Source organism: Ovis canadensis, chromosome 3, assembly GCF_042477335.2.
Source record: "Ovis canadensis isolate MfBH-ARS-UI-01 breed Bighorn chromosome 3, ARS-UI_OviCan_v2, whole genome shotgun sequence".
Taxonomy (NCBI): Eukaryota; Metazoa; Chordata; class Mammalia; order Artiodactyla; family Bovidae; genus Ovis; species Ovis canadensis.
The window spans coordinates 28,893,641-29,037,819 of NC_091247.1; the positions used below are offsets into that span (position 1 = coordinate 28,893,641).

Genomic DNA, 144,179 nt, shown 5'->3' on the forward strand with positions numbered 1-144,179 from the left:
GAGTTGTCATGAGGATTAAATGAGGTAATATATGTAAAGTGTCCGTTTCCTATATTAGAACGTAGGAAGCACTCAATAAATGTTAAATATGATTGTTATCATCTCAGAATTATTCTGAGAATTAACCAAGAGTGCATATCTAAAATGATTAAAATTGCATATAAAACATGCTATGCTGCTTGCATATATAAAACCTGTCAAATCCCTACTAACTTAAAAAATGTTTTTGATACTGAATCACTACCTCCCTTTCTCTATTCCTCCTTGATTTTCCCACAGCTTTTCCTAAATGCAGTTCACATAAACACTGCTTCCATTTTCTCACTTCCAATTCACGTCTCAGCACAACGCATTCTGGTGTAGACCCTCTCAGCCACTAAAACCCATGGCAACTGCTTTGTTAAGGGTGCCAAGACTTATTTAACACATCCCATGTCAGCATCTCAGTCTCTACGCTGCTTGACTTAACTTCAACTTTTGACACTGATATGTGTTGCCCGGTTTGTGAAGTCCCACTCTCCTGGTGAGTTTCATGTCATTACAATCTACTACTTCTCCTCCCATCCTCCATAGAGCAACCTACTTTACCCAACTATTGCTTTATCTATTCTTTAAATGTCACTCTTCTCTCAGGCTCTGTTCTCGTCACTCTCTATCTCACCTATCTTGTGGCTTCCACCTCTATTGACGTGCTGATGGCTTCTCATTTATATTTTCAGCCTGGGTTTCTTATTTGGGATCCTCACCAACATATATACTTGCCTGTAGGCATCTCAAACACAACACATTTGAAACTGAATATATCATCTTACCCATCCTTGAATCTAAATCTCTTCACCATGTGCATTCCCTATTTTATCGATAGGAAACAGTTTTCTCCACATACCCAAACCAGAACCCGAGGAGTCAGTAGGGCCTCTTCCCTCTTTATTTCTGAGCCCTGTCAATCACAAAAACAAGTCTAGTCTACTTTCTAAATATCTCCATTACTTTTTTCCTCCAGTTCTCTACTGCCACTGATCTGGACATGTCTCTCCTATATCACTGCAAGAGCCATCCTGCACCCCATCTATAGCCATACAATTCAATGTGTATGGCTGAATATTTCAACATCTTTCACTTCTTGGAGTCCTTGAAGATACCACTCTCTGCCTGGAATGCTTTCCTCCCATCAGTTTGTCAAACAAACTTAAAATCCTTTCTGTAGCTATCTGTGATGTCCCCAACAAATTTAGTAGCTGCTTTTAATGCTACTTCTGTGCTTTGGACATATATCTGGTTGTACTGTAATCATCTGTTTGTCCATCCATTTTTCATTACTCTGAGCATTTTAAGGGCAGAGGTTCTGCCTTTTCACTTTGTCAGCTCATTGCCAGGCACACCAAAACGTCTCCACTTGGATATCCCACAAATATCTCAGACATGACTTTTTTGACAGTATGAAATTTGTTGAATATACTTCTTTTTGCCTTCTGTACTTTAAGTGTGAGTATCTTCATCGTCTTTGGTGGCAAATATTTAATCCTATGTCTTAAGTGATGGAGATTCACAGACTGGTTCTCATTGGTCATTCACAACCTGTTCCCTTCTCAAGCGGCAGTTTCCTGTAAGGTGTAATACAGACTTTTTTTCTTTAAACTCCAATGAAGTTTCCATTGCTTCACAGAAAGATCATCATTTGAATTAAAGCACAGTGTTAATAGGAATGCTTCCTGGATGCACAGTTGAATTTGACCAGGGCAACGGTATTTCAAGAGTGTAGCTTCCTTTTTATCTGGCTTGCATTTAAAAAGATCAAGAAAGATAATTTCTTTTGCAGAATCATTTGCAAAAGTTATGTTTGTGTACAAACATACACACACTTCATTCACAAACCTCAAAACAATTAATGAATAAAAAAGGAAAAATAATTCACATTGTCTTAGAGGAATTGATGGTTTTTAGCAATTTCTACTATCTGTTTGGTCAGAGTTAGAAAATGTTCTTCCTTTGTGTCATGTGAAATTCCTTCTAGTTCCACACTTTATGAAATGTTGTTCTACTCTGAGCAAAAGAACAGAGCCTACTTTTATTTTTTTTATGATTCAGTAATGAGATATAATTTTCACTCCAGTAAAATTCTTTGGGGTTTAGAAAAATGAAGTAGTTTAGAATTGGAAATATAAACGCTCTGGTACATGGACCACTGGTTCACTTCTTCAGCAAAAGAACCTATCAATTCACACCAATGAAACATAAAGCTATGAAGGGAAGAATATATTTCTCATTTCTCAGCTATCTGAAAAATGTCACTGGGCCAACTTTAATCATCTTTCCCATTACCATCTAAATGTATATTTGAAATGCAGCATCATAAACTAAATGGATATTTTTAAATTGTCATGTTAGATTTTCACTGGTCATAAAGCTGCTTGATATTATTTTTCTATTATTTTAGCAGCCAACTAGAACTTATTTTATACAACTCTCCAAAATCAACATTATATAACTAAAGTAACATGGAATAGTTAATTTTTTCCATTTTTTCATTATTCTATCAGTAATGACTCAGTCATGATAGAGATAGTTATTGATTTAGAACGCTGGAAAGAATGAATAGAGGACAGCAACATTTTTATAGCCCAAATTTTTCTCTTGTTATCAGATCCCTGCTTTTAAAAGTGAATGAATTAATTTTGCTGACATTAATTATTTGTAAGAAACTTAATACTTAAATAATTAGGTATTATCATACAAAGAGAAAGAAACAATCCCAATTTAGGCATGGGATTAACCTTCTTGGAGCTCAGGAAAACTACAAGCTGTGAAATTAGGCCATAGTTAATCTTCTGATAAAAACACCTTGATTTAGATTATACAATTGTGTAAAAGTTATTTAGTCATTTAGAGGACATCAGGTAAACTTTTTTCTCAGCTACTCAGCAATAAAGAAAAGAATGTCTCTTCCGGGACAAAAGATAAATATCCTAGTTTCAAAGGATACGTTTTTAGATTTTCCTAGATTCAGATTTTTAAAAATCAGACTACAAATACACAATGTGATCAGATAACAGTTAGCCAAATGGGACTCTGAGTTGCAATAAGCCAATTCAGTAAGAAACATCATGGCCTAGCTGGATACAGTAGAGTCAACATAGCCTGCTCTCTCAGTATTTTTAATAGCAGCAATTGGAGGAACAGAATCCACTGTGGGGAAATCTACACTCTTCACACTGATGACAGAAACTGGGGGACTGCTGTATTGCATAACAAATGGACTATCTTCTATTTACTTGTTTTTGAACATGCTGTTACAGTAGGATCAGCAACCAATGCTTACACAAATAGTACAGGGAGGGATGAGTAACGTATGACACTGCGTTTTGAGGAAATCAGCCCTTAGATTCGGTCAAAGCGCTTCTAGCTAGTCTTCCACAGGGTACACATTCCCACTGAGGCAGTAATACCCTGGCCACTAGAATCTGTTAACTGACCACTTACTAAGTAGATGCTGGGGCAGTAAATCATACGGACACCATCTTCTGTTACTCAAAAGATTTTTGTCTCCATTTTACCCAGGGTTACAAAACTACTCTTCTTACTATGAGAACACATAAAGATTATATGTGAGAAAACTGATTGTTCTTAAACATTTGGGGGCCAAAGAACCCTGCTCTTTGATGATCTGATCCTAGCTAGTATCCTCTTACTATAAATGGCTACAAATGGCCAGCAAGTTTTGCACAGAACTTCAAGAGGTTATGAAGTCCCTGGAACCCATCCAGACCCCAACAATGCCTAAGCTGCTTACTGTGACAACTAGAGGATCAGGTTCAGACTTAATTTTTCCCTGTATCTTTAGACTTCCTCATGCAGTGACTAGCCTGGAGCAGGATTTCAGATTTACTGGCAATAAATAATTTACCAGGGGTTGGAGTTGGCACTCTCAGCCACAGGGAGTCCCAGAGCACCAGGAGGAAGGCTCTGAGAATCTTAGTGCACCAGTGCCTGCATCTCCAGAGGTCGAGTGCTCCCCACTGCAGCCTGTTGTCTGTGCATTCAGGACAGAGGGTTTCAGGAGAACTGGGAAGCCTGGGCAGTGCTGGGTGAGTGCTGGCTGTCAGGGACACCCACATGCTGGCACCAGAAACCCCAGCCTGAGCACATTGGGCAAGTTATGAGTGAGGTCACTGCTGTCAGGATGACTGTGGTTTTTGGTGCTTTGGCCCATGATATTAGATGCTAGAATAACACCATCCTTCAATAAATGGTACAGTTAAGTGCTCTTGTGTCATCAAGAAATCCTGGTTTGAGCCAATGAATGTGCTGAGTCACGGGTCCAGAAATGATGGTCTTGACAGGGAAAATGTACGCTATAGGAAGAATGCAGAGAAAGGCTTCAGATGGAGTCCATGAAGCCTTAGAATCAGGTTTTCCTCTGGGTGTTGCCGTGTGTGTGTGTGTGTGTGTGTGTGTGTGTGTGAAAGAGAGAGAGACGGAGACAGGGGGCAGAGAAGGAAGTTCCAAAGCTGAGACTCAATCCATGCGCTTCCAGGGATGTTTTGAGGCTCACCTTCCTAAAGTACATGTGACCTGTGACATCACTTTAACTTCTGAGCCAAAGCCTTTGGCGCTGACCCAAAGACCCACTGTACCTGGACAGCACCTCAATACTGGAGCCACACTGAGTTGTGTAGGACAGTCATGTGCTGATACAGTGCCTCAGTGCAGAGATCAGGTTTCCGTGAGAACACCCCACTGGCAAAGGTTCCTCTCAAGTGCAGTAGCTCAAGAATACAAATGTAAATCTCAGATGACATGTTGTTCTGCTGCCTGTCTCTTGCCCTCTCCTGGCCTGTAGTTACTGTGCATGGTGATTGGCCAGGGTTAGGGCTGAGAGAAGATGATGCAAGGGAGGGAAATCCGGGCTATGCTTGCTGAGAACTGGTAGCTGGGGTCAGCCAGCCAGGCAGGAGCTTGTGGGCACAGAGGACTGGCAAGATGTCAACCCCATTTACACGGTGCTGCCCCTAGGATTTGCTCTCGGTGGACTTATTAGAAATATTCCTGGATATCTCAGTTCCCCTCCGCTTCAGTGCCATTCTGTTAACTGAACTGTAATGATTACCTGGTGTGACATTTAAATATTCCTAATATTCTCTATTATTTTTGGTCATTCTACTTTCCTGGTTACATCCTTGGGAGCGAGATGTCTGTAGGCAACACCTCACGGAACTGAGCAGGTGTAGAAATCAAGAAATACTGGCTTGAGTGAGTTAAGAATCTAACTATTGAATTATTAAAGAAGAGACCAGGCTTAGTCCAGATAATTTTATAAATATTCAAGTAGAGAGGGCATGCAATCTCTATCAGCATTTTTCAAACTTCTTGAAAGTGACTTATAGTTACTTTACCATTCCAACAGAGTACACACACACACACACGAGATAAAAGTTACCTGAAACAAAACTTACTCTTATCCTTACTACGTGTGATACACTGATGTTTTAAATTCTGTTTCATCAAAAAAAAAAAAAAAAGAAGGAAAGAGCTGGTCACCACCCATTAAATTGATTTCCTGATCTACCAATGGGTGGCAATTTGTTTGCAAAATACTTCATTGGACTACATTAAACCTGGCAAAGAATCCTATTCTGCTTTGCCCTCTTCTCTAAAAACCATTAAAATATTTCCTATTCATACATAATTTACATAAGCTAAGCTTTACAACATTTCTTAACTAGGTTTCACATCCAGGAAGTAGTGGAATTTAGAGCCACAGCCAATCTTAAGTTTCCAAATCAAAGGCTAAGTGAAGTAAGTGAAGTTGCTCAGTCGTGTTCGACTCTTTGCGACCCCATGGACTGTAGCCTACCAGGCTCCTCTGTCCATGGGATTTTCCAGGCAATTGTACTGGAGTGGATTGCCATTTCCTTCTCCAGTGGATATTGCCGACCCTGGGATTGAACCCATATCTCCCGCATTGTAGACCGACGCTTTACCATCTGAGCCGCTACTTCCACTTTATCATGCTGCATTCATGATCTGATTAGTGTCAGTCTAGCCTCCAAAACTTGGTTGTAAGTGCCTAAAAGACCATGAATACTCCTAACACCATGCTGGGTGCCCCAGGAGTGCTGTGCTCAATGGTAAACAGAAAGGTATTATAAGGTTGGTCAAAAGCCATGTTCTGGTTTTGATATTGTATTTTGGGCATTTTTGTGCCAAAGCTTTTTATAATGCTTTAGAGTCAAACCTCCTAAAAGGAATGATTATGTTTCATAGATTATATCATATTTGTGATACCCTATGTGTCAATGTTTCCCAAGCTTGTAGGACCTTTTGAGTGCACAGATAGGAGGTCATGAGAAAGGGACACTGGTTCCTATCTGTACTTGAGCTTTCCCCAGAACTCAAAGAGAAAGTTCCAGAAAGGCCAATAAAAGGACCAGACAGGAAAGTCTTTATTTCTGCTAGTTTTCCCAAATGGCTTTCCTCAGGCTGTAATTTGCAGACCTGGCAGACTCTGAACCCATGATCAATGGTAAACTATCAAGGATAAGCCCCCATTTCAGTTCCTTTGGGGCTCTCCAACTAAAATGCAAAGTCCTTAGGGAAACACATGCATACATCTGTCCTAAGGTATACCCACATATGTAAGAACTTGTAAAGACTGAATAGGCACTAAATACGCACCTGTTGATTGAGAGCACGGATGTGAAAAATCAAAGTGTGAATATATGCTATACATATGTGGATATTCAGCATTTTTGTATGTCTTCATACAGGCCCGTTTTCCTCAATGTTCTAGGAGCAGGAAGTGTGACAATACCAGTCCTGGGGGTACTTGGAAAGGAAAGGATTGGGGAAAGAATAGCTGAATGGAGAAAAGTGAAGGGAGGAATGGGAAAAAAAGAATGAGAGGAAAATGTGGCTGAAATTGCAGGAAGAAGGCCCAGCAACACTGAGTGCTGATCACATCTTTGTTAGTTCTAAAATCATCTTTATCTTATTTGTTACTCTGTATACTTTGTTGGACTCAAAGTACACATTTCATATGGTGGAAAGTTTCCCTGTTTACTTACTCTTCCTGACCCAGCTTTAAAGGCTATTTGACCATCTCAATATGTTTCCTGTAGCTGATATACCTGTGAGCTGAGGCAAGGAGTGGGAGGAAGCAGACTAAGATGGCGTCCTCCATCTAGTTCATGTGAAAGAAACCTATCCTAATATTACATCAAATGGAACCCTCTCAGTAGGAGAAAAATAGGTGATGTTGCAAGGACAAGACTCACCTTTCAACCTCATGACTGATAAGGTTTGGAGGAAAGAATGACATTCTGTTCAAAAGTCAGGTCAAAAGCTTATCCACACACTGATTTCTCAACCCAGGATCTGTGATACCAAATAAAACAAAGGCCTTGGTCCCAAATGAAGTCGTTAGCAAATATCTCTTTGCTCTGCTGGGAGTTCTGTTCTCTAACAACATCTTTCTGAATTATCACTTTGTATTGAGGCAGCAGTTTTAATCTTTCAAATGAAGTATACAACCTCAGAAGAGGCCAGTGGTTCCGAGGGCAGAAGGGAAGGCTGGTTCTACCCTTGTGCTGGGAGAAACATTAAGATCGAGAGCGCAGCTATGGGAGTCAGACAGCCTGGATCTGAAATTGGTTCCACCACCGGCTATGTAAGTGACACAACTTTTCTATGCCTCCTATGTGAAAGTGAATGAAATGGTTCATACGAATGATACAGGTGATGCATTTGTTTAAAACAGTGCCTGAATACAGCAGGCATTCATTAAATCCTGGATATGAATAGGATATAAAAAATAAATATTATTTGCTAAATTTGTGGTTTATTTTGGTAGGCTTTTTCCCTGCATTTTTATAAGGACCAGTGGTTTTAAGAATCTTGGAATAATAGATCTGAAAGGAATGTTTATTTTACAGAGATGTAAAAGGCCCAGAGCATTGAGCTCTTCAAGGTCACACAGATACCTAGTGGTACACTCAGGACTAGAAACCAGATTGATGACTTCAGACCATTCTCCACTGGACACTTTTCTCCTGGGGGAGGATGTCCAGGACCAAGAAAGTTCCATCAGAGCAATGACAACAACCAGAACTGCCATACCTCCTCCAGGGGCTCCCTTGTCACCCCAATGATAATCTTAAGCTGGTTTGTTCATTTGTTCATTCATTCACTCACTTACCCATTCCCTCACTCACCCACTCACCCATCACTGAGTTAGGCTATCAATGTAAGGTACAGAAAAGTAAAAGGCAGTCTTTGTCTTTAAAGGACTTTGGCTGAAATTGGAGCAACAAAATAGGCAGAAATAAAATAATACAATAATACAAACACTTAACAATATGGAAAGTATTAGAAAGGTTAGTCATCTTTTGCTATACAACCAATCAGAAGTTTGGTAAAAGAACTTATGATAAGGTCAGTACATTTATAAAATGACTAGGATAAATGAAACTAAGCAGGTCTACTATGAGCTGGGCTGTGGTTACTGTTTAATGTAGCTGTAGGTGTAGGTGCGGGAGGTGTCAAGTTTCTGCAGTGCCTTTCTGTTCATCTCCCCTGCTGCCCAGGGATGATTCCCTAAGTCTTTCTTAGACAGAATCTACATTTTAAACCACAGCCCACTGTTGTATCACAGCCCTGTTTGTGTGGTGGTGAGGTGTCTGGGAGGGAAAGCATTCTATACTTTTATAGTTGAATCTCAGTGTTTGAGTGTGCTTTGGTCCCTGGTAGGTGACCTTCACAAGAGTCTCTAGGACCCCTTCTCTGTTAGGCAGGACCGGAAACACATTGAGGCCTGGAGGCAGGGGAGAGCACTTCTCCCACGTGGACAAAGACTCAGGTAGAATCTCTCCCCTGAAGGGCAGGACTTCATTATGGAAATCACTCTGGATTTATTTCAAATTAGGAAAACTTTTCCACCACCTGTCAGAGCCACGAGGTGATCTTTCTTGGTTCTTCACTGTGAGAACCTGGTGGGTTTCCTAGAAGTCAAGTCCATGAAAGTGTGAGTGATCCCCTAAGATCAGAGATTCCAGGAGTCTCTCACTCTCTTACTAATGCACTCAGCTCCTGCAATTTGTCAGAATTACCACAAAAGTGTGGCTATCAGTGTCTGGCTCCAGTGATTCCCATTGCAGGGAACTGGACCTCAGTGACCTTTCCATCCATTCAGATTTTGAGGTGGTCGCTTGCCCTGCTACCTAAGCTTCATGAGGCCAAGGAAAGTCCCTGATTTTCAGTGGTCTTTTTTTTTTTTTTCACTTTTTTGGGGGATAAGATTGTGGTTTTTACATGCAGGGCTGAAGCTTAAAGCTCCAGCTTCATTTTTTACATTTGGATCTGCAGTTATACCAGCACCATTTGTTGCAAAGACTTCTCTCCCCACTGAATGTTTTGGCATCCTCATCAAAAATCATTTGACCACAAATATGGGAGTTTATTTCTGGACTTTCAATTCTATTCTCAAATGATCCATATGTCTACTTTTATGCCAGTATGACACTGTCTTGATGACAGTAGCTTTGTAGTAAATTTTGAAATTGGGAAGCATGAGTCTCTCAAATCCATTATTTTTTCCCAAGATTGTTTTGGTTATTCTAGTTCCCTTGCATTTCCTATGAATTTTAGAATTAGCTTGTCATCTTGTGCAAAGAAGCCAGCTGGAATTTTGAAATAAATTGCACTGAATCTTTAGATCAGTTTGGAAAGTTATCTGAAAAATATTAAGTCTTCCAATTCTTAGATGTGGGATGTCTTTCCATTTATGTAGGCCTTTTTTCTTTCAATGATATTTTAAAATTTTAGGTGTACAAGTACTACACTTTTGTTATATTTATTTCTGAATGTTTTATTCTTTTAATGCTACTACAATTGGAATAGTTTTTTCTAAGTTTCATTTATGGATTGTTCACTGCTAGGATACTAACATAAAGTAATTGATTTTTGTATGTTGACTTCATATTCTGAAAACTTCCTGATTTTGTTTACTAGTTCTTATGATTGTGGAGTGTTTCTTTTAGGATGATCAGTTATAACTTCTCTACAATTCAGTGAAATTGGGATTAAAAATGCCCATAAAACTTATCAACTAGAACCATAAAATTTGTTAATTAGAACCATTCTTTAGTCATGTGTGCACAAGAATAAAAATAACAGTAAGCAGTAATACTGTTCTCATCTTTGGCTGGAGATTTACTGTCCAGGTGTTGTTGTGAAAGTATGTTAAAAAAGTGTCAAAGACACTTATAAAAAAAATTGAGACAACCTATCATGTTATAACAGTCTAAGTTGGCATGGAAGCCTTAGCGAGTCCTTGCAGACAGGGAAACATAGGGGTTAAAGAGCTGGAGGTCTCTCTAGTGTTGAAAGTGAAGTGAAGTATGGTGTGAGTGAAGCCATAAGAGAAGTAGAAGGATAAGACGTTGAGACTCATAATGGGATAGTGCACTTCAGAGTTTCAGATGTGATGCGTTCCAGGTGATGACAAGATTCTAGGTGTGATTTGGCTAAAGCAGAGTGGATGTGAAAGACCCTGGAATCATGAAAGTCTGGGTTTATTTTCTGGATGGCTCATCTATTAACACAAGACCTTGATATCACCAGAATGATGATAGGAACTGGGGTAGAAAGAAAGATTCAGGTCCCTATATTTGCCAGTTAATGAGAGGGGATATCCTAGGAAGTTGGTAGATGACAGTAATAAAGTGAGGTAGAGGTTGGTAAACCTGAATGACCTAACCTCATGGGATCAAAATCACAGTGGCTCCTTCTGAGATGGTTCTTAAGGTGGGGAAGCATCCTGAGAGAATCTTTGGGGGTGAACCAGAGAGTTAGCCCATCTCTGCGTTCGAAAACTCAGCCTGGTTGTTCTGATTTAACCATCAGGAGGTGTTATTGTCCACTGTTTTTCTCTTCCCAGTGAGAATTGCTGTTTTAGGCATGACTACAGAAATCCAGGGAGAATTCCGGAGGGGCATATGGCTCTGTCCTATTCATACTCTTGTGCTTGCTACTGACAACTACATACAGACTTGAATTTAGATTTCTGACAGACCTTCCCACGGAAAAACACATATATTTTTTCATAATTACATTTAATTTGATATGAAATACTATAAATACATGGATTCATTTTAATAACAGGTGCTATTTACAGTGAAATGAACAGATTTTAAATGCACAGTTTGGTGACCTTTGACGAATGCCTAAGTTCTCACCGATATCAGGCTACAGAATACTTACTCTAGAAAGTTCCCTGATGACCCTTCCCATTCAATTCCTGCCCTCCTTGAGGCAACCACAAGGCTGAGTTTTGTTATTTTAGGGCTTCATTTTAATGGAAACATAGTTGGTACTCTTTTGTGTCTGGCTTCTTTTGCTCCACATAATGAAGCTTAAAGTTAGAACCTGGGTATTAAAACAAGTCATTCTAATAGAAAATTCTCATTATTACCAAGGTGACTGAATTCAGATCAAAAGAAGGCAGATATGTAAAAGAACTGTGGTGTGTTTCCCTGCTCCTGGATAGAATTTGCCGAGAAAGCCTAAGACACTTTAATTACACATTGCAGAAATTATCCTGCGGCCAAAGTCCACTTGGCTTTGTGTCCCCAACACCACCCCCTTCCTGAATTCAACTTCTGTTGATGGACTCTCAGGTTGTTTCATATATCTGCTGTTGTGAATACACTACTAAGAATATGGGGGTACAGATATTTCTTTGTTATCCTCTCTTCATTTTCTTTGGATATATACTCAGAAGTAGGATTGCTAGATTATATGGTAATTCTATTTTTAATTTTTTAAAATTTTATTTTATTATTATTTTACTTTACAATATTGTATTGGTTTTGCCATACATCAACATGAATCCACCATGGGTGTACATGTGTTCCCAATCCTGAACCCCCCTCCCATCTCCCTCCCCATACCATCCCTCTGGGTCATCCCAGTACACCAACCTCAAGCATCCTGTATCCTGCATCAAACCCAGACTGGTGATTCATTTCTTATATTATATTATACATGTTTCAATGCCATTCTCCCAAATCATCCCACCCTCTCCCTCTCCCACAGAGTCCAAACGATTTTTCTATACATCTGTGTCTCTTTTGCTGTCTTGCATACAAGGTTATCGTTACCATCTTTCTAAATTCCATACATATGCGTTAGTATACTGTATTAGTGTTTTTCTTTATGGCTTACTTCACTTTGTATAATTGGCTCCAGTTTAATCCACCTCATTAGAACTGATTCACATGTATTCTTTTTAATAGCTGAGTAATACTCCATTGTGTATATGTACCACAGCTTTCTTATCCATTCATCTGCTGAGAGACATCTAGGTTGCTTCCATGTCCTGGCTATTACAAACAGTGCTGTGATAAACACTGGGGTACACGTGTCTCTTTCAATTCTGGTGTGTATGTCCAGCAGTGGGATTGCTGGGTCATAAGGCAGTTTTATTTCCAGTTTCTTAAGGAATCTCCAGACTGTTCTCCATAGTGGCTGTACTAGTTTGTATTCCCACCAACAGTGTAAGAGGGTTTCCTTTTCTCCACACCCTCTCCAGCATTTATTGCTTGTAGACTTTTGGATCACAGCCATTCTAATTGGCGTGAAATGGTACTTCATTGTGGTTTTGATTTGCATTTCTCTGATAATGAGTGATGTTGAGCATCTTTTCATGTGTTTGTTAGCCATCCGTATGTCTTCTTTGGAGAAATGTCTATTTAGTTCTTTGGCCCAATTTTTGATTGGGTTGTTTATTTTTCTGGAATTGAGCTGCAGGAGTTGCTTGTATATTTTTGAGCTTAGTTGTTTGTCAGTTGCTTCATTTGCTATTATTTTCTCCCATTCCGAAGGCTGTCTTTTCACTTTGCTTATAGTTTCCTTTGTTGTGCAGAAGCTTTTAATTTTAATTTGGTCCCATTTGTTGATTCTTGGTTTTATTTCCAGTATTCTGGGAGGTGGGTCATAGAGGATCCTGCTGTGATTTATGTCGGAGAGTGTTTTGCCTAAGTTCTCCTCTAGGAGTTTTATAGTTTCTGGTCTTATGTTTAGATCTTTAATCCATTTTGAGTTTATTTTTGTGTATGGTGTTAGAAAGTGATCTAGTTTCATTCTTTTACAAGTGGTTGACCAGTTTTCTCAGCACCACTTGTTAAAGAGATTGTCTTTAATCCATTGTATCTTCTTGCCTCCTTTGTCAAAGATAAGGTGTCCATATGTGTGTGGATTTATCTCTGGGCTTTCTATTTTGTTCCATTGATCTATATTTCTGTCTTTGTGCCAGTACCATATTGTCTTGATGACTGTGGTTTTGTAGTAGAGCCTGAAGTCAGGCAGGTTGATTCCTCCAGTGCCATTCTTCTTTCTCAAGATTGCTTTGGCTATTCGAGGTTTTTTTTTGTATTTCCATACAAATTGTGAAATTATTTGTTCTAGCTCTGTGAAAAATACCATTGGTAGCTTGGTAGGGATTGCATTGAATCTATAGATTGCTTTGGGTAGTATACTCATTTTTACTATATTGATTCTTCCAATCCATGAACATGGTATATTTCTCCATCTATTAGTGTCCTCTTGATTTCTTTCACCAGTGTTTTATATTTTCTGTATATAGGTCTTTAGTTTCTTTAGGTAGATATATTCCTAAGTATTTTATTCTTTTCATTGCAATGGTGAATGGAATAGTTTCCTTAATTTCTTTTTCTATTTTCTCATTATTAGTGTATAGGAATGCAAGGGATTTCTGTGTGTTGATTTTATGTCCTGCAAATTTGCTATATTCATTGATTGGCTCTAGTAATTTTCTGGTGGAGTCTTTAGGGTTTTCTATGTAGAGGATCATGTCATCTGCAAACAGTGAGAGTTTTACTTCTTCTTTTCCAATTTGGATTCCTTTTCTTTCTTTTCCTGCTCTGACTGCTGTGGCCAAAACTTCCAGAACTATGTTGAATAGTAGTGGTGAAAGTGGACACCCTTGTCTTGTTCCTGACTTTAGGGGAAATGCTTTCAATTTTTCACCATTGAGGATAATGTTTGTGGTGGGTTTGTCACATGTAGCTATTATTATGTTGAGGTACGTTCCTTCTATTCCTGCTTTCTAGAGAGTTTTTATCATAAATGGATGTTGAATTTTGTCAAAGGCTTTCTCTGCATCTATTGAGATAATCATATGGCTTTTTTTTTCAATTTGTTAATGTGGTGTATTACATTGATTGATTTGAGGATATTGAAGAATCCTTGCATCCCTGGGATAAAGCCCACTTGGTCATGGTGTATGATCTTTTTAATGTGTTGTTGGATTCTGATTGCTAGAATTTTGTTATGGATTTTTGCATCTATGTTCATCAGTGATATTGGCCTGTACTTTCCTTTTTTTGTGGCATCTTTGTCAGGTTTTGGTATTAGGGTGATGGTGGCCTCATAGAATGAGTTTGGAAGTTTACCTTCCTCTGCAATTTTCTTGAAGAGTAGGATAGGTGTTAGCTCTTCTCTAAATTTTTGGTAGAATTCAGCTGTGAAGCCATCTGGACTTGGGCTTTTGTTTGCTGGAAGATTTCTGATTACAGTTTCAATTTCCGTGCTTGTGATGGGTCTGTTAAGTTTTTCTATTTCTTCCTGGTTCAGTTTTGGAAAGTTGTACTTTTCTAAGAATTTGTTCATTTCTTCCACATTGTCCATTTTATTGGCATACAACTGCTGATAGTAGTCTCTTAGGATCCTTTGTATTTCTGTGTTGTCTGTTGTGATCTCTCCATTTTCATTTCTAATTTTATTTAATTTTTGAAGAACCTCCATACTGTTTTCCATAGTGTCAACTCAATTTACATTCCTATCAAAAGTGCACAAGGATTTCTATTTTTCCACATCCTCATCAACCTTAACTCTTGTCTTTATGAGGACAGCCATTCTAACAAGTGTGAGATGATTTATTGTGGTTCTGATTTTCATTTCACTGATGATGACAGATGTTGAGCACCTTTTCATATATCTGTTGGCTCCCTGTATAACTTCTTTGAAGAAATGTCTATTCAGTTCCTCTGTCCCATTTTTAATCCAGCTTGTCTGTTTTTGCTTTTGAGTTGTATGAGTTCTTTATATATTTTAGATATTAACCCTTTATCAGATATATGATTAACAAATATTTCCTCCCATTTCATATGTTGCCTTTTCATTTCATGGATTGTTTCCTTTGCTGTGCCAAAGCTTTTCAGTAGTCCCACTTTTTAAGTTTTGCTTTTGTTGCCTTATTGCTTGATATTTTCACTCTTCTGGATAAATGTGCTTTGCTGACAAGTGAGAGAAAAGTTCAGCAATCTGATTACAGACTGTTGGAAGTGTGTGCATGCATGCAACAGAGAGAAAGTCACAAAACCAGTGGGCAACATTTCTCTGATAGCACATGCTCCTCCAAGATGGCCAGAAAACACTATTGTCTAGTATATCAAGCATTGTTTAGTTAAAATCTTTTAACTGAAAACATCAGTTCAGTTGCTCAGTCTTGTCTGACTCTGCGACCCCATGGACTGCAGCACTCCAGGTTTCCCTGTCCATCACCAACACTCGGAGCTTACTCAAACTCATGTCCATTGAGTTGGTGATGCCATACAACCATCTCATCTTCTGTCATCCCGTTCTCCTCCTGCCTTCACTCTTTTCCAGCATCAGGGTCTTTTTCAGTGAGTCAGTTCTTCACATCAGGTGGCCAAAGTATTGGAGCTTCAGCTTCAGCGTCAGTCCCTCCAATGAATATTCATGGCTGATTTACTGTAGGATGGACTGGTTTGATTGCCCTGCTTATCTCTCAAGGGTCTTCTCCAACACCACAGTTCAAAAGCATCAGATCTTCAGCGCTCAACTTTCTTTATAGTCCAACTCTCACATGCATACAGGACCACAGGATAAACCATAGCTTTGACTATATGGACCTTTGTTGGTAATGTTTCTGCTTTTTAATATGCTGCCTAAGTTTGTCATAGCTTTTCTTCCAAAGATCAAGAATCTTTTAATTTCATAGCTGCAGTCACCACCTGCAGTGATTTTGGAGCCTAAGAAAATAAACTCTGTCACTGTTTCCATTGTTTCCCCATCTATTGGCCATGAAATGATGGGACTGGATGCCATGATCTTAGTTTTTTGAAAGTTGAGTTTTAATCCATATTTTCCACTCTCCTCTTTCACTTTCATCAAGAGGCTCTTTAGTTCCTCTTCATACCATAATGGTGAAGTCATCTGTGTATCTGAGGTTACTGATATTTCTCCCAGCAATCTTGAGTCCAGCTTGTGCTTCATCCAGCCTGGCATTTTGCATGATGTACTCTGCATATAGGTTAAATAAGCAAGGTGACAATATACAGTCTTGACATACTCCTTTCCCAATTTTGAACCAGTCTGTTGTTTCATGTCCAGTTCAAACTGTTGCTTCTTGACCTGCATGCAGGTTTCTTGGGAGGCAGGTGAGGTGGTCTGGTATTCCCATGTCATAAAGAATTTCCCACAGTTTGTTTTGATCAACACAGTTTAAGGCTTTAGTGTAGTCAATGAAACAGATGTTTTTCTGGAATTCTCTTGCTTTTTCTATGATCCAACAGATGTTTGCAATTTGATCTCTGGTTTCTCTGCCTTTTCTATATCCAGCTTGAACATCTGGAAGTTCTCAGTTCATGTACTGTTGAAGCCTAGCTTGGAGAATTTTGAACATTACTTTGCTAGTGTATGAGATGAGCACAACTGTGTGGTAGTTTGAGCATTCTTTGGCATCACCTGTCTTTGTGATTGGAATGAAAACTGACCTTTTCCAGTCCTATGGTCATGGCTGAGTTTTCCAAATTTATTGGCACATTGAGTGCAGCACTTTCACAGCATCATCTTTTAGGATTTGAAATAGCTCAACTAGAATTCCATCATCTCCACTAGCTTTGTTCATAGTGATACTTTCTAAGGCCCACTTGTCTTTGCACTCCAGGATATATGGCTCTAGGTGAGTGATCATACCATTGTGGTCATCTGGGTCATTAAGATATTTTTTGGATAGTTCTTCTATGTATTCTTGCCACATCTTCTTAATATCTTCTGCTTCTGTGAGGTCCATACAGTTTCTGTCCTTTATTATGCCCATCTTTGCATGAAATATTCCCTTGGTATCTCTAATTTTCTTGATGAGATCTCTAGTCTTTCCCATTCTATTGTTTTCCTCTATTTCTTTGCACTGATCACTGAGGAAGGCTTTCTTATCTCTCCTTGCTATTCTTTGGAACTCTGCATTCAGATAGATATATCTTTCCTTTTCTCCTCTGGCTTTCCCTTCCCTTCTTTTCTCAGCTATTTGTAAGTCCTCCTCAGACAACCATTTTGCCTTTTTGCATTCCTTCTTCTTGGGGATGGTTTTGATCACTGCCTCCTGGACAATGTTATGAACTTCTGTCCATAGTTCTTCAGGCATTCTGTCTATCATATATAATCCCTTGAATCTATTTGTCACTTCTACTGTAAGTGAAGAGGAACTAAAAAGCCCCTTGATGAAAGTGAAAGAGGAGAGTGAAAAAGCTGGCTTAAAGCTCAACATTCAGAAAACTAAGATCATGGCATCTGGTCCCATCACTTCATGGCAAATAGATGGGGAAACAGTAGAAACAGTGTCAGACTTTATTTTTTTGGGCTCCAAAATCACTGCAGATGATGATTTCAGCCATTAAATTAAAAGATGCTTACTCCTCAGAAGGAAAGTTATGACCAACCTAGATAGCATATTAAAAAGCAGAGACATTACTTTGCCAACAACAGTCCATCTAGTCAAGGCTATGGTTTTTCTAGTGGTCATGTATGGATGTGAGAGTTGGACTGTGAAGAAAGCTGAGCGCTGAAGAATTGATGCTTTTGAACTGTGGTATTGGAGAAGACTCTTGAGAGTCCCTTGGATTGCAAGGAGATCCAACCAGTCCATCCTAAAGGAGATCAGTCCTGGATGTTCATTGGAAGGACTGATGCTAAAGCTGAAACTCCAATACTTTGGCCACTTCATGCAAAGAGTTGACTCACTGGAAAAGACCCTGATGCTGGGAGGGGTTGGGGACAGGAGGAGAAGGGGACAACAGAAGATGAGATGGCTGGATGGCATTACTGACTCGATGGACATGAGTTTGAGTAAACTCTGGGAGTTGGTGATAGACAAGGAGGCCTGGTGTGCTGTGATTCATGGGGTCGCAAAGAGTCAGACATGACTGAGAGACTGAACTGAACTAAACTGTATAATCAAGGGATTTGATTTAGGTCATACCTGAATGGTCTATTCCCTGGTTGCTCAGATGGTAAAGCATCTGCCTCCAATGCTGGAGACCCAGGGTCAATCCCTGGGTCAGGAAGATCCCCTGGAGAAGGAAATGACAACCCACTCCAGTACTCTTGCCTGGAAAATCCCATGGAGGGAAGAGCCTGGTAGGCTGCAGTCCATGCGGTTGCAAGAGTCGGATATGACTGAGTGACTTCATACTTTCTTTCACACACTTTCTGAATGGTATAGTGCTTTTCCCTACTCTCTTCAATTTAAGTCTGAATTTTTGCAATAAGGAATTCATGATCTAAGCCACAGTGAGCTCCTGGTCTTGCTTTTGCTGACTGTATAGAGCTTCTCCATCTTCAGCTTAAAAAAATATATCCCACCCATCAGAACAAGAGCCAGGTTTCCCCACAGCCAGTCCCTTCCATCAGGAAGCTTCCACAAGCTTCTTATCCTTATCCATCAAAGGGTAGACAGAATGAAAACCACAATTTATAAAACAGATAAACAACAAAGACTACTGCATAGCACAGTGAACTATATTCAAGGATAATGCAAAAATCTATAATAGAAAAGAATCTGAAAAAGAATATATATATCTCACTTTACTGTATACATGAAACTAATATAACACAGTACTGTAAATCAACAAAAAAGAAATTGGAGGGACTCTTGGGACCTAATTTCTTTGAACATAAAGTTAACAGGTTAATTAAATACTGGATGATTTCTGATATCCCACCCAAGCCAAACGTTTCAAGACTTTTACACTCAGTTCAGTTCAGTCACTCAGTCATGTCTGACTCTTTGCAACCCCATGCACTGCAGCACACCAGTGAGGTCCACAGCACACCAGGCCTCCCTGTCCATCACCAGCTCCTGAAGTTTACCCAAACTCATGTCCACTGAGTTGGTGATGCCATGCAACCATCTCATGCTCTGTCATCCCCTTCTCCTCCTGCCTTCAATCTTTCCCAGCATCAGGGTCTTTTCAAATGAGTCAGCTTTTCACATCAGATGGCCAAAGTATTGGAGTTTCAGCTTCAACAGACTCTTACACTATTTGGTTTTAAATTATCTTCTAAGCCTCATCTTCTCTAACTCAATATAAACTTAATTTTTTCATATATTCATATATTTTTACCATTAGAAATACATTTTTATTATATCACTTCATAAAAAGTAAAATTCAATACTTAAGAGTTCAGGAGCAATGAAACATTTTTCTTCTTTTCAAATGAATTTATTAATTCAGTTTATGTTCCATAAATTGTCACTGATCTGGTAATTTGCTGAAAACATTTATATACAAATATTCCACTAAAATAAATAGTCTGTACACACTAAGAAATTTATTCAGCCATATATGTAATCTTAGAATAAAATACTCTGAATACATACAAATGAGTAAGACATGCGAGTATAATAAAAAGCATTTCTACTGGAGGAGTTTGATGATATATGTCTCTAGAGATTTAAAATTGCATTAGAATCACCTTATCTCCATTTGCTTTTATTTCAAAGATCTTTCATATAGCACACTACACTTATGATGGGAGTTTATCACTTAATTTAACTTTTTTACAATCTTAATTACTTCATTTTTTCTTTTTTGTAACCATTTGAAATATTGCAATAAAGTCAGTTATTGCCAGACTGTATGAAAATTATATCAAATTCTAAACTCTCCTAGCCCCATATGAATGGTGTTACCCTAGATAGCTGTTTCTCTATAGCTATTCTTTTTAACACCAACATTTTTATTCATTTTGTCATTTTAAAGAAAAATTTTCCATAATCAGAGCATCCTCAGAGAATAATGAACAGAGCTCAGTATTTTTTTTATGATTGAAGATTATCCTTAACCTTTTTCTTTTATTTCAGAATCATTTATTAAGCATACATTGAACAAATTGCTAGAGAAGCTACTACACTAAATCCGTGTAGGGCCTAAGTACAAGGAGATATGCTCCGGGCATATTTGGGGCAGCAGGACACAAGTGATTGCTGGCCTGGAGATGGAAAAGGTTAAAAATGTATCATAACTGGTGTGTCTTCATATTTTTTCATTTTTGTTCCACACATACCCTTCAAACTAACACTAAATCTCCCATGTATACCTCTTTTTATCCATTACCAGATGTTCACCCTCTTTTAATCCTCAAATACAAATCCACAAGATAGATGGGTAAATGGTATCCTTCCCATCTGGTGGGTGAAAAAGAAATGCAGGCCCTAAGGCTAAGCACTTGCCTGGATCCTGCAATATGTAGCTGGTTGGAGTGAGGATACATTTGTCTTCCAACTCATAGCCTGACTCCTTGGTTTCTCTGATTATTTTGCCTAATCTTTGTACAAAATAGGAGAAGAATTAGTAGTTGTGAATAGGAATGGAAATATGGTAAAAAGGAATACATCTATAATGAAACTCGTCAGCTTCCTTCAAAAAATAAAATGGCAGGTCTCTACACAGGTTGGGAAGCTGGATCACAGAACTCTGACTTTCATCCTTGGGAGCCACTTGCTTCCTAAGTGGTTTTTTATGCTGGCCCAAGCAGTACTCCTGCCTGGAAAATCCCATGGAGGGAGGAGCCTGGTAGGCTGCAGTCCATGTGGTCGTGAAGAGTCAGACATGACTGAGTGACTTCACTTTCACTTTTCACTTTCATGCACTGGAGAAGGAAATGGCACCCCATTCCAGCGTTCATGCCTGGAGAATCCCAGGGATGGTGGAGCCTGGTGGGCTGCCGTCTATGGGGTCACACAGAGCCGGACACGACTGAAGCAACTTAGCATAAGCTTCCCTGGTGGCTCAGAGGGAAAAGCGTCTGTCCACAATGCGGGAGACCTGGGTTTGATCCCTGGGTCAGCAAGATCCCCTGGAGAAGGAAATGGCAACCCACTCCAGTATTCTTGCCTGGAGAATCCCATGGACAGAGGGGCCTGGTAGGCTACAGACCACGGGGTCGCAAAGAGTCGGACATGACCAAGCGACTTCACTTTCTTTTCACTTAAGCAGGTATACAGATCACTTTCTTGACTCTCCATAGCACAGCTGAGAAACTTTTTAAAATGTATTTAAACAGAGATTTATTTATTCAGATTTTCGACTCCATCTTAATCATTTTGATTTCAAGTTCCTTTCTTTCAGCAAACTAAAGATATCATTCCGTACCTTCTTTTATCCAATACTGTTGATGACACATGTAATGCCATTTATTTTGAACAACCTGGAGATGGAAAAGATTAAAAACTTTTTCTAACCCTCTCTGGAGGCTTCAGCAGTTTGTCTTTTCTCTTGTAGTTTTTAGCACATTGACTATATACCTCATGTTCTTAACTTTCATTACTTTTGTACATTGCCTTTTATCTTTGTTGTGTGTTTATTTTCAATCCTCCTCTACAGTAGATACCATTTGAATCTGAGGATTTATATGTTTCTTCAAGTATAAGAAATTTAATCCTATTATTTCTTCATATTTTACCTTTCCTGTGTTTTCATTATTTTCTATTGGGTAGATACTATGGCTTGCAGAACTCTCTTCCATGTCTTAAGTTTTCATCTTTTTCTCACCTTGTCCTTCATTCCCAGACTGTCTTCCAGATATCCAATTTCTTTTATAGCTGCGCCCATTCTTCTATTTATATCTACTGAATTTTCAATTTCAATAATTTTTTACTTCCAAGGTCTGTCTTTGGTTTGTTTTATAACAGACAGTTCCTGATTCATTATTGTGACTCCATCCTATATCTGAAGACACTAATTAAACTTGTATTAAAGTCTTTTCTTATCATTCTATTAACTTTTGCATAGTTGTACCTCTGTTGGGTTGTTATCTATTTTTTCACAGTGGCTGCATGCCAGATGTTAGTGATTTCTAATTGTAGCTCATCTCTGTGCTTTGGATCCTTTGCCAGATCTTTACACTGCCAGGTCCTCAGCTTTCCTTGTGGGAGCTGAGAAACAGCTATTGAGGTTCGTGCTCCCCACTGTTTTCAGTTGAAATGGGGAAAAGGCGGGATGCATGCTGGATGGGATTCCTTAGAGGCTGGTATTCTGGGCTGAGTCATTTTCTCTGGGCACTGTCAGGTTCTGCCTCTCCTTCAGCATGGCTCCTGCTCAAAGACAAATCTGAACGAGTAGAGAGGAGAGTAGGATGCATGCATGGCACAGCCACTGTGGGGATCCCAACGCATTTCCTGTCATTTGCATTGAATCCCTCTTCTCTGCTCCTGGCTTCTACCTGCAGGCATGCGTGCTCAGTCCTGTCCCACTCTTTGCCACCCTATGGACTCTAGCCCACCAGGTTCCTCTGTCCACAGAATTTTCCAGGCAAGGGCCCTGGAGTGGGTTGCCATTTCCTTCTCCAGGGGACCTTCCAGACCCAGGGATCAATACTGCGTCTCCTGCATCTCTGCATTGGTGGTTGGATTCTTTACCACTGAGCCACCTGGGCAGCTCTTCTCCCTGCAGGCAGGGGGAATTCCTGATGAAGCCCCCATGTGCTGCGGCAGTACTTTCCAAAATGGTCCAGCACAAATTCCAGACTACAATTACCCTCTTCAAACTTATCCTTTGTTTTCTTAGACTCTCAGAAATTCTCATAATTTTGATTAGCCAAAATTTTCCCTTTGAATTTATAGAATGGGGTATATATTCCCACACTCACAAAAAAAAAAAAAAAAAAAGCCAAGGCTTAGAATAGAAGGACAGAGTAGGTTGGGGAAGGAGAAAACATTCCTGTGTGCAGTTAGTTTCCCAACAGAAAGGCAAAAACCCCCAATTTTATTTTGGGTTGGTTGTCTTTTTCTTATATCAGTGATATTAACCCATTGTTAGTTATGTTGTAAATACTTATTACGCATGTCTAAGGTACTGCCTGAGATACTGCAATTTTACATTTTTTTGAGGACAAATCTGTCCATTGTTTTACTTCAAGATTTCTGGGTGTTGTGTCATGCTCAAGAGGACTTCCTAATCCAAACTGAAACCTATTTTACTACACAGTGACTTTTAATATTCAATAGTGCAGTCTTTTGTGATTAGATATTTCATGTTTAGATACATATCCATCAGGATTTTAACTTTGTCTGAGATTTCGTGTGTATCCCTTTTCCAAATAGAGCCTTTTATTGCTGTTGTCCCCTTCTGCTCTGCTACCTTGTATTGGTGGGTGGGTATGCAGGAGTTGTGAACATTTGTTAATATTTTTAGTTCATCGGTCACCAAACCATAAAGAACCACACACTTAATCTGAAGTATTTGATGAATTGGACTGTACCACAGTGAGAGTTCTTACCCTTTGAGATGAATGTAGTAACTCTCTAAGATTTGGGGTTATCTCTCTTGGGGACAAGGTGAGTGAGAAGCAGGATCTGTAGATACAGTTAGCCAGAGCATCCACAGAAGCAATTTTTCAGTTTTCCCTTTGAGCACACAGCTAGAATCCATCTCCCTGCTTCCCTCATGACTGGGTACAGCCATGGGACTATGCTTTCCCCAGTGTAATGTGAACAGTATTTATGCCAGGCCCCTAAAAACTCTCACTTATACTCTTCCATCCTCCTTTTTGAGGCTGAATATAGAAGATGAGTTTCCAGGAGATGAGGCCATGAGATGCAAGGATTCTGAGTACCTGTAAGACTGTGAATAGGGCTTGCTAACCAGAAACACTCACCTTGGACTTAAGTAAGAAATAAGCTTCTTTGGTTATTTGTCTAAACTAAGACAGGAGACTTAGGTTTCTAGTAGATATGTTGTACCCAGTTAGGGAAGTTTCCTTCCATTTACCTAATTTACCAAGAGACTTTCTTGTTTAATCAGGAATGGATATTAAATTTTTAAAAAAAAGATTTATTTATTTGATTTTTGGCTGGGCTGGGTCTTCATTGCTGTGTGTGAGCTTTCTCTCTAGTTGCATAGGACAGAGGCTACTCCATGTTGCAGTGCAAGGGCTTCTCATTGCAGTGGCTTCTCCTATTGTGTAGCACAGGCTTTAGGTGATGGGCTTCAGTAGTAACTGCAGCCCGTGGGCTCAGTAGTTGTGGCTCTCAGGCTTTCCAGTGCATGAGCTTAGTAGCTATGGCATGTGGGCTCAGTTGCTTTGTGGCATGTGGGATCTTCCTGGAGCAGGAATCGAACCCATGTCCCCTGCACTGGCAGGGGGGCTCTCAACACTGGACCACCAGAAAAGCTCTGTGTTACATTTTATTAACACATTTTTAACATCTATCAAGGGTATCTTAGACATCTTACCCTTAAATTTCAAAATGTAATAAATTACAACTGTTATATTAACATTGTCCTTAAAATGAACGGTATTGTGCTTAGTCATGGCCTACTCTTTGCAACCCTTTGGATTGTAGTCCAGCAGGCTTCTCTGTCCCTGGGATTTTTCAGGCAGAAATACTGGAGTGGGTTGCCATTTCCTCCTCCAAGGGACTTCCCAAGCCAGGGATCAAACTCACATCTCCTATGTCTTCTACACTGAAGACAGATTCTTTACCCATTCAGTTATGGGGGAAGCCCCAATAGTCCTTAAAACAGAATTATATTTAAAAATTTCATGGCATAGTATTCTTTTAAGAGCAGTTCTGGAAATAACTTTGCTTATAATTTGTTAAAACTCTCCAAATACTTCATTGGTTTATGGTTTTCTTGTTTTATTCTATCTTTGTCCACTTTCCACATTAAGTTTATGCCAGATACAAACTGAGACACTTTTCAGATTTTTCCTTGGTCTTGAACAACTGAGGTCATGAGTCACTGGGGACTGTCTTTTTGGAAAATACATTTTTTTTAAACTATAGTTCTTATTTTTTCTATGGTTATTGGTCGACTCAGTTACTTACAAGTGAAACATCTTTCTACTTTGGAGTTTTCTGGGCCATAGTTTTTCCAACTTATATCGAGTTAATGAGCAAGCAACTGAAAGCATACCTGTATTCCTGCACAATATGTTTGGTGTTCTTGATGTACAATTTTACCTATTTAAGTGTTTTATAACTTAAGTCTTACTGTGGATAAAAAGGAACCTGGGTTCTTATAGATAATCTACATCTTTTTTTTTTAACTAATTGGAAAAATGTACATATTGAACTTATCCATGTTAAAACTTCTGAATTCTAAAATTATCACAAATATGAGAGCTTAACTAATAGAAACTGGCAAACTTCTGTCTTTAAATATTTTAATTTTGTTATTGTTTAGTCATTAAGTCTGACTCTACCAGACTGGACAGTAGCACGTCAGGCTTCCCTGTCCTTCACTATCTCCTGAAGTTTGCTGAAACTCATGTCCATTGAGTCACTAGTGCTATTCAACATCTCATCTTTTGTAGCTATATGTGAAAATGAAGTGTCTTATTAAAATGACATGGTGGTTTACACTTCTTGATTATCTGTATTTTTGGAATTAGCTGCCAAATTGAAACTTGATATGACCATTGAGTAACCTTTATATGACTTACTTTAGGTATTTAAAGATGCATTTTCTTTTTTTTCCCTAATCATCTCATTATTAAAACCGAAGTTATATATTTTTATGTGTATTGTGTATTTTATGTGTAAAGTGAATTCATTCATTAGGAGGCTATCTAATATCATCTCTGGTGTATCTCAATACAGTTCAGAATATGGACTTTGGCCTAGCTCTGTGACATTTGGCAAGCATCTTAACCTCTCTGTATTTCAGCTCCCTCAAATGTAAAGTGAGGATAAATATGCTACCTGCTTGATAGGATTTTTCCAAGGGTTAAGAGTTCAAAATGAAAAGTTACTAGAACATTCCTGGGGAAAATATGACTACTGTGAAGAGTAAATAAATAAAAAAAAATGCTGGGAAAGATTGAAGGTGGGAGGAGAAGGGGACGACAGAGGATGTGATGTTTGGATGACATCACTGACTCAATGGAGATGAGTCTGGGTAAACTCTGGGAGTTTGTCATGGACAGGGAGGTCTGGCATGCTGCAGTCCATAGGGTCTCAAATAGTCGGACATGACTGAGCAGCTGAACTGAACTGATTTTTATTATAATCTAGGAGAAATCACAGGCACCTCTCTGAAAATCTTTTGCTGATTTTCTTCTCATTATGAGAGTGTCCTTTATGCTAAGGAACATTCTATAAATTATCATAATCTTATTCTAAACCTCGTGATATAGGTATCATTACACTCTGTAAGAAAAACTAAGAAACATGAAATAACTGTTCAAATTCACAAAGCAGTAAAAGGCAGAATTGGGATTTGAATCCAGGTTTGTCTGACACCAAAGTCATGCTCTTTTCATTACATTACTCAGCCTGCTGCTACCTCTCTCTGTAAAACCCACCACAATCACCTCTTTCTGCCATCAACCAGAGCAGAGCAGTTAGTATTTCTTTTGGAATACTGAAAATAATTATCCAGCAGTGTACACCTCTGTACTGTCATTAAACTCCTGGTATCTGATGACATTAATGATTTATTTCTGCTTCTTTTAGCTTACCCCAGATAATGTGTCAATCAATACTCAGTCTTTTAGTTTTCTCTATGCCATGCCCCTCAGCTTCCAGTTTCAAATAGGTGGTTAAGGATGCTGTCTACTGAGACAACACTAAAAGTCTACTGTAATCAAAACAGCACAGTTCTGACATAAAAACAGACATATAGATGAGTGGAACAGAATAGAGTCCAGAAATAAACCCACACACCTAAGGTCAATTAATCTTCAACAAAGGCAGCAAAAATACACAAGAGAGAAAAGACAGTCTCTTCAATAAATGGTGCTGGGAAAGCTGGACAGCTACATGTAAATCAATGAGATTAGAACACTCCTATATACCACATCTAAGAATAAACTCAAAATGGTTTAAAGACCTAAATATAAGACATTACCATAAGTATCCTGGAAGAGAAGAGAGGCAAAACATTCCTGGACATAAATCATACCAACATTTTCTTAGATCAGTCTCTTAAGGCGAAATAAATAAAAGCAAAAATAAACAAATGGGACCTAATCAAACTTAGAAGGTTTTGCACAGCAAAGGAAACCATCAACAAAATGAAAGTACATTCTATGAAATGGGAGAAAATGCTTTTAAATGATGCAACAAACAAAGGTTTAATTTCCGAAACACACAAAGTTCATAAAACTCAGCATCAAAAAAAAAAAAAAAAACCCAACAAAAAAACACAACTTAATCAAAAAATTATCATAAGACCTAAATAGACATTTCTCCAAAGAAGACAAATGAACAATTTTTACTCTATCTGGCATCTGGATTACACTTCACAGTTGATCCATTTTTTTGCATAAATTACCCCTTTAATCCATTATAATAATCTTCAGCTTAAAAGTTATATTTTTATTATGAGAGAAAAAATTGAAGCTTAAGGGTGGTATATCACTTGTCCAAGACCACAAAGCTAATCAATGGGAAAGTAAAATACATTACTTTACTCCCAGTTCTTAATGGGAGAATTAAACAATCTATGTTCTTTGAGATTCTTCCCTATATGCTCTATTCACTCTGAAGCACAGCATTGAGAAGTTTCCAGGAAAGGATATTTGCTGTTTTCCCATATCTCATAGGTGTCAAATAAAATAAAGGCTTAAATTAAGTAGCAAGAATGATTTAGGTTAGATATTAACTGGGTGGCTGATGCTGATGAGACTGGAAAAGATGACCAAAGGATACTTTGAGATAATCTGTCTTGAAAAAACAGTATGGGTTGGATTCCATTCCAGTACATGCCTGGGGGTGCAAGAAGTAATTCAATGAATCCTTGTGAATTATTTGAAAGCAGTTTATAAATTGGATGATTTAATGGAGTTTCTTCGAGTTCTCTGATTCTGTAACAAATATTCTACCGAATGGATTTATACTACTGAAAGTTGCTCTCTGGTGTATGGGGATGGGTCTTGTTTTCTTGACCCCTTCATCTGTGATCTCTGGAAAATGCAGATCCCCTATTCAATTTCATTTCATACCCTCAGGGTTAAGGCCTCAGGGAAGAGGTCAGAGATGATCTAACTTACCTGGGGTCCTGAGCTGCTTCCTGGGCAGTTAGCTTTCCATCCACTGTTGATTTGATTTCACTCTGCACCCCAGGGAAATTTTAAGGATATACAATTTTGGTCTGAGTGTCGTTCAATTTCCAACCTTTATGGGATGTCAGATCATGTAGGATCATGGCATCTGGTCCCACCACTTCATGGCAAATACATGGGGAAACAGTGGAAACAGTGAGAGACTTTATATTTTGGGGCTCCAAAATCACTGCGGATGGTGATTGCAGCCATGAAACTAAAAGACGCTTACTCCTTGGAAGGAAAGTTATGACCAATCTAGACAGCATATTAAAAAGCAGAGACATTACTTTGTCAACAAAGACCTGTCTAGACAAGGCTATGGTTTTTCCAGTGGTCATGTATGGATGTGAGAGTTGGACTGTGAAGAAATCTGAGTGCTGAAGAATTGATGTTTTTGAACTGTGGTGTTGGAGAAGACTCTTGAGAGTCCCTTGGATTGCAAGGAGATCCAACCAGTCCATCCTAAAGGAGATCAGTCCTGGGTGTTCATTGGAAGGACTGATGCTGAAGCTGAAACTCCAGTACTTTGGCCACCTGATGCGAAGAGCTGACTCACTTGAAAAGACCCTGATGCTGGGAAAGGTTGAGGGCAGGAGGAGAAGAGGAGGACAGAGGATGAGATGGTTGGATGGCATCACCGACTCAATGGACATGAGTTTGGGTAGGCTCCGGGAGTTGGTGATGGACAGGGAGGCCTGGTGTGCTGCGATTCATGGGGTCACAAAGAGTTGGACACGACTGAGAGACTGAACTGAACTGAACTGAAGAGATGGGATGTCAGTGCTGAAGCATAAAGAAAGGACAGGTAGCTGGCTTAAGACAGTAAACCTAAAAGGAAGACACCTAGTGGGGAAAATAAAATTATCTGGGTATTTATCCAGATGCTGTCACAATCAGATACCTGCCTTAGAGCAGCATCTGTAGGGTATTAAATCCATGTGATTTCGCTCATGCTGGAAAGTCCCTTCTCTCCTCAACAGAAGCGTCATCTGTATATCTTAAATTGATCCTGTGCATGTTAAGTTGCTTCAGTCATGTTTGACTGTTTGCGACCCCATGGACTATAGCCCGCCAGACTCCTCTGTCCATGGGACTCTCCAGGCAAGAATACTCGAATGGGTTTCCATGCCCTCCTCCAGGGGATATTCGCAACCTGAGGATCAAAGCCACACCTTTTATGCCTCCTGCATTGCCAGGTGAGCTTCCTTACCATTCATTTCAGTTCAGTTCAGTTCAGTCACGTCCAACTCTTTGCGACCCCATGGACTGTGCATGTCAGGCCTCCCTGTCCACCACCAACTCCCAGAGTTTACTCAAACTCATGTCCATTGAGTCAGTAATGCCATCCAACCAAATCATCCTCTGTCGTCGCCTTCTCCTCCTGCCTTCAATCTTTCCCAGCATCAGGGTCTTTTGAAATGAGTCAGCTCTTTGCATCAGGTTGCCAAAGTATTCAGCTTCAACATTAGTCCTTCCAATAAACACTCAGGACTGATCTCCTTTAGGATGGACTGGCTGGATCTCCTTGCAGTCCAAGGGACTCTCAAGAGTCTCCTCCAACACCACAGTTCAAAAGCATCAATTCCTCAGAGCTCAGCTTTCTTTATAGTCCAACTCTCACATCCATACATGACTACTGGGAAAACCATAGCCTTGACTAGATGGACCTTTGTTGACAAAGTAATGTCTCTGCTTTTTAATATGCTGTCTAGGTTGGTCATAACTTTCCTCCAAGGAATAAGAAGCTTCTTTTAATTTCATGGCTGCAGTCACCACCTGCAGTGATTTTGGAGTCCCCCAAATAAAGTCAGCCACTGTTTCCAATGTTTCCCCATCTATTTCCCATGAAGTGATGGGACTGGATGCCATGATCTTAGTTTTCTGAATGTTGAGCTTTAAGTCAACTTTTTCACTCTTCTCTTTCACTTTCATCAAGAGGCTCTTTAGTTCTTCACTTTCCGCCATAAGGGTGGTGTCATCTGCATATCTGAGGTTATTGATATTTCTCCCGGCAATCTTGATTCCAGCTTGTGCTTCTTCCAGCCCAGCATTTCTCATGATGTACTCTGCATATAAGTTAAATAAGCAGGGTCGCAATATATAGCATTGACGTACTCCTTTTCGTATTCGGAACCAGTCTGTTGTTCCATGTCCAGTTCTAACTGTTGCTTCCTGACCTGCATACCGATTTCTCAAGAGGCAGGTCAGGTGGTCTGGTATTCCCATCTCTTTCAGAATTTTCCACAGTTTATTGTGATCTACATAGTCAAAGGCTTTGGCATAGTCAATAAAGCAGAAATAGACATTTTTTTCTGGAATTCTCTTTACCATTAGTGCTCAGATGACCCTGTAGCATGAGTGTTAGTTGTTCAATCATGCCTGAATCTTTGTGACCCCATGGACTGTAGCCTATCAGGCTCCTCTGTCTATGGAATTCTCTAGGCAAGAACACTGGAGTGAGTAGCCATACTGTTCTCCAGTGGATCTTTCTGACCCAGGCTTCAAACCCAGGTCTCCTGCATTGCAGGCATATTTGTTACTGTCTGAGCCACCAGGAAACTAATTCTGTTTCCCTGATGTGTTTAAATCTATGTGTTTTAGTTTCTTCTTTCTTCAAAAGAAAGAATTAAAACTTCCCACCTCACAGTGTTAGAGAGCTAAGTAATGGAGCTTTCTGAAAGGTATCATGCATTTCACTTTAAAGACCCTTTCAAGACCCTTTCAAGAGAATATTGAAATTAAGGAAAAACTATTGTAAAACTCATCTAACAAAATACTTCCTAAAAATCAAGGTAATGCATTATATGCAAAGAAAAATGGTAATCAATTCATAAGTAATGTGCATCTGAAACTCAAAAAGATAAAAAAGAAAATATTTTTTTTTAAAAAATTACTGCTTCTCACCCACATATCCTTTCTTTCCTGTGTCTTTGAACTCCCCTCAATGGGGGGCCCTGACTTCCAACACTGTATCTGACAAGTGAAGAACTGGGTTTAGAAGGGCAGTCACCAAAAGATTGTTTTAGCAAAGAGCCCAGCTTTTCCAACAGGCCCGCACTGTGAACCTGGAGTAGTGATCACACTGCTCCTGCCTAATGTGGGACATTTAGCTTCTGGAAGTCCACAGAGGAGAATGCAGGGCTGGGGAGGGTATTCAGTGATGATGCTGTTCCATCAACCCTGTTACTGTGCAGATAACAAAACTGAAGCCAAGACATAATCCATTTTTTTTCTCTTTTAAATTTCAGAGTTAAATTCTTCATTGAAGAATGCAATGAAAAGTAAGGTGAAAAAGGCAAGGGTGTACCCACGTATCTCACACTCAGGGTGTGACTGTTTGCAAGCAGATGTGCCTTCAGATGGCCCACCAGGTCTACAGAGTCTATAGAAAAATGAAAGATCACTCCATACCAAGTATCGTCTCAGTAAGTACATGGGGTTAAGGCCAACAGAGTTAGCTTCACGCTTAGCAGATCCCCATTCTTGGCAGAACTCTCTGCTAAGCCCAGATAACATCACATAACATTAGAATCTTCCCTCCAAAGATCTGCCTGTCTACCTCTTCAGGGCAGCAGGAGGCTTCCATTGGCAGCTCTAATCGGCGCAAGATCAACACAAATCCACACATGTCAATCACTCTGTTTTCACCTACTCTAGATTGCTTTCTTTCAGATTTAATTGTCTGAATTTTAGTGTCTGTGATAAGAACTCAGGGGTCATATCACACACCTCCGGAATCCTTCCACTGATTATGGACTGTGCCCGGCAAGTGACGACAGTAGGATTTAGGCAATTACGAGTGCAGGATTTTCTGGCCCTGTCAGGATCTTCACAGAGAACATCATGCTGTGCACATTCGCATGGAGCTGGCTTGATTTCGCAATTTTTTACACCCTATTGTAAAATACTGCTATCGCCAACAAGGTCCCTGTCCAAGAATGCTTTGATGTTTTACTGGAATAAGTGGCAGCATTCAGGCTTTAAGCATCAAAAGTAGAAATACACATTTTTCTTTTTTATTCTGTAAGATTTAACACATCAATTATAAGCTTAATCACAAAAGAGGATGGTGAACAAAATGTGCTGTTATGGAATTATGAAAATGGTTTAATATTTTATATGATTTAGAATGTTTCTACAAAGAAAAAATAATTATATTTCTGAATCATGTGTTTAAAGGATCCCACCGAATGTTGTGGGGCTTACTGGGCCTCTGAGAGGCTTTGTGACACTGGATTGTAGGGCACCCCTTGAACCCAATGATGACAGGAAACACTGACTTCAAGGTTTGGGGCCATCTTGATGTTTTACGGTTCCTTGAAAGCTCTAAACTCATAATTAAAAATGGATCACCAAGGCCTGGGGCATGATTCCAACATTAGTTTTGTTTTGAAAGTCCAGGTCTAGAACCGGAATGCTTCAGAAATCCACTTGAGGAGTTGAATAAAAGGCAGGTGGTCCTTTAGGAGGAGAGGAGGCTGGGGTACCTTACTGTTATTAACACTCCTATGATTTCTGGTTCTTCTGTGTTTTCCTCAGTGTGACTAACTAAAATGCTCTTTGTTCTTTGTTCCAGACTCAGAGACATCCCTGCCACGCAGCACACAGATTTATAACTCTGGGCAAAGGTTTCAACAAATACGATTTCTTCACTCCAAAGTCCATCTATGTGTATTGCCTGAAATACAGAGCGGTGCGTGATTGTCTGCTGGTCTCTAATCCCAGAAGCCTTGGCAGCAGAGGCAGGACGAGTTCCTATAACTCTGGAGACAGAGATGGCTCACACAGGCTGGTGCTGTGTAAGGGCATTCATGGAATCTATTGTTCTTTTTTCAAACTGACATAGTGTCTACACCGACACAGCCCAGAAAAAAGAAACTATTGTAAATGAAAGATCTAAAATTTGTCTATTGTAAATGAAAAGATCATAACCCAAAGATTGGTGAAAACATGCTCCTTATCCAGAGAGTCCACGGTAATGTTTCAATTGAAGAGTTTCACTCAGAGAAAAAGAATGGGTTCAAACAACAAACAAAAGACAACAAGATAAGGGGATTAGGTTTGATGGTCTTAAACACACAAGGACGAAGACAAAACTTCTGATTCCATATCAGTGACCTGGGTACATGATGTGGGATGTAAATCAGAATCTTCAAAGGCTATATTACACTTTCCCATCCACCTCTTCCATGAAGACAGGCAATAGGGAGGTACTTAAATTTCTTCATGTCCTATGGGTGTCACTGAGCAATTTCTTTCTTAAGCATCTCCCATGAATATGGCTGAAATAACAAGTAAAACTCACTCGGGTGCCCAACTGGAGGAATGTACTTCTAACGTCCAAAGTCCATGTGACAATGTTATCTGAAAAACATTTGACATGAACCCAATGCAATGATACTAAACTCACTCTAATGAGCAGTCCTATAAAAGGCATCCATTTTGGAACCCAGGCCAGATATGAGTGAAACTCAAAAATAAGTATGACAATCTGACTTTACCACAAGGCCTTACGGCAGAGTCCTGGTATGGTGTTAACCTCTGGATTACCCAATCTTGGGAAGGAGCCAACTGGCCTATAGAACTCCTGAAAATGAAACACTACCCATCATAGGTGGGAAAGTACGTCTGCCTAAGTAACTCTGATAAGAGGCCCTCAAAAACGGAAAACCACAAAAACGGCAACAATACTATAGCTCTTGAGAAGTTCCTTGTCTAGTGGGGAAAGGAGATAAAATATAAAAAGCTTGGGACTTCCCTGGAGGCCCAGTGATTAAGAATCTGCCAGCCAATGCAGGGGACATGGGTTCAATCCATATTCTGGGAAGATTCCGCATGTCTTAAGAGAACTAAGCTCATCTGTTACAACTACTAAACTCTGTGTTTCTAGAGCCTGTGCTACATAACAAGAGAGGCTACTGCAAGGAGAAGCCCAGGAATCTGAAGTAGAAAAAGCCTGTGTGTAGCAAGGCAGACCCAGTGCAGCCAAATAAAAAAAAAAAACACACAACATTTTTTTAATGTTGTTGTTGTTCAGTAGCGTCTGACTCTGCAACCTGATGGACTGTAGTACGTAGGGCTTCCCTGTCCTTCACCAACTCCAAGCGCTTGCTCAAACTCATGTGCATTGAGTTTGTAATGCCATCCAACCATCTTGTGCTCTGATATTCCCTTCTCCTCCTGCCTTCAATCTTTCCCAGCATCAGGATCTTTTCCAATTAGTGGGCTTTTCGCATCAGGTGGCCAAAGTACTGGAGCTTCAGCTTCAGCATCAGTCCTTCCAATGAATACTCAGGATTGATCTTTAGGTTTGATCTCCTTGCTGTCCGAGGGACTCCCAAGAGTCGTCTCCAATACCACAGTTTGAAAGCATCAGTTCTTCAGTGCTCAGCTTTTTTTTATGGTTCAACTCTCACATCCACACATGACTACTGGAAAAACCACAGCTTTCACTATACAGACCTTTGTTGGCAAGGTGATGTCTCTGTTCTTTAATACACTGTCTAGCTTTGTCATAGCCTTTCTTCCAAGGAGCAAGCATCTTTTAATTCCATGGATGCAGTCACGATCTGCAGTGATTTTGGAGCCCAAGAGTATAAAGTCTGTCACTGTTTCCACTGGTTCTCCATCTATTTGCCATCAAATGATGGAACCAGATGCCATGATCTTTGTTTTTTTGAATGTTGAGTTTTAAGCTAGCTTTTTCACTCTCCTCATCAAGAGAGGAACTCTTTAGTTCCTCTTGACTTTCTGCCATAAGGGTGGTGTCATTACATATCTGAGGTTGTTGATATTTCTCCCTTACAATCTTGAGTCCAGCTTGTGTTTCATTCAGCCCAGTATTTCACATGATGTACTCTGAATAAAATTAAATAAGCAGGGTGACAATATTCAGCCTTGACATACTCCTTTCCCAATCTGGAACCAGTCTGTTGTTCTGGTTCTAACTGTTGTTTCTTGACCTGTATACAGATTTCTCAGGAGGCAGGTAAGGTAGTCTGGTATTTTCATCTCTTGAAGAATTTCTCACCATCTGTTGTGATTCACACAGTTAAAAGCTTTAGCATAGTCAATGAAGCAGAAGTAAATATTTTTCTGGAATTCTCTTGCTTTTTCTATGATCCAATGGATGTTCATAATTTGATCTCTGGTTCCTTTGCCTTTTTAAATGCAGCTTGAACATTTGGAAGTTCTCGGTTCACGTACTGTTGAAGCCTACCTTGGAGGATTTTGAACATTACTTTGCTAGTGTGTGAGATGAGTGCAATTGTGCCATAGTTGGAGCATTCTTTGGCATTCACTTTCTTTGATATTGGAATGAAAGCTGACTTTTCCAATCCTGTGGCCACTGCTGAGTTTTCCAAATTTGCTGGCCTATTGAGGGCAGCACTTTCACAGCATCATCTTATAGGATTTGAAATAGCTCAACTGGAATTCCATCACCTCCACTAGCTTTGTTTGTAGTGATGCTTCCTAAGGCCCACTTGACCTCACACTCCAAGATGTCTGGCTCTAGGTGAGTGACCACACCATCATGGTTATCTGAGTCATTAAGATATTTTTTGTATAGTTCTTCTGTGTATTCTTGCCACCTCTTCTTGGTATCTTCTGCTTCGGTTAGGTCCATACCTTTCTGACCTTTGTTGTACCCATCTTTGCACGAAGTGTTCCCTTGGTCTCTCTAATTTTCCTGAAGAGATCTCTAGTTTTTCCCATTCTGTTGTCTTCCTCTATTTCTTTTCATGGCATGGCAACCCACTCCAGTACTCCTGCCTAGAGATCCCATGGTAGACAAGTCTGGCAATCTACAGTCCATGGGGTCTCAAAGAGTTGGACATGACTGAAAGAAAGCATGCACGCACAGAGAAACGTTTACATTTCCTGTAAAGTGATCTGAGTTGGGTGAGCTGAAAGTTGGAGAATGGACTCTATCTGGCTGCTTGGAGAGCTCAAGGCCATAAAAGTGTGTGCTGTCATTTTAAAAAATATATATATATTTATTTATTTGGCTTTGCTGAGTCTTAGTTGTGGCTAATGGGATCTTTCAGTCTTTAGTTGTCACATGTAAACTGTTAGTTGTGGCACATGGGATCTGGTTCCCTAACCGGGGATTGAACCTAGGCCCCTGGCATTGGGAGCATGGAGTCTTAACCACTGGACCACCAGGGAAGTTCTTGAATGTCATCTTCTAACTGCCTGGTAAAGCTGTTTATTTTTCATGGGTTAGTTAGTGTATATCCAGGACAGGATCTGACTAGCCTAATCATGAAAAAACTCAGTTGTGTATTAGAAACTTCTTATCCTTCTTTCTTTTCTCATTGGAAATATTCATGGGTCCATTACTGCTCTGGACTCAAGAGGGAAAATAAGCTCAGAAAGACAAACTGCAGGCTGAGGTTATGCCAAGCATATCCTCTGGATATCTTATAGTGGGTTTCTTAAGAGAGGCATGATTTGTTGTTCAGTAAGGGCCACACTCTAGGATTTTACCCTGAATTTGGATACAATGCAGGATCACTTCAATTATCTTGGAAATGAGAGTGGTGGTAGCCAGTGGAGAGACTCTTGGAGTTAAAGACAGAAACATTATCTAAAGCCACTTTCAGTTTGTAGATAAATAAATATGCACCAACTGATAGGATCATGCAGATTTTCTCATCAGACCTGCTAATGTAGTAAATTAAACAGTTTTTAACAGTTCTGTTGAGATGTAATTCACATACTATACAATTCACTCAATTAAAGCATATGATTCAATAATTTTTAGCATAATCACATAATTGTATAGCCATCACAATTTAATTTTATAATATTTTCATCACACCAGAAAGAAACCCTATATCTGTTAGCCATCACTATCCAATGTCCCTATTTCATGCCCAGCCCTAAGAAACCACTAATCTACTTTGTGTCTTGATTGATCTGCCTATTACAGACATTTCATATAAATAGAATTATATAATATTATATTTTGTGACTGGCTTCTTTAATATATCACAGTGTTTTCAAGGTTCATCCTGTTGTGGCATCTAACAAGGGCTCATTCTTCATTACTGTCAAAAAAGTTCCTTTGTATGAATACAATACTCTCTGTTTTATGGAGTTATCATTGGTTGGACATTTGGATTATTTCCACTGTTTGGCTACTATGAATAATGTGGCTATGCAGCACTATAGCTAAGACATGGGGACAATGTAAGTATCTATCAACAGACAACTAAGTATCTATCAACAGATAAAGAAGATGTGATACACACACACACACACACACACACACACAGAGTGGAATATCATTCAACCTTTAAAAATAGGAAATCCTACCAATAGTAACAACATAAATGGACTTTGAGAACATTATGCTAAGTGAAATAAGGCAGACAAAGACAAATACCATATGATCTAACTTATATGTAAAACCTAAAAATCAAACAAACTCACAGAAAAAGACATCAGATTTGTGATTTCCAGAGGTGGGGTTGGGGGAGATTGGATGAAGGTGGTCAAAAGGTACAAACTTTCAGTTATAAGATAAATAAATACTAGGGATGTGATTTAAAACATGATGATGATAGTAACATTGCTACATGATATGTATGAAACTTAAGAGAATGACTCCTAAGAGTTCTCATCATAAGGAAAAACTTTTTCTTCCTCTTTTTCTTGTCTTTGGTATCTGTATGAGATAATGGATGTTAACTAAACTACTGTAATCACTCCACAATGCATGTAAGTCAGATCATTATGCTGTGCACCTTAAACTTATACAATGCAGTACGTTAATTATGGGCTTCCCTGGTGGTTCAAATGGTAAAGAATCTGCCTGCAATACAGCAGACCTGGGTTCAAACCCTGGGTCAGGAATATCCCCTGGAGAAGGGAATGGCTACCCACTCCAGTATTCTTGCCTGGAGAATTCCATGGACAGAGGAGTTTAGTGGGCTACAGTCCACAGGGGCACAAAAAGTTGGACATGACTGAGTGACTAACACACACACACACACACACACACACGTTAATTACACTTCAATAAAAATGGAAAAAATTCAGCTCAGTTCAGGTTAGTTGCTCAGTTGTGTCCAACTCTTTGTAACTCCATGGACTGCAGCACGCCAGGCTTCCCTGTCAATCACCAACTCCCAGAGCTTGCTCAAACTCATGTCCATCGAGTTGGTAATGCCATCCAACCATCTCATCTTCTGTCGTCCCTTTCTCCTTCTGCATTCAAACCTTGCAGCATTAGGGTCTTTTCCAGTGAGTCAGTTCCTTATATCAGGTGGCCGAAGTATTGGGGTTTCAGCTTCAGCATCAGTCCTTCCAATGAATATTCAGGACTGATTTCCTTTAGGATTGACCTGATGGATCTCCTTGCAGTCCAAGGGACTCTCAAGAGTCTTCTCCAACACTATGAACATTCATGCTCAAGTATTTGCATGGATGTATGTTTTCAACTCTCTTGGTTATACATCTATGAGTAAAATTGCTGGGACTCTATTGTAATTCTATGTTTAACCTGTTAGGAATTGAGAAAACCAGAAAACAATGGGCTTTTTTTCCTAAGAAAATGTGAAAGACTGGCCATAAAATGAGATCAAGGTTGGGACTGAAAGAGGCTATCCTCAAGCCAGACTGCTGTAAGTCTGATATCATCTGGATATCAAGGGCAGTAGCAAAAAAAAAATACTTCATGGGCAACACAGAAAGCAAAACTGCAAATAAACTTTCCAGTAGCCCTAACATCCCAAGATTTTTTTTTTTTTGGATTCAAACAGGAAGGTAGATAGATTTTCAATTCCTGTAAATTATTTCTACATGGCATGTCTTAGAAGTACTTCAGAAGAAGCTCTGTAGACCTAGAGTCATATCTGATTCCTATAAAGTTGTGTGGGAAATATAACGGCCACTGGTTCTATGTGGCTTTGGCAATTAAGTTAATTAAAATAAAACAATATTTAACAGTCATGTCCTCAGTTGGACTAGCCACTCTGCAAGTGCTCAATACCCACAAGTGACTTGTGGTTACTACGATGGGCATTTCCCTCATTACATAAAGTTGCAGACAGGGTTGTTGTGAAGCAGAGGTCCGAAAATGGTGGTGATTAAGGCAATGGCACCCCACTCCAGTACTCTTGCCTGGAAAACCCAATGGATGGAGGAGCCTGGTGGGCTGCAGTCCATGGAGTCGCTAAGAGTCGGATACGACTGAGCGACTTAACTTTCACTTTTCACTTTCATGCATTGGAGATGGAAATAGCAACCCACTCCAGTGTTCTTGCCTGGAGAATCCCAGGGATGGTGGGCTGCCGTCTATGGGGTCGCACAGAGTTGGACACGACTGAAGCAACTTAGCAGCAGCAGAGAAATCTGGCAATGTGTGAAGACGTTTTGATTTTTTCAACTTGGGGAAGAAAGGGTGCTTCTGCATCTAGTGGGTAGAGGCCAGGGATGCTGCCAAACATCCTATAATGCACAGGGCAGCCTCCACAACAACTAGCCATCCCCAAATGTCAATAGCTGCAGGACTGAGAAACTCTGTCCTGAAGCAAGGATGTCCAAAACTGGGTAGCTTTTTATCAAAAAAATCAAAAGAATCACCTAGCCCTCTTTATAACAATTCATATACCCGAGTCCCATCCCTAAGATTCTGATTAAGGAAGTCTGAAGATAATCCAGGAATCTGTGTTGTTCAAAAGCTTTCCAAGAGATTCTAATGACTGAGAAGATTCAAGAACTATTATGTGAAAGCAATTGACTTTCAGCTCTTAATTCAGAGGAATATCACCTGGTAAACATGAGCAGTACTCCCAGAATAGATTAATGGCTCCAAGGCCATTACCTCTTCTGTTTAATTGCTCCAATTACTTATTTCTCAATTAATGGGGTCATTAAGCACTTAAGAGTTGCATTAATGTCTCTCGTCTTTAAAAAAATTCTTTTATTCTGTGTAAATCCAGTTTGCAAATGATTACATCTCATTAATTATTGTATACTTTCTGTTTACAAACAGAACAAATGACCTAGAAAAAGTCTGGCAGCTGTCTTCTGTTCACTGGTGTTTGATGAGATATAGCTGAGCAAACAAGCATACCATCCCTGTAGGTAGTATGGCATGACATATTAATATCCATTCCTTTGCTACCAACTAACTTAATACATAGAAGCAGAATTCATTTTAAGTGGTTTGAAGTTGCATAGTTTAAGGTCAATACAATTCTTCTAAACTTAAAAAAGTGTATAAATGAATTAATTTTAGCTTTAAGACATTTTTTCCTTTTCCATTTTCTATCACTCTGTAATAAATTACAAAAAGGCAATAGTTCTTGCTCTTAAAAAACTTAAAAGGTGGTAGTGGAAAATGAGACATAAACCAAGTATCTGAAAGAAAAAAGATGTTAAATATTTTGAGAGGATATAAATTTGAGAGGAAGAAATCATTCTGACTGGAGAGATCTGGGAATATTTTCAAGAAAGTAGAAGCATTTTCATTCATTCAATAAGTGTTTGCTGGCCCTACCTCATGCTAGGTCCACCATATCTAACATATGTAAACAGCTCATACAATTCAACATTGAAATAAAACCAAACAACCCAATCAAAAAATGAGCAGAAAAACTGAATAGACATCTTTTCCAAAGAGGGAATGAAGATGGCCAACAACACATGAAATGCTCAACATCACTAACCATCAAGAAATGCAAATTAAAACCACAAGGAGATATCACCTCACACCTATCAGAATGGCTATCATAAAAACAAACAAACAAACAACAAAAACAATAAAAAACACACCAGTAATGAACGCTGGTGATGAAATGGAGAAAAGGGAACCCTCTTACACTATTGGTGGGAATGTAAATTAGTGCAGCCATTGTAAAAAACAGAATTGAGGTTTCAAAAAACTAAAAGTAGAACTATCATGACCTAGCAATTCCACTCCAAGGTATATATTTGAAAAAAAAAACACAAATGCTGATTCAAAAGATATATGCACCCTGATGTTCATAGTCCAGTTCAGTCGCTCAGTCATGTCTGACTCTTTGCAACCCCATGAATTGCAGCATGCCAGGCCTCCCTGTCCATCACCAACTCCTGGAGTTGACCTAAACTCATGTCCATTGAGTCAGTGACACCATCCAGCCATCTCATCCTCTGTTGTCCCCTTCTCCTCCTGCCCCTAATCCCTCCCAGCATCAGGGTCTTTTCCAGTGAGTCAACTCTTCACATGAGGTGGCCAAAGTATTGGAGTTTCAGCTTCAGCATCAGTCCTTCCAATGAACACCCAGGACTGATTTCCTTTAGGATGGACTGGTTGGATCTCCTTGCAGTCCAAGGGACTCTCAAGAGTCTTCTCCAACACCACAGTTCAAAAGCATCAATTCTTCAGCTTTCTTCACAGGCCAACTCTCACATCCATACATGACCACAGGAAAAACCATAGTCTTGACTAGATGGACGTTCGTTGGCAAAATAATGTCTCTGCTTTTCAATATGCTATCTAGGTTGGTCATAACTTTTCTTCCAAGGAGTAAGCATCTTTTAATTTCATGGCTGCAATCACCATCTGCAGTGATTTTGGAGCCCCCCAAAATAAAGTCTGATACTGTTTCTACTGTTTCCCCATCTATTTGCCATGAAGTGATGGGACCAGATGCCATGATCTTTGTTTTCTGAATGTTGAGCTTTACGTCAACTTTTCCACTCTCCTCTTTCACTTTCAAGAGGCTTTTAGTTCTTCTTCACTTTCTGCCATAAGGGTGGTGTCATCTGAATATCTGAGGTTATTGATATTTCTCTCAGCAATCTTGATTCCAGTTTGTGCTTCTTCCAGCCCAGCGTTTCTCATGATGTACTTTGCATATAAGTTAAACAAGCAGGGTGACAATATGCAGCCTTGATGTACTCCTTTTCGCATTTGGAACCAGTCTGTTCCATGTCCATTTCTAACTGTTGCTTCCTGACCTGCATATAGATTTCTCAAGAGGCAGGTCAGATGGTCTGGTATTCCCATCTCTTTCAGAATTTTCCAGTTTATTGTGATCCACACAGACAAAGGCTTTGGCATAGTCAATAAAGTAGAACTAGATGTTTTTGTGGAACTCTCTTGCTTTTTTGATGATCCAGCAGATGTTGGCAATTTGATCTCTGGCTCCTCTGCCTTTTCTAAAACCAGCTTGAACATCTGGAAGTTCACAGTTCATGTATTGCTGAAGCCTGGCTTGGAGAATTTTAAGCATTACTTTACTAGTGTGTGAGCATTCTTTGGCATTGCCTTTCTTTGGGATTGGAATGAAAACTGATGTTTTCCAGTCCTGTGGCCACTGCTGAGTTTTCCAAATTTGCTGGCATATTGAGTGCAGCACTTTCACAGCATCATCTTTCAGGTTTTTAAATAGCTCAACTGGAATTCCATCACCTCCACTAGCTTTGTTCGTAGTGATGCTTTCTAAGGGCCTCTTGACTTCAAATTTCAGCATGTCTGGCGCTAGGTGAGTGATCACACCATCATGATTATCTGGGTCATGAAGATCTTTTTTGTATAGTTCTTCTGTGTATTCTTGCCACCTCTTCTTAATGTCTTCTACTTCTGTTAGGTCCATACCATTTCTGTCCTTTATTGTGCCCATCTTTGCATGAAATGTTCCCTTGGTATCTCTAATTTTATTGAAGAGATCTCTATTCTTTCCCATTCTATTGTTTTCCTCTATTTCCTTGCATTGATCACTGAAGAAGGCTTTCTTATCTCTCCTTGCTATTCTTTGAAACTCTGCATTCAGATGCTTACATCTTTCCTTTTCTCCTTTGCTTTTCGCTCCTCTTCTTTTCACAGCTATTTGTAAGGCCTCCTCAGACAGCCATTTTGCTTTTTTGCATTTCTTTTCCATGGGGATGGTCTTGATCCCTGTCTCCTGTACAATGTCATGAACCTCTGTCCATAGTTCATCAGGCACTCTGTCTATCAGATGTAGTCCCTGAAATCAATTTCTCACTTCCACTGTATAATCATAAGGGATTTGATTTAGGTCCTGAAGGGTCTAGTGGTTTTCCCTACTTTCTTCAATTTAAGTCTGAATTTGGCAATAAGGAGTTCATGATCTGAGCCACAGTCTGCTCCCAGTCTTGTTTTGCTGATTGTGTAGAGCTTCTTCATCTTTGGCTGCAATCTGATTTTGGTGTTGACCATCTGGTGATGTCCATGTGTAGAGTCTTCTCTTGTTCATAGTAGTACTATTTTAAACTGCCAAGGTATGGAAGCAAACCAAGTGTCTACCAACAGATTAATGGATAAAGAAGATACATATTTGTAAAATGGAATACAACTTGGTCATAAAAAAGAATAAAATTCTGCCATTTGCAGTAACATGGATGGACTCAGAGGTCATTATGCTAAATGAAATGTCAGACAAAAAGACAAATACTGAATGATATCACCTATATGTGGATTCTAAAAAATGTAACAAACTAGTGAATATTACAAAAAAGGAGCAGACTTACTGATATATAGAACAAACTAGTGGTTATCAGTGTGGAGGGGGATTAACACAGGAGTGAGAGAGTGGGAAGCACAAACTATTGGCTGTAAGATAGGCTCAGTGATGTACAGCATGGGGAATATGTCTAATATTATGTAATATCAGTAAATGGGAAGTAATCTTTAAAAATGGATAAAAAAATTTTTAAATGGAAAAAGCAATAATTCTTTTAGTGGATATCAACTTTATTTTTACCTATGCCCCTCTCCTTTTCAGTTATGTTTACATCACTAAGAGTTTTAATTCTATATAATCATTAAATTTGTTTAATAGTTTCTACTTTTATTTTGAGGAATCTTAAATTACTTCACAGATGTAGCATCAAAAATTATTTAAATTTTTGCTAACTGCCTAATTAGAAGAGATTTCCTTCTCATTTTAACTCTTCTGATCACAAACTCTAGCGTCTAAAGCAAATCAAACCACAAGGCCCGCCCATCAAGGGAAGGAAAATAAACTCATCTATTCGTTTGTAAGATCTGCAAAGTCATTCTGCATTTTAACCTTTCTGGTATCTACCCACCCTCAGAAGAGACTACTATGAAATCAATGGTGTGCCTTAAAATTGATGGCTTCTTAGAAGGGGGTTTGCTACATATACAGTAATGCCAGTTTAGCTCACTCACACATTAATCCTTCATTAGAAACAGTACTGAGTATCTGTGTTCAATACACTGTACTAGGTGTAAGAGATATTAGCAGTGAGTAAGATAGATGTGATTCTGGCCCTTATCTAACTCACCTTAGGTCTAGAGTCCATAGTCACAAGGTCCTGTTAATTTGACATTCTAAGTAATCTTGAATCTGATCCATCATCTCTCTGTTTCCTACCTGTGCTCTGGCTCAAGTCCTTATCACATCTCATATCTGTTACTGAAAAAACCCCTCTCCCCACAAATTCATTTTTCCATAACACTCTGTGATTTGATTTCATCATGTCTTAAACTTAATTGGCTCATCTATCAATTCTAGGATGAGGTTCAGTGTCTATAAAATATCATGCTCTGTCCTCTGTAGTCGGGTTTCTGCTACCCTTAGGCTATGTCTCTGAACAAGCTTCTTAATTTATCCCCGTGTACCACTGCCCTGAGTTTAGGCTCTGTGCATTTCATGCTATTTTTCTCCTCTCTGTGTTGGTCTATATTATTCTGACAAGCCATTATGTCCTTGGTCTTTGCCTTGCCGAATCCTCCTCATCCTTAAAGGCTTAATTCAGTGTCACCTCCTGGAATTTAGAAGAAGAAACAGAATTGAGGGTTTCAGGAAATACTATGAAAAGGGACTTGAAAGCTATGAGGATGGAGCTGGAGGTCAGAATGAAGGAAAGCTGTGTTGACAAAAGACAAAGGGCTGGGTTGAAAGGGGCTGTGATGACAGGATGAAGCCTGGGCATTGGAGAAGGAATAGGACAGGGAGCTGCTAAGGAGGATGGGGAAAAGCAAGACTTACGTGGGAAGTTTTAGGGTGGTGTTTCTGGGATCTGGGAACAGATTTAGGGAAATGGAAGCAAATGGTGCTCTTCTCAGTTCAGTTCAGTTCAGTCGCTCAGTCGTGTCCGACTCTTTGCGACCCTATGAATTGTAGCATGCCAGGCCTCCCTGTCCATCACCAACTCCCGGAGTTCACTCAGATTCACTTCCATCGAGTCAGTGATGCCATCCAGCCATCTCATCCTCTGTCATCCCCTTCTCCTCCTGCCCCCAATCCCTCCCAGCATCAGAGTCTTTTCCAATGAGTCAACTCTTCGGGGTAGTAATTAAAATTGTCTAGTGTAACAGAGCTTGTGATACATATACCATTTGGGGAAAACATTTCAACACTGTTGTTTTTTAACAGCTGCAAATTCTTATTGAATTTCTTATTGCTGAATCCTTACTTTGCTTCTAGTTCACATTATTATAAGCAAAGTCGTATGCATTGCTTCTGTAGCTGTATTTTTGCTCAGAGTCACAGTAATTTCTTTAAGAGAAATGACTAGGGGTAGGAGAGTGGTTGTGGGAAGGAGGAGTGCCAGGGTAAATGGTATACACCCTTTGAAGGCTTTGGATGGATAGTTTTCAAATTGCTTCAATTAACACTTCTACCACAAGTATATGATAGTACTTATTACACCACATTCTCATTAACACTGTATTTTGGGGAAAAAAGTGGTCAGTTTTAATTGCATCTTAAGTAGAAAAGACTTCTCACCTTAAGGAAGTGACAGAATTACTGCAGATGTATAGGCATCAAGGGTGTGATAGAGTGAGATCCCTCACTCCAGTACTCTTGCCCGGAAAATCCCATGGACGGAGGAGCCTGGAAGGCTGCAGTGCATGGGGTCGCTGAGGGTCGGACACAACTGAGTGACTTCACTTTCACTTTTCACTTTCATGCATTGGAGAAGGAAATGGCAACCCACTCCAGTGTTCTTGCCTGGAGAATCCCAGGGACGGGGGAGCCTAGTGGCTGCCGTCTATGGGGTCGCACAGGGTCGGACACGACTGAAGCGACTTAGCAGCAGCAGAGTGAGATCACAAACCAAGTTTGTGCTGCCTCCTGGTGGCACCTAAGAAACCAACAGGACAGAAAATGCAGTTAACCAGGAAGGAGACTATCCCAATAAGTCATCAAGGTTAATTTATTTAATGCTGAAGTTCTAGAAAATGGGCAGTAGAAGTATAGAAAAAAAATGGAGCTAACTTTAGGATATTGGAGGATATGGGAGCTAGAGGAAAAATATTCTTACCCACAAGTATCACACATGGCATGCTAAACTCATAAATGATTACTGAATGATTAAAAAAATGGCATGTTCTGAGGATGGATCATGTGCAGCTTCCATGAAAAGGGGTGATGGAAACGACTTTACGTTATATTTGTTTTCCTACAAGATGGTAAAGGCCATGAGGCACAAAAATTTAAGAGACGTGCCCAGTTTATAGTCTTCTGGAGTTAAGCGTTTCACTGAAAAGAACACCTGGCTTCCCAGGTGGCACTAGTGGTAATGAACCTGCCTGCCAACACAGGAGATGTAACAGACGTGGGTTCGATCCCTGGGTCAGGAAGATCCCTTGGAGGAGGGCACAGCAACCTACTCAAGTATAATTGCCCAGAGAATCCCATGGACAAAGGAGTCTGACAGGCTGCAATTCATAGGGTTGGATAGAGTTGGACACAACTTAGCATGCAAGCATAATAGCAGCTGGGTATTTCGGATTTTAGACTGGTTTGATGTAGCAGGGTTATTTTTATTCTTGTATGTTTCCTGTGTGCAAGACACTGTGCTCCTTACTCAGGACAAAAGAGGAAAGGAAAAGAGGTGCAAAGACAAATGACACAGTTGTGGTCCTAATTGGAATTGTTAATACACTGCTCTTTTCAAGGGTTCCATCTTCTGCTTTGCTCACATGTTCCAGATAATCTCATCTAACTCTCAGACTGCAGATACCACCTAGACAGTAATGTATTTGTTCATTCAACTTTTCACTTAAAGATTCACTGAGGAAAAATAATATGTTCAGAATTATTTCTATAAGACTTGATGTTGCAGGAGAAACAGACACTAATAATCATATAATTACGCAGATGACACCACCCTTATGGCAGAAAGTGAAGAACTAAAGAGCTTTTTGATGAAAGTGAAAGAGGAGAGTGAAAAAGTTGGCTTAAAGCTCAACACTCAGAAAACTAAGATCATGGCATTTGGTCCCATCACCTCATGCAAATAGATGGGGAAACAGCGGCTGACTTTATATTTTGGGCTCCAAAATCACTGCAGATGGTGACTGCAGCCATGAAATTAAAAGACAGTTGCTCCTTGGAAGGAAAGTTATGACCAACCTAGACAGCATATTAAAAAGCAGAGACATTACTTTGTCAACAAAGGTCCATCTAGTCAAGGCTATGGTTTTTCCAGTAGTCATGTATGGATGTGAGAGTTGGACTATAAAGAAAGCTGAGCACTGAAGAATTGATGCTTTTGAACTGTAGTATTGGAGAAGACTCTTGAGAGTTCCTTGGACTGCAAGGAGATCCAACCAGTTCATCCTAAAGGAGATCAGGCCTGGGTGGGTGTTCATTGGAAGGACTGAGGCTGAAGCTGAAACTCCAATACTTTGGCCACCTCATGCGAAGAGCTGACTCATTGGAAAAGACCCTGATGCTGGGAGGGATTGGGGGCAGGAGGAGAAGGGGACAACAGAGGATGAGATGGCTGGATGGCATCACTGACTCAATGGATATGGGTTTGGGTAGATCCTTGGAGTTGGTGATGGACACAGAGGCCTGGTGTGCTGTGGTTCATGGGTTCGCAAAGAGTTGGACACAGCTGAGCGACTGAACTGAACTGAACTATGTATTTATACACTATAATTATTAAGGGGACAAGTCCAGCTTGCTAGAAAATAAAATAGTTCAGTGGTTCCTAAACCTGTTTGCTATCATGCTGTTAATGCACCTGTATCTCTAATGACTGAATGATTGAGGAATTGACTAAATTCTTCAATCTTCACTTTTTTCTCTCTTTTTTTTTTTAGTGCTACAATTAGAGACCACTTGACCTGAATCATCTTTCTTAATGTCTGGGAGGTTCCATAAAAAGGCCTTACCAAAAATTGCCAAATTATATGTGTTATTCTTTTTCTTAGATGTGACTCACTTAACAGATAAACTCAAGACAAATATTGTTAATTCCTACATTCCTTTTTCAAAGTTTGTGCTTTTCTTTTTTTCATTGAGGTATAACGTAAAGCATACTCAAGCGTACAGGTCAATGGCTTTTTAACATAAAGACACTGGTAGCAATGAGATCTTTAATAACATTTTAGAAATGACCACTATCTGTTGCAGGGATTCAATTCAAGTTTCTGCAACTCAGAGAAACAGAAGAAAACGCAATGACATACAGAAATACCTGATTCATTGGGGCTCAATCAGTGGGTGTTATTTTCACTGGTCTGTTAAGTCTACAGACTGGGGGCACCCGGGTTTCTTTCCTGGGCAATCACAACGGGGATTGTTTGCGTGCTCTGCAGTCTTCACACAACCAGATACGAGGGATGATTGCACCCCCTGTGCCACATCCACCAGGCAAGCAACATCCTTTACAGCACCCTAGCCCTGCCCCCTTCCCCAGAGGCCTCCCACAAGGCTCTAACCCAGGTGTTAGTCAGGCCCTAAAAGACCAGGCTGTGAGGGTACCCACCTGGAGTAGGTAGCTCAAATTGAGCAGCGAGCTTCCCAGGACCGCTGTGGCTGGCGTTCTCAGGCTGGGGGAACAGCTTGCACCTGCGAGCCTCCCATGGCGCACCCCCCCGCCCCCCGCCCCGCCCCGCCCCGCCCCGCCCCGCCCCGCCCCGCCCCGCCCCGCCCCGCCCCGCCCCGCCCCGCCCTCTACGCCCTGCGCCTGCGCTCTGCGGCGCACGAGGGGCGCGAACCGGCTTCAAGTTTACCGCCATCTTGGAGTGTGGCTAGAGCTTCGGGAAGAAACTGGCCTGCGTCAGGAAGAAACGGACCCCCTCTGAGGGCTCCGTAAGTCGTAAGTCGCTATCTACAAAATGATCAGCTCCTGGTAGGCGGTATTGTTTTTGAAGGTGACGCCTCTGCAGCCCCCTTACCCCTTTGTTCCTTGACTGTTGTGGTTTTGGCTCCAGAGGAGTGGGGCGCCGGCACACAGCCTTCGATCCGGGTCGGGATCCCCTCAGCTCTGTGACCTCCCGGCCTCCTAAAGGTGTTCGCTGCTAGGCCTCTGCTTGGACGCTGGTGTCCTTGACCTGAAAAATGCTATTTTCAGAGAAGGTGTACCCTCCAGGTTTGGTTCAGGAATCGTTGATAGTATTGCTGAGGCGCTTTTTTCTGCGGAGGTCAAAAGATACCAAATCGGAGAGTGACGTTGCTCTTTAGAAGAGATTGAGCTTTGCTGAGTCACCTCACTGTAACAGTTTAATACACATTCAAAAATAACGTGTTACCTTTTGGAATTTAGGAAAAGAAGTGCAAGCCTTTTGCAGTATAGCAGCTAAACAGAAGTTCATCCCCCCGTCCACCCCCACCCCATTTTGCCAGTCCCATCTCCTAGTTTATCCTTCTTCCCTTTATTGTTTGCAGAGAGACACATTCCTGTATATATTTAGGATATTATTTTTGTTTTTTGTAAGTTACTTTGAGCTCCCCCAACTTACCAGTATTCGTAAGACCTGTTCCAGTCAATAAAAATAGATTGAACTTACTACTTTTTTAGTAGTAACGGAAATAATAGAGACGCCATAATTTTACTCTTCTTAGGTTGTGTGTTTATAGGGTGTGTGTGTTTGACAGCTTTGCTGAAGTATAATTCAGGTACAACAAACTTGCATGTAAAGTGTGTAGTGTGACACTTGACAGAATGTGTGTGACCATGAAATGATTATAATCAAGATAATAAATACATCAGACACCCCCAGAAATTTCTTCTGCCCCCCTCAACACTGATCAACTTTCTGTCAGTACAGTTTACATATTCTAGAAATTGTATGTAAACAATGGAATACAGTGTATATTGTCTCAGGTTTCTTTCACTCAGGGTAATTATTTTTGAGATCTATCTATGTTGTGGTGTGTACCAATACTTTGCTCCTTTATATTGCTGTTTTAGTTTTAATTGTGTGGCATACAGTCATTGTATGATTCCATTTTTACTTCAAGAACAAACTGATCATTCAGGTTTGGGTATTTTGCAGACATTTTCCTGATAGTGAGTAAAGTGAGCTTGACACTTTAAGGAAAACACCTGATGGTATTTGTCAATGATAAAATTTAAGATTTAAAGCCAAAATTGAAAAGTTGAAAAATATGTGGACTGTCAATGCAAGCTTGATGCTTTCCCAGTATTTGGGTTTTCTAATAAAGTTGATGGTGATATTAATTTAACTTGATGTTGGTTAATGTGCTATGTATGAAAGTTTTGTATAACTGAATCAATATTTTCAAATCAGTGTATCTTTGAAATCATTCATGTTTGAAAATCTCATTCAAGATGCATGATAGACCAAGGAAGTTTAAGGTAACAGAGTACAAAAATTTGTTAATATGACATTCCATTTTGTAAATAATTTCTAAGAAATGACTTCTCACAGAGCTTTTGTGAATATAAATAAATCCTCAGTTATATGCAAAAGCTGTTAAAGTGCTCCTCCCTTCTCTAACTACATTATCTCTATGTGGTCAGTTTTTATTCATATACTTTACCCAGAACAACCTATTGCATACTGAATGCAGAAGCAGCTGTGAAAATACAACAATTTTCGTTAAGCAGACATTGAGGTTTTCAAAAATTGTAATTTTTCGGTTCTGAAAAATAATCTTCATGAAAGTACCAAAACTTAATGGGTTTATTGTTATTTGAAAGTGAATTACTAAATATTTTAAAATTTACTATTTATAATATGGTAAATGTTGACAGAGTCATGTATATGTTCTTTGGGGTCTGTCTTAGCTTGGACTGCTATAACAAAATACCTTAAACTGAATGGCCTATAAACAATGGAAATCTATTTCTCATAGTTTTGCAGGCTGAGAAGTCCAAGATCAAGGTTCTTACTGATTTACTATCTAGTGAGAACCTGTTTTTCATGGGGATGGTCTTGATCCCTGTCTCCTGTACAGTGTCATGAACCTCCGTCCATAATTCATCAGGCACTCTTTCAGATCTAGTCCCTTAAATCTGTTTCTCACTTCCTCTGTATAATCATAAGGGATTTGATTTAGGTCATACCTGAATGGTCTAGTGGTTTTCCCTAGTGTCTTCAATTTAAGTCTGAATTTGGCATAAGGAGCTCATGATCTGAGCCAGTCATCTCCCAGTCTTGTTTTTGCTGACTGTCTAGAGCTTCTCCATCTTTGGCTGCAAAGAATAGAATCAATCTGATGTTGGTGTCGACCATCTGGTGATGTCCATGTGTAGAGTCTTCTCTTGTGTTGTTGGGAGAGGGTGTTTGCTATGACCAGTGAGTTCTCTTGGCAAAACTCTATTAGTCTTTGCCCTGCTTCATTCCGCATTCCAAGGCCAAATTTGCCTGTTACTCCAGGTGTTTCTTGACTTCCTACCTTTGCATTCCAGTCTTCTGTAATGAAAAGGACATATTTTTTGGGTGTTAGTTCTAAAAGGTCTTGTAGGTCTTCATAGAACCGTTCAACTGTGTGGATCACAATAAACTGTAGAAAATTCTGAAAGAGATGGGAATACCAGACCACCTGACCTGCCTCTTGAGAAAGCTATATGCAGGCCAGGAAGCAGCAGTTAAAACTGGGCATGGAACAAGAGACTTGTTCCAAATACAAAAAGGAGTATGTCAAGGCTGTATATTATCACCCTGCTTGTTTAACTTATATGCAGAGTACATCATGAGAAATGCTGGGCTGGATGAAGCACAAGCTGGAATCAAGATTGCCGGGAGAAATATCAATAACCTCAGATATGCAGATGACACCACCCTTATGAAAGTGAAGAGGAACTAAAAAGCCTCTTGATGAAAGTGAAAGTGGAGAGTGAAAAAGTTGACATTACTTTGCCAACAAAGGTCCATCTGGTCAAGGCTATGGTTTTTCCTGTGGTCATGTATGGATGTGAGAGTTGGACTGCGAAGAAAGCTGAGGCCGAAGAATTGATGCTTTTGAACTGTGGTGCTGGAGAAGACTCTTGAGACTCTTGGACTGCAAGGAGATCCAACCAGTCCATTCTAAAAGAGATCAGCCCTGGGATTTCTTTGGAAGGAATGATGCTAAAGCTGAAACTCCAGTACTTTGGCCACCTCATGCGAAGGGTTGACTCATTGGAAAAGACTCTGATGCTGGCAGGGATTGGGGGCAGAAGGAAAAGGGGGTGACAGAGGATGAGATGGCTGAATGGCATCACTGACTCGATGGACATGAGTTTGAGTGAACTCCTGGAGTTGGTGATGGACAGGGAGGCCTGGCGTGCTGCGATTCATGGGGTTGTAAAGAGTCGGACACGACTGAGCGACTGAACTGAACTGAGAGCCTGCTTCCTGGTTTACATTTTTTCACTGATGTATGTGTTTTGCCTCTTTTGTCTCAAGAAAGCTTTAAGGTTTGATTGTTTTCTACTAATTGCTGTGTTTTCATTGATTCACTGATCACATTCATGAGAGCTCAGTTCTCATGAGATAGTCTTATCCCATTATTGGGAGATACAGTTTCAACATATAAATTTAGGGGGAGAGGACACACAACCTCAGTCCTCATTAACTGATAGGTGTATAAAAGGGTCCTGAGGCCAGATATTTGAGAACTGGTAATGCACATTGTGTATTATATTTTAAAAAAGATCATTCTGGTTACAGTGCTGAGAATCATCATGACTGAGAGTAAGGTAGGGTTAAAGACTGAGCAGGAAGACAAGTTAGGGACTTAGCATTACAGATTACAGGAGTTTGGGCCAAGCAGCAGAGATGGAAGAAATGTCAAGAGTTTTTTTGTACTCTGGAGATGAATCTAGTAATATTCCTTGATGGATTATGTGTGAATGCGAAAGTCACTCAGTTGTGTTTGTCTCTTTGCTATATATGGACTATACAGTCCATGGAATTCTCCAGGCCAGAATACTGGAGTGGGGAGCTTTTCCTTCTCCAGGGGATCTTCCCAACCCAGAAATTGAACCCAGGTCTTCTGCATTGCAGGCGGATTCTTTACAAGCTGAGCCATCAGGGAAACTGGATGGCTTCCAGTTGGAAAAAAGTGGAGTCAAATGTGACAGAAGATATTTGGACTGAGGAAATAATTTTTTAAAATGTGGTAAATTATATTGATTTTTATATATTTTTAAATTGATTTCAGTTTTGTTACAGCTTTATTTTTTGTAATACTTTAAATAAAAAATTTGGTAGCCTCTTTTGTCTCATGAGGAAAGCTTTAAGATTAGATTGTTTTTCTACTAATTCTTTAGATGGTTTTAAAGAATTCTTTTATCTCCCTGGGATTTGTTTTTGCTTTCAGTAAAACATTTTCTCAACCAGCATTTTGATATGGATAATTGCTTTTTTTGTGGGAGGTTATTCTGTCTGTTATAGGATATTTAGCAGCATCTCTACCATATATTCGGAGAAGGCAATGGCACCCCACTCCAGTACTCTTGCCTGGAAAATCCCATGGACGGAGGAGCCTGGTGGGCTGCAGTCCATGGGATCACGAAATTGGACATGACTGAGCAACTTCACTTTCACTTTTCACTCTCCTGCATTGGAGAAGGAAATGGCAACCCACTCCAGTGTTCTTGCCTGGAGAATCCCAGGTAGGCTGCCGTCTATGGGGTCACACACAGTCGGACACACAATCCCATGGACAGAGGAGCCTCGTGGGCTGCAGTCCATTGGGTTGCAAAAGAGTTGGACACAACTTAGCGACTAACAAACAACTGGCATATGCCTGGTATATGCCAGTGGGAACCCTGACCCTGGCCCAGTTATGATAAGTGAATATATCTCCAGGCATAGCAAATGTCCCCTATGGGACAACATTGTCCTTGATTAAGGAACTACTTCAGTAAAGAATGTTAACAAAATTGAAGCCCTGATTTTGAAACATGCAATTTTAAAAGTACTCTGTGCTGTTTATTTTTACTGTATCAGTATCCTTAAAGACCTAAACCTAGAAACCATTTTGAATATATGGAGAATATAGGAGGAGGAAAACGAAGGCACAGATGCCTAATTTGATCCAGTCTTTTGAAACATGGTAACCTTGCCAGAATGCTAGTCAGAGTTTGACCAGAATTATGTTAAATTTTGAAAAAAGAATAAGCTGTTTCTATCCCATAAGGGTGCTTTTCCTTTTTTTTTTTCTTTTTAGATTTTTGGTTTTTAATTTGTATCTTTCACTTTTTATTTCTTTTCCATGATTTACATGGGTTAGTTGAAAGAGCAGTGTGAAACAGTGGGAGTAATGTGAGAGGAGAACTTGGAGAACTGGACTGAATCAGAAAATGTAAATTCAAGCTCGCTCCTGTATTTCCTTTATCTTAAGTTTTTTCATTTGAAAAAATGGAAGTCTTATTGCATTATCTGTTAAACTAATGTGCAGAAAACTTTTTTTTAAATGTAAAGCATTATAAGAAGTTCTTAATATAAGGAAAGAAATTCAGATTTCTCTTAGAAAATTTACAAATCAAAAATTTAAATTACTTACATGACTCATTAAGAGTGGCATCATCTCTAATATGTATTGTGTAGAATAAGGGAATTTTAGTGTAGGAAGAGGTTTCCATATCAATTTTAATAGTTTTATAGATTATATTTTCACAAACCTTAGCAGAACAGTGATACTTTGAATTTTTGACGTAAATTTAATTCATGAGTTTGTGAACTTTGAATTTAACTTTTTAAAATAGTCTACTTTTTAAAGAAGAAATAAAATATTTCAATATGATATATTAAACTTAAAAGCAGTGATGAGAACTGATTGGTGCCATACAATTAATTTGTTTAAATTGAGGCTCTACTGCATCTTTTTTTTTTTTAAGATTAAGAAAAAAGATTTATTGAGCTGATACATTAAGAGGCAGATAGCATGACTCAAAAAAAACCACAATATGGGTTAAATGATCTTCATATTTAAATAATTACTAGTGTCATCCTTGAATCCAAAATAAGACGGATGTGTGTTTTTTATAGATGGGGAAACAGTGGAAACAGTGTCAGACTTTTTTTTTTGGGGCTCCAGAATCACTGCAGATGGTGACTGCAGCCAATGAAATTAAAAGACGCTTACTCCTTGGAAGAAAAGTTGTGACCAACCTAGATAGTATATTCAAAAGCAGAGACATTACTTTGCCGAATAAGGTCCATCTAGTCAAGGCTATGGTTTTTCCTGTGGTCATGTATGGATGTGAGAGTTGGACTGTGAAGAAGGCGGAGCGCTGAAGAATTGATGCTTCTGAACTGTGGTGTTGGAGAAGACTCTTGAGAGTCCCTTGGACTGCAAGGCGATCCAACCAGTCCATTCTGAAGGAGATCCGCCCTGGGATTTCTTTGGAAGGAATGATGCTAAAGCTGAAACTCCAGTACTTTGGCCACCTCATGAGAAGAGTTGACTCATTGGAAAAGACTCTGGTCCTGGGAGGGATTGGGGGCAGGAGGAGAAGGGGACAGCCGAGGAAGAGATGGCTGGATGGCATCACGGACTCGATGGACGTGAGTCTGGGTGAACTCTGGGAGATGGTGATGAACAGGGAGGCCTGGTGTGCTGCGATTCATGGGGTCGCAAAGAGTCGGACACGACTGAGCGACTGAACTGAACTGAACTGATAATTGACTTACTGTGTTTCAGGTAAACAGCAAAATGATTAAGTTGTTTGTTTATATTCAGGTTATTTTCCATTTTAGTTTATTATAAGATATCAAATATAGTTCCTTGTCAGCAAACATTTGTTGCTTGATCTATTTTATGTATAGGAGTTTGTATCTGTTAATCTCATACTCCTAATTTATCCCACCCCTGCCTTCCCCTTTGGTAACTGTCTGCTTTATTTTTGTTTGAACTTACCTGTATCTGATCATGTACTATTGGGAAAGTGTTACAAATGTCTGAGCCTAATTTTTCCCCTAATTTTTCCCACTGTTAACAAATACAATATTAAGGGAAATTATATGATGGAGCTGCTATAAGACTGTGTTCATCAGAATGATTTTATTATTCTCATTTACTAGCTTTATATTTGTATAAATTTATGAAATTATTGGGACTTCCCTGGTGGCTCAGAAGGTAGAGAATCCCCCTGCAATGCAGGAAACCTGGGTTTGATTCCTGGGTTGGGAAGATCCACTGGAGGAGGGCATGGCAACCCTCTCCAGTATTTTTGCCTAGAGAATCCCCATGGACAGAGGAGCCTGGTGGTCTACAGTCCATGGGGTGGCAGAGTTGGACATGACTGAGCAACTCAGCACAGCACATGAAATTATTACCATAGCGTTTATGAATCTGATTGATAGATACTTGAAGTTTTCTATTTACTTTTTGCACCTTAGATTAAGAAGGATTTCTGCTATTGCAAAAAAAGAAAAAAAGTTTGAAAAACCCAAATTTAACTCAGCCCTCTCATTTTACAGATGTGGAATCTGATTCTAAGAAAACAGTTCCCCAAACTTCATACTGTTAATTGAGTCTCAAGTAAAACTCAAGTTTCCTGATGTCCTAATCTTGTGTACAAAGTGTAAGTACTTTCTGTCAATGTAATAATAATCTAAGGAATATAATACTGAATAGAGTTTGGATCTAGAACATCTTTAAGTTATATCCTTAAATAATTGTCCCTTGTATAAAATAATTGGTTGAATTTCCTGTTGATTTTTTTCCCTAATTTTCTCTGAATTGTTATAGTTTGATGACCTTCAGATACACAAGGGCAGGAGCTTTATCCATGACCCAGTGAACCTTCTTCATGATCCTATTGGGCAAGCATTGGAGAGGCAGGTGCAGGAGGCTGATTGATAGTCTTTGAATAAGTTCTGTCTGCCTGACTAAGAATCTTTTCCATAGTGAGCCCTTCAATGCACATCACATGCGACCTACAAGTTTTCTTCATATGCCAAGTCTGAGAGGCTCATCCATATGCCTTTTCTTCAGATTTATTTTGTAACAGATCCTCCAGTCTTGTTCCTTCAGAATTGCTAATCATCCTGCAGAAACTATTAGCTGTGGCCTACTAATATGCATAGGTTCTTAACTGAAACAGTTTCTTCTTCAGGCAAAGTAGATGTACTGGTAGTCCTGTCAGCTTGAATATCTCCTGGATTGGGATACCGTGCTTTTGTGGTCCATTTCTGGAAGTTACAGGCATTAGGTGAGAGAGTATGTGCAGATCAAGCTCAGATTTTTTTTCCCCCTTTCTCTGTGAAATTCTCCATGAGGCCATTTGTTTTGTTTGAAGGAGGGACAGCAGTGTGGAGGAACAGGCTTCTGGTAGTTGGGGTAACCTCATCACATAACTTCCTTTGGGCTTTTCTTTGGTCTATTTTGTATATACCACATTTGTTTCATCAAGGAATCCTTCTGGCAGCATCTGCTTTTTATATCTAAAGTGTGTGTGATTCCTGGAAGACTTAACTATATTTTTCCTTTTCCTATCTACTCAGGTGACCCTTTGGGTGAATACCAAGAAGAATGTTCTTGGTATAATCAAACACAGGATCCTTTCTTAATAATACTTGGTCTTCTCTTCATGTAAGGTATTATAGATTTATAAACTGACTTAACTCTGATAATTGAGTAGAGGCCTGTGACTTTAATTAAAGGCAGCTTAGTCTAATGAGAGTCTTTAATGTATTGCTCATTGATTTTTATTCTTAAGGACATCAGGGTCAAGTGAGCATTGCCTGGAATCTCTGTAGATCAAGCCATGCTGATTATCACACCAAGTTAATTATCTGGGAGGAAATAAGAACTGATCTCAGTACCCAGATGACCCTAAATCATTCCTCTTTCTCTAACTTTCCAGTGGTCTGTTTCACTGTGTGGACTTGGGTCTTAAGTCTAAGAAAGGGCTTCTCTTCTCTTATCTCTGAGATAACATTTATACTTTGGTAAGATTTTATATTCCTGTCCTTCATGCTGCTTTTTCATTTTTGTATCCTTCTGAGTTTTTTGGGTATTTTCACAAAATTTTCTTGTCTTCCGTTCATCTTTATTTTGCATTGACTTTCCTTATTGCCGTAGGGACATTCCCATTGACTCTTATGTGTGGGTAGTTATTCCTGATTTCAGTTGCCGGATCTTAATGACTACTTAGTCATATAAAGATGCATTATCCTCTTTTGGGCTTTTTAAAAACAGGAATCGAACTGTTGAAAAACAATGTTTTGCTGTTTCCTTCAATACAATGTTTATTCGTGAGGTGTGGGTTTCCTTTGTTTCTTTTAAGTGGTTCCCTCATTTTTTTTTTTTTTAGCTCCAGTGTTTTTTTCTCTTTCTCTCTCATTATCATAGAAAAAAAATTGTCAACTATTAGAGTCAAGCTGGAGTTAGGCTGTATCCTACCACAATAGATGTTGGTTCTTACCTGAATTTGGGGGCTATTTTATACTTCTTGAATATTTGACTTACAGTTTTTAGAATTCTAACAATGTAGAGAAACTTAGCTGGAGCCGTAGTTATAGTAGAGAGCTTTGCCTCTGTGCTAAAGATTTATTTTCCTCTCCCCCTCCCTCTACACTTTTTGTGGGTGCCACCCATGCCAGTGACAGAGGCTTCCCAGGTGGCGCTAGTGCTAAAGAACCCACCTGCCAATGCAGGAAACATAAGAGATGCAGGTTTGATCCCTGGGTTGTCAAGATCCCCTGAAGGAGGGTGTGGTGACCCACTCCAGTATTCTTGCCTAGAGAATCCCAATGGATAGAGGAGCCTGGTAGGCTGCAGTCCATAGGGTTGCAAAGAGTCAGACATGACTGAGTGATTTGACATGTACACATGCTAGTGACAAGCCTGGATGTACTTAACCTGTCTCAGGATCTTTCCATGCCTGGCTTTCCTTACTGGTGTCCCAACCTATTGTCTCAACTTGTTGCCCTCAGAGGAGGAACCTGGACTTGTATAATGATGCTGATAGGGTCCACATACTGCTAATTGACACAAAGTAGGAAGTATAAACAGTGTGTCCCCTGTTGGGTAACCATCCACCCTTGCTTCTAGCACTCACCCCTTGGAATTATGGGTACTGGAAGAAGTCTGCATGAAGGAGTGTAGTTTTCCAGTAGGCTTTATTTGGCTTTCTTCCATTATACCATCAGTCCAATATCTAGTAGAGATTTGTTAGTCTCTTGAAAAATACTGCTTTTTTTTTTTTTGTTTTCCAGTGAGTATATTCCTCTCCCCATTTTTAAATGTTCTCTTGGTTATTTCAGTAGAATTTTTTGAAAGTGTGAAAGGCAATGAGTGGTCAGATGCATTTTATTTATTTCATCATCTTGTTCAATATGTATAATTTTTACCAACATGTTCAGTTTGATAAATACAGACATGGAATTACTTTTATATTTAATATATGTTTACATACATCTAAGACTAATTTGGTTTATGTTTACATACATATAAGACTAATTTCATTTAATTTTGACAACTGTCTGTCCAGAAGCTAATAGGTTCTTATTATTTGTTTTTTAGAAAATGGATCCTACATCTTTGTTACCAACCCTTTTAAATGTGAATCTGACAATATCACATATAGAATGTCTTCCCAAGGACGTTTTGGTGAAATTTCAAGGCAGAAATAACATTGAATGTGAGTTTGACTACCATATATTGCAGAGGGAAATACAGCATATTCAAAAAGGAAACAGTAGTGTAGACATTGATGACTTCTGTTTGGTTGAAGAAAGAGTATCAGGAGAATGGCAGAGAGGAAGAGTTGTGGAAAAGAAAAATGAACTCTATACTGTGCTCCTCATAGATCGCGGAGAGGAACTGAGAGTTGACAGTACGCACGTTGCTTCAGCCTGTGACAACTTATTTGAGCTACCACCACGGGTAACATTTGGCATTTTGGCCAACATACTACCAGCTGGGGAAAAATGGTCTCCCAAGGCTTTGAATTATTTCAGGTCATTAGTAGGACTACAAGTGAAAGGTTGTGTACAAGCTGTTTTGCCTCTTCAGATGATTCTTCTTGAAGTGCCAAACATAATATCCCAGGTTCTTGAATTACAGTTAGGGAGACTCATTGATGGAGATTCATTTCGTCTTATTGTGGAAATGGTAAAAGAATTCCCCAAACAAATGCCAGATTCATTACACCATAAAAGACCTGAATCATCATTAAGTAATAACGATACTTTACTTGATATTCAGCATGTTCTGGATAATTTGCAACCATCTTTGTCAGTGGGCAGTACTGAAAGTGTAAAAGTATCATCTGCCTTGAGCCCAAGTAAATTTTATTGCCAATTAATTAAATGGATTCCAGAGTTAGAAAACTTTACAACATCTATGACATTGCATTATGATATTATCAGCCAAGGAAGTAGTCCCACCTGTGATAATTTTGGACTACTTTGTGTTGCCAGAAGGAGAAATGGACAGTGGCATAGAGGAATTCTTCAGCAGCTTTTGCCCAATAATCAAGTGAGAATTTGGTTTATGGATTATGGCAGTAGTGAGACTATACCTTCAGTTCATGTAAAGAAACTTAAACAAGATTTTATCTTAGTACCATTATTTTCATTTCCATGTTCTCTAACATGTTTACACAGTCCAGACAGAGATACAAGAAAATTTCAACTGAGTATATTTAAACAAGCCTTGTTAGGACAGGTAGTATATGCACACCTTGATCAGTTCAATAAGGATGAGCATTTGTATTATGTAACCTTAGAAAGTCAAGAGTCTGCAATTAGTTCTAAGTGTCTGCTGAAGACTGTAGGCACACAAGTACTTTGTCCAGTGTCTGATTCAAAAATTTATAATAGGCTGAGGGCGACTAGTGCTTCTGAGGTAAACAGCTTTGCAGTTGAGAGTTTTATTGCAAACACTGAGCGGTCGATAGACTCTCTAAGTAAAAAAGATACTTTTAAAATAGATTTTCCTGTTAAAACTGTAGAAATGAAGATAGAGGCTGCCTACATAGCTTTTGTAGTGTATGTATTAAACCCATCAAATTTCTGGGTACGTACTAATGAACATCAGAATGAATTTCAAGATATAATGAAAAATATAAACAAATATTATGATTTGTGTGAAAATGATGAACTGATTCTAAGAAATCCAGAACCTGGATTATTTTGTTGTGCTAGATATAGCAAGGATAGACATTTTTATAGAGCTGTCATCACTGAAATTAATGGTTATAAGATTAATGTTTATTTTTTAGATTATGGAAATACTGATTCCATACCATTTTTTGATGTAAAAATTTTGCTTCCAGAGTTCTGTGAGTTGCCTGCTTTAGCCATGTGCTGTTCACTTGCACATATATTTCCTATTGAAGATTTATGGGTGAAGGCTGCTGTTGATTATTTTAAAAAAATTGTCCTGAACAAAGCAGTTTTGCTTCAGGTTATAGCAAAAAAAGATGACAAATATACTGTAAATATTCAGAGTATTGAAGCCTCAGAAAATAGTGATGTTGTCTCTCTTATGTTACAAGCTGGATATGCAGAATATTGGGAAGTAGAACCAGAATGTTGTCCAAAATTTGTAAGTGAATATTCAGTGTTAAATTTAAAATCTAAAAACAAAGTTAACGTTAAAGTCATATCTGCCCTTGAAGGACCTCAGTCTAAAAGGTACCATTCAAATAAGCTAAAAGAAAGTAATTTGTCTTTGTTAAAGTCCCCACCTGTTAATTTCTCTGACTTAAAAAACCCTTTCACCTTGTCTGTGGGACCTGAGTCACCATGGCGTTATAAAGAATATGTGTTTAAACCAGGAACAGTCCTTGAAGTTAAGTGTTCTTATTCTTGTGGCCCAGGTGACTTCTTATGCCAGCTGCAATGTAAGTTAGAAGATTTAAAATTACTAATGGAACAACTTCAGGATTATTATAGTGTTCATTCTGATCCTTATCAGGTTGGGCAGATGGCTTGTGTTGCTAAATCCTCTAAAGATGGGAAGTGGTATAGAGCTGCTATTTTGACTCAAATATCAAAAAAAGAATTTGATGTAGTACTGGTTGATTATGGCTACCAGGAAAGAGTTTTAATTAGAGATCTTTGTGCTATTAAGCCACATTTTCTTTCTTTAGAAGCCCAGGCCTTCAGATGTAGTCTTAACCATTTAGTTGAACCCATTAGTTGTAAAGTATTCAGTTGGTCGAGAGAAGCGTGCAGAGACTTTGAGAATTTTATTTCTTCATCTAGAGGGTTATTGACTTGTGTCATCTTTGCCATAGTTCTTATATATCCAAACTGTTTAAGTAATTTAGTGGATTTACAGTCTCCGTTTACTAGTGCAAAAGAATTTCTTATTCGTCATGGCTCTGCACAGTATTGTACAGTATCAAAGCCATTTCCATCTTCAGTTCATCTTTACAGTTACTGTTATTCTTCCTTCAATATAAAAATTGGAAGTGAGGAAGAAATATATATATCTCACATATATAGTCCTCAAAAGTTTTATTGCCAACTTAGTAGAAATAATAAAGACCTAGAGATGATAGAAACAAAAATCAGGGAAATTAGTTACCTCAGTGATTGCCCCAAATATAATTTTAGTAAAATGAGATTATGTATATCTAAGTATGTAGAGGATGGTCTCTCTTATAGAGCTTTATCAATGCCGACAGATTCATTATCTGACTTCCTGGTGTATTTTGTGGACTTTGGAAATAAGCAGTTAGTAGAAGAAAGTATGTTGAGGGCTGTTTCAGATGAATTTCCAGAGTTGCTGTTTACACCTATGCAAGCTATTCAGTGTTTTTTGTCAGATCTTAGCAATGTAGATATTCCAGCAGAAATCAATAACTGGTTTGCAGATAAATATTTTGGAAAACCATTAAGGGCAAAAATACTATCCAGGGAGCCAGATGGCCAGTTTGGTGTGGACTTATATGATGGATATCAACATATAAATCAGAAAATTAAGATGTTGCTTCATGCTTATCAAAAAAAACATTGTGACCAAGCACAGTGTGTGAAAAAGGATCATAAAACAAATGAGAATAAAAAAGAGGCTGTTTCCTTGAAAGGCAAAATAGAAAACAATTATCACCGTAACATAAGTAAAACTAGTCTAATAACATATTCTGAAAGCAAAACAGATCAGCTGATGAATCCCAGAAGTATATATGCCAGGCTTTTGAAACCATCAGTTTGCTGTAAAGTGGAACCTGTGTCAAAAAACAAGGTGAAGACATCTTTGCAAGATGAACTTAAAAATAAAGGTGTAGAAATTGTCCCTGAACTTGCACATATTCTTGATGAACATGATGTGGGCCAAAACTCAGTAAAGGTTGTATCACCGTCCTTTATGAGAGAATTAAATCAAGCAGCCTCAAAAAACATACATAGTTATGCCAGACCACAAATTAAAGACCTTCCTCAACCCAAGATTTACTTAAATGCATACGTTAAAGGATATGTTTCTAATATAAGTAATCCAGCGAGTTTCCATATTCAGCTTGCTGAGAATGAAAATTTAATCATCAGACTAGCAGCTGCTCTAAATGTAAGAAGAGCCAGTATAGTGAGAGAGAGAAAATCAGTTAAACCGATGGTAGGAGATCTTGTAGTTGCAGAATACTCTGGTGACAATGCCATTTACAGAGCAGTTATTAAGAAAATTTTGTCAAGAAATTCTTATGAAGTGGAATTTATTGACTATGGTAACACTGCAGTAGTAAGCACATCTAAAATTTATGAAATTAAGAAGGAATTCTTAACCATTCCTCAGCTAGGAGTTCATTCTTTCCTTAGTGGAGTCAAGTGGAATGAACCTAATGAAATATGGGACAGAAAAACTGTGGATTATTTTGCTTCAAGAGTAAGTAACAAAACAGTCTCCTGTGAGTTTTTGAAAAGGCATGAACAGAAATGGGAAGTAAATGTAATTTGTGATGAAAAATGTGTCATTAATGAACTAGTGAAATGGACAGCATGCTCGAAACTACAGAGAATAGTATTACAAATGCCTCAGGTTGTCTCTCAAAAGGTGGGCCCTGTTGATAATGAAATGAAGAAAGGAGGATCAAATGGATATGAAGGTTCTGTGATCCTTCAGCCATCCTACCAACAACTGGTTAGTATTCCTTTTGAAGAGTTAAAACCTGGACAACTTGAAAAGGCTGAAATACTTCATGTTTCAAAAAGTGGAATGTTTTATGTGAAGTTATCTAAAAATAAAAAGACTTTATCAGATTTAACAGTATTAATTACTAAAGAAGTAAGAAACACTGCTTTTTTATCAGTAGAAAATATTGAGCAAGGCTTGGAATGCTTGGCAAAATCTAAGAACACTTTTGAGTGGTATCGATCAAAAGTAGATAAGTATGTTGGTGAGAAAGTGCTTGTTTTTTTAGTAGATTGTGGTAGGTATGAAATAGTGCCTTTATGTAATACTAAGGTGCTTAGTAATGAAATCAGAAATATTCCAAGACAAGCTGTGCCTTGTAAATGGATTTGGTTTGAAAATTTTAGGAAGATGCCATTTGAATCCATTGTGGGTTTGTTTGCTCATTTGGAAATAAGCATCCTTTTCCTGAAATATTTAGACTCTGCTTGGAAAGTAGACATTTTGATAGATGGTCTGTTATTTTTGGAATATTTAAATTTAAATACAGTTCATGTTGAAGAAAACAAATTTAGATCTTCAGGAATTATTTGTAGTGTTGGATCTAAGACTCCCGTATCACCATGTACCATAAGATCATTTCCTTGGACACAGCTTCAAAATGGTAGGCAATATTTTGGTATTGCCACTGCTGTTTCTGATCCATCAGACTTCTGTGTTCAGTTGGAAGATTTCTTTGACACAATGAAATCTCTCTTTATGTTGCTTTCTGATCTACCAGAAGACTTACAAACAGTGCCTCAAGAGCATATAATTCCCGGTTCTAGTTGTTTGTTCAAATATGAATCGGAAGATCAGTGGAATAGAGTAGAAATTTCTGAAGTCTCTGATCAGAATTTACTTCTTATATTGATTGACTATGGATTTTCTGTTTACATACATTATTCAGATATAAAAAATCTTAAAGTTGTTCCTGAAGAACTTCTGAATTTGCCGAGGCTAAGTTATCCTTGCATCTTACATGGTGTCTTACCTGCTGAAGGGAGACATTGGAATGAAGAAGCCAAAAGATTTTTTCAAGATTTCCTGAGTAAACCAGGCTTAGTTTTTCAGTTTAGGGAATACAGTTTTAAAACAAAACTGAACGTAGACATCATTCATGAGAAAAACAATTTGGCAGACATGTTAGTTGCTTCTGGTCTTGGAATTTATTCTAAAGATTCAGCTCATCTTGACGCAGTTACTACTGGATCTATCGAAGTCCAATATAAGTCAGAGAGTAAGCCTATTTGCCAATTGTTAGCTCAAAATAATTACAAAATAGAAAATATAAATTGTACATGCACTGAGAAGCAAGTGCTAAAAAATCTGAAAACTATAAAGAGGAAAGACGTCTATAAACATCTCTTAAGGAAAAGCCATATTAGTAGAAGATTACAGTCTGGAAACTCAGTACTGAGGAGGAAGAAGGTTGATACTGGAACACATAATCCCCGAAGTACCATTACATCTGATACATGTGCAACAGCTTCATTTTGGGAATCACCTAATGGTTTGAAGAATAACACCAATTGCATTGAAAACATTTTTGCAAAGCTAAGTGAAGGATTGCAGGAAAGTGATACAGTGGACTTAAGAAACAACAGGAAAAGCACTACATGTTAATGAAGTAATGGTATCAAAACATTTGAAAGGTAAGTGGACATTTTTAAAGAAATAATTCTATTTTGTAGATTTTGCAGATTCTATTTTTGATTATTTAAAGGTTTGTTATTTACTAAAATTATTCAAGTTGAGAATGCCCTGCAAGATTTTACTAAAAATTTGAATAACTGGATAACTAGAAGAGATCACTTGAATTATGAAATGATGCTTTGCTATTTTTACCTTTTATGAATGCTTTGTGAATGTCATGAAAGTAGAGGATTTGAACCACATATGCATGAACGCGTGCATGACATTTTACAAACTTCAGGGGTTTCCCAAAACTCCTGAAGGTCCACAGATCTCACATTGATCTTGCTATTATTAGAGAGCTTCCTGGGTGCATTTTGAAGAATCAGTTTTCTATTATACTTTGATTCTTATCAGATTACATATATCTTGAGGTTTTTTGAGTGTGATTTTTAGCATATTGACAATGTAATTAAACTTGTAGAATTGACTCTAGCATAGTCATCTGAAAACTTTCAGATATCAAGCTGTTTATGAACATTAAATTTTTAATAGCCTATGTGCTAGAGTTAAAATTTTAATACTCTGTGTGAAGTATTATCTTTTTTGTTTATGTGTGTTATATTTCATTTTATATATGAATTAGTGAGGATTTATAGGTTATAAAGAATATTCTATGCTTAATGAATGCTCCAACTTGTGTATTATCTTTTTTTGTTTATGTGTTATATTTCATTTTATATATGAATTAGTGAGGACTTATAGGTTATAAAGAATATTCTGTGCTTAATGAATGCTCCAACTTGTAGAATATTCTATGCTTAATGAATGCTCCAACTTGTATATTATTCCAACATATACAGGTTACATTGTTTCAGTGAATGGAGGTATCTTGTTTTTAATTGATATATTTTAGAAAGTATTTCATTTGAATTCATATTAGATGTTTTATAGTGAATTGATAAATGCTTTAATATGGGCCCTTTTTTTTCTAATTTTTGAATCCCTCTTTTATCATAGTAGCAGTAATGGTAGAATGCTTATTATGTTCCCAGGTACTAGGTAGAATTATACATATTAGCTTACTTAAAGCTTTCCATCACTCTTTTAAGCTCCATTAAAATGTAGACTAATAACTAGTATCCTACTTCCTTGCCTGAATTCAAAACCACCTTACAGAGACAAGCAGAAAGACAATTGAGCAACATACTACATTTATTAAAAACAAAACAATAGTTGATGAATGTGGCTTACATACATGGGTATAAAGGTTTCCCAATACTGAATCTATAAAAGTAGGCTTAACCCACATAGGCACAGAGGAGAGTTTCTCCATGGGGGCTTACCCATGTAAAATTTACAGCTTGAGTTAGCCTTTATAGAAAGGGAGAGAGAGGGAGGAGGAAGAGATGAATAAAACATAGATCTTTCTCACTGTAAATGAAACAGATTGCCTCGACTTCTCGAGTATGAGTAAGGGCGGAATGAGACCAGAGGGTTGTTAATCTAGGAGTGTGCCTCAATCATGAATACTTCCACATGGAGGAAGATCAGGAATGAGAAGTGTCCTTCTCCCCCCAAGTTATTATGAATATTTTCACTAAGGCTCAGGGAAATTAAGTAAATTGCCCATGGACATAAAGCTGGTAAGTAAGAAACTGAAATTTTAAATTCAGATTTCTCCAACTACAGAGTCTACTTTTGCCCATTATTTATACTTTAAAAAATAGTTTATTTTAGAAAGGGTTTTTCTATAAAACCCCTGACCATCAGTCTGTTCATTTTGGCACTTACATATCTTTTATTGTTCCTTTACTTGTGAATGTTTTTGCCTTCTTTGTTTTGCTCATCAAATTCTTTAAGATCCCACTTTTGGTCACCATGTCTATCCCATCTCCTGCATCCTTAACACACAGTGAGTCAAAAACTTAAAGTGTTGAAAGTAGCAGTTATAAAGGGAGTTAGAGAATCAAACATTAAATTATACTTCTAAAAAATTTGAAGTCCCTTTTAAGGAAAGATCATAACTTCAGTGATACAAAAATATATGGTTTTATGGACAGAGAATAGGGTGATAGATTTGCTGTTATCATAGTTTTAGAACAAAACAAAATAAGAAAGCAACGCAAACTGATTTCATTGCCTGGAGTGCCATCTGGGTTCTTCCACCTGTATTACTTATCCCAGGGCAATAGTATCCACTGCTGTTTGCTGCTCTTATTGGCTGTAGCTTGTCTGAGTCTACTAAAATAGTTTTAGTAGTTCTTATTTGAAGATAATCAACACTTGAGAAACTTTCTTGATTATTAAAAATGTTAGCAGAGGGACTCTAACAGCCATGCTTTGCAAGCTAGGCTTTGTGTTGGTGTTAAGAAAGGATGTTTTCTTTTTTTTAAATTCTGATGCCTGTGTGTCAGTTTTACAGATTGTAGATTGTTTTAATTGGTCAAACTGTGGCCTTGCCATTAGGATTTTAAAGCTCCCCAAGTGATTCTGATGTATAGCCGAGGTACAGAATTGCTATTCTAGAAATTACTTTGGATAGCTTCTTGAATTGTGGGAGAAAATAGTAATTTTGTATTTTTATGTGGGGAAAATGCTTAGAATTGTTTCTGTATTTGGAGTCCAGACTATACATAATAAGTCATAGTAATCTTCTGCTAAACTTAATTTAAGGTAATGGACATTGTATTAGAAATGGCCTAGAAGTATATAATGCATTTATTTCATCTTGTTCAGGTATTGTTTTAGTTATAGAAGTTTGTTGTTGTTCAGTTGCTAAGTTGTGTTCCACTCTTTGCAATCCCATGAACTGCAACACACCATGCTTCCCTGTTCTTCGCCATCTCCTGGATTTGCTCAAACTCACGTTCATTGAGTTGGTGATACCATCCAACCGTCTCATTCTTTGTCAGCCCCTTCTCCTCCTTCCCTCAATCTTTCTCAGCATCAGAGTCTTTTCCATTGAGTCAGCTCTTTGCATCAGGTGGCCAAAATATTGGGGCATCAGCTTCAGCATTAGTTCTTCCAATGAATATTCAGGGTTGCTTTCCTTTAGGATTGACTGGTGTGATCTTGCCATCCAGGGACTCTACTCCAGCATCACAGTTCAAAAGCATCAATTCTTCAGCACTCAGCCTTCTTTATAGTCCAACTCTCACATCCATATGTGAGTACTAGAAAAACCATAGCTTTGACAATATGGACCTTTGCTGCCAAAGTGATGTCTCTGCTTTTTAATACACTATGTAGGTTTGTCATAGCTTTTCTTTCAAGGAGCAAACATCTTTTAATTTCATGGCTATAGTCACTGTCTGTAGTGATTTTGGAGCCCAAGAAAATGAAATACTACTTTTTCTACTTTTCCCCCATCTATTTGCTATGAAGTGATGGGATTGGATGCCATGCTCTTAGTTTTTTGAATGTTGAGCTTTTTCACTCTCCTCTTCATCAGGAGGCTCTTTAGTTCCTCTTTGCTTTCTGCCATTATCTTGTAGAAGTTGCTGCCTCTTATATTTAGACAGTTGTCTTAACTTGTTCATAGATTTAGCCTACTATAACATATGAATATTTAAATATTCAAGGCAATTGTTTTTATTTACAGACTGTTTTCTCCAAAATAAAAATTACTAGTCCTTCTCCAGGATGTTTTTACAGAGTTCTTTTGTTTTTGTTTTATTGCAGTGGTTGGTTGGTTGGTACTTGCTTTTTTATTTTTCTCTGGAAGTCCTGAAACAATTATTTCAAAAAGAATCTTCATGTAAACTGTGCTTGCGTGCATGCTAAATTGCTTCAGTCTTGTCCAACTCTTTGTGACCGTATAGAATGTAGCCCACCAGGCTCCTCTGTCCATGGGATTCTCCAGGCAGGAGTACTGGAGTGGGTTGCCTTGCCCTCCTCCAGGGGAATCTCCTGATCCTGGGATCGAATCCACATCTCCTGTGGCTCCTGCATTGTAGGCAGATTCTTTACTGCTGAGGCAGAGTCTTTTCTCATTTAGGTTATTACAGAATATTGAGTAGAGTCCCCTATGCTATGCAGTAGATTCTGAAGTGAAAAGTGCTCAATCTTGTCTGACTCTATGAGATAACCCCCTGACCCCTGCCACCATGGACTATAACCCACCAGAATCCTCTGCCTGTTAAATTTTCTAGAAAGGAATGCTGTAGTGGGTTGCCATTTCCTTCTCTAGGGGATCTTCCAGACCCAGGGATTTAACCCACATCTCTGGTGTCTCCTGCTTTGGCAGGAAGATTCTTTACCACTGGCACCACCTGGGGTCCTGCATGTAAGCTTTATCTTAAAATACTTGTCTTTCTCTGACTTATGATAAACTTCAGTTCATTCATGTTGCTGTAAATGGCATTTTTTCATTCTTCTTAATGGCTGAGTAATAGCCCATTGTATATATTACTACATCTTTATCCATTCATCTGTAACTGTATCAGTTTGCATTCTTACCAACAGTGTAGGAGGGTTCTCTTTTCTCTATACCCTTTCTAGCATTTACTGTTGTAGGTTTTTTCTTTTTTTTGATGATGGCCATTATAACAAGTGTGAGGTGGTATCTCATGGTAATTTTGGTTTGCATTTCTCTAATAATTAGTGGTGTTGGGGATCTTTTCATGTGTGTGGTTTCCTTTGTGGTGCAAAAGCTTTTGAGTTTAAATAGGTCCCATTAATTTTTTTGTTTTTACTTTCATTTCTCTAGCAGATGGCTTGAAGAAGATATTGCTGTGATTTCTGTCAGGGAGTGTTCTGCCTATGTTTTACTCAAAGAAAAACAGTGATATTTGTTACAGTGATATTTTCAGTTTTGTGCCAATACCTGTTGTTTTTATGACTGTAGCTTTGTGGTGTAGTCTTAAGTTAGGGCACCTGGTTCCTTCAGCTCAATTTCTCTCAAAATTGCTTCGGTTATTAGATGTCTTTTGTGTGTCCATACAGATTTTAAGGTTTTCTTGTTATAATTCTGTGAAAAATGCCCTTGGTTACTTGACAGGGATTGCAGTGAATCTGTAGTTTGCTTTGGTAGTATGGTCATTTTGAAAATACTGATTCTTTCAGTCCAAGAACATAGTGTATATATCCATCTGTTTATGTAATCTTCTATTTCTTTCATCAGCATCTTGTAGTTTTCAGAGTCCATGTCTTTTGTTTTCTTAGGTAGGTTTATTCCTAGGTAATTTATTCTTTTTGATGTGATGGGATTGTTTGTTTAATTTTTTTCGAATCTTTAGTTGTTAGTGTATAGAAATACAACAGATTTCTGTATATTAATTTTGTATCCTGCAACTTTATTGAATTCATTGATGAACTCTAATAGCTTTCTGGTACCATCTTTAGGATTTTCTATATATTGTATCATGTCATCTGCAAGCAGTGACAGTTTTGCTTCTATTTTTTCCAATTTTAATTTCTTTTACTTTTTCTTCTCTGATTGCCATGGCTAGGATTTCTAAAACTGTGTTGAATAAAAGTATCAAGAGTGAACATTCATTTCTTGCTTCTGATCTTATACGAAATGCTCTCAGCTATTCACCAATGAGTACGTCTTATACAGTTTGTTTATTTACCTGGAAGACATCTTTGAAAGAAATCTGGAATGGCAACTCAGTTTTAGAGAAGAACATTGTCTGACATTTTAAATTTGAGATCTTATCTGGACATCCAAAGGGGGGGTGGCTGACAGGCATGCAAAATGTCAGATGGAATTTTGAAAATACAGCACTAAGTGATATATATATATTCATAAATCACTTGTATTAAAGCTAGCATAGTACTGAAAAATATGGGCATTGAGGCCAAATTCCGTGACTTTGAATTCCTTTTTCCATCCTTTATTAATTGAAAATGTAGGTAAGCTTTTTAACTGATCTGTTCCTCAGCTTCTTCGTCTGTAAAATGGCGATCATCATAATTACTCCATTGTTTGGTGGAGGATTAAATAAAACACAAAGTGTTTCACTAGTACCTCAGTTCAGTTCAGTTGCTCAGTCATGTCCAACTCTTTGTGACCCCATGCACTGCAGCACGCCATGCCTCCCTGTCCATCACCAACTCCCGGAGTTTACCCAAACTCGTGTCCATTGAGTTGGTGATGCCATCCAACCATCTCATCCTCTGTCATCCCCTTTTCCTCCTGCCCTCAGTCTTTCCCAGCATTAGCGTCTTTTCAAATGAGTCAGCTCTTCGCATCAGGTGGCCAAAGTACTGGAGTTTCAGCTTCAGCATCAGTCCTTCCAATGAATATTCAGGATGATTTCCTTTAGGATGGACTGGTTGGATCTCCTTGCAGTCCAAGGGAATCTCAAGAATCTTTTCCAACACCACAGTTCAAAAGCATCAGTTCTTCGGTGCTCAGCTTTCTTTATAGTCCAACTCTCACATCCATACATGACTACTGTAAAAACCATAGCCTTGACTAGATGGACCTTTGTTGGCAAAGTAATGTCTCTGCTTTTTAATATACTGTTTAGGTTGGTCATAACTTTCCTTCCAAGGAGTAGGCGTCTTTTAATTTCTGGCTGCAGTCACCATCTGTAGTGATTTTGCAGCCCCCCAAAATAAAGTCAGCCACTGTTTGCACTGTTTCCCCATCTATTTTCCATGAAGTGATGGGGCCAGATGCCGTGATCTTCGTTTTCTGAATGTTGAGCTTTAGGCCAAATTTTTCATTCTCTCACTTTCATCAAGAGGCTCTTTAGTTCTTCTTCACTTTCTGCCATAAGGGTGGTGTCGTCTGTGTATTAGGTTATTGATGTTTCTCGCAATCTTGATTCCAGCTTGTGCTTCATCCAGCCCAGTGTTTCTCATGATGTACTCTGCATATAAGTTAAATAAGCAGGGTGACAATATACAGCCTTGATGTACTCCTTTTCCTATTTGGAACCAGTCTGTTGTTCCATGTCCAGTTTTAACTGTTGCTTCCTGACCTGCATACAGATTTCTCAAGAGGCAGGTCAAGTGGTCTGGTATGCCCATCTCTTTCAGAATTTTCCACAGTTTATTGTGATCCACACAGTCAAAGGCTTTGGCATAGTCAATAAAGCAGAAATAGATGTTTTTCTGGAACTGTCTTGCTTTTGCGATGATCCAGTGGATGTTGACACTTTGATCTCTGGTTCCTCTGCCTTTTTTAAACCTGACTTTGAGCATCTGGAAGTTCACGGTTCATGTACTGTTGAAGACTGGCTTGGAGAATTTTGAGCATTACTTTACTAGCATGTGAGATGAGTGCAATTGTGTGGTCGTTTTAGCATTCTTTGGCATTGCCTTTCTTTGGGATTGGAATGAAAACTGGTTTTCCAGTCCTGTGGCCACTGCTGAGTTTTCCAAATTAGCTGGCATATTGAGTGCAGCACTTTCACAGCATCATCTTTTAGGTTTTGAAATAGCTCAACTGGAATTGTATCACCTCCACTAGCTTTGATTGTAGTGATGCTTCCTAAGGCCCACTTAACTTCACATTCCAGCATGTGTGCCTCTAGGTGAGTGATTATCTGGGTCATGAAGATCTTTTTTGCACAGTTCTTCTGTGTATTCTAGCCACCTCTTCTTAATATCTTCTGCTTCTGTTAGGTCCATACCATTTCTGTCCTTTATCGAGCCCATCTTTGCATGAAACATTCCCTTAGTATCTCTAATTTTCTTGAAGAGATCTCTGCTAAGTCACTTCAGTCGTGTCCAACTCTGTGCGACCCCATAGACGGCAGCCCACCAGGCTCCGCTGTCCCTGGGATTCTCCAGCCAAGAACACTGGAGTGGGTTGCCATTTCCTCTTTCCCATTCTGTTGTTTTCCTCTATTTCTTTGCATTGATTGCCGAGGAAGGCTTTCTTATCTCTCCTTGCTATTCTTTGGAACTCTGCATTCAAATAGGTATATCTTTCTTTTTCTCCTTTCCTTTTCGCTTCTCTTCTTTTCAGAGCTATTTGTAAGGCCTCCTTAGACAGGCATTTTGCTTTTTTGCCTTTCTTTTTCTTGGGGATGGTCTTGATCCCTTTCTCCTGTACAATGTCATGAACCTCTGTCCATAGTTCATCAGGCAGTCTGTCTATCAGATCTAGTCCCTTAAATCGATTTCTTACTTCCACTGTATAATCATAAGGAATTTGATTTAGGTCATACCTGAATGGTCTAGTGGTTTTCCCCACTTTCTTCAAATTAGGTCTGAATTTGGCAATAAGGCGTTCATGATCAGATCTACAGTCAGCTCCCGGTCTTATTTTTGCTGACTGTGTAGAGTGTCTCCATCTTTGGCTGGAAAGAATATAATCAGTCTGATTTCGGGGTTGGCCATCTGGTGATGTCCATGTGTAGAGTCTTTTCTTGTGTTATTGGAAGAGAGTGTTTGCTATGGCCAGTGCATTCTCTTGGCAAAACTCTATTAGCCTTTGCCCTGCTTCGTTGTGTACTCCAAGGCAAATTTGCCTGTTACCCCAGGTGTTTCTTGACTTCTACTTTTGCATTCCAGTCCCCTGTAATGAAAAGGATGTCTTTTTTGGTGTTGGTTCTAAAAGGTCTTGTAGGTTTTCATACAACTGTTCAGCTTCAGCTTCTTCAGCATCACTATTACCTGATGCATAGTAAATGCTTATTGTTAGCCAGTAATCATTATAATAAAGCAACTATTTTTACTTTGAAAATATTTTGGGAAATGGTAACTTTGAATAAATTCTGATGCTACTCTGTAAGACATGTTTAGGACAATGTGTGCATGTGCACACATCATAACTTAACAGTGTGAGATTAATGGTTAAATTTCTATTTTGAAGGTAGGACTTATGATTAAGAGATAATTATTGTTTTAAATAAGCATTGGAATAGGCTGTACATGTTTCACAGAGGTTATAATTGTTTAGAAAGCCATTTTAAGTTTCTATATATACGGTTATATATTTTGGTATATGCATAATTTATTTATGCTGTATTTTGTATCTTTACTTTTTATATTGGGACTTTCAGGAATTATATAGAAATTCAATTTATGTCAAATCTTGATTAACTATTAATTGAACCCATAATGCTTTGAAAATTGTATTCATCATGTTCATTTTTGTTTTCTTTTTCAGTAGAGGGAGAAGAAAGTTCAGATGGTTTATGCATCAACAGATGGTACATAGAATACACAGTAATTGCTATATTTAGATGTTCCAGATATATTTTTAAAGTTTTAAGTGTAGAACAATTTTTAATATATTAAAACTGTTAAAATAATCTAGATTGTTCAGATTATTTTCTCAGGAGACAATAACTAGAATGTTAGAGGAATTTTTGACATCAAGAATTGTTATTTGATGTAAAAAGTGTTACTTAGGAAATGTGGTTCACCTCTAAAGTATCTTGAAAAAATTTAATTTGAGAAATAATTTTTACGCATGCTTTTACAGTCATTAGATATCATTTCAATATTTTCAGCTGTCTTCGCTGACTAATGTCTGTGTTTCAGTTGCTACTTTGTAGGGTCCTAATTTCAATCCTGAGTTACATGCAGTCAGTGGCACCGCACTCCAGTACTCTTGCCTGGAAAATCCTATGGACGGAGGAGCCTGGTAGGCTGCAGTCCATGGGGTCGCTAAGAGTTGGATACAACTGCGTGACTTCACTTTCACTTTTCACTTTCATGCATTGGAGAAGGAAATGGCAACCCACCCCAGTGTTCTTGCCGGGAGAATCCCAGGGATGGGCGAGCCTGGTGGGCTGCCGTCTATGGGGTCACACACAGTAGGACATGACTGAAGTGACTTAGCAGCAGCAGCAACCCTGTGTAACTGTATTCCCTGGGAAGTAGAGGTGCTTATAGGACTGATATTTATCAGAAGGTCAGAGTTAATCCTATTTTCCCATCTTTTTAGCTCTTACTATGGTGTTTTTCTTCCTTTCATTTTATCATTATATCTATTTTTAATTTGGGTTTGGGTTTATTGCTCGTGAATATTTGTGATATGTGGGTTTTTATGACATTAAAGAACATCCTTCTCTAGTGGTAGGAGTATAGATATTGTCAGAGCATTTACCTGTGAATTGGAATTTATTTTGCAAGTAAATATTGTCACTCAGTTGGTAAAGAATCCGCCTGTAATGCAGGAGACCTGGGTTCGATCCCTGGGTTGGGAAGATCCCCTTGAGAGGGAAATGGCAACCCACTCCATTTCTCTTGCCTGGAGAATTCCATGGACAGAGGAGCCTGGCGGGCTACAGTCCATGGGATCACAGAGTCGGACACAACTGTATGACTATGTTTAGTTCAAATATTTATTGGGCAAATCTAGTGTTTTGGTATAAAGATAGTACCTTAAAATTATACAAGTGTGCTTAAGAGTCAGTGTAAATCAAATAGTTTTGAAAAACTAGAGATCTTAGGATACAAGAAAAACTTAAATTTTCAAAACTGGCTAAGGGCAATAAGCTTTGTCATTTGTACCTATATATCGAGTGTTGAATATGTGTTGACATTATTTTTTAAGCCTAGGAAATAATTTCCAGAAATACTATTTATGAATATATTGGCATTTAAATTTGGTATCCTGAAAGTTAATTTATTCAAGGCAGGCAGACATTATTTATATATTTTTACATTATGAATTAATATCTAGTTGTGATTATTTTAACATTTACTCCTTCTTACCTAATTTTTTGGAATAATTTTGTGTTACTAGCCCTCAGACCTCACCAGATCTTAAAGATTATTTACTACAGTTTAGAAGAGTGCTTCTATTGGAAAAATAATTCACTCTACATAACTTCTATGACTGTTGTATCTCTGGGTTACTTTTGTTTTTGTGTGGGGTGTTTTTTTTTAATGATTTGGTTAGTTTTAAAGAATTTGAATGCTAAAGTAAGATAAAATAGTAATAATAAATTTGAGGGGACTAATTTAATCACGAAGGGATGCATACTGCTTTAGATTTTTAGAATTCTTTTAACTTCATTTATGTCTTGCTGTATACTATTTTATGTTTGGAAATGATCAGAAACGAACAGACTTATTCACAGAATTTGATTTAATAAATCCTGTAGAACATATTTTTTCAAGTCTGCATATCAGTTAATTCCTAATTGATTCCTTTTCTATTTGGACAGAAGTCCCTGATAGCTTAGTTGGTAAAGAGTCTGCCTGCAATGCAGGAGACTCTGGTTCAATTCCTGGGTCAGGAAGATCCACTGGGGAAGGGATAAACTATCCACTCCAGTATTCTTGGGCTTCCCTTGTGGCTCAGCTCGTAAAGAATCCACCTGCAATGTGGGAGACCTGGGTTTGATCCTGTGTTGGGAAGATCTCTCGGAGAAGGGAATGGCTACTCACTCCAATGTTCTGGCCTGGAGAATTCCATGGACTGTATAGTCCATAGGGTTGCAAAGAGTTGGACATGACTGAGTGACTTTCTGGAGAAGGCAATGGCACCCCACTTCAGTACTCTTGCCTGGAAAATCCCATGGATGGAGGAACCTGATAGGCTACAGTTCATGGGGTGGCACAGAGTCGGACACGACTGAGCGACTTCACTTTCACTTTTCACTTTCATGCATTGGAGAAGGAAATGGCAACCTACTCCAGTGTTCTTGCCTGGAGGATCCCAGGGACAGGGGAGCCTTGTGGGCTGCTGTCTATGGGGTCGCACAGAGTAGGACACGACTGAAGTGACCTAGCAGCAGTAGCAGCAGAGCGACTTTCATTTTTACTTTCCAGTACAGAATGTAACTGAAGATATGATTAAAATCAGGTTTCCTTTTTTCAAGATAAATAGTGCTAAGTTGTGTATATATTAACTTTATAACTTTTTCTGATTTTATTAATATTGAGCTCTAACATTTTAAATGATAAAACTTTCTTACATTATTAATATTATTTGTGTATACCGAAAGAAAACTATTTTTGTTTTGTGTACTGAATGTTTTGAGTTAAATTTTTTCACTGTAAAATAATTGTGATACTTCCTAAACAGTATATGTGTGTGTATATGTTTTAACAAAATCGTGCCATATGCATATTGTGATGAAAAATTTAATTCATTTACTTTTATTTGCAAAGATAGTTCTTACTCAAACACATTATATTTTCATGTGTTGAAAAATAGTTTTGTCTTCTCAGAAAACAGACTTTTAAAAATATTCTTCATCCTTTTCACTTTTAAGGGGAATGCTGGCATTTTAAAAATTGAAGCTCTCTTTTAAAACATTTTTTTTTTTTTGGTTTTTACTCTGAATATAATTCTCATCCATTTTCAGAAGTCTCCAGCATTGTATTTTTATCTCTATTTGACTTTTAGAATAATTTTTCTGGTATAGATATCATAATATAACCTAGATATGTTTAAGATTCTAATAGTCATTCCCCTTTGGCTATGATGCATTAATATCTTTGTGTGAACCCTAAGTAATGGTTTTAATATATTTCCTTAGTTTTGTCATAATTTTTTAGTAATGATAAAGTGATCAGTTGCTGACTAAAGCTACTTTTGTCATAATGCTTTTGTGTAGCACAGTGTATTTATTTCTGTCTTTATGTCCTTGAACCTAATGATCTTTGAATATCTTCTCATTGCTAAATCATCATCCTTTTTAAACTCATTATATTCTTCTTATGGTGCCTTCATTCATCAAAAGTTTTGAAAGTCACTGTATTAGATATAGGAGATAGAAAAATAAGTCAAATTCTACTTCTTAAAGATATGCCTTTTACAGTGTTGGAAACGAATTTATAAGCATTTATTATAAAGATTGATACGTAGAATGCAATAAAGGTATATAAGAGGTGTTTTACATCCACAGAGGACGGTGTATCTAACTGCCTAGCAACCAGTTAAAAGACTTCATTCAGTTCAGTCGCTCAGTAGTGTCTGACTCTGCGACCCCATGAATCGCAGCACACCAGGCCTCCCTGTCCATGACCAACTCCTGGAGTTCACTTAGATTCACGTCCATCGAGTCCGTGATGCCATCCAGCCATCTGATCCTCTGTCATCCCCTTTTCCTCCTGCCCCGAATCCCTCCCAGCATCAGAGTCTTCCAATGAGTCAACTCTTCACATGAGGTGGCCAAAGTACTGGAGTTTCAGCTTTAGCATCATTCCCTCCAAAGAAATCCCAGGGCTGATCTCCTTCAGAATGGACTGGTTGGATCTCCTTGCAGTACAAGGGACTCTCAAGTATCTTCTCCAACACCACAATTCAAAAGGATCAATTCTTTGGCGCTCAGCCTTCTTCACAGTCCAACTCTCACATCCATACATGACCACTGGAAAAACCATAGCCTTGACAAGATGGGCCTTTGTTGGCAAAGTAATGTCTCTGCTTTTCAATATGCTATCTAGGTTGGTCATAACTTTTCTTCCAAGGAGTAAGCATCTTTTAATTTCATGGCTGCAGTCACCATCTGCAGTGATTTTGGAGCCCCCCAAAATATAGTCTGACACTGTTTCCACTGTTTCCCCATCTATTTGCCATGAAGTGATGGGACCAGATGCCATGATCTTCATTTTCTGAATGTTGAGCTTTAAGCTAACTTTTTCACTCTCCACTTTCACTTTCATCAGGAGGGTCTTTATTTCCTCTTCACTTTCTGCCATAAGGGTGGTGTCATCTGCATATCTGAGGTTATTGATATCTCTCCTGGCAATCTTGACTCCAGCTTGTGTTTCTTCCAGTCCAGCGTTTCTCATGATGTGCTCTTCATATAAGTTAAATAAGCAGGGTGACAATATATAGCCTTGACGTACTCCTTTTTCTATTTGGAACCAGTCTGTTGTTCCATGTCCAGTTCTAACTGTTGCTTCCTGACCTGCATATAGGTTTCTCAAGAGGCAGGTCAAGTGGTCTGGTATGCCCATCTCTTTCAGAATTTTCCACAGTTCATTGTGATCCACATAGTCAAAGGCTTTGGCATAGTCAATAAAGCAGAAGTAGATGTTTTTGTGGAACTCTCTTGCTTTTTTGATGATCCAGCGGATGTTGGCAGTTTGATCTCTGGTTCCTCTGCCTTTTCTAAAACCAGCTCGAACATCAGGAAGTTCACAGTTCACGTATTGCTGAAGCCTGGCTTGGAGAATTTTGAGCATTACTTTACTAGCGTGTGAGATGAGTGCAATTGTGCGGTCATTTTAGCATTCTTTGGCATTGCCTTTCTTTGGGATTGGAATGAACACTGTCGTTTTCTAGTCCTGTGGCCACTGTGGAGTTTTCCAAGTTAGCTGACATATTGAACGCAGCACTTTATAGCATCATCTTTCAGGATTTGAAAGAGCTCAACTGGAATTCCATCACCTCCACTAGCTTTGTTCGTAGTGATGCTTTCTAAGGCCCACTTGACTTCACATTCCAGGATGTCTGGCTCTAGGTGAGTGATAACACCATCGTGATTATCTTGGTTGTGAAGATCTTTTTTGTATAGTTCTTCTGTGTATTCTAGCCACCTCTTCTTAATATCTTCTGCTTCTGTTAGGTCCATACCATTTCTGTCTTTTATCGAGCCCATCTTTGCATGACATTTTCCTTTGGTGTCTCTAATTTTCTTGAAGAGATTTCTAGTCTTTCCCATTCTGTTGTTTTCCTCTATTTCTTTGCATTGATCGCTGAGGAAGGCTTTCTTGTCTCTTCTTGCTGTTCTTTGGAACTCTGCATTCAGATGCTTGTATCTTTTCTTTTCTCCTTTGCTTTTTGCTTCTGTTTGATTCACAGGTATTTGTAAGGCCTCATCAGACAGCCATTTTACCTTTTTGCATTTCTTTTCCATGGAGATGGTCTTGATCCCTGTCTCCTGTACAATGTCATGAACGTCCGTCCATAGTTCATCAGGCACTCTATCTATCAGATCTAGTCCCTGAAATCTGTTTCTCACTTCCACTGTATAATCATAAGGGATTTGATTTAGGTCACACCTGATGGTCTAGTGGTTTTGCCTACTTTCTTCAATTTCAGTCTGAATTTGGCAATAAGGAGTTCATGATCTGAGCCACAGTCAGCTCCTGGTCTTGTTTTTGTTGACTATATAAAGCTTCTCCATGTTTGGCTGCAAAGAAAATAATCAGTATGAGCCTGATTCTTAAAAGGTGTGGTGTAGTTTGGTGGGGAACTTAGGCAGGAATACAGGGAAGAAAATTATAGAAAGCATAGTACAGCCAAATAACGCTGACTCACTACAAACACACTACATTTGTTTTGATTCCCAAGGCCTGAGGGTAGGTAGCTGATGGGTATGGGGTTTCTCTTTGGGGTGATGAAAAATGTTCTGAAGGTCATTGGTGATAGCAGTTGCACAACTCTGAATATACTGAAACTCATTTTTATACTTTAGAAAAGATAACTTTTATGACAAGTGAAATCTTAAACTGCTTAAGTTACATGTATGATGCATATGTATAGCTTGTGAATTAAGTAAGCTATCCTTTGAAACTGTTGAAGAAAGAAATGTAGTGAATAGTTCTGATATCTGTTGCAAGGGTTTCAAAATTAAATGAAATACCAAACCTCAAGGTTTTGTTTTTTGTTAAAGACCCAGGAAAGGGAGCACAGCATACTGAACCAAGAGCATTCTTTGCATGTTATCATTAGTTATTGGCATATAATGCATTTTTAAACCTTTGCTATTTTAAAATGTAGCATAAAGAAAACTGCACCAAACAGAATTATGCAGTTGGAGGGATTACTTCTGATTGAAAACTGATGGTAACCACTACCCATTTAAGAATAGAACATTGCCAAAACTTCAGAAGTTCTTTCCTTCTCCTTTTTGATATTTATGCCTTTTCCAGCTGAACTGCTATCTTGACTATTGTGTATTTCCCTTCTTACTTTTTATGTTTTAAAAAGTTTTACCACCTAATATTGCCAACAGTAAAGAAGTAATGTTGCTTTCTTTTCCTTCAGTGATTATCTGTGGAAATCATGATCTGTTTTTATATCTGTAATTTGCTTTTGCAGTTTTTTAAATGTTAAGATTCATCCATTTCATGTATAGCTATGGTTCATTCATTCTCTTTTTCAAATTTGTTTTCAAAACAATTTTTATTGTTAATTTACAATATTAAGTTTTAGGTGTGCAACATAGTGATTCAGTATTTTTTATAGATTATATTTAAAGTTATTACATATGACAAACCCACAGCAAACATTATCCTCAATGGTGAAAAATTGAAAGCATTTCCCCTAAAGTCAGGAACAAGACAAGGGTGTCCACTTTCACCGCTACTATTCAACATAGTTCTGGAAGTTTTGGCCACAGCAATCAGAGCAGAAAAAGAAATAAAAGGAATCCAAATTGGAAGAGAAGAAGTAAAACTCTCACTGTTTGCAGATGACATGATCCTATACATGGAAAACCCTAAAGACTCCACCAGAAAATTACTAGAGCTAATCAATGAATATAGTAAAGTTGCAGGATATAAAATCAACACACAGAAATCCCTTGCATTCCTATACACGAATAATGAGAAAGTAGAAAAAGAAATTAAGGAAACAATTCCATTCACCATTGCAACGAAAAGAATAAAATACTTAGGAATATATCTACCTAAAGAAACTAAAGACCTATATATAGAAAACTATAAAACACTGATGAAAGAAATCAAAGAGGACACTAATAGATGGAGAAATATACCATGTTCATGGATTGGAAGAATCAATATAGTGAAAATGAGTATACTACCCAAAGCAATTTACAAATTCAATGCAATCCCTATCAAGCTACCAGCCACATTTTTCACAGAACTAGAACAAATAATTTCAAGATTTGTATGGAAATACAAAAAACCTCGAATAGCCAAAGCAATCTTGAGAAAGAAGAATGGCACTGGAGGAATCAACTTGCCTGACTTCAGGCTCTACTACAAAGCCACAGTCATCAAGACAGTATGGTACTGGCACAAAGACAGACATATAGATCAATGGAACAAAATAGAAAGCCCAGAGATAAATCCACACACATATGGACACCTTATCTTTGACAAAGGAGGCAAGAATATACAATGGAGTAAAGACAACCTCTTTAACAAGTGGTGCTGGGAAAACTGGTCAACCACTTGTAAAAGAATGAAACTAGATCACTTTCTAACACCGTACACAAAAATAAACTCAAAATGGATTAAAGATCTAAATGTAAGATCAGAAACTATAAAACTCCTAGAGGAGAACATAGGCAAAACACTCTCAGACATAAATCACAGCAGGATCCTCTATGATCCATGTCCCAGAATTCTGGAAATAAAAGCAAAAATAAACAAATGGGATCTAATTAAAATTAAAAGCTTCTGCACAACAAAGGAAAATATAAGCAAGGTGAAAAGACAGCCTTCTGAATGGGAGAAAATAATAGCAAATGAAGCAACTGACAAACAACTAATCTCAAAAATATACAAGCAACTTATGCAGCTCAATTCCAGAAAAATAAACGACCCAATCAAAAAATGGGCCAAAGAACTAAATAGACATTTCTCCAAAGAAGACATACGGATGGCTAACAAACACATGAAAAGATGCTCAACATCACTCATTATTAGAGAAATGCAAATCAAAACCACAATGAGGTACCACTTCACACCAGTCAGAATGGCTGCGATCCAAAAATCTGCAAGCAATAAATGCTGGAGAGGGTGTGGAGAAAAGGGAACCCTCCTACACTGTTGGTGGGAATGCAAACTAGTACAGCCACTATGGAGAACAGTGTGGAGATTCCTTAAAAAATTGCAAATAGAACTACCTTATGACCCAGAAATCCCACTGCTGGGCATACACACCGAGGAAACCAGAATTGAAAGAGACACATGTACCCCAATGTTCATCGCAGCACTGTTTATAATAGCCAGGACATGGAAACAACCTAGATGTCCATCAGCAGATGAATGGATAAGAAAGCAGTGGTACATATACACAATGGAGTATTACTCAGCAGTTAAAAAGAATTCATTTGAATCAGTTCTGATGAGATGGATGAAACTGGAGCCGATTATACAGAGTGAAGTAAGCCAGAAAGAAAAACACCAATACAGTATACTAACACATATATATGGAATTTAGGAAGATGGCAATGACGACCCTGTATGCAAGACAGGGAAAGAGACACAGATGTGTATAACGGACTTTTGGACTCAGAGGGAGAGGGAGAGGGTGGGATGATTTGGGAGAATGACATTCTAACATGTATACTATCATGTGAATTGAATCGCCAGTCTATGTCTGACGCAGGATGCAGCATGCTTGGGGCTGGTGCATGGGGATGACCCAGAAAGATGTTATGGGGAGGGAGGGGGGAGGGGGGTTCATGTTTGGGAATGCATGTAAGAATTAAAGATTTTAAAATTTAAAAAATAAAAAACAAATTAAAGTTATTACAGAATAATGGCTATATTTGCATACTTTTACTTTATCCATTGTAATTTGTGCCTCTTAATCCCAACCCCTGTCTCCCCCTGCCCCCGGCCCTGCGTTGGTAATCACTAGTTCTCTGTATCTGATTCTGTTTCTGTTTTGTCTTCACATTCTTTTGTGTTAATTTTTAGATCCCACATAGAATTAATAAAGTATTTGTCTTTCTCTGGCTTATTTCACTAAGCATAATACTCTGTAGATTCATCCATGTTTTTGCAAATGACAGAATTTAATTCCTTTTAATGAATGAGTAATATTCCATATTGTGTTTTTGTGTATGTGTGTACATACCATTATTTCTTTGTTATTCTGTTGGTGGACACTTGGGTTGCTTCCTTATCTTGGATATTGTAAATAATGCTGCTGTGGACATTGGAGTACATATATCTTTTTGAACTACTATATTTATTTTTTTCAGATATATACCTAGCAGTGGAATTCCTGGATCATTTGGTAGTTCTATTTTTAGTTTTTTGAGGAACCTCCACAGAAATTGTGCCAGTTTACCTTCCCAGCAGCAGTGCACAAGGGTTCCTTTCTCTCTACATCCCCACCAACGTTTGTTGTTTGTGTTTGTGATGATAGCCATTTTGACAGTTGTGATGTGGTCTCGTTGTTTTGATTTGCATTTCTCTGATTAGCAGTGTTGAACATTTTTTTCATGTACTTGTTGGACATCTGTATATTTTTGGAAAAAGTGGCTATTCAGGTCATCTGCACATTTTTAATCATGTTTGTGTTCTCATGTTGAGTTGAATGGGCTGTTTTTGTTGGATATTAACCCTTTATCAGTCATATCATTTGCAGATATTTCTCCTATTCCATAGGTTGTCTTTTTACTAAAGGCTTCCTTTTTGTGAAGAAGCTTTTTTACATTTAGTCAGGTCCCATTTGTATTTTTGCTTTTGTTTTCTTTGTTTTGCTGTGCTGTGCTTTGTCGCTCAGTCATGTCCAGCTCTTTGCCACCCCATGGACTCTAAGCTGCCAGGCTCCTCTGTCCATGGGATTCTCCAGGCAAGAATACTGGAGTGGGTTGCCATGCCCTCCTCCAGAGGATCTTCCCAACCCAGGCATTGAACCCAGGTCTACTGCATTATAGGCGGATTCTTTACTGTCTGAGCCCCGGGGAAACCCAAGAATACTGGAGTCGGTGACCTATCCCTTCTCCAGGGGATCTTCATGACCCAGGAATTAGACTGGGGTCTACTGCATTGCCAGTGGATTCTTTACCAGCTGAGCTACCGGGGAAGCCCTTCTTTGTTTTGGGAAACAGATTAAAAAAAATAGTGTTACAATTTATGTCACGGTGTCTTCTTATATTTGGGTCTTTAATCAGTTTGGGCTTATTTTTGTATATGGTGTGATAAAATGTTCAGATTTCCTTCTTTACATGTAGCTGCCCTGTTTTCCTACTTGTTCAAGAGAGGCTGTCTTCATTGTATGTTCTTGCCTTCTTTGTCATAGATGAATTGACCATTAGTGCTTTGGTTTATTTCTGAACTCTTTTCTGTTCCATTGATCTGTGTGTCTCTTTGTGCCAGTACGATACTAAAAGAAAGTGAAAGTTGCTCAGTCCTGTCTAACTCTCTAAGACCACCTGACTATACAGTCCATGGAATTCTCCAGACCAGGATACTGGAGTGAGTGGCCATTCCCTTCTCCAGGGGATCTTCACAACCCAGCGATTGAACCCAGGTCTCCCACATTGGAGGCGGATTCTTTGCCAGTTGAGCATCAGGAAAACTCAAGAATGTAGTGGGTAGCCTGTCCCTTCTCCAGGGGATCTTCCTGACCCAGGAATTGAACTGAGGTCTCCTTCTTGACTAGCTGAGCTACCAGGGAAGCCCGTGTACCATGGTTTTTGTACCATGCTGTTTTTGATTAATGTTGTTAACAGGGAGTTTTGGTCTGTAGGCTTTTTTTTTTTTCTTCCTTGTGATGTCTAGTTTGGATGTGGCATCAGGATAAAAGAATGACTTGGAAAATATTTCCTTCTCTATTGTATGAAGAATTTTTTGTAGGATTGGTATTATTTCTTCCTTTAAAATTTGACAGAATTTACCAGTAAAGCTGTTTGAGCCTGGGCTTTTCTTTATAAGAAGTGCTAATTCCTACTTCAGTTTATTTGCTCGTTATAGGTATGTTCTGATTTTTTTTTTTCTGAGTCAGTTTTGGTTATTTGTGTCATTTTAGGAATTTGTTCATTTCACCCACATTATCTAGTTTGTTTACATAAACTTGCTCTAGGAATTATTGTAGGGCTGCCTTCCAGGGCCTGTGGAGAAGGGGTGGAACTTCTATGCTAAGAGCTGAAATTGACTGCTGTTAACTGCAGTTTACCCCTATTCAAACTTTTTGCTTGGCAGTTGTAAGCAACTTGAGGAAGTGAAGTCGCTCAGTCGTGTCTAACTCTCTGAGACCCCATGGACTGTAGACTACTAGGCTCCTCCATCCATGGGATTTTCCAGGCAAGAGTACTGGAGTGGATTGCTGTTTCCTTCTTCAGAGGATCTTCCTGACCCAGGGATTGAACCCAGGTCTCCCGCATTGTAGGCAGACGCTTTACCATCTGAGCCACTTAGATTATTTTAAATCTTTGTGTAATAGAAATATTTAATACTGTAGACATGTTTCAAGTATTCTTTAGCTGCATCTTATAAATTTTGAAGTGTTTGTTTTCATTTTCAAAGTTGTTTTCTGATACATTTTAATTTATATTAATTTGGCTCTTAATGAATTTTTTCAGTTTTTGTCTGTGACTTTTAATTTTGCTACTTTAAAAACTAATTAGAGGCATGTTTTCATATCATATACCCTTTTCAAGTGTAGAATTCAGTGTGTTTTTTTGGTAATTAAAAAATTGTGAACTGTTATCAATAATAACTCGTATAATATTTTTATCATCCGCTATCATTTCTGCTACACGTTAATCGCTGCATTTCATTGTGTGAATACACTAAGTTTTAGTTGTTCCTAAGTTTCTGCTATTATGATTGGTGCTGCTAAAAAGATATGTTTATAATATATTTATGTGAATAAATATAATATATTTATGTGAATGTATGTGTTCCTTTCTCTTGGCTATATATTGAGTAGAATTACTGGATCATGTGGTAAATTTAATTTAACATTTAGAGAATTACTGAGCTGTTTTCCTAAGTGGCTGCACCATTCTTAACATTTCTACTAGTCATATGTATGCACCTGATTCTCTGTATCTTTGTTAATATTTGTTACCTGCCATTTTTATTCTTGCCACATTAGTATATGTGAAATGCTGTTTTCTGGTTTTAATGTGCATTTCACTAATGACTAATGATATTGGGCATTTTTTCATATGGTTATTAGTCATTTGTCTTTTTTTTGTATAAATATGTCCAGACTTTTTCACCGTAAAAATATTTTTGTCTTTTTACTGTTAAATAATAAAATTTCTTTAGCTATTCTGGATACAAGCCCCTTATCCTGTATATGGTTTACAAATATTTTCCCCTATTCTCTCGGTTATCTTTTTACTTCTTGTTGATGCACTTTTGAAGCATAAGAGTTTTTAATTTTAGAGTTCAGTGTACCTGTTTTTCCTGTTGTCACTTTTGCTTTCAGGGTCATATATAACAAATCATTGTCTAATCCAGGATCATGAAGATTTACACGTTTTTCCTAAGAGTTAGAATTTTAGCTCTTATGTTTAGATCTTTGATCTATTTTAAGTTAATTTTATATGTGATGTAAAGTTGGGTCTGCATTTTTTTTTGCAGATGGATTTCCAGTTTTTATAGCACCACTTTTTTAAAAAAGACTATTCTTTGCTTGTTGAGTTGTTGTGGAAACTTTGTCAGAATCAGTTGACCAAAAATGTAAGGATTTATTTGGGGACTCCTAATTCTATTCCATTGATCTATATGACTAGTCTCGTGCTGGTACCTCATTACTTTGATTATTATAGCTTTGAAGTATTTTTGATGTTAGAAAGGTAAATCTCCATAGTTTCTTTGTTTTTCCAATTTTTGGGCTCCATTGGCTATATTACATTTTTATTTGAATTTGAGGATCATCTTGTAAATTTCCACAAAAAGCCAGCCAGAAATTTTAAAAGCATTTGGTTGAAACTGTAGATTAATTTGGAGAGAATTGCTTTCTTAGCAGTATTATCTCTTTCAATTTGTGAACAGGGAGTATCTCTCCATTTGTTACTTAATTTCCCTCAGCAGTGTTTGCAATTTTTAGTGCACAAGTCTTGAACTTCTTTTGTTTCTAAATATTTCATTCTTGTGGTACTAAATTTTTAAGTTTATTTTTTTCAGTTATTCATTGTTGATCTATGGGAATACGGTTGATTTTGAATTTTGATCTTGTGTCTGGTGACCTTTCTGTCTTTTTCATTAGTTCTAATTTGTACATGTGCATATATGTGCATGTGTGTGCCTTTGGATTTTATGCATAGAAGATAGTGTCATTTACAACTAAATAATCTTCCCTTTTGAGTTTAGATGCCTTTCTTATCAGATTACATGAGGTAGAACTTTCAATATAATGTTGAAAAGTTGTGAGAGCACATCTGGGCTTTGTAGTCTGTCATAGAGGAAAGACCTTCTGTCTTTTCACCATTAGGTATGATATTTGTGGTAGGTATCCTAACTTCTAATCACGTTGTGCAAGTCCTTTCTGTTCTGAGTTTATTGAGAATTTCATCATGAATAGATGCCTGATTTAACTGATTATTTTCTCTTGGTTATTGATCAGTCTTTCCTGCCTTATTTTTAAATTACATGATGGATGGTGTGAATATATATTATAGTAGCTTTGGAGTTATGTTATTTTCTTAAGGTTTTTTAAAGTTTTTGTTCTGATAGGTAGATAAACTGCAAATGCATCACCTGAATCCTATCAAGATTTAGTTTAAGGGAAGATCTATTTCAGTTTTGTTTTAAGGAAAGATCTGTTTGTTTCTCCACTTTGTTCATTGTCCCCACTTCAATGGCATAAGTGTTCTTGGGTCTGAACTGAATGCCAGGGTTGTTTTATGGGGTGCTTATGCGCTAGTTGGGCTTCCCTGGTGGCTCAGAGGTTAAACCGTCTGCCTCCAATGTGGGAGACCTGGGTTCGATCCCTGGGTCGGGAAGATCCCCTGGAGAAGGAAATGGCAACCCACTCCAGTATTCTTGTCTGGAGAATCCCATGGACAGAGAAGCCTGGTAGGCTACAGTCCATGGTGTCGCAAAGAGTCGGGCACGACTGAGCGACTTCACTTCACTATGCGCTAGTTTGGCCCCAAATGCGAAATCTTTCAGGCACTTTTATTACCTCTAGAATTTCTGTTCAATTTCAACTTCTTAACACAACCACACCAATTAGAGTCTTGCCCTGTAAATTTGCAGTTTAGAATTTGGCTAAGGACTAAGGGATTACCATGCAAGCCCGAGGGATTCACTGTTTCTGGCCCCCCTCAGTATGGCATTGCTAATTCCACCTAACCACAAGGTGCACTGAACTTTGACTTCTGCATCCTTAATTTAGCAAAACTACTGTCCTATGCTTGCGTTTTCTGAACTGTGGCCTGTGTAATTTTCCGAGGGAGAGAACTTGGATGACTACGGGGATTCTCTTGTGTCGTCTTTCTTACAGCCCTTCACGGGTGTTTGAAGATTTTGTATATTCATTCTTGGTTTTGTCTCCAGTTGTATTTAATAGGAGGAAAAGTCTAATACCAGGTACTGATAGCCAAGACCAGAATTTTCTAGTTTTTCCATTAACTTTTACCATTGGACAGCTCAATTTTCTGTTTATATGCTTGGTATTTTGATTACGTTTCTTGATCTTGAAGAAGTAGTCTTAGGTAACGAATGTCCTGTAGAGCCCAGAGGCATGCTCCCCTCTGGTTACCAGAGCCATATGCTCTAAGAGTGCCCCCTATGTGTGCTGCGTGGTCCGTTCTGTTGTGGCAAGGGCTGCTGTGGGTACAGTGGTAGGTGGTATTGGTCCCTGGCACAGTGGACTACAGTCTGCATCAAGTGCCTACAGGTTTACGGGAGGGTGGGTAGGCTTCTTGTGTGGTTGGCTCTGTGGCCCAAGCCCTCTTAGGACTATTGCTGGCTCACAAGAGGGTAATTCATTATTCTGCACTGTCTTTTGGCTTCCAGCAGCTTGGGGCTAGGGCAAGCCTTGGTCCTTGCAGGGCTTCTTGTGTTGCCTAGAGTTTAGGAGCTGGGCTGGGTCCTAGAGTAGCTGACTATGGGGGCTCTGGGAGCTCAGGTTTTGTGCTAGCCTGCTGGTGGACAGGTAAGCCACTAACACTCACAGGCTAGAGGGAGGATCCAAAATGGCAGTTATCAGCACCAGTGTCCTCTTAGAATAAGGTCTCCAGATGGCCGATGACAACATCTGTTTCTCTGGAGAGTGTGGTTCCCCATTGCCTCCCATCTCTATGGATGGGAGGCTCTCTAGGATTATCAACAGATCACTGTCTAGGTGCTGGGACTCAGAGCCTGTGAGATTTTGCATGTGACTTTTTAAGCATCAAGTCTCTGTTTCCTATCGGTTTCCAGCTCACCTGAACAAAAACCCTGCTGGTTTTCAAAGCCAGGTTTTCTGATGCATCGTTTTCCCTGTGCAGGACCCTTAGACTGGGGAGCCCAATGTGCTCAGACACCTCACTCCTTAAGGAGGAGACCTGTATGATTGCAACATTCCTCTGTTTGTGTGTCGCTGAAATGGGGATGTGGGTCCTGACTGTACTGTTTCTCCACTCCTCCTGTCCTGTATTATTGTGTTTCTGCCTATATGTCTTTAGTTGTTGAAAATATTTTCTGCTACTCTTTAAGTTGATATCCTATCATATGATATCATAGATATCATAGACGGTTGCTACTGTAAGTAGTTGTAATTGTGGTGTGTCTATGGAAGGAGGGGATTCAGTGTCTTCCTGCTGTGCCGTCTTACCTACCTGTACTCAACAACTGCCCATCATTCTTACTGATTTATCAGTTCAGTTCAGTCACTCAATCGTGTCTGACTCTTTGCGACCCCATGAATCGCAGCACGCCAGGCCTCCCTGTCCATCACCAACTCCCAGAGTTCACCCAGACTCACGTCCATCGAGTCCGTGATGCCATCCACCCATCTCATCCTCGGTCGTCCCCTTCTCCTCCTGCCCCCAATCCCTCCCAGCATCAGAGTCTTTTCCAATGAGTCAACTCTTCGCATGAGGTGGCCAAAGTACTGGAGTTTCAGCTTTAGCATCATTTCTTCCAAAGAAATCCCAGGGCTGATCTCCTTCAGAATGGACTGGTTGGATCTCCTTGCAGTTCAGGTGACTCTCAAGAGTCTTCTCGAACACCACAATTCAAAAGGATCAATTCTTTGGCGCTCAGCCTTCTTCACAGTCCAACTCTCACATCCATACATGACCACAGGAAAAACCATAGCCTTGACTAGATGGACCTTAGTCGGCGAAGTAATGTCTCTGCTTTTGAATATACTATCTAGGTTGGTCATAACTTTTCTTCCAAGGAGTAAGCGTCTTTTAATTTCGTGGCTGCAGTCACCATCTGCAGTGATTTTGGAGCCCCCAAAAATAAAGTCTGACACTGTTTCCACTGTTTCCCCATCATAGTGAACCCATAATATAGCATGAAAATTGAAAGTGAAAGTCACTCAGTCGTCAGCTCTTTGCAACTCCATGGATCTAGCCCACTAGTTTCCTCTGTCCATGGAATTCTCCAAGCCAGAATACTGGTGTGGGTAGCCATTCCCTTTTCCAGGGGATCTTCCCAAACCAGGGATCGAATCAGGTCTCCCATGTTGCAGGCAGATCCTTTACCATCTGAGCCACCAAGGAAGCCCCATATTTCACTTTAATAGCTGGCATGCTGATAATAGTCAGAGCCTTTGCCCCAATATATTTCTTTCTTTCTTTTTACCTTTTAATTGGAGGATAATTGCTTTACAATATTGCATTGGTTTCTGCCATACCTAAGCATAAATCAGTCATAGGTATACATATGTCCCCTCCCTCCCACTTCCTATGCCCCTCCCACCCATCTAGGTTGTTACAGAGCCCTGGTGTGAGTTCCCTGAGTCATCCCAATGCATTTGTTAAATCAGTTGTGAAGAAAATTATTCTTTGAATGTTCCTTGGGAACTAGGGAATTAGTGAACAAGTCACATAAATACACTTGCATTGTTATATCCCTATGAATTTCTTCTATATCAAAGGTATTCAAACTGCATATATCCTGTCTCCTGGAGGATTTGTTAAAACAGGGATTTCTAGGTCCCAGTGCCAAAATTTCTGATTTAGTAGCTCTGAAGGAGGCCTGAGAATTTTCATTTTAAACAATCCCTAGGTAATGGTGATGTTGCTGGTCTGAGGAGGCCATCATTTGAGAATTGTTTTATATTATACAAATAGAACCCTGGAGAACCCTGGGTCGGGAATATCCTCTGGAGAATAAAATGGCAACCCACTCTAGAATTTCATGGACAGAGGACCTTGGCAGGCTACAATCAACGGGGTTGCAAAGAATCAAGACAGGACTGAGCGACTAACACTTTCAGTTTCAAATAGAATTCTGAACATCTCAATTTTCCCGTGTGACACCATTGAGTCCACATTTTACTCAACCAGTTGAGCAAGCTGTTGGAACCACTCTCAACTACCTAGCACATTGCAGCAGTTACACAGGGTAAGATAATTGAAAGTGTTCACAAGACTTTTGTATACTCATAAAATACTTTAATAAAGGTTGGACATAAAGTGTGATAGGAGAAAGTAAACAAAGGCAAACATATGAAAGTTTTTCTCTGTCACCCAGGACATGCTTCATACTTAAACTGTGACCCATCAGAAAACATGTGAGATCCCTTTGACTTAGGAGAGCCACATACTCATCTGAGAGAGGATCTTTCATATCCTTGTGGTTATTTTTGTAGATCTGTGTTCTGTTTTAGTGATGCAAAAATGTTTTTAAGTTTTGTTTTGCTCTTTGCACTGTTGGTTTTGTTCTCCTAGATTTTCCCCACGTATATATATATATATATATATATATATATATATATATGTATTTTTGGTCCACTCATGTTGGTTAGTGAAGAGACTTAAAACAGTGATTGGCACTTCTCCATTCATGTGCTGAGGGATGATCTGACAGGAGCAAAGCAGTTTGCTATGTTGGCTTCTCTTTGACCCATTTTCCCTGCTAACAATCCTCTTATCTACTACTTGGTGGATATATGCCAGGTTGTCAATCTGGAAGCTAAATTAGGAAACAGGTTGGTGAATTCTATGTATAGTATTTCTTTTTGTCTCTAAATTTTGAGCACAATATGTTACCCATGCCTTCTGTTGCGCTTGGCATCACCAAATTAGGAGCCTCTCTTATTTCCGGTATAAATTCTCCAGAACAGTGGATTGTAAACTTTTATTCTCAAGTTTTCCTTACAATCTTAAAAACTAGTGCAGATCCCAAAGAGCTTTTGTTTATGTGGATTATGTCTATCAAAATTCACTATGTTAAAAAATTGAAGATTAAAAATAATTCATTGAAAAATAGCAATCTAATTATATTTTAATTTTATATTGTGATTTTAAGATTAGCCTAATTCTTTGAAGATATTTCTGAAATAACACAGTGAGAACAATGTCGTTTTATTTTTTTCTTTTTAGTTTTTTATTTTTTTAATTTTAAAATCTTTAATTCTTACATACGTTCCCAGACATGAACCCCCCTCCCACCTCCCTCCCCATAACATCTCTGTGGGTCATCCCCATGCACCAGCCCCAAGCATGCTGTATCCTGCGTCAGACAGACTGGCGATTCAATTCTTACATGATAGTATACATGTTACAATGCCATTCTCCCAGATCATCCCACCCTCTCCCTCTGAGTCCAAAAGTCCGTTATACACATCTGTGTCTTTTTTCCTGTCTTGCATACAGGGTCGTCATTGCCATCTTTCTAAATTCCATATATATGTGTTAGTATACTGTATTGGTGTTTTTCTTTCTGGCTTACTTCACTCTGTATAATCGGCTCCAGTTTCATCCATCTCATCAGAACTGATTCAAATGAATTCTTTTTAACGGCTGAGTAATACTCCATTGTGTATATGTGCCACAGCTTTCTTATCCATTCATCTGCTAATGGACGTCTAGGTTGTTTCCATGTCCTGGCTATTATAAACAGTGCTGTGATGAACATTGGGGTACATGTGTCTCTTTCATTTCTGAATTTTCATGAATTTGATGCCTGCCTTCATGGAGGATAGCTGGGTTTTCATACTTGCTTTTGCATTCAGTCTGTTTCTGTATCACATGTCATGTAGTTCTTGGAAAATTCCATTCTGTACTCATGAGAGAATGAGAATGAAAAAGGCAAAGCACATCTTTTCATTATTACAATGAAAATAGTTCTTATCTTCATCGACTGGTAAGAAAGGGTTTTAGGGCCCCAGTAGTAGTACCCAGACCACAGTTCAAGAACTGTTGCTTTAGAGAATAAATAAATATACCCTCTACTGAGTAGTGGAGAGGTAATTACCTAGGCATTTGGGGTTGGGCTGAGGTCATTGGTTTAATTCTTCTATATAAAATCTCAATAAATCCGTTTGTTTGTTTGTTTGTTTTTTTCTTGAGCTTTACCTGCTTCCCTCCTCCTTGATAAAAATAAAGCCCTGCTACAAGGTATGTCCTTGGAAATGCTATTTCAGATATTAAGTGATTGGCTCCCATCCTCTACCATGATTATGTTTTCAGAGAAGTTGGGACAAAGTTGTTATCTTGGGATTGGAGAGGAAGGGAAAGTTGGATCAAGATGGCAGACAAACTCTTAGCTAGAATGAGACGGTGTGTCTTTATCTCCACAGCCGTCTCTTAGCAAAATCTGTCTAGGTCAGACTATCTGACTATTTGAATAGGTATCAACTAATTTTCTCTTTCCATTGCTGTTTTATTTTTGTTCTTTGGATTTATCTTTTTTTATTTTTTCTGTTCTTCTAATAGGGCTTTAAGAGGCAGCACAGATATGTGTTGTGGCTATTAGTTCTTCCTTCTGTCATTATGCATGGTTGACAATAGTCCTTTGGTCTTCTTTACCATTTATTTCTTGATTAGTTGGTATAGGGAATTTTCCAAAAATGGCCACAGTGCTGTTTCTTGTCCTTATTTTCTTCTTCAAAGAGTATAGAAAATGATGCTGTGTGACTTCCAAGACTTGGTCATGAAAGCTGTGTTTCTCTAACTTGTTCACTGGAATACTTGTGCTTAATGCTGAGCTGCTATGTAAGAAGGCCGGTTACCCTGAGCTAGCCACTCTATGAGGAAACCCATGCTACATGGAGAAGAAATGTTTCAGTACTTTTTTTGATAGTTTCAGCTTATGACTGTTTTAATATCCCTGTATAAGGTCCAGACATTATGAAGCAGTGCTCCATCCTGTCTGAATTTCTGCATCACAGAATCTGTGAGCATAATAATACCATTATTTTTATCACTAGGCTTTGGGGTAAGCTGAAATAATAACTGGAACAGATTTTGGTACCAGAAGTGAGAGGCTGACCTAACTTTTGGATTGAGCAGTGGACAGAACCTGGAAGGGTCTTAAAGAGGAAACATGACTCAGGCTCCAGGAAGGCCGTCAGTGAGGGCTTTGAGGAAGTGGAGGAAAATGTTGGAAGCTGAAAGAAAGGAGACTGGAAATCTTTGTTAGATATAGTCAAGAAAATTTAGCAAAATGGTTACTGCCACAATATGGAAAACTGAAAATGTAGCTAACTTGAGGAATCCAGCTAGCAAGGTTAGAGATTTCTGAGCAGTCACTGTATTCCTGCTGGCTCTCCTCCTTTTGAATGAGTGCATACAGAGGTTAACCTGTGCTTGTTCCATAGTTGTATGTTAAATGTGTGTGGGGTAACATGCCGCTTTGTTTTGTAGATCTTCAGGTCAAGAGGAGCTGTACTTGAGGAACCACTTCTTGGGAGCTTAATCTACCCTTGGACCTGATTTAGATAATGAGATTCAAGATTGTCCTGATGCCATAGTGGATTGAGACTTTGCAGGTCTTTTGGAGGGTACAGTGTAGTCTGCATATGGGAATGATGTGAATTGTGACCAGAGTGAAGACTGTGTTACATTGTATTATCCAAAGATTGTCACAGTAATATTTCCATTCTCACATGCTTTTATCCAGTGTGCCCCTTGTCATTCTTCACCACTTGGATCTTAACAGGCTTGTGAATGCTTTGATCGAAGCATAGAGTAGCAGTGATGCAGTGTGACCTTACAAGACTGGGTCATAAACGGTGATGCAACTTCCACCTTATTTTCTGAAACATTTGTACCTGGTGCCCTGGACCATCATGAAAGAAATCTACGTTTAGCATCTAGGCTGGGAGGAAACCCAAGCTACATAAAGATTCCTGTCAGCAGTTCCAGACCCCAGGCATTTGAGTTGTTCTTGCTAAGGCAATGGGCATTGTGCAGAGACAAGTCAGTTCCATCATGCCCAGATTTCTAAGCTGCAGGATGCATGAACTTTATAAAATAGTAGTTTTATGTATTAAACTCTGAAGTAGTAACTAGAACAACTGGGTAACTTAAATATGTTCTAAGAATCATTAAGACCTTTTGGTGTATAGATGTGGTAAAGATGCTTAGTAATGTATACAGTATGAGTTTCAGTGAAAATGTTTATGACACACATATTAGCTGCCCAGTGTCTTGTTTATTCAATTATTTGGTTTTGGGATACCACGTCATATGACTGTCTGAGTTCTAGATAATTCTTGTTCTGTTGTACATTAGTGTGTACTGGTTTATTTGTAAACATACTATTCAGTTTTCATTTTGTTCTACTGGATTAAAAATTCAATAAATGATTCTTTCAATTTGTCTCCTTATTTTACACATAAAATATTTGAGATAAATGCATATTGAATAAATACTAAGTGTGTCATCTTCTCAGATGACATAATTTATAAGCTTTAAAAATGTGAATGTTTTCAGATGACTTAGGAAATGGAGAGTTATATATGACTATTAACTCCTTTAGAATTTCCCTGTAGCTCAAAACAGTAAAGAATCTGCCTGCAATACCAGAGACGAGGGTTCAATCCCTGGGTTGGGAAGTTCCTCTGGAGAAGTGAATGGCAATCCACTTCAGTATTCTTGCCTGGAGAATTCCATGGACAGAAAAGCCTGGCAGGTTATAGTCCGTGGGGTCGCAGAGTCGGACATGACTGAGTGACTAACACACACATTAACTCCTTTATTAATAAAGGTTATAGTCTGTCTTTTAAGGAACTTCATTCCTGCTAATCATCTAATTTGAATGTTTTTAATGAGATAAAATGTTTAGCAGTTAAGAAAAATGTTTGTATAACTTTTGGAGGGTTTTACTGCCATCTAGTGGCACTTAGTCCTATATGATTTAAATTCCTTTTAGTTTTCTTTATTTCTACTCATTTTCCCATAATTATCTTCTCTTAGTTTTTAAGCTTGTTTTTTTTCTTTTTTAAGGAAAAATATTTCAGGTACCTAAAGTAATGCTAGGGTTTTTTTTTAGGATATGTGATATTATACATATACCATGTATATATGATATATATATATATATATATATAATTTAACATAAGTGAATAAAGATATTGTTCATTTTTAGGTATAGTAATTTCCTGCACCTTTTTTTCCCCTCTCATTTGCTTAGATTCTCCTTCCTCTTTTCTCTGTTCTATTCTTATAATTTATATAATTTCTGTTTATATAACTCTTCCATCTCTGTCGAGTTAGGTCATAAAAGCCTAGATTTTCTCCATGTGCATATAATCAGCGCTTGAGTGAATTTAATGATGTCAGCATAGAAATACAATGTACACATTTTTGTTTTAGAAAAATAAGATCATACAAGTTTCTGCATTTTATTTTTCTCACTAAGAATTCCTCTTAGAAATCTAAGATAAGTAATGTGCTTCTGGTGCTTCTAAGTCGCTTCAGTCGTGTCCTACTCTGTGCGACCCCATAGACAGCAGCCCACCAGGCTCCCCCGTCCCTGGGATTCTCCAGGCAAGAACACTGGAGTAGGTTGCCATTTCCTTCTCCAGTGCATGAAAGTGAAAAATGAAAGTGAAGTCGCTTAGTCGTGTCCGCTTAGTGACCCCGTGGACTGCAGCCTACCAGGCTCCTCCGTCCATGGGATTTTCCAGGCAAGAGTACTGGAGTGGATTGCCATTGCCTTCTCTGTAGTAATGTGCTACTTTTAGTTTTTAAAATTATTGATAATTTTAAAAATATGGATATATTTTAAATTCTGTTATCAGCAACTTCTTTATTGATTTATTTTTGCAGTTTTTGCCACCTTGAATGTAGCTACAGTACACATCTGTGAGTGTACACCCCTTACATAGTGATAATCTATTAAATACGTTTTTCCAAGATAGTTTTTTAGCAATGGAGATTGTTAAATAAAAGAAAATATTTTTAATTTCAGTAGCTGTTACCATTATTGCTTTCAAAAACAACTGAAATACCAATGAATGATATATAATACCTTTTCCCTACGTTATCTTTAGTAGACTTCATAGCATTTTTATACTTTTTTGTATGAGGGTGTAAAATTTATTATTTCAATTTGAATTTCTTTATTAATAGAGAATTTTAACAACTTTGTGTTTGAATTTACCCTTCTATGACGTTTCTGGGAGAAGGCAATGGCAACCCACTCCAGTACTCTTGCCTGGAATATCCCATGGGCGGGGGAGCCTGGTAGCCTGCAGTCCATGGGGTCGCTAAGAGTCGGATACGACTGGGTGACTTCACTTTAATTTTAACTTTTGCAGTTTGTGTGTATTATGTTAACACTTTATCATCCAATTAACAGATATTTTGATTGGAAAAAGATATAACACAGTTTTAACTCTTCATTCAATTAACCATGTTTATCTTTTGTTTTTAAGACTGAATTTCCCAGATGTAGTTAAAAAAGTCTCTTTTACATTTGGATTGTATTTCAGGTTCATTTCTGCCTTTTTTGTTTTGCAACACTTTTATTTTCCAGGTGTTACCTTTAAGCCTTAATCCCTGTGGGATTTAATTGTTTTAATAGACTTTCATAAACTTTTAAGAGCTTAAAGATAACATGCATAGTTAAGTACAACATTATCACAAAGTGAACAGAACCATGTTCTCATCAGCCAGTCAGAATAATTCTTATGCCTTCTTTATTTCTAAGCGTTCAGTATCATAACACTCCCCTGATATGTAATATCACCTTCTTGCTGCTCTTCGTATTTTTAACCTCCTAAACTGAGTTCTTAAAAAAAACAACTTCTCTGGTGGCTCAGAGAGTAAAGAATCTGCCTGTAATGCATGAGACCCTTATTTGATTCCTGGTTTGGGATGATCCTCTGGAGAAGGGAATGGCAACCATCTCCAGTATTCTTGCCTGGAGAATTCCATGGACAGAAGAGCCTGGTGAGCTACAGTCCCTGGGGTTGCAAAGGGTCAGACATGACTGAGTGACTAACACACACACACACAAGCTGAGTCCCTAAACATTATAGTTTGATAAGTTGATCCTTGACCTCATTATGTTCATATGTATTTTTAGATCTGTTATCTTTTGCTTATTAACATGTTGTTTGAGTTTTATCCATGTTATGTGTCAGTTCAGTTCAGTTCAGTTCAGTTCAGTTGCTCAGTCGTGTCTGACTTTTTGCGACCCCATGAATTGCAGCACGCCAGGCCTCCCTGTCCATCACCATCTCCCGGAGTACACTCAGATTCACGTCCATCAAGTCCGTGATGCCATCCAGCCATCTTATCCTCGGTCATCCCCTTCTCCTCCTGCCCCTAATCCCTCCCAGCACCAGAGTCTTTTCCAGTGATTCAACTCTTCTCATGAGGTGGCCAAAGTACTGGAGTTTCAGCTTTAGCATCCTTCCTTCCAAAGAAATCCCAGGGCTGATCTCCTTCAGAATGGACTGGTTGGATCGCTTTGCAGTCCAAGGGACTCTCAAGAGTCTTCTCCAACACCACAGTTCAAAAGCATCAATTCTTCGGCGCTCAGCCTTCTTCACAGTCCAACTTTCACATCCATACATGACCACAGGAAAAACCATAGCCTTGACTAGATGGACCTTAGTTGGCAAAGTAATGTCTCTGCTTTTGAATATACTATCTAGGTTGGTCATAACTTTTCTTCCAAGGAGTAAGCGTCTTTTAATTTCATGGCTGCAGTCACCATCTGCAGTGGTTTTGGAGCCCCCAAAAATGAAGTCTGACACTGTTTTCACTGTTTCCCCGTCTGTTTGCCATGAAGTGATGGGACCGGATGTCATGAGCTTCGTTTTCTGAATGTTGAGCTTTAAGCCAACTTTTTCCCTCTCACTTTCATCAAGAGGCTTTTTAGCTCCTCTTCACTTTCTGCCATAAGGGTGATGTCATCTGCATATCTGAGGTTATTTACATTTCTCCCGGCGATCTTAATTCCAGCTTGTGCTTCTTCCAGCCCAGCATTCCTCATGATGTACTCTGCATATAAGTTAAATAAGCAGGGTGACAATATACAGCCTTGACATACTCTTTTTCCTATTTGGAACCAGTGTGTAGCAGTTCATTAATTATTCTTGCCAAATAGTATTCCATTGTATGGCTGTGACTTACCTGTTTTCTTGATGGATATTTGGATTGTTTTCAGTTATGGCTATATGGAATAATGTTGCTATGGTCCTTCTTAATACATTATTCTGATGCTTTTGTGCATATAGTTGGATATATTGGATATATATTTCAGAAAAAAATTTGATGGCATGTATATGTGTGTAGATACATATTTCAGAGAAAAATTGATGGGATATATGTGGGTTTATATGTGTGTGTGTTAAAAATTTCTTTCCAGCTTAATTTTGTAATGCAGAGAACAGACATTCAATTTAGTCTTTCAAGCCACACTTTTGGCTTTCGTTGCAGTAGCACATGGATGATTTTCCATGTTCTCCAAACTTCTTTTACTTTAAGACATACTTTATCCTTCTATTTAAGGTGTGTATGTCATACACAATTTAAAGCTATTTTCCTTGACCAATTGTATTTTTCTTTTAAATGGAGTATTTATTTCATTGACATTTATGTAGCTAAGTATGTAATGTGGTTTGTATATACTCTGTTACCATTTGTTTTTTCCTGTTTGGTCCATTTTTTTTTCTTTTGAATATAAAATCTTTTTTTAATTATATTTTTATACTAGCCTTAGTTATATATCATTTCGAAATTCATTTTAATGGTTACATAGAGATTAACATGGAGAAGGCAATGGCACCCCACTCCAGTACTCTTGCCTGGAAAATCCCATGGATGGAGGAGCCTGGTAGGATGGATGCAGTCCATGGGGTTGCTCAGAGTCTGACACGACTGAGCGACTTCACTTTCACTTTTCACTTTCATGCATTGGAGAGGGAGATGGCAGCCCACTCCAGTGTTCTTGCCTGGAGAATCCCAGAGACAGGGGAGCCTGACGGGCTGCTGTCTATGGGGTCTCACAGAGTCGGACACGACTGACGTGACTTAGCAGAGATTAACACATGTATCCTTGATTTAGTAGAGTTTAAATTATTTTTTCTATTTACTAGACAATGGTAGTGTCTTGGAACACAGCTTAATGCCATTTACCACTTTATTGCATTTTGTATTATTGCTGTCCCAATTTTTAATCTCATGAGATATTTTGAATAGTATTAAGCAATTAGATTTATCTACATACCTACCATTTCATTTGGTCTCCGTTTCTTCCTGTATTCTTGTGTTTCCTTCTGGGATCTTTTCGCTTTCTGAAGAAAAATGTGTTTCCTTTAACACATGCTTTATGATGAATTCTCTTATTTTTGCCTGAAAATACATTTTGTCTTCAATTTTAAAGTAATTTTTATTGAATATAGAATTTTGGAATAGTTATTTTCTAACTAGAATTTTAATAAAGTTTTAGAATTCTAGAATAGTTTTTTTTTCAGAGTTTTAAAGGTATCTTTCTATATCTTGAGACTTTCACCTTTTTAAGTCAGCTCGAAATATTATTGGTTTCCCTTGGCTGCTTTAAGTTTTTCTTTTCCCTAAATTTTAGAAATTCTCCTGTGATGTCTGAAACATTTTTGTTTATGAATTGATGCTTTTAAACTGTGGTGTTGGAAAAGACTCTTGAGAGTCCCTTGGACTGCAAGGAGGTCCAACCAGTCCATCCTAAAGGAAATCAGTCCTGAATGTTCATTGGAAGGACTGATGCTGAAGCTGAAACTCCAATACTTTGGCCACCCTGATGTGAAGAACTGACTCGTTTGAAAAGACCCTGATGCTGGGAAAGATTGAAGGCAGGAGGAGAAGGGGATGACAGACGATGAGATGGTTGGATAGCATCACTGACTCTAGGGACATGAGTTTGAGTAAGCTCCAGGAGTTGGTGATGGACAGGGAACCCTGGCATGCTGCAGTCCATGGGGTCGCAAAGAGTTGGACACGACTATGTGCTGAAATGAACTATAATTTCCCTGTTTGGGATTTGTTCCACTTAAAAAAAATCTTTAGCTATTAATAGAATTTTGGGGAACAGTTTTAATAAATCCTCAGTCACAATATCATTAGACATTTCTTTCACCCATTGTATCTCTTTTCTTGGATTCCAGGTACACTTATGTTAGAGGTTTATACTTTGTCACTTATTCTGATGACGTTTTATTTTTCATCCTTTTCACTTTCCAAGCTTTGGTTTACATATTTTCTACTGACATATATTCTGGTTCATGACAGAACCCTTGATATTATCCTGATTCCTCTTTTTCTCTCATACTTCACAAGCATTCCTATTGTACCATCTTTAAAACATATCTGGGACTTCACTCATGGTACAGTGGATAAGAATCTGCTTGCCAATGCAGGGGACATGGGTTTCGTCCCTGGTCTGGGAAGATTATGGAGCAACCAAAGCCCATGAGTTGCAACTACTGGAGCCCATGCACTCTTGGGCCTACAAGTCACAACTACTGAGTCCATTTGCCTACAGTCTGTGCTCTACAAGAGGAGCCACTGCAATAAGTTTTTGTACTGCAATGAAGAGTAGCCTCTGCTCACTGCAACTAGAGAAAGCCAGTGCTCAGCAACAAAGACCCAGCACAACCAAAAATAAATAAACCTATCTGGAAACTTCCCTAGTGGCTAAGACTGTGCTCCCAATGCAGAGGGCCAGGTTCCATCCCTGATCAGGAATCTAGATCTTGCATGCCACAAGAAAGATTGAAGATCTTGCATGTGCCAATTGAGACCCAGAGCAACCAAATAAATACTGAAAAAAAATTATAATGTTTTACCCCTTGTGTTGCCACCATCAGAGTGGAAGCCACCACCATTTCCTCCCTGGATGGCTGCAGCAGACTAGTAAATTCCCCACTGCCCCTTTTTTCCTCCCACAAACATACACCCAGTCTGTTCCTCACATAACTGTCTGCTGAGTGAACCTATTAAAGCCCAAATCTGATTCTCTCCAAAACCTCCAGTGGCTTTCACCCATGTTTAGAATAAAGTTCATAGTTCTTGAGTGGCCACAGGGCCCTGCATGCTCTGACTCATTGCTGCCTCTCTTAGCCAATCTTTCACTTTTCCTGTCACTCACTGTTCTCTGGCCACATTGTTCCACTTACTTGTCTGTACATGTTTCTACCTCAGACTCTTTACACGTACTGTTTCTTAGCCTAAAACGTTTTTTTCTTAGGAATGCATCAGTTTAGTTCAGTCGCTCAGTCGTGTCCAACTCTTTGCAACCCCATGGACTGCAGCATGCCAGGCCTCCCTGTCCATCACCAACTCCCGGAGCCTACCCAAACTCATGTCCATTGAGTCCGTGATGCCATCCAACCATCTCATCCTCTGTCATCCCCTTCTCCTCCCACCCTCAATCTTTCCCAGCACTAAGGTCTTCAAATGAGTCAGTTCTTTGCAGCAGCTGGCCAAAGTATTGGAGTTTCAGCTTCAGCATCAGTCCTTCCAATGAATATTTAGGACTGATTTCCTTTAGGATGGACTGGTTAGATCTCCTTGCAGTCCAAGGGACTCTCAAAAGTCTTCTCCAACACCACAGTTCAAAAGCATCAATTCTTCAGGGCTCAGCTTTCTTTATAGTCCAACTCTCGCATCCATACATGACTACTGGAAAAATCATAGCCTTGACTAGATGGACCTTTGTTGTCAAAGCAATGTCTCTGCTTTTTAATATGCTGTCTAGGTTGGTCATAACTTTCCTTCCAGAGAGCAAGTGTCTTTTAATTTCATGGCTGCAGTCACTATCTGCAGTGACTTTGGAGCCCCCCCCCAAATAAAGTCAGCCACTATTTCCACTGTTTCCCCATCTATTTGCCATGAAGTGATGGGACCAGATGCCATGATCTTAGTTTTCTGAATGTTGAGCTTTAAGCCAACTTTTTTACTCTTCTCTTTCATCAAGAGGCTCTTTAGTTCTTCACTTTCTGCCATAAGGGTGGTGTCTTCTGCATATCTGAGATTATTGATATTTCTCCTGGCAATCTTGATTCCAGCTTGTACTTCCTCCAACCCAGCATTTTTCATGATGTACTCTGCATATAAGTTAAATAAGCAGGGTGACAATATACAGCCTTGACGATCTTCTTTTCCTATTTGGAACCAGTCTGTTCCATGTCCAGTTCTAACTGTTGCTTCCTGACCTGCATATAGGTTTAGCAAGAGGCAGGTCAGGTGGTCTGGTATTCCTATCTCTTTCAGAATTTTCCACAGTTTATTGTGATCCACACAGTCAAAGGCTTTGGCATAGTCAATAAAGCAGAAATAGATGTTTTTCTGAAACTCTCTTGCTTTTTCCATGATCCAGCAGATGTTGGCAATTTGATCTCTGGTTCCTCTGCCTTTTCTAAAACCATAGCTTTCTCAATTTATTCAGGTGTGTTATTTAAATATTATCTTATAGAGGCCAGTCTTGACCATTCTTTATAAAGTAAGTATATTTCCACCTATATAATGCCTTATCCTATTATTCTCCTTTATGTTCTTATGTTGATAACAACTGATGTTATGGTGTGTATTTATTTTGTTTCTATCTGCTAGAATGTAAGCTGTCTGAAGGAAAGAAATTTGTTTGTATTTTTCACTATAGCCCCTGCACTGAGGGCATTTGTTCACATATAATATGTACTCAATAAATATTTGTTGAATAATGAATACATAGATGAAATTTCTGACAGTCACAGAATTTCTCCCTGTGCTCAGTTCAAAACATTTGCTTTTTTGTTTTTCTTCTATAGGATTAGCTCTAAACATTGCTGGACTTTATTTTTTAAGTATGCCTTTAATTTATGCATTATGAAAGTCAGAATTTTCTGAATTAAATAAGTTTATGCATTCTTTTTAAAATAACACATTACATCTTTTTTCTTTGGTGATTCACTCTTAGGGTGATGAACCAAAAAATTCTGAGGTCCTTTATAATTTACAGGTAGAAATTTTGGCCACCAGATGGAGACCCAGTACTGACATTTATGATAGGCTGACTATCCAAGAAGTAATGGTAAAAATATAAAATGCTTTTTTCCCCCTCCTGGTTTTTTTATAATTCTCACAAATTTTACTCTTAGAGTCAGTCTTACCTATATTCAGGAAGGTTTGGTGTGGATAGCAAGTTGTAGTAAAAAGGAAGCATTAAAATCTGATTCATTCAAAGATCAAGAAGTGAAAAGTGATCCTCACAAAGATCAGGGTACTTGTCTAATTCTGTTAAGTAAGATTGGAGGAGCACAGGGCTGTTGAAAAAAAGTTAAAAAGTAATGTTCATTTGATTAGATATTAGTGAAGGGATTTGTATTAGTGGGAAAAAGGGCAGTCAGGTAAGAATATAAAAAGGAAAATAACTCATCAAAATAGCTGTAACTAAAGTGTGTTTTCTTGATACAGCGGAGTAGAACAGCAATGAAGTCCACAGAGAGGCTTCCAGAGATTTGTCAGCAGCAGGATATTCCGAGAAATTTTCTAACAGGCCAGGCAAATTGGATTGTGCTTGTTCTTCTTAAATGAGTGGAGAAGTTGGCCTATTTATCACTTTACCCCTTTGTTTTTGGTATCTTTCCATAGTGTTGTGCAGTTTGGAGACTACATGTACCTTTTATGAGATACCTAAAGCAATAAGCGTTTTCCTTGGAGTTCTTGGTGAATATGATTTCCTCATAACTGAAAGACAAAAGACCCCGAAGGGAAATGTAAAATAACTTTTCCATATTTGCTTGCTAGGTTTCATTTACCTTGCTTCTAGAGATGGGCAACTGCACAAAAAGTTAGTGACATTTTGTGACAATGCAAGAAGAAAAATCTTTCATGGCTTATATGCTGTTTGACCCCAACATTAGAGGAAAAGTTTGCCTTTTGTTTCACTGTCACCTCATGGAGAGGTTGGTGAACTTTGCTCTAGTTTTCTTTTACGCTCTGCAAATGGCAAGTCACCTTTTAACTCAGCTCTCTGCCTCTGCTCTCTCTTCTCTTGCTTTGGCCTTTTGTACTCCTGTCAGGCTAATGTACCTAAAACAATGATGATGGAGTCTTCCCATAATCAATCAAAGACTGCATTCAGTGCAGGGTAAATCCAAACTGTTAGGCATGTTGAGGTCTACGCATCTGATCCTGCCTACAGTTTGGACTGATGGCTCATCTCATGTGTAACTTCTGGAGCCTCCCTTAATGCTTCTGAATAAAAGCCACATAAGTCCCCTCTTCTGTATTTATGTTTTTGTTTATACCATTGGTGTATACCTGATACATTGTACCTAACTGTATTGATTTTTGACCTTCCATAGATTTTTGATGCTTTTCTTCTGGAATCCTGTCTTATTTCCTAGGGTCTTCAGCACTGAAATAAAAGCAATTAGTAAAACATTGTTCAGCCTTTCAGTTTTATTTTTGTAGGAACGTGTAAAAATCATTTATATCCTACCAGGCCCGCTAAAGATTTTAGATAACTTTGGTTTTTAAAATTCATGCTCGAAACCAAAATAGCCTGTTGGGCAAAATGAAAAACCGTAGAGGGTATTATCATTTTAGCCTTTTAAAATGTAAATAGTTTGTCACATTTATATTACATTATGCATAATATTTAATAGAACTTATTTCTCTTTTGAACATTATATGCAAATCTGAAACCAATAAAGTCAATTCATAACCTTGTAGAACTTACCAAAGGAAGAATTAGTTCCTCCTCGTATTTTTCTGTCAAAAATACCTACAGCAGGGGCTTCCCTGGTTAAGAATCTGCCTTGCAATGCAGGGGACATGGGTTTGATCCCTGGTTGAATAACTAAGATCCCATGTGCCCCAGCCACTGAGCCCATGTGCTCTAGAGCCCACGGGCCACAACTAAAGAGTCTGTGCACCACAATGAAAGATTCTGCTTGATGCAGTGAGGATCCTGAGTGCTGCAACTAAGACCTGATGCAGCTAAATATTAAAAAAAAATAATACCTGCACTAAACACATGCAAAACAATGTATACAACAGTAACAAGTACAGTGAAAATCTTATTAGAAAATTTCATATATCGAAAAGTGCTTTGGCTGTAACTTATTCCTTAATGAAAAAAAATTTTTAACAGTTGCTCTTTGTCAGATACCATCCTAGGTCCTGGAAAATATTTATAAATAAAAAGGTCAACTCTTAATACTCATGGAACTTACCATCTTATAAGGATGATAAACAGAAGTAAGCAATGAGCAAACATTCTGGATAATGGTGGTTGCTAATAGGAAAATCAGGGCAATAGTTTATAGAATAGAATGTCAAAGAACATTTTTACTTTTTACCCTCATTTTAAAAATTATGTGAGCGGTGGTGATAGATTTGATTACAGAGTAGGGGTGAATGTCAAGACATGGCAACTTGCCTTTTGTAGGGAATATCCTAATGTGCCTCAGATCACTGGAGTTCCGAATCTTCACTGAGATTTTAGGCTTTGGTATTTTTGTGGAGTTTATCTCAGATTTTTTTTTTTGCCACACAAGTGTCTTATCAAGGTATCTGGCTTACCTGATGTTTCCTACTCTATTCCATCAATGTGGTTCTATTAGTATAATGCACCAGCATCATGCTCTGTGGAATAGGAAAACAATCAAGCTCTCTATAGATTAATTTGCTTTATAGAGCCTGAGAGTTGACCTACTTTGAGGCGAAACAGTGAGAAGTTACTTCTGTCACTGCTAAGTGAGAACAGGCTGCTTTGAGTATTCTCTGTCGGATGGTAGAAAAAGAATTTACCAGAGCAGTAGCTGCCTGCCAGGTGCTAGGCGTTGGGTTGATTTACTTTAGTGGAGTGGCTGCATCTGGACCAGCAGCTTCAATTGGCGTAATTGCTTGATTAGGCTGTCCTTCTTTAAGCTATATCTTGGAGTTAAACAGGGCTGTATTAAGAATCGTTACCTCAGCTGCTTAAAAAAATTTGGTGGTATCCTAATCTCTATAATTCTCAAGAGAGATCTGGTATTCTTATAAATGTATTCTTTAGGTAGGTAGCTGTCACTCCACAGGCCCTTCCACTTGGCCCTTCCCACTGTAAAAGACTTTACTTTTTTAAGAGTTCATGTACCAGGGGACAGTCCTGGTGGTCCAGTGGCCAGACAGTGCAGGGGGCCTGGGTTTGGTCCTTGGTTGGGGAATTGGATGCCACAGCTGGGAGTTCACACGCTGCAGCTAAAGGATCTCAAGTGCCACAGCGAGGACCGAGGATCCTGCAGGTTACAACTGTGGCCTGGTGAAACCAAAGAAATAAATGGATAATTAAATATATAGACATTTTTAAGAGTTAAAGTGAGGATTCCTCTTTTTTTCTACTGTATCTGTTTCAACTATATATTAAGGATCTGGGGAAATGGCCGTAGGTTGAGACTGTTGTCACTCTGTCTATAAAAAACTAAGACTGATAACCCTGTATGCGAGACAGCAAAAGAGATGCAGATGCACGGAACAGACTTTTTGACTCTGTGGGAGAGGCAGAGGGTGGGATGATTTGGGAGAATGGCATTGAAGCATGTATAATATCATATAAGAAACGAATCGCCAGTCTAGGTTCAATGCAGGATACAGGATGCTTGGGGTTGGTGCACTGGGATAACCCAGAGGGATGGTATGGGGAGGGAGGTGGGAGGGGGGGTTCAGGAGTGGGAACTTATGTACACCCGTGGCAGATTCATGTTGATGTATGGCAAAACCAATACAGTATTGTGAAGTTAAAAAAAATAATAAAATTTAAAAAAAAACAACCTAAGACTGAACTCCTTTTGTCTTTGAATAGATGACCACAGTGGCTTTCTGGACTCAGAGGTTTTAACATTAACTCAAAGCTATGTTCAACAATCTTCCAAACACCTAGATATTTCTATACCCCCAAAGCCTTACATTTTATCCCCTTGGGAAAAATCAGGATTTATGGAATGTACTTAAATACCTCACCATCCCTTCACTTAAGGGGCTCAGTGTCTCTAACTCAGAATTAAGTATTATGTGAAGAACTATGACTATTTTGGTGGCTCATGTCATGATGTTCATCAGATTGAAGAGGTTTTTGAGTTATACAATCATGTAGAATCTTAGAAAGCTGCCCATACATCTCAGTCCTCTCCTCAGTTTTCTAGTATCAAAGGTCATTAGTACTCAGAACATCCTGACTATAGCTACGTTCTTTCCTTTGGGTGGTTAGGTGAGACTTCTAGGCTTATACTGTCCAGAGAACTGATCATTACATAGGAATCCTGGTACCTATGTCACTTAGAGGCATCATCACCAGCATCCTTGCCCTACAAAGAATGCACACCATAACACTTTTCAAAGATGCTCTCATTTCCCTCAACATTTATATTTCTGAATTCCTTGATTAAGTTAGTATCTTCTAAGTTTTCTTGAGGGGCATAGGATAATGGGAGAGTAGACCATTCATAATGAACAGCATTCCTGCCGCCCCAAGTTTTTAGATCCTTTCTTTGATATACTAAGAATTTTCTTAAGCTTCGTTTAAGATAGTCACATTGTGAACAGTTTTCTGTTTGTTTTGGTTTGTGAAGTTTAGAAGGGGCTCTGCCAGTACAATTAGATGTAAATCATCTGTAAATAGAGGGTACCCAGAGTACTTCATTAGTTCACAGATACTAAGATTTTCTTCTATTGTAATTTTTGTGTTTACATTTTTATTTTTGTCCTTCACATTTGGATCTTTGATTACGATGTGTTGTAGGGACTTTATATGTTTTCTCCTTTAATTTCTTTACTGTTTTGTGGTTATACTAATTTATACTCCCATTAATCCTTACCTGCACCATGGCTTACATTGGTGGTATTAACACTCTTTGTTCATTAGATGGTAAATGTTTTGTTGCAGTTGAGCAGTTTTTCTTTGTCTATTAGCATTTCTAATTCTTTAAAGTAGGTGTGATTTACCATTAATTTCTTTTACTCATCATTGTTAAAATGTCATCTACTCAATGACTTGTATTTTAAACTTGCACCCCCCGCCATGCAATCTTGATTCTCCTTAAACTACTCTGTTTTTAGTTTTTTCCATAATGCTCATCACCTTCTAGTATAATTTTATTTATCAGGTTTACTGTTTATTGTCCATTTCTCATGGATATCTCTATGGAATGTCAGGTCTATAAGGAAGGATAGTTGTCTGTTTGGTACATTGGTGTATCTAGAATAATGCCTCGCAAATAGTAGATGCAGGTCTTCCCTGATATCCAAGTGTAGAGCATTCCTTTGAAATCTTTTGTAAGCTGAAATGGCATCAAGTGAAGAAGCAGTTACCTTAGTACTTACCTTGCTAATGGATGCAGAAAATGAATTGAGGAAAGGCACAGATCCCAGGGGGCGCTAGTGGTAAGGAATCTACCTGCCAATACAGGAGACTTAAGAGATGTGGGCTTAATCCCCTGGTTGGGAAGACCCCCTGGAGAAGGAAACATACTCCAGTATTCTTGCCTAGAGAGTCCCATGGACAGAGGAGCCTGGTGGGTTGTGGTCCATAGGCTTGAAAAGAGTCGGACATGACTGAAGCAACTTCACGCAAAAGCACAGCTGCTCACAGACAGAGTTCAAAGCTGTGGTGTCTTGATGCTCAGATACTGAGTATACACCCACGTCTGTGGAAGGAGCTTGGTGGTGCTACTCTTGTTACTCAGGGTGTACACTGCCTCTATAAGGGCTCTTTGTAAAACATGGTGAAGGGTCTTTTCACCTTTTTTTTTCTTCATAAAATCGAAAATCCTCTTAGAATTTCTTTTGTTCAGCAAAAACAGGCACTAATATAAGACTTTTGTAAAAGCAAAGTAGCATAAAGCAAACTTTCAAAAGGTGGGGAATACCTGTACTTGTTATAGACTTCCTCCTTTCCTTCCTTCTCCCTTGCCTCAGCTTCATGTGCTGAAATCACCAGTGCATTAGAACATGACTGTATTTGTAAAGAAGGAAATTAGGTTAAAATGAGGTCATTAGGGTGGGTCATACTCCAGGAAAACCAGTGTCCTTATAAGAGGGAATTTGGGTATAGACATACGCAGAGGGAAGTCTATGTGAAGACACAGGGTAAAGACAGTTACATATCTACAAGTCAAGGATAGGGTCCTCAGAAGAAACCAGCTCTGCTGAAACCGTGATTTTGGACTTCCGGCTTCTGTAATTGTGAGAAAATAGATTTCTGTTAATGCCACCCAGTCTGTGTTACTTTGTTAGCAGCCCTCGCAAACTAATATAGTGTTCAATATATATTTGTTGAGTTGCATTTATACTCTTATTGGAAAATTTGCCTTCTTTTTATTTATTATAACATACAAAGCTTTTTTTAAAAAGAAGGCAAATATTCATGAACAAAGGAGCCTGGCGGGCTACAGTCTGTGGGGTGGTGAGAGTTGGACACAGCTTAGCGACTAAACCACCACCCACCATGTTTTTAAGAATATTTACTTTCTCTTGTTGAAAATTTACTTTCCCAGTTTTTCTCTTCCTGTTTAGCTTTGTTTACATTTGGTTATCTTTTAACTTTGTTTATGGTGAGGTTTTAAAGTTTTTGTACACAAATGCTTAGTATTAGTGCGGTGGTTTTAGTCGCTAAGTCGTGTCTGACTCTTGTGACCCCATGGACTGTAGCCTGCCAGATCTCTGTCAGTGGGATTTCCCAGGCAAGAATACTGGAGTGGGTTGCCATTTCCTTCTCTAGGGGATCTTCCCTGACCCAGGAATTGAACCCCGGTCTCCTGCATTGCAGGCAGATTCTTTACTGACTGAACTACCAGTGAAATCAGTAATTTCTTAGTGTATTTGGGGTTATTTCTGAGATTTTCATTGTGTTTATTTCTATTATCTGTTTATTCTGGTGCCAATATCATACTTCTTAACTGTGGTAAATTTATAGTATGTTTTAACATCTATCTCTCTTATTTTCTTCTTGATGGATACAATATCTTCAAATTTGCATGAGAATCCTGTTAGGATTTAGTGCCTTGATTTTTGCTGCAAGCGTGATAGTTAAAACTGTATTTGTTTGAATTCTTTTAAATTGGTCATTTTCTTTCAGACTACAGAATTATCTCATAAGTCCATTTTAAAAAATGACTTTTTTTCTCATCATGTTATTAATGAATGCATTTGGGGTGGGGGAAATGTATATTTTTCTAATATTGGAAGTTACATAATTTCTTTAAGTGAGAATGAAAAGACTAGATTTATATAATTTTTATTTATTTAAGTTAGAGAGGTCTAAGGCATAGGGAAAGAGTAGGCATGGCCTTGTAACAATAATCTCACCCATTATGTTGATGCGCATGTTTTCAGAGTGTTTTTATTTTATTTTTAATGCAGTCCTACTAGTTAGATCCTAGCAGGTGGTATGAGGCAAGTGAGGAGCCTAGCAGGCTGCCAGGACCCTGAGAATGGGTGCCTCTCTCAGTTTTGTTCCCTGGGAGCTTCTCTTGTTTCTCTCTTGGCTCTTCTAAGGGTAGGCTGGGTGTATTAAGGGTCACCCTTCCTAGCGTGTGCAAACAGGTGCTGCTGGCAGAATTTACTCCCCACATGTTACTTCACAGCCCATTCCCACCTACAGTTGCTGAGGCCCAGGTTGTGTTAGTGGAGGTTTCCCCTGGGGAATTTACTTCCAAGCTAGGGATTTTCTTCACTTGTAATAATTTAGAATTTGCCTTTTCCTTATTTTTCTTTCTCTTAGGGTATGTTTTACAGGAATTCCTGATATGTGTGTATATTCCCCTCCCTTTGAAATGGGGGAATCTCTGTTTATGCTTAGTCATTTCAATTTCAATGAGGATTATTGGATCATTTTGTGATCTTGAAGGTTAGTACTTTAGTGTATTTTCTTCTAGAATTTTTTTCAAGTATATATTTTATACATAGCTGAAATAAAAATTCTGTACAGTTTTCTGCCTTTTTTTTTTTTTTTTTAGTTGAAAGTGGTTAGTCACTCTGTTGTGTCTGTCTCTTTGTGACCCCATGGACTGTAGCTTGCCAGGTTCCTCTGTCTATTAAATTCTCCAGGGAGGAATAATGGAGTGGGTAGCCATTCCCTTCTCTAGGGGATCTTTCTGACTCAGGGATTGAAACTGGCTCTCCTCATTGCAGGCAGATTCTCTACCATCTGAGCCACCAGATTTGACATTTTTACCTGACATTATATCAGAATATTTCACTGAGTTTTGGTGAACTTGTTTTTAATGACTGCATAACACTCCATTAAAAGGATATAGGGACTTCCCTGGTGGTCCAGTGGCTAAGACTAGGCACTCCTAATGCAGGGGGCTCAGGGTCCATCCCTGGTCAGAAAGCTAGATCCCACATGCTCCAACCAAGAGTTTGTATGCTGCGACTAAAGATCGCACATGCCAGAAGATGGGAGATCCTGGGTGCCCCAACTAAGACCTGGCACAGCCAAATAAATATTTTAAATAAAAAGGATATAGTAAGTTCTTTCTCAGCCATTTGACGTCTTATTGTTTGTCCATAAGAGAGATTATAGGCTTACTGACAATGTAGTTTGCTGTAAATGTGCACCTACTGTATGCAGCCCTGTTTCAGTTGGAGTTAGGATGATACATTGTAATGAAATCTATAAAAAATTCTTTTGGAATACTAAGGAGAGAGTAATTGATTGATACTTGGTATTGCTATTTGTGGGTATAGTTTCACCAGTGAGTGGCATTTGAAATGACCTTGAAGGCTTGGTAGTTATAGAGTTATAGAGTTAGGAAGAAAGCATTCAAGGAAGAAAGAACAGCAATAAAGACATAGAATAGAAAAAAAAAAAAGGAATTCAATGCTGACCTGTTTATCTGTGCTTACAGTAATTCACTGATAAGTCTAGGCTGTATCCTGGTGAGTACTTTAACCATATCCCTTTTTAGACCCCAATAGCTGTTGATAAAATCTAGTTATGTTATTTGTATATTATGTCCACATATTTTCGCCTCTCTCCTTTCTGATGTCATCTGTGAAAAATAAAATAGGTTTGATATGTGTCTTTTGTTTTTTTCTATTGAATTTAAATTCATTAGTTTTGTAAGAAATTATTTTGGTAAAAGGCAATAGCCATAGAAAAATGAGAACCAACAAAATATGCATAGAAACTAATGAAAATGAAAACACAACAACCCAAAACCTGTGGGACACTATAAAAGCAGTGCTAAGAGGAAAGTTCATAGCAATACAGGCATACCTCAAGAAACAAGAAAAAAGTCAAATAAATAACCTAACTCTACAACTAAAGCAACTAGAAAAGGAAGAGTTGGAGAACCCCAGAGTTAGTAGAAGGAAAGAAATCTTAAAAATTAGGGCAGAAATAAATGCAAAGGAAACAAAAGAGACCATAGCAAAAATCAACAAAGCCAAAAGCTGGTTCTTTGAAAGGATAAATAAAATTGACAAACCATTAGCCAGACTCATCAAGAAGCAAAGAGAGAAAAATCAAATCAATAAAATTAGAAATGAAAATGGAGAGATCACAACAGACAACACAGAAATACAAAGGATCATAAGAGACTACTATCAGCAGTTGTATGCCAATAAAATGGACAATGTGGAAGAAATGGACAAATTCTTAGAAAAGTACAATTTTCCAAAACTGAACCAGGAAGAAATAGAAAATCTTAACAGACCCATCACAAGCACGGAAATTGATACTGTAATCAGAAATCTTCCAGCAAACAAAAGCCCAGGTCCAGATGGCTTCACAGCTGAATTCTACCAAAAATTTCGAGAAGAGCTAACACCTATCCTACTCAAACTCTTCCAGAAAATTGCAGAGGAAGGTAAACTTCCAAACTCATTCTATGAGGCCACCATCACCCTAATACCAAAACCTGACAAAGATGTCACAAAAAAAGAAAACTACAGGCCAATATCTCTGATGAACATAGATGCAAAAATCCTCAACAAAACTCTAGCAATCAGAATCCAACAACACATTAAAAAGATCATACATCATGACCAAGTGGGCTTTATCCCAGGGATGCAAGGATTCTTCAATATCCGCAAATCAATCAATGTAATTCACCACATTAACAAATTGAAAAATAAAAACCATATGATTATCTCAATAGATGCAGAGAAGGCCTTTGACAAAATTCAACTTTGGAAGTGTCTGCAAGATCTTATGTGGAAATGAAGAAATAGTTTTTAAAGAAATGTGGTGTTTTTAGCTAGTGTGAACAACAGAACATAATATAGAAGAAAATCTCTTTTTCACTTCCCACCCTTACTTGTTTGTGTGCACTTCTCTTAACGTTGAGTATATTTAAGAACTGCTGAGAATAAAGAATTCTGAGAACAAAGGATCTATATCACACATATTGTAAGCTTTAAGTGGGCATTTTATGTGTGTTTTAATGTTGCCAGTATATATATTAGGAGTGGAAATCACCAACTCTGGAAACAAGGAGGCCTTTTATCAAATTAGTAAAAGGGCAGTGAGATTTGTTAAGGCCAGAGATGTAATGGTTAGATAATATGTCAAGTCTGTGGAGAGCACTAATTGCAGCAAGAGATTAAAGTCTCTGTTGAAATCACTTAAAGCTCTAAAGACTTGCTGAAGTAAATCAGAACAATGCCCCGTGTCACAGCGCTATCAGCACCCGATGTTCATTCATCATGTGCTTCTACTTTTTGCCTTGAGTGTTTCCACAATTGTCCTCAGGACAGTGTGACTGTAGTTATCATACTGAGGAAGATTAAGAGCTTTGCACCTCTAATAGCAAACCTGCAATTACCCAATGGGGGAAGACACCACAGATTAAGTGCAACAAAAGGGAGATCTACATCACCTTAATTTATTCAGGCCACCAACCTGGGTAAGCTACTTAATAAAATAATTCTGAACTTGGCCAAACTTTATGGCAGTTATCTTTTAATTTGAAAATTAGTAAATTAACCTTTCTGGCATAATCATGTGTGAAAGAAGCTCAGTTGTGTCCGACTCCGACTCTTTGTGACCCATGGACTAAACAGTCCATGGAATTCTCTAGGCCAGAATACTGGAATGGGTAGACTTTCCTTTTTCCGGGGTATCTTCCCAACCCAGGGATCGAACCCAGGACTACCACATGGCAGGCGGATTCTTCACCAGCTGAGCCACAAGGTAAGCCCAAGAATACTAGAGTGGGTAGCCTATCCTTTCTCCAGCGGATCTTCACGAGCCAGCTATCAAACTGGGGTCTCCTGCATTGCAGGTGGATTTTTAACAACTGAGCTATCAGGAGATAATCATGGCTGGGTCTCAAATCTAAGCAGTTAGATGTCCTTCTCCCCACCCAGCCTTTTCTTACTAACACCTGTATTAGAAAAGAGATGCTCTTTAGAGTTAAACTTATGTGGTTGGCTCTTAGGCGAATTCCATCCACTCTCCAATAAACAGAATACTTTTCCTATACTCAGGGACAATACAAGGCTGTTGAAAATCACATTGTAAGGTTAAGGTGCTGGTAGTACAAATGTTAGGTGTTGTTTGATTCTGAGCTTTGTGGTTCAAAGGATACTGTGACAGGATTTTTAGAATTGGGTGTAGAATGGCAGGCACCTTTTGAGGGAAGAAATGGATTTTTAAAAGCAAATTTTGGATAAAATATAAATATATGAAGTTTTAATTTTAAAAACTTCTTTAGGTTTAGAGTTTTTGTGAATTTGTGAACACATATATTGTGTTAGAACATGGTTTATCAAATTATTTTTTTCTATGTGGATATGTAAAGTCCTATAAAATATACTTCATATTTTTTAAACAAATTTCTCTTAAAATATGTAAAATCCAAGTGTTTTTCATTATTTTTACATAATAAAGCTTTTTAAAGATAGAAACACCATTCTTAAAAAAAAACAGGTATTAGAATTAAAAAACAGACTTGAATGCTGTTGTGTATGGAGGTCTGCTAGGGATATTGTCCCTAAAATATTTTTTCCCTTGGGATTCTCTCACTTGTGTACTATCACCATGCAGGTTAAAAATGGTCTGTCCCTAGGGCTGTGTTAAGACTTTAGAGGCCATAAATGCTAAAAGGAATAGTAGTACATGGATGGTTTTATATCATTATTAAAAAATACTGAAGAGTGAGAATACTAAAGGTGTCTGTTTTTATTCTGTTTATGATGATTACTCCAATGCTCTCCATTCACACATACATACATATGTTTATTCATTTAAAAGATTCATTTAAAAATATTTTTGATGCCCGTGCATGCATTTAATCTAATACTGCCTGCCTCATTAGAACTCAGTCATATAATTTTTCTTTTTTTAATATAATACCCTTCTGCCTAAAATTTTCTCAGAATTTATGGTCAATATCATACTGATACCCTTTAAGCTAAAATCAGCCCACTGTGTGTGTTGTGCACATACACACACACACACACACACACACACAAAATGTGTATAGGTATATGTGTATATATATTCATACATGTAGTACAGTTTCATTTTTATGAGTTTTTAGAATTTTCAGTGTTTTAAAACTATGTAACTGATAAAATAGAAATAGATTGGAGGGAGAGGAAGAAAAATCCTCATTCTGTTACCTCTCTGCTTTGGAAACATGAGGATTTTACTTGAAGTGTCTACCTTGTTTCCTTGCATTAAATTACTTCCAGCAAGTGAAATTTGTTACCTGGATAAATAGACTACACTTGTCTCAAATATCATGATTCCAAAAAAGATCTTGTTCTCATAGCATTTCCCTCCGGGACTCAGAATTGATTCATTCTACAGATATTTTGGTGTGTCTACTGGATGCAAATCATTCCATAAATATTTATGCAAGGTCTGTGTTTGGGACGCAAATGAATAATATCATTCCTGACCTCAAGAAGTTTATTTTTGATAGGAGAAATGAGAAAATTAGAATTATCTGTAATAAAAGGTGAACTAGAGTAAGTTCTGCATTAATGTCCATTTAATATTTAAGGAGTTAGGGCAGAGTAAGATTTAGTGTCATAAATGTATTTTAATTTTAGCTCTAACCAACAAGACTTTTTTTTTTTCATTCTTGCACTCCATGAGCATGGAGGTGAATTCATTTCTAGAGAGAACACTGTCTCTTTTTCCATTAAGAGACAAAGCAATTAAATGGAGAGTTTGAAATTTTTCTGTGTGCTTTGCCATACAGGAAGTTATCATGCTCTTCCCGCTCAAATAATGAAAGCAAACAAACAAAGGAAAACACCTGCTTATTTCACCTCTAATTGTGTTTTCTTTCATCCTGCCCCCCAAGGGCCAGATTCAGTCAACAGCTGTGCACCACGTGTGCCCAGAATCTGTAGAAATTGGTGTGTGTCTGCAGAGCACACTTTTTTTTTTTCATGGCATAGTCATGATTGAGTTTAGTTTATTTTTTCCATTGTAGTGTTTGAGAGTTTGCGTGATGAGGAATAATACACACATACTTATAATTAAAGTGGCCTTTAAAAGCACATTTGAAATTGCATCACATTCATCTCCTAATATTTGGCAGCTACAAGGACATGTGAAGAGTTGCCCTCCCTATGGCTTACTTTTTCATGGGGAAGGGGAGAGGTCTAGCTGCTTTCACAGTAATTAATCTGTAGACTTTAACTAGAGAATCATATTCTGTGGAGTTTTTATGATTGGGGATATGGAAACTTCATTTCTGGGCTTCCCAGGTGGCGCTAGTGGTAAACCTGTCATTGCAAGAGACTTAAGAGATGCGGATTCAATTCCTGGATCAGTCCTGAATTGGGAAGATCCCCTGGAGGAGGGCATGGCAACCCACTCCAGTATTCTTGCCTGGAGAATCCCATGGAGCCTGGAATGACAGTCCATGGAATGACAAAGAGTAAGACAGGACTAAAGTGATTTAGCATGCCTGCAGGCAAACTTCATGTTTGCAAACAGGACACTGCTGAGAAAGAGCTATGCAGGGGTCACAGTTTGAATACTGACTTTTCTTGAATATTTTAGGTTATGAATGTCAGAGCTGGTATTTAGGTGCTCCCCATAAAGGATTTCAAAATGTTATTAACATTACTCTTATGAATCCTCTTGTTTCATATGGGGGCACAGAACTGACTAGTCAGTTAATATGCAGTAAAAGAGAAGCATAACCTTTCTGAAACTTCCGTGGTAACTTCATTTTTATTTATAGTTTTGCCTTGTTGCTAGAGGCTCCCAGTCATGGTCAGGTGCTTAGGTAAAGTGCTGAGCCACTTAACTTTTCCTAGATTATAAATGAGTTTATCTTATTTCAAATGGTCTTAATTTAAGACAGCCTACATTCTTTAAGGACTTCCCTGGTGGCTCAGATGGTAAAGTGTCTGTCTACCATGCGGGAGACCCGGGTTCGATCCCTGGGTTGGGAAGATCCCCTGGAGAAGGAAATGGCAATCCACTCCAGGACTATTGTCTGGAAAATCCCATGGACAGAGGAGCCTGGTAGGCTACAGTACATGGGGTTGCGAAGAGTTGGACACGACTGAGAGACTTCATTACATTCTTTAAGAACAGTGACCCTCAACCAAATAAATCAAGGAATGAATAAATCAGAACTCTAGAAAACATCAGTCTAGTTTATCAAAGTTCTGATATTGTGGTGATGAAATAAAGCAGTACCCAGTTGCAAGTCGCAAATGGCTAAATTGATTAACATCCCCCTTTAAAATTCACTTTAAATAAATTCATACATGAGATCATATCATCCTTAGTCTAGCAGACCCACAATGCCATATGGATTTTTGTTTCACCAAGAAGAAATTATGGTTTTTTAAATAAGTATGAATATGCTTGATCTATAGTAGCATCAAGTTTTTACTCTTTTTTAGTTTCTGTTATTTGTTCTTGCCTTTGGTTGATATTATGTAGTCTTTGAGGGACTTTTTGTAAGGTCATTTTTGAGCTTGTTTCTTGTAAATGGTGCTTTGTGACTATCAACACTGCTGATTCCTGCAGTGCGTGCTTCTTTTCCTTCTGGACTTTAAGCAGAGGTATCCCAACCAACAAGTGAGACATCAGTGTCCACTCAGTCATGTCCGACTCTTTGTGACCCCATGGGTTGTAGCCCACCAGGCTCCACTGTCCATGGAGTTCTCCAGGCAAGAAAACTGGAGTGGGTTGCCATTCCCTCCTCAGTAGTTACCCTTTGTTCTGCTGATTATCTTCACAATCCCACCAGGCATAGCCTGATAGTGATTTCCTGGGTTTCCCAATAAAGGTTGGAGCTTATCTCCATAAATTATCATGACGCTGTTGAAGGGAAACAACAGGACACAAAGTCTGCAAATATTTTCCCTGACATAAATTATGTATAAATAAAAGTTATAATAGATGTGAAAGCTACTGGCTTAATTAATCAGACATTTCAAAATTTTATAATAAAGTAAATTGATTTGAATTTTGATGAGAGTATAGCCTGCTCAATTAAGTGTGGTAATGAAGATTTACAAGATGAGTAGAAGTATTTGCAGTTGACTTATACATCAATCATTGATATAATCTTTTTCATTTCTTTTCTGCCCATTTAATTCTGTATGGCATGTGTGGTTCAGGAAACTATTCTTTAAACTGCCATGGTAGCCAGAATTTTGGCATATCCTCTAGGCTGCTACAGTGCCTATGTTTGTGATTTGGAGGATTGCATATCCTTGATGAGATTGAATTAGTCACAGTGTTTTGAGGAATCCTGTGTCCAGTGATGTTATTATCGTTGCTTACCCTTATTTACATATAATTGTCATATTGCAGAACATTTATCTCTGCCAGCTTTAGTACGGATAGAGAAAAAGAAAATATCTGACCTCAACAAATTGACATTGATTCGGATTACATTTACTATTGTGTTCATATTGTCATATTACTGCTTTCAACTACTAGCACATTTGGTAAAAAATTTAGTTTTTCTTATCAGTTTTTTTTTTTGCCTTAACCTTTTTCTAGTTGCTGACCAATCACTATTCTCAGAAGACTGAGTAAGATCTGTTCTGTGTGACTTCTCTGTCATCTTTGCTGAAGAAGTATCTTTTGATGAACAGATTTCTCTAGAATTTTTCCTTTGTCAAGTTTAGTGATCAGCCTGTTTAGGAGGATTACACATTCATTATTGTTGTTCAGTTGCTAAGTCATGTTGGACTCTTTGAGACCCCATTAACTGTAGCACACCAGGCTTCCCTGTCCTTCTCTCTCCTCCGGAGTTTGCACAAACTCATGTCCATTAAGTTGATGATGCCATCCTACCATCTCATCCTCTGTCGTCCCCTCCTCCTGCCTTCAATCTTTCCAAGCAAAAGTATCTTTTCCAAAGGGTTGGTTCTTCGCATCAGATGGCCAAAGTATTGGAGCTTCAGCTTCAGCATCAGTCCTTCCAATGAGTATTCAGGGTTGATTTCCTTTAGGATTAATTGGTTTGATCTCCTTGCTGTCTAAAGGACTCTCAAAAGAGTCTTCTCCAATACCACAATTTGAAAACATCAATTCTTTGGTGCTCAGTCTTCTTCATGGCCCAACTCTCACATCTGTACATGACTACTGGAAAAACCATAGCTTCAACTATATGGATCTTAGTCAGCAAAGTGATTTCTCTACTTTTTAACATGTTGTCTAGTTTTGTCATAGTTTTTCTTTTGAGGAACAAGCATCTTTTAATTTTGTGGCTACGGTCACCATATGCAGTGATTTTGGAGCCCAAGAAAATAAAATCTCTCACTATTTCCAGTTTTTCCCCATTTATTTGCCATGAAATGATGGGAATGGATACAATAATCTTCATTTTTTGAATGTCGAGTTTTAATCCAGCTTTTTCTCTCTCCTCTTCTACCTTCACCAAGAGGCTCTTTAGTTCCTCTTTGCTTCCTGCCATTAAAGTGATATCATCTGCATATCTGAGATTGTTGATATTTCTCCTGGTCATCTTGATTCCACCTTGTGAGTCATCTGGCTGGATATTTTGCATAATGTAATATGTATGTAAGGTAAATGAGCAGGGTGGCAGCATACAACCTTGTCATATACCTTTCCCAATTTTGAACCAGTCTGTTGTTCCATGTCTAGTTCTATTGCTTTTTGACCTGCATGCAGGTCTCTCAGGAGACAGATAAAGTGGTCTGGTATTCCTGTCTCTTTAAGAATTTTCCATAGTTTGTTGTGATCCACACAGTCGAAGGCTTTAGCATAGTCAGTGAAGCAAAAGTTGTGGGGAAAAGAATATCTGAGCTCACTCTTCAAATCCTCTTGAGAAACAAATAGTTCCAAAAAGCAAACCATGTTGAACATATCAATATTTCTCTTATGATTTACAGATTCTATGGATAATACAAAAATTAAAGTTCCATATCCACCAATTCAAACATGTTATTTCTATTATCTCTCCCCCCCACCCCCAATTCATGGGAAATAGATGGGGAAACAGTAGAAACAGTGTCAGACTTTATTTTTTTGGGCTCCAAAATCACTGCAGATGGTGACTGCAGCCATGAAATTAAAAGACGCTTACTCCTTGGAAGAAAAGTTATGACCAACCTAGATAGCATATTCAAAAGCAGAGACATTACTTTGCCGACTAAGGTCCGTCTAGTCAAGGCTATGGTTTTTCCTGTGGTCATGTATGGATGTGAAAGTTGGACTGTGAAGAAGGCTGAGCGCCGAAGAATTGATGCGTTTGAACTGTGATGTTGGAGAAGACTCTTGAGAGTCCCTTGGAGTGCAAGGAGATCCAACCAGTCCATTCTGAAGGAGATCAGCCCTGGGATTTCTTTGGAAGGAATGATGCTAAAGCTGAAACTCCAGTACTTTGGCCACCTCATGCGAAGAGTTGACTCATTGGAAAAGACTCTGATGCTGGGAGGGATTGAGGGCAGGAGGAGAAGGGGACGACCAAGGATGAGATGGGTGGATGGCATCACGGATTCGATGGACGTGAGTCTGAGTGAACTCCTGGAGTTGGTGATGGACAGGGAGGCCTGGCGTGCTGCGATTCATGGGGTTGCAAAAAGTTGGACACGACTGAGCAACTGAACTGAACTGAATTGAATTGATGGGTTACATTGGAGGATAATAAAAACATTACTCATATAAGGAGAGATTCTGAGTAAAGAATATTGCCAGTGCTGACTCTTTTCCAGGTTAGAGGTTTCAACATTCATGCTTTATTTCAATGTTATAGATTGTTTAGTTAATATGTGGTGGTTCTCTGCAAGAAAAGAAAGTGTCTTGTATAGTCAGTGCTGTTTTGTCAGACTATTAGTAGTAGAAGTTTGTGATATATCTAGAGAAGGAAAAAGAATGCTGCTAGCCTTATCATTGCTTAATTATAGATTCATTTTGACAGTTTTCCTGAGGTTGCTAGTTCCTGTTAAGGAATTTCAGGATTAAACAATCTAAATAATTGGAAAACAGATTGAGTTTTCCCTATGGTTTAACTAAAGACAATAAAAAAATACTCCATACCCTCAACAAAATGTCACCTTTATCTCTGAAAGATCCTGTGTCCCACCCTAATTACTTCATCCTCCATTCATATTAATATAACCAAACTCCTGATTTTAGTGATGATTACTCCAATACTGTTCTGTATGGTTTTTACCACATTTGTATCTGATCCAAAATATGCTATTAATTTTGTACTTCTCAGTTTTATATAAATAAAATTTTAATTGAATAGTATATTATGGAAGTTCATCCATTTTTATGATGTAGCTGTGCTTGTTTCCCAATGCTGATAATTTGTTTCTGTTTTTCCTTATTTGTCTGGCTAGAAGCTTATCAGTTTTATTGATCTTTTAAAACAATCAGCTTTTGGTTTCTTTGACTTATTTTTTTCTATTCCTTTTGACTTTCAATTTGATTGATTTATGCTCTTTATTATTTCTTTCATTCTGTTTGCTCTTTTTTTTTTTTCTGATTTTTAGTGTAAAGATTCAGGTAGTTGATTTGAAACCTTTTATTCTTTACGTAAGTATATATTATCCTCTAAGCTCTGCATTGTCTGTGTCTCACACATTCTGTTACATTGTGGTTGTATTTCATTTAGGTAGATTTTGTAAAGCTGAACTTCATCGTATTGTATGTATCATCTTACAGCTTGCTTCTTATATTCAGCATTTTGCTTTTGAATTTTAACCAATTTGATACATGAAGATATGATTTTTTATTTCAGCTACTTCGTAGTATTCATCATGCCCATAAATAACAGTTTATATATCTGAATCTATACTTCTGGACAGTTCTTACTTATTTTTGCTATCATAATCAGTTCTGTAATGAATATTTTTGTATATGTCTCCTTTTACTTATTATTACTTTGTTGACTAGAAGTGTAAATTGTGGGTGATGTCATTCTATAAGTATCAACCAAGTCGAGTTGCTTGACTCTGTTGTTCAAGTCTTCCAAATGCTACTGATTTTCTCTCAACAATTCTAAATGTTTATGTCCTTAACAAGGGGACTTGATAATAAATGAAGCAAGACAATTCCACAGAACTACCAAAAAGAAATAAATTTATAGTTATAATGGGATATTTTAGTACCCTAATATTAGTAAGGTTATAGAAGACTTGAGACTACAACCAACCAACCTGACCTAGTTGAAATATATAGTATACCTTATAGTGCTCATGAGATATTCATCAAGACAGACTATATACTGGGTCATAGAACCAACTTGATATTTAGAAAAATTAAAATTATACTGTTTGTTCTCTGACTACAGTGAAATTAGCAATTAATAATAGAAAAATATTTATAAAAATCCCCCAAACTTATAAAGTTAAACAATACAAATCCAGAGGTCAAAAAGGAAATTACATGGTATATTAAAAATTATTTTCAGTAAAATGAAAGCAAAAGCACTGCATATCTGTAGGATGCAACTAAAGCAGTTCTTAGAGGAAAATCTACAGCATTAAATATTTATATTAGGGAAGAGTAAGGGTCTCAAATTGATGACTTAAGATATACCTTGAAAGAATAGATACAACACAGAACAAGTAGAAGAAAATAAAATCAGAAGTAGGTGAAATTGTAATTATAAAAACAATAGAGAAAAATCAGTAAACTCGATAAAAGAAGTGATTAAGAAAGAAGATAGAGAAGATGCTTTTACCTCTATCATGAATTTTAAAAGAATACCAGTATAAAGTTTTCAAATATTGAAAAGACAATAAGGAAATATTATGAACGTCTTTATGCCTATAAATTTGACAATTTTGAAAAACTTGCAAAATTTCCCCAAAGACACAAACTATAGAAATACCTTCAGGAAGAAATAAATAATTTGTAAAGTTTATCCATCAAAGAAAGTGCATTCATAGTTAAAAGCACTCAAATAATGAAAACCTCCCATATAGACAATTTCACTGGTAAATTCTATCAATACTTAGAAAATTTAGTAGAAAGATACTAATTCTACTAAATTTCTTTACAGATTAAATAGACATGGTTCTCAACTTCTCTACTCATTTTTTAGAGGCTGACATTACTCTGATGTTAAAATCAGACAAGGACACTACAAGATAATAAAACTAGAGACAAGTATTCCTCATGTATGTGTTAGAAATTATCATCAAAATGTCTACTGTCATTATGGCAAATGTCTGCTGTCATTCTCCCAAAATACGTACTGTCATCCTGGTCAGGATTTGAGGGATGCAAATTTAATCAAGGAATGCAGCATCACACATATTAAATTTGTTTTGCTCTATTTAAAGCCTGTCTCAGATTTTGACATTTGGACTTTCAATGAAAATCAGACCTTTTGTTGAGTTTGAGTTGATTAACCTTTTTCAGTAGATAACATTCCTTTAAATAGTGCCAAGAGATTCTCTGAGGAAAGAATCCATTGAATACTTATTTATAGTCATAATATTGTAATTCATCAGTCTTAAGTTTTTATATTTTAAATGGGATTAAAGTATTAACTCTCAAGGAAAATTAAGCTTACTTTAACTTTTCCTTTAAAACAAAAACAGAGTTAAACTTACTTGGCATTGCATGCAGAGAATTTGAAATGCTAAGTCTTTCGTCTGAGACCATGTGGAAGGTCAACTTCTTATATTCATGGTTAGGCATAGTTCAGTGTCTGACTCTACACTTTGTTTACAATAATGTGCTATTACAGATCATGCAAATATATTCTGATTGTAGACCTGACACTAAGTCTGAAAGGTTCATAACTTTTCAGTTTGCCCCATGGTTACTGTTATCATTGTCACAACTGCAACCAGTAAAGTGCCTCTGTGGCCAACCATCTGGTTTTCTCAGGATTGTGGGGATTCCCAGTATGTGAAGCTTTCAGTGCTAAATGGGAAAGACTTAGGTAAACTGGGAGAAGTTGAACACCCATATCATTCTAAGGTTTTTTTAATTGTCCCTTGTAATGATTAACACATTCTCTTCTATAGTAGATGAAAAACAAATATGTGTTCAAAAAATTGTTGAACATAAAGCTTTATCCTCAAGATTTTTCTAATGTGATACAAAATTGCTTGCATACTGCTTGTGACATACCTTTCAATTGCTGAAAAAAAAATTTCCAGGAACCACTTGAACAAAGATGCTGTTGAGGAAAGGAAAGAATCACTCAGTATGCAAATAATTGTGGAAGCAAAAATGAGTATGATCTGTATGCTGTTGTGGGTAGTTATTTAATGAATTGTCTCCACCGATATTATGGAATGAACTAATCAGAAAACCTTGAAGATCGTTTATGAAAATGTGCACTTACGACTTGAACCATTTTATAGTTACTGAGACTGATTTGGTAGCCTAGAATATGAATAAATATTCTGGATGCACTTGAAAAGACTACGTATTCTGCTAATGTTGGGTGGAATGTTCTGGAAAATGTCACTAAGGTCAAGATGGTTGACTATGTTGTTTAAGTCTTTTATATCTTCTATGTTTTTCTGTTTACTAGTTCTTTCAACTTTTGAGAGAGCAGATGGAAATCTATAGTTATAATTATAGATTTGTCTTTTTCTCCTTGTAATTCTATCAGTTTTTGTTTCATTTATTTTGACGGCCTGTTATTAGGTGAAGAAACATGTTATTAGGTGAAGAAACTAGGACTGTTATGTCCTTTTGATGTATTGACCCCTTTATAATTATAAATTTTTTTATCCTTGCTAATAACTTTTTCTCTTTTCTCTTGAGATTGACATACACACACTACTATAAAATAGGTAACTAATAAGAACCTCTGTTTATCACAGGGAACTCTACTCAATATGTTATAGTGACCTGTATGGGAAAATAATCTAAAAAAAGAGTGGATATATGTAACACTGATTTGCTTTGATGTACAGCAGAAACTAAAACGACATTGTAAATCAATTATACTCCAATAAAAATTTATTTAAAATTTTTTCTCTGAAATATACTTTTAGTTTCTTTTGATTAGTGTTATCATGGTATACACTTTTCCAGCCTTTTAATGTTAGCTTATTTGTGTTTTTATGTTTAAAATGCATTGTTGTAGGCAACATGTAGTTGTGTTGCTTCATAATCGGACCATGTCTGTTTTTCAATTGAGATTGTCAGACCATTTACACTTACTTTTAATGTGGTTGTTGGTATGGTTAGATTTAAATCTGTCATCTTTTTATTTTCTATTTGTTCCATGTATCCTTTGTTCCCTTTTTTCTGTCTTTCTGCTTTGTTTTAGGATTAATTCCATTTTAATTCCCTTGTTGAATTATTAGGTATAACTCTTAGTTTTGTTAATTTGGTGATTTATTTAAATTATATTGCTCAGTCATGCCCAACTCCTAGCGAGCGACCCCATGGACTGCAGCCTACCAGGCTCCCCTGTCCATGGGACTTTCCAGGCAAGAGTACTGGAGTGGGATGCCATCGCCTTCTCCATAATTGTATTTTAATTATATAATTAAACTTACCAGTTACTTTCAAGTGAGGTGTGATAACTTCACATAAAGTGTAAGAATGTTGCAGTTGTATACTTCCATATCTTTAATATTGTTTTCAACATTTTAATTATATGTATGTTTTAGTGCCACATTCGCACTGTTATTTTTGTTTAAGTAACTATATTTTAAGAAGGTGCAAATCATAAGAAAAATCTTGTATATTTATCCATGTAGTTATAATTTCCAGTGTAAATCCATGTTTTTGCCTATTATAATTTTTCTCCTGCTTGAAAAAAAAGCCTTTTTCTTCTGCCTTCTTCCTTTAACATTTCTTATTGTGTGAATCTGCTGGTGATGAATTCTTTCACCTTTTTTATTATTGAAAAATTACTCATTTTGTCTTCATATTTGGAAGATACTTTTGCTGGATATTGAGTTCTAGGTTGACAGTTTTGTTTTTTTTTTCCCTTTCAAGTACTTAAATTTGTTGCTCCACTGCTTTCACATTTGTAATGTTTCCAGTGAGAAATCTGCCATCATATTTGTTTCTCTCTACTTACTGTATCTTCCTCCCACATTTTTGGCTATTTAAGATTTCCTCTTAATCACTGATTTAGAGAAATTTGATAATAGTATGTTAAGGTATAGTTTTATTCTCTTTTTGTGTTTGCTGTTGTTCAGTCACTAAGTTATGTCTGACTCTTTGTCACCCCGTGGACTGTAGCATACTAGGCTCCTCTGTCCTCCCCTCCCTCATGGAGTTTGCTCACATTCATGTCTGTTGAGTTGGTAATGCTATCTAACCATCTTATCTTCTGCTAACCCCTTCTCCTTTTGCCTTCAATCTTTGTCAGCATCAGGTTATTTTCCAGTGAGTCAGCTGTTCACATCAGGTGGCCAAAATATTGGAGCTTCAGCTTTAGCATCAGTCCTTCCAGTGAATATTCAGGATTTCCTTGAGGATTGACTGGTTTGATCTCCTTGCAATCCAAAGAAGAGTCTTCTCCAGCACCACAGTTTGAAAGTATCCGTTCTTTGACACACAGGCTTCTTTATGGTCCAACTCTCATTTTTGTGTGTGTGTGTGTGCGCGCGTGTGCATGGGGTTAGAGTAGTTAGATGTCTAGGTATATTGTTTTCATTACTTGGAAAGTCTCTATTATTTCTTCACATTTTTTTTTCTGTTCCTCCCACCCCTGACATTGAGGTTGAGATAGGCAATGGCTTGGGTGTAAATCTACCATCACTTTGTCTTAGTTGTTAGTTCTGACTTTCTGGAATTAAAAATAATTTTTTAAACTGATAGATCACTTATCAACATTACCAATATCTAGTGCTTTTGCAACTTTCTTTCTTATTCTGGTATTTTTAGTGCATTTTGGTAGATAAAAAGTAGATGAATTAAGTGCTGTTATCTGACTTATCTTTTAACTTTTTGGTCTTAATTTAAAAATACATTTTTTACTTTTTTTCCTGTGTTCTAATACTGTTTCACTTAAACTTAGAACTATACAATTATTACTTTTGAATCACAATAACTCATCTCACATGGAGCTTAACCTAGGCTAGAGTAGAGAAATTTGGAGTAGATCTGCTACCAGTTGGATTCTGATGGTGTAAAATACGGTTTTCTTAACTCTAATTAGAATATTTGATTTAAATTCCTTAAGTATCTGTGTCTTCAAAGTTATATAATAAAATTAAACTAAGTTCCAGTAAACATTATCTTATAAGCTACAATATGAATGAAGTGTCATTTATTTAGGGGTGCAAGTCACTAATGTGGATATGATGATTTCTCATTAACACTAACAACTTCAGAGCTGTTTTTACATTAGATTAAAATAGTAATTTACCTGCTCAGTAAATGATTACATGCAAAGAGTGTTATGTAATCTGTTTGCTAGGAGTTGTTAAATGTTGCCAAGTTTTAATGATTCAGTTTCTTAATAGCATGAGGGAGTATGAGGCCATAAGTTTCAGTTAAGAAGATTCTATCAGGACTGAACTTGGCCCTGGTGCAGAGGCAACACAGTGAGATGGGAAGAATGTAGGCATGTGTGCAGGTCTATATTTGAATCTTAGTAGGAACTATGAGGAATAGTACCCTCTGAGAGCTCAGCTTTCCTTTTGTACAATATTCTAACTTATATTATAGGATTATAACAATAATAATTATATTATTATAATAAATAGTAATGCATTTCTGTACAATGCCTGCTTATATTATCATTAGAGGTTGAACTGAAATGTATTTGGGCAGTATTTTCGCTTGTATCTATGGTATACTTCTCAAGAAAACAATACTCTATTAGGGAAGGCCTGGAAAAAGATTTGTTGCAGGATTTTTGAGAGGAATATGAGGTAGAGTTATGGTTGATTTTTAAATTTTCTATTACTTGTCTTAATGATAAAAGGCTGTGAAAGTGAAGTCACTCAGTCTTGTCCGACTCTTTGCAACCCCATGGACTGTAGCTTACCAGGTTCCTCTGTCCATGGGATTTTCCAGGCAAGAATACTGGAGTGGATTGCCATTGCCTTCTCCAGGAGATCTTCCAGAGCCAGGGATTGAACCCCGGTCTCCCGCATTGTAGGCAGACGCTTTACCATCTGAGCTACCAGGGAAGTCCAGTGATAAAGAAATCCTATAGGAAAACCTGGAAACAAGATTCCTAACTAATAGCTTTGTATAAATGTAGGATAGAAACTGGAGAAGGCAGTGGCACCCCACTCTAGTACTCTTGCCTGGAAAATCCATGGACAGAGGAGCCTGGTAGGCTGCAGTCCATGGGATTGCTAAGAGTCGGGCACGACTGAGCGACTTCACTTTGACTTTTCACTTTCATGCATTGGAGAAGGGAATGGCAACCCACTCCAGTGTTCTTGCCTGGAGAATCCCATGGGTGGGGAAGTCTGGTGGGCTGCCGTCTATGGGGTCGCACAGAGTCGGACATGACTGAAGCAACTTAGCAGCAGCAGGATAGAAACTGAGAACAAGTTGTTTTAGACTAGGGCACTAGTCTCATACAGTATCAGGTTTATTCAAATAGTATCAGAATGAGAAGTAGGCTTGATTTTTTTGGGGGTCCAATGACTACATTTTTCTTTAACATGTGGAAAGTCGGCAAACCCAGATTAGGTCACTTGTGTTCAGGAATTAATAGAGAATGGTGGAGATAGTCTGAAATCAAGATATAGAAGAAATAGTTTTAAATAGTCTTTTTAAAAAACAGAATAATGACAAAATCTAGCAGCAAAATCTAGATGGCAGTGGCTGAAGTCTGGGGTAGAGTGTGCAAGTAGAATGAATCAAGACAGTAGTGGTTTAGAATTCTTGTGAAGTAATAAATGAAGATTCTCTCTTTTTCAGAGGAGTCCCATAATTTTATGGTATGTTTGTTACTCCCAAAGACTGTGAACTGTTGCTTTAGTGCTAAAATCACATAGTCTATACAATGGTAACACTATTGCATACACTAACTTTGTGCCCAATAAACATATAATTTTTACTTTTAATTAATATTCATTGATACCTATTATAAGTAAAGGGCTGCAGATGTAACAATATATAGACAGACAAAAATCCCTGCCCTGATGGAGCTTGTTATAGCAAGAGAAGGCAGTAAGCAAATTAAGAAAATATTTACTGTGGTGGAAGATAATAGCTTATATGGGGGAAATAAAGCAAGAAAAGCATTAGGGTTTGTGTGTTGAGGGAGAGAGACACTCATTGAGAAGGTCATATTTAAGCAAACACCCGAAAGAGATCTGTGAGTTAGTCATGGAGGGTGTCTAGGGCAGGAATACTCTCTGTGCGGGGACCAGCAAGTACAAAGACCTGTGTGGGCTTTTGAGTAGCCTCTTCTATTTGAAGAAAAGTAAGGAAGCCAGTGTTCTTGGAACAGTTAGTGAAGGGAGAGGAGAAGATGACAGAGATCATGGCGGGCCAGATCACATAGACCTTGTAAGCCATTTTTGCTTGGAGTGAAACAGGAAGCCAAGACAGGGCTTTGAGAGAGGACTGATGTGATCTGACATATTGTTAAGAGTTTGCTGTGGCTTCTGTACTGAGAATAGAAAGTAAGGGGGCTAGAGAGGAAACACAGAGACCAGTAACCCATTCAATAGAACCGAGTGGGTTGCTCACTTGCCTCCTTATATGTGCTGTGCAAGGGAGAAGATTAGTAGTGAATACCCATTAAACCTCTGAGATTGGAAGGGTTGGCTTCCTCGAGGGAAATGCAGTTTCCTTTTGGCAGATAAGGAAATATTCCTAGGTGATGCAGAGGCATCCTCTCTCCTATTAGTGGTAACTTGGTGACAGGAAAGTGAACTTGCTGGCTCTGGCCCACCTGGATGTTTCAGATCTATTTCTGAAATACAGGGTGTATGCAGTATGCGTGGAGCTTCTTCCTTTTATCCTGACTTGCAAGTTCCTAATTGGGTTGAGTTCAGATTCTGTGTCATGGTTCTGTTTTTCTGGGAGAAGCTAATAAAGAAGGAAACTATGTATTCTTAGGTATAGGACAAATGGAATATAGTAATTAGGCAGGATTGTGTCTTCACTGGACAAAAGCCTTAAGCAGCTCAGGCAAACACCAAACAAAAACTTGACACATGCATACAGATGTAGATACCTGGTGAAATCCTGGAAAATGTGTTCTCATTTTATTCTCTGGTAGTGAAATTCTTTTCACAAAGAATTCCACACTGTGATAGTTGTATTATTAGGCTGATAATCTCAAGTTAATTCTCTATTGCTTCTTACATGGTTTGCTGTATACTGTTGATTTAAAGCAGAAGGCTGAGCAGCTTAAAGAGATTGCTCTAAGAAATTGCAGCTTTAGGTGGGAAAGACAAATAGACTACCTTTAGACAAGAAGTGTAGTTAAATTTGAATGGAGCAAATGTCTTTGTATAAATGGGTGTTTGCATTTGTTGAGGAGACAGTAATTTCCATGTGTCCCACATTGTGTTTAGGATGGGGCTGGTCAACACAGAGCCTGCCCCAGAGATGCTAATCCCTATCTCTCTGTCTGATATATATATATAAGCTTCTTTAATCATTCTGTACTGTTGTTTATTTGGTTGGTGTACTGTTTAGCATAACACTAGTTGTAATAAATAAAATTTCAATGGCCAATTACAATGAAATTTAATTTTTTTTTTGCTCATGTAAAGGTCCAGTGTGAGTGTTCATGGTTTCCAGGTACCTTTCTTCCAGGTGATGATTCAGAGACTCAGGCTCTTTCCATCTGAGACTCTGCTATTCCCTAAGGTCTCAGTCTCCTGCATTCAGTCAGCAGACAGATAAAGAGAAGAGAAGGATAGTTCCTGCATGAGCAGCCGGTTCTCAGCTGCAACACTCCTCTGAGGAGAGGAAGCACTCATTTTTAGTGAATAGGTAGCTCACCCTGCTACACATGATTTCTAATTTTTGTCAGTTGCCGATAGCAGTACTTTTCAATAGCTCTGAACAAATGGTTTTCTTTTCTATTTGAGATTAATTTATTTCAGATATATTTCTAGAAGAGAGAGTACTGGATGGAAGTTTTAATTATAAAATAACAGTGAATATGTTTTATTTAATAAATGTATTAGAATTCTAATTGAACCTATGAAGTTGTTGGCTATGAGCCAGCCACCTCCAATTCTTTATTATTTAGGTTTACTCCAAGAATATTTTTGCTATCTTGTGTTTAGGATAATGAATGCTGTAATAACAACAAATATATGTACACTGTCATATTTAACTACAGGCTGTTTGGTTATCATGTTTTATTCTACACAGAATGTGTTAACTGATTTAGCAAAATAGATACCTATACTGTTAGACTAAATTACTTAGACAATACATGTGACTTGAGCAGAAAATTAAAACATATGCCTAACAGTCTTCACAGTCTTTTGTCTTGCTGTATTTTGGGGTGGCAGATTGGGAGATGGTTTAAACTACTTAACTCCCATGTACATATGTGTGTATTATATTTATTTATTAAATTTCAAGAATTTTTCTGGGAACTGTGGAAAGCTTGATTACATAGATGGAGAGAAAAATCTATGGACTCAGCTGCAGGTTGCTCTCCAAAGAGTTTGCACCATTTTCCCCCCTACTACCAGTGTATTAGAGCATGTTTCCCTTACACTTTTCACATCAAGCATTTTGATCTGTCCCCAAACTATTTATATAAAATTCTAATTTAGTTATCATTTATTTAATTATAGCTAAAGTTGAATGTCTTCTTAAGCATCCATTACCCATTTTTTTTTTCTATGAAATCTCTCTATACAGTTGCCCATTTTTCTATTTAAGTTTTGGCCCTTTTATAAGTAGATTTTGAAGGAAATATTTATTTTCTGTTTCAGGAAAATTATGGCTCTTATGTATATTGCAAATATTTATTTTTAGTTTGCTGTGTTCTTATTATTTTGTTTATATTTTCCATGTTGTATTTTTATTAAATTTTATTGGCATATAGGTGATTTACAATGTTGTGTTAGTTTAAGGTGTACAACGAAGTGAATCAGGTATACATATACGTATATCCACTTTTTAAAAAGACCTCAAATACCCAAAGCAATCTTAAGAAAGAAAAACAGAGCTGGAAGAATCAGGCTCCCTGACTAAAGACTGTACTACAAAGATACAAAAGTAATCTAAACAGTACGGTACTGGGAATTCCTTGGCAGTCCATTGGTTAGGACTCTACAGTGTCGCTGCTGAGGGCCCAGGTTCAACCCCTGATAAGGGAACAAAGATCCCACAAGCCATGCAGTGTGGCCAAAACAAAAAGAAACCATTCTTGTACTGGCACAAAAACAGAAATATAGATCAATGGAACAGGATAGAAAGCCCAGAGATAAACCTGTGCGTGTGTGACCTCCTAGTCTATGACAGAGGAGGCAAGAAGATACAGTGGAGAAAAGACGGTCTCTTCAATAAGTGGTGCTGGGAAAACTGGACAGCTACATGTACAAGAATGAAATCAGAACACTCCCTAACACAGTACATAAAAAATAAATTCAAAATGAATTAAAGACCTAAATGTAAGGCAGGTACTATAAAACTCTTATAGGAAAACATAGAACACTCAATATGAATTGCAGGAAGATATTTTTTGATCCACCTCCTAGAATAATGGAAATAAAAATAAATGAGACTTGACTAAATTTAAAAGTTTTTACACAGCAAAGGAAACCACAAGCAAAATGAAAGACAGCCCTCAAAATGGGAGAAAATATTTGCAAATGAAGCAACTAACAAGAGATTAATCTCCAAAATATACAGACGGCTCAGGAACCTCAGTAGCAATAAAACAACCCAATCAAAAAGTGAGCAAAAGGTTTAAATAGACATTTCTCAAAAGAAGACATACAGATGGCCAAAAAGCAGATGAAAGGATGTTCAACATCACTACTTATTAGAGAAATGCAAATCACAGCTGTAAGGGGGTATCAGCTCACCCTGCTCAGAATGGTCATCATCAAAAAATCTATAAACAATAAATGCTGGAGGAGATGTGGTAAAAGGGAAACCTCCTGTATTGTTGATGGGAATGTAAATTGATACAACCACTTTGGAGAATAATATGCAAGTTCCGCAAAAAATGTTGAATTTTAAAATATTTGTATGTAGTTAAATTCTTTGATCTTTTTCTTTTATGATTGCCAGGGTTTTGGTTTTATCTGCTCTGAAGTGTTTTCTTTTTACTGTTTTACAGAATCAGCTTTTTTTTTTTTAAGCTTTAATCTCCATTTTGCTGGTTTTGATAATGTAGTTATATAAGATGTTACCACTGGGAGGAGCAAGGTGGTAGGTAGAGAGAACCTCTTCTGTGTATGAATTTTACAACTTCTTGTGAGTCTATAATTATAAAAGTTAAAAAAATAATAAGCAGAAGATAAAATCACTCCAATCCAGAAGTACTCCATAGGAAAATTCAGTAAACCTTATCCTAAGTAACCCTGATCACTAAGTGTTCAAAGAAAACAAATTTTATGCATTAAGTGCTAGTGTGACCTGTTGGGTTTTCTAATAGTGTGATCTGAGATAGTGTGATGAAAACAAAAAAGAGCAACTACTCTGCACCTGTGTAATGCTGCTGCTGCTAAGTCACTTCAGTCATGTCCGACTCTGTGTGACCCCATAGACGGCAGCCCACCAGGCTCCCCGTCCCTGGGATTCTCCAGGCAAGAATGCTGGAGTGGGTTGCCCTTTCCTTCTCCAATGCTAGTAGTGATTTACTCATTCAGAGAGTGTATTACAACTTCCAAAGCACCTTTACATAAATATTGTGATGTAATTCTCTTAACATTTCTGTGGAAGTATGTGTATATTTCCTGCTGTACACATGTGGAAATAAACTCACAGGAGTTAAGTGACTCTGTGTGAGGCTACAGAATTCCTAGGTGACAGAATTGTATTGTCACCCAAGCTGATGCTGTTTCTAATAAACCACAGTGACCTTTGGTCTTTTTGACTCTCTTTCCCAGCAGAAAAGAACTCTGCCTGTAGAACAGGACATAGCCAGGTGGCCTGATAGCAGCTGTGTGAGCTTTGCTGGGACAAGAAGAGCTATCTGAGGTATAGAACAGGGGAAATGTTTTTTTATGGTGCAGAGGGGAAAATGGACATGGTCAAAGGGGCACAATTGCTATATTCATATAGCTACCATAATTAATGAACTAGTAATAGATATGGGGCTTCTCTGGTGGCTGGAGCTCCCCTGGTGGCTCAGATGGTAAAGACTTGCCTTTAATGTGGGAGATCTGGGTTCAATCCCTTGGGAAGATCCCCTGGAGAAGGGAATGGCTACCCACTCCAGTATTCTGGCCTGGAGAATTCCATGGATAGAGGAGCCTGGCAGACTATAGTCCATGTGGTCGCAAAGAGTTGGACACGACTAAAGCTGAAACTCCAGTACTTTGGCCACCTCATGCGAAGAGTTGACTCATTGGAAAAGACCCTGATGCTGGGAGGGATTGGGGGCAGGAGGGGAAGGGGACGACAGAGGATGAGATGTCTGGCATCACTGACTCGATGGACATGAGTTTGAGTGAACTCCGAAAGTTGGTGATGGTCAGGGAGGCCTGGCGTGCTGCGATTCATGGGGTCGCAGAGTCGGATACAACTGAGCGACTGAACCGAACTGAAGTGACTTTCACACATACTAATAAATAATTTTAGTACTAAATATGTCCAAGTATTATGCTTAGCATTTAGTGTATATTATTTTATGTATGCTATATAATTCATTTTTATTTTCATTTTATAGTTGATGATACCCAGGCTTAGAAATATTAATATGCCCAAAATCATGGCTGGGGAGTAGCTGAACTCAGATTGTAACTCTGGGCTACCTGACTCCTAGTGAGTCTGGGGAGAAGAGACTGAATGAAAATAGAATTAGATAAACATCTTTTCCATTGCTACATTTCCAGAAAAGGCAACTACTCTATTTTTAGTAAGTTGCATGTGATACTTTGTGATGTGAAGGCACTTTTCTTGGTAGTTATCTCTTTGCAACCAGACACAAAGTTAATAGAGCTGTGTCAGTTTTCCTCTTGCTTTTCTTTGCCTTTCTCCCAGTCCTGGGTCTAACAGCTGCCCCTACACATGGCGAGCATTGGTATGGATTACCCTTGGGTTTACCTGCTTAGAACCAAGACAGTAGGTGGTCTAATGCAGGAACATATTTTAACAAGACTTGTTTCCTTACTCTCAGCCTCCTGTTCTTCCTGGTTTTATAGATGGTGACCGTTTTTGAATGGAACCAGAGATTTAAATTGGAGAGAAGCCAGGTCTGCCATTAGGTAGTTTAGTGATCTCTCCCTCTGTAAGAATTATAAGTCCCTGGAGGGTAGGGACTCCTGTCTGAATAACTCATTCAGATTCAACAGACATGTGCTAATAAGAATCACTATGTACCAAAACACAGTGCTAAGCTCTTTATATCTGTAATCCTTGCAACAATCCTGTGAGGTGGAGACATCATTTTTATGTTGCAGATGAGGAAAGTCTGAGTTCAGTTGAATGTCCCAAGATTATATCCCTTGTCACTGACAGGTGTGGGATTTTAACTCAGATCTCTCTGGTCCCAAGTCTATCTCCTTTCACAGAGCTGTGGGTGAATTGTTAGATGCACAGGAATACCTATTAATTGTAGGTGCATTATTTTTGATATTTGAGATTTTTGCTCTTCTGAAACTTGATTACCTGTGATGCACAACCACTGTCAGGAGAGTCTTCTCAGGTTTTTTCCCAGCTGCCTGGTTGCCTGTCCATTCATATCTGAGCACTTTCCCTGCCTCTGAGAATGTCTGTTTCATGTTGCCACGTCTCCAAACTTTCTTCTTTCAATCTGTCTCCATGCTGTAAAACAGTACATACTTTAAAACATCTGATTATACCCATCCTCTGTGTATTAAAAATTTTGTAATAACTTTGCGTTGTTTTCAAGCTAAAGTCCCAGCTTAATATAATCTATAAGGCCCTCAGTGTCTGTCCTCCTGTCTCACCCTGTTACTTGTATCTCTTCCCTCTTCCTCCAGATCATGTACTAGTATTTTCTGACCTCATGACCAGTCTGGGTTACGGTCGCTTCTCCATGTCCTGTTTTCCTTTTTAATAGCATTTATTACACAGAATTGTGATTGTTTACATGACTGCATTCCCCCATCAGTCTCTAAGATGCTCAAGCTCAAAAATGGTACCATCTTCACCATCTTTCTGCCAGCCAACCACAGTGACTGGCACACTGTGTCTGGTCAACAGACATTTACTGCAGATCCTTTAGGTAGTTTTGAGTCTAACACCTTGTAAATTCAGACAAATAGTCATTTGCTTCTATTTGGAAGCTGTAATGAGAAGAACATTCAGTCATATAGAAAATGAGAAAAAACTCTCTACTTACGAGTAATTGTCTCCTATTTCTTATATTTCTTTAGTGAACCATAGGCGGTATGATAAAAATAATGATTATATCACATCAAGTGCAACATCTGTCTTACTTTTGCCGTACTTCAATCTTGAGATTTCTTGCAGACCAGTCTGAATTTTGTATTAAAGAGAATTCAGAAGATCAAGAACAGGTGACTTATTTAAACTGAAGACTGATTTTCAAAGAAAGGATGTTATAAATTTAGTAAGTAGTAAAGCATCAGATTACCTGTAAATTTAACTTATTGAACTATGCCCAGAGCATGGCTTCTCAATATAATGGTCAAATATCATGGGAAGAGTTTGCACAGTGTTCATGAGAATTACACCAGAAATTCAGATCACCTTTGTAAGTAGGAAAACACACACTGCTGCTGTGGGGCAGGGAATGGGATGAGAGCCTCCGTCCATGTACAGGTAATGTCAGGGTCTGTTTCTGGATAGCGGAAAAGGTAGTGCAAAGGTCAATAATTTTATGTCCCCAGGGAAAAATCTCCTGGGGTTTTTTGTGGCTAATTAAAAGAAATGGTGTCTAATTTAAAGAAATTTTTTTTCTCAAATTTATTGCAGGCAGTGGAAGGATAGTTGGGAAGAAGGCACAGGATATTACTTGATCTGGAATGCAAATTAAGAAAACTCAGGAAAATATAATCCAGTTTTGAACATAGCTGAGTTGGGAAGTAGTTGTAAGATCTGCTGAAACATCTTTATAATGTTTTTAAAGTAAAAATAAATGTATTTGAGTTCAGTTTCTACCTAAATGTGAAGAATCTGCCTTTGGTTACAGTGATGTACACTGAAAATAAAAAGGTGGGGGAAAGTGTTGTGTGAGGCAACAATTAAATCCTAGAGCTTTTAGGAAAATGAAGTAGCATGAGAGGTAAATAAAGGGGGTGGGAAAATTGGGCCACAGACAGTGGAAACACCTGCTTGTATTGTAACTGGTGCTCTGTCTTGATCCAGGTATACAGGATGGGGCAGAGTAAGCTGATGGCTGGAGAATAGAGTAGGAAATGAGATGGAGTATGAGAAGGTAACTTGAGCCCTAAGGAAGAATCTGAGTAGTTTTTGTGTTCTGTTTTTATCCTCTGTCTTCCTTTCTGAATTTCCTTCTTCACTGAACTGGTTGTATGTGCAGTGTACACAAACTAAAGTAGAAATCTTTGCTATCTTCCAGGCACTTGCAGAGACAGCTGTATTTCAAAACCCTTTCTCATACGTAAACTTTGGAAGCCTTGGTAGAATATGTCAGTATTGTAATGCCAGTGTGACAAATGAAGAGAATGGCTCAGGGAGGCTGTACTGACTTGACAAAGGTCACTTAGTGATTTGTCTCAGGGTGGGAATTTCAGCCAGTCTCCTACCCTCCCATTTTGTGAAGCAACATCGTTGTAGACTATGTGACCGTTTATGTATATAGTAGATGTTTGTAGGGGTGGTATGGCCTTCCCAGATGACGCTAGTAAAGAACCTGCCTGCCAGTGCAGGAGACTGGGGTTGGATCCTTGGGTCTAGAAGATCCCCTGGAGGAAAGCAAGGCAACACACTCTCTCTTGCCTGGAGAATCCCATGGACAGAGGATCCTGGCAGAGTACCGTCCATAGGGTCACAGAGTCGGACACAACTCAAGTGACTTAGCACTCATGTACTGTCCTTCAGACACCCAGGATCCAAGACAGGGTTTTAGACAGCTTTTGATCTGTCTGGTTTTGATTTGAACTGGGGAGGATGATCTAAACAATTTGTTTGCCTTTATCTTCAGATATTGTGAGAGATTTTGTTCTGCATAAGAAGCCTATTTTTCATTATAAATGGTGTTGCTCACAATAAGACTAAAAGGTTCATTAAGCTAAAAATATTAGAAGGAAACAATAACATTTCACAGAAGCAGTTGTGGAGAGTATATTAAAGTTAATGAGTGTTAGGCTACTTTATTTGTAAGACTTCAAAATTTTAAATATTTTCAGGAAATATAAACTAGTTCCTGTCCACTTCCTGATCAGTCTCCTAGACTGTAGGTAGGATGTTTGACCATTTTCTCTAGATTTGGAGGGAGGTCCCAAGGTAGGTGAAATGAATGAGCTCTCGGACAATGCCAGATGACTTTGTTGAAGTTCTGCATCCCACACACTTTCACCCTATAAATCACCAATTCTGCACCGATCTGGACTTAACTTGGAGGATTGAGGGTTTCATATATCCTGTGGGCAGTTTTCTTTTCCAGTAGAGTTCAGTGGAGAGGGCAATGATGAAGTTGAAAGAATGATTGTTTAATACTGGGTTCTTAGGCATGTTATACCTGAATTTATAATCCACCCTCTTGCCTAGGACTGAAGGCAGGCAGGCAGTCAGTTCAGTTGTTCAGTCGTGTCTGACTCTTTGTGACCCCATGAACTGCAGCACGCCAGGCCTCCCTGTCCATCACCAACTCCCAGAGTTTACCCAAACTCATGTCCATCGAGTTGGTGATGCCATCTAACCATCTCATCCTCTGTCGTCCCCTTCTCCTCCTGCCTTCAATCTTTCCCAACATCAGGGTCTTTTCAAATGAGTCAGCTCTTTGCATCAGGTGGACAAAATATTGGAGTTTCAGCTTCAACATCAGCCCTTCCAATGAACACCCAGGACTGATTTCCTTTAGGATGGACTGGTTGGATCTCCTTGCAGTCCAAGGGACTCTCAAAAGTCTTCTCCAACACCACAGTTCAAAAGCATCAATTCTTCAGGGTTCAGCTTTCTTTATAGTCCAACTCTTACATCCATACATGACCACAGGAAAAACCATGGCCTTGACTAGACGGACCTCTGTTGACATAATAATGTCTCTGCTTCTTAATATGCTGTGTAGCTTGGTCATAACTTTCCTTTCAAGGAGTAAGCGTCTTTTAATTTCATGGCTGCAGTCACCATCTGCAGTGATTTTGGAGCCCCCCAAAATAAAGTCTAGCCACTGTTTCCACTGTTTCCCCATCTATTTGCCATGAAGTGATAAGACCAGATACCATGATCTTCGTTTTCTGAATGCTGAGGTTTAAGCCAACTTTTTCACTCTCTTCTTTCACTTTCATCAAGAGGCTCTTTAGTTCTTCACTTTCTGCCATAAGGGTGGTGTCATCTGCATATCTGAGGTTATTGATATTTCTCCCGGCAATCTTGATTCCAGCTTGTGCTTCCTCCAGCCCAGCGTTTCTCATGATGTACTCTGCATAGAAGTTAAATAAGCAGGGTGACAGTATACAGCCTTGACGTACTCCTTTCACGATTTGAGACCGGTCTGTTGTTCCATGTCCAGTTCTAACTGTTGCTTCCTGACCTGCATATAGGTTTCTCAAGAGGCAGGTCAGGTGGTCTGATATTCCCATCTCTCTCAGAATTTTCCACAGTTTACTGTGATCCACACAATCAAAGGATTTGGCATAGTCAATAAAGCAGAGATAGATGTTTTTCTGGAACTCTCTTGCTTTTTTGATGATCCAAGGAATGTTGGCCATTTGATCTCTGGTTCCTCTGCCTTTTCTAAAACCAGCTTGAACATCTGGAATTTCACGATTCACATATTGCTGAACCTTAGCTTGGAGAATTTTGAGCATTACTTTACTAGCATGTGAGATGAGTGCAATTGTGCGGCAGTTTGAGCATTCTTTGGCATTGCCTTTCTTTGGGCAGTAGTTACCCTTTCTCATCTGTCTGATTTGCTCTGGAAGGAATTGTCACACCTATCATTCCTGTCTGGGTTAGGCAGTTGCAGCCAAGATCATGATTTAAAACCTTCCTGAAGAGTAAGGTGTAGAAGAAAAGAGCTGATCATGAGACTCTCCTTATTCCATTTATACTAAGAACTTCCTATGTGGCTTTAAGGAAGTCTAGTCTTCTTCTAGACACAGGTTTCTACAGCTGCAGAATGAGTTTTGGTCCATGGTAGACAGTGATTGCTGAATTAGATTCACTGTAAGTTTCATTCTCTCTAGCTGTGGTACAGAGACATAGGACTTTATTAAAATATATTTCAAATGTACAAAATTGTATGCCTAAAAATTATATGCTGGAGGATAATAAACACATGCTGACTAATATTAAACATATTCCATGTTTCTCTTTGATTTTAAAGTAGCAAAACATTTAGGATTTGAAGACTACTGGGTACACAACCTAATCCCATTCTATATCTTCTCTTTCTCCTTTATCTATAGTAATCACTGTTCTGAATTTTTTGCTTTATATGACCATACCTGGTTCATACTT

At 38.3% G+C, this 144,179-nt stretch overlaps 1 protein-coding gene across 1 annotated transcript; it reads left to right on the forward strand.

The window, feature by feature from the left end:
* The first annotated feature begins 7,412 nt into the window (after nucleotides 1-7,412).
* Nucleotides 7,413-97,500, forward strand: TDRD15 (tudor domain containing 15). The gene is made up of 6 exons (XM_069582658.1): nucleotides 7,413-7,666; nucleotides 31,620-31,796; nucleotides 32,948-33,170; nucleotides 56,978-57,081; nucleotides 60,027-66,277; nucleotides 96,548-97,500. The coding sequence occupies exon 5, from the start codon at nucleotides 60,030-60,032 to the stop codon at nucleotides 66,246-66,248; it is 6,219 nt and encodes a 2,072-aa protein (XP_069438759.1). The 5' UTR covers nucleotides 7,413-7,666; nucleotides 31,620-31,796; nucleotides 32,948-33,170; nucleotides 56,978-57,081; nucleotides 60,027-60,029; the 3' UTR covers nucleotides 66,249-66,277; nucleotides 96,548-97,500.
* The last annotated feature ends 46,679 nt before the right edge of the window (nucleotides 97,501-144,179 follow it).

Coding starts and splice junctions, on each gene's coding strand:
- TDRD15 (XM_069582658.1), top strand. CDS start 60,030: ATGGATCCTACATCTTTGTTACCAACCCTTTTAAATGTGAATCTGACA.